Source organism: Rhinopithecus roxellana, chromosome 17, assembly GCF_007565055.1.
Source record: "Rhinopithecus roxellana isolate Shanxi Qingling chromosome 17, ASM756505v1, whole genome shotgun sequence".
Classification (NCBI taxonomy): Eukaryota; Metazoa; Chordata; class Mammalia; order Primates; family Cercopithecidae; genus Rhinopithecus; species Rhinopithecus roxellana.
Window position 1 is genome coordinate 86,904,726 of NC_044565.1, and position 128,321 is coordinate 87,033,046.

The following is a 128,321-nucleotide window of genomic DNA, read 5'->3' on the forward strand; positions in this document are numbered from 1 at the left end:
ACTGCTGTTTTCTCTTCTCCTGTCTGTTTCTTTGCTGGTATTTACTTTTTAAATTTCTTACGTAAATACCCTGCAAAAACAACCCAAATGTCCCACCAGAAACTCAGGAATTAAAGTATATGAGAAGCTGGGCATGGTGGCTCATTCCTGTAATCCCAACACTTTGGGAGGCTGAGGCAGGCAGATCACTTGAGGCCAGGAGTTCAAGGCCAGCCTGGTGAAAGACACGGTGAAACCCCGTGTCTACTAAAAATACAAAAGTTAGCCAGCCATGTTGGTGCGTGCATGTAGTCCAAGCTACTTGGGTGACTGAGGCACAAGAATCACTTGCACCCTGGAGAACTGAGATCTCACAACTGCACTTTAGCCCGGGCAACAGAGCAAGACTATAAAAATATATATATATTCATACCATGGAATGCAAGAGTTTAAAACAATGAAATGGAACTTTATGTCCTGACATCAAAAGCTTTTTTTTATATGAACATGATTGTAAAAGAGTAAGTATAATTTCAAGCTGCTATTTTAAAACAGTACATTTCTAGATATATATTAAAAGTATGGAATCAGGTTCACAAAGTGCATCTCTAGATTCAGGCCATTTTACTTCCAACATTTCACATTTTGCATTTTTATTATTTTTATTGTAAGCATGTTTTAAATGTATGTTAGTTTGCAGAGATAATATAAGTAAAACTCAAATTGTATAACTGAGTTTTTCAGACAATTTATTAATCTTGGGCAAAAACAAGTATTAACCATTTGGAATACATATGTTTATATATTGTGATATGTAATACTAAGCATAATTAAAACTTTGCAACTTTGCTGTCATCGTTTTAATTATCAGATTGGTGCCTTTTTATACGAGAATTATTTTGTTTTTCCTCTCGTCCAATTTGTTTGGCTTAGAAACAAAATAATAGAAAAACAATAGTAGTAATAGCAGCTAATAGCACTTATTGAACACTAACTACATACCAAGCACTGTGCTGAAGTGCTTTAGATGTTTTGTTGTCAACTTATTTATTTATTGTTGTTGTTTTTTTTTGAGACGGAGTCTTGCTCTTATTGCCCAGGCTGGAGTACAGTGGCGCCATCTTGGCTCACTGAAACCTCCACCTCCTGGGTTCAAGCGATTCTCCTGCCTCGGCCTCTGAAGCAGCTAGGATTACAGGCATGCGCCACCACACCTGGCTAAGTTTTGTATTTTTAGTAGAGACGGGGTTTCACCATGTTGGTTAGGCTGGACTCGAACTCGTGACATCAGGCGATCCACTCACCCTGGCCTCCCAAAATGCTAGGATTACAGGCGTGAGCCACTGCGCCTGGCCATCAATTTAATTTTCAAAATAGTTCACTGAGGCCTAAATACTACTATACCAATTTTACAGACAAACTGAGGCAGAGATATTAAACTACTTGCCCAAGGGTTTGTGGTTTTATTTTTTTATTTTTTTGAGATGGAGTCTTGCTCTGTTGCCCAGGCTGGAATGCAGTGGCGCGATCTCTACCTCCCGGGTTCAAGAGATTCTCATCCCTCAGACTCCCGAGTCACTGGGACTACAGGTGCCTGGCACCACGCCAGGCTAATGTTTTATTTTTAGTAGAGATAGGGTTTCACCATGTTGGCCAGGTTGATTTTGAACTCATGATCTCTCAGGTGACCTGTCTGCCTCAGCCTCCCAAAGTGCTGGAATTACAGGCATAAGCTACTGTGCCCACCCCCAAAGTTTTTGTTTTTTGTTGTTGTTGTTGTTGTTGTATGTAAAACGTGCTGTCATTAGAATTTGACATCAGACCTACAGTTAGCCTGTTTTTAACAATTCAGCCATGTTGCTTCTTGCATATCCAGACTTAAGATGTGTATGTGATTAAGTTGAGAAACAGATTCTCAGACAGGTATATAAGTCTTTCTGATAACTGTTTCTAGCTGCCCAGAGGCCTTTTTTTGGTTGGTTAATATTATAGTGATTTGGTTACATTCTGGTAAAACCAGGTATCTCAGTACTTTAGATAAAGAATGAGTTACTTCTGTTGCATTTGTTTATCTCCTAGAGGTCTGAAGGGTTTGAACTAAATACAGTGTTTGCAGAAGCCCTCTTAACCTATAGGACATAAGTTTTCATGGGATTGGCTCAAAATGAATGAAACGCTGTGGATGTATAATTTTCTGGAGAGTACCCAGAGTTTTTCTAGGATTTTCACACAGAAGTTCCTCATCAAAGGCCAAGACCACGAATTACCTCATCCTTATTTTTCTTTTGGTCAGAGAGCTAGCCCTGAATGTTTTACTTACTATTTTATAGGAATCATTTCATGTGTTTATCTTCAGCCATTTAAGCTATACTTCAAAAGCACAATGAAAACAATGATGTGTACTTAGTGATGAAATATACACAAGATGAACAAAGACTACAAGGGGATTTCTTGTGGTAATAAAATTAGAGAAATGCACTAGTGCATCTCCAATGTCCTTTCTAGCTTTCAAATGTTATAATTGTTATCCCTATTTGGAAAAGTAGGCATTTTCCCACAGTAAAATTTTGCAGAATTGAGTTTTGAAGTATCATTAATAATCCAAGAACCAGATAGAAAAGTTAAGGGTTACTGCAAGTGCTACTAATTAGTACTCAGACGTTCGTAATTTCAAGCAGTTCCTTTATCAAATTCAAATGTGTTAATTTCTGATATGATTTAGAAAAATGATTTCTGATATCTTTAAAAGTGATTGGATTTGTACTAAAAGCTCTTTTTTGTTATATATGTTTAAAGAAAATTTTTTTTAATTCTTCAATAGGGAAGTTTGGTTGGCTTAGTGGATTATCCAGATGATGAAGAGGAAGATGAAGAAGAAGAAACGTCCCCCAGGAAAAGACCTCGTCTTGGCTCATAAAATATTTATTAGGGGACCCTCAACATGTGGTCTTAAAATGCTGCAACTGTTCAATGAGCTGTAAATCCGAATCAGAAAGCTTTCTCAATTGAACTTAGAAAATATACAAGGAGTAGCAAAAGACACTCAATATATCAGCTAAGGGAGTTTAGTTCTAATAAAAAAACAGGCTTCCCAGGAACTTCATTGCTTGCTAGTAATTAAGGGGTTTGCCTTTTAGGCTGTCAAACGTTAATAACCAGAACCTGGGAGACAGCTTCTCAGCAAGGAAGTCACAGGTTTTGGGACGGTTTAGGGGAGGGGAAAAGGTTGATAAAATAATGCAGGGTTGCTCCTCGGGGTGTTGATCTAAAAACAATTTTACAGAACTTCAGTTGTAAACTCAATAACATTACTTGTATAATGGTGCTGACCATGTTGTTGTTTTAATCAGTTGCCTCTTTTTAAAAGAAATTTTTATGGAAAACACATTCAACTATCATAAAAAAAAATGAAGTTAAGCTGTTGGGACCATTTATTTAAGATTTAACAAAAGTTCAGCCTTTTAGGTAGTTGAAGGGAAGTACACCCCATATTCAGCACATGTTGAATTTTCTACACCAGGAATTTTCAATATGTATATTGATGAAAACAAGCTCAATTCAAACTGGACAGTTTTAAGATAATGTTAAAATCAGCACTTTTAGAGACAATGAAGGCCAAGAATCAGTACAGTAGTATTCCAAAATGATTTTCTCTAGAAATTTGAAAGTGGATAGAACAGAATGTTTTCAACCACCTACCAGTACGATCTTTTGTGGAAGATACTTTGAAATCACTTTTTGCTTTGTTAGTAAAGTTCTCTCTCTTTCCAGAGCTACAAGTTTTAAAGTGTTACTTATACAGACCAACAAAGAATAGTGCTGAATTAAGTGGCATTTAGTATGTAGAAGCCATTTTGATCCAAGAAGCGACTTGTCAACGTCAGCATGCAGCACATGTAGCTTTTCTGTAAACAAGGGTGTGATACGAAAGCTGCTTTTTTAAGAAGAGTAAAAGCACATTCCATGTACGTAAGTGAACTTTAAAATTAAATTGAGGCAAACAGTTATGTTTTATTTTTAGAGCAACAAGTTAACTGTACATATTTTAATGTTAGTTTGCTCATCTATGATCTGAGATCATGCCGAAGTGAGAAAAATGTCCCCAAAATACAATTTAATGCATTGGGAAAAAAAATTTTTAATGGTACTTCCAGCCACAATCTTTAGATCACCCTTGTAATGTGTTATGGGTCCACTTTTCCTGGAATAGTTTAATCTGAAGCAGTTTCCCCTGTTTTGGAGATTTTGTAGTTAATTTTAATTTTGGCTGTTTGGAAAAGATGAGCTGTTTGTGTAGATATGAAGTATAGTTTTTCCATAAAACAGATGTTTATTTTGTATTAAAAATACCACTGTACTTGTTTTACACCATTTGTATACATGTGGTGATATTAATGCTAAACTGTAAAATTCAGGAATTAAAATGTGACCCTGTAATTCCATAATTGATGTTTGTGTTTGGTTTGTTGTAAATATAAATTAACTCCATTTTGAGATATGTCAATTTTACAGTATCTTTTAAAAGGCAATAAAATTATACATAAATATTTATTATAAACTGCTAGGTCATACCCCAGTTTTAATGAAATAATTCTAAACAAATGCGGGTCAACGGCACTTTATCACTGACTACTTATAGAAGGTAAGCCTTGGGGAAATCAAAGCATCATGGTATGGAGCTTTTCTCACCTCTTCAGTTAAAGGTGTACATATAATAAGAAAGAAAGACCTTCCACCTCATAAGGCAGGTGACTCAGGATATTTTAAACCAAGATCAGTAAAGTTCCTATCCACTTTCTTTGAATCAGCAAGTTTTATCCAGACCCATCTCTCAGCTTTTATTAAATTTCTTCTTATAATAAGCCCACATGTAAAACAGTTTCCTAGTTACTTTTTGTTTGTTTGAATCTCGCTCTTGTTGCCCAGGCTGGAGTGCAGTGGCGCAATCTCAGCCCACTGCAACCTCCACCTTTGGGTTCTAGTGATTCTCCTGCCTCAGCCTCCTGAGTAGCTGGGAGTACAGGCGCCCATCACCACACCCAGCTAATTTTTAGTAGAGGCAGGGTTTCACCATGTTGGCCAGGCTGGTCTTGAACTCCTGACCTCAAGTGATCCGCCTGCTTTGGCCTCCAAAAGTGCTGGGATTACAGGTGTGACCCACCGTGTCCAGCCCTCCTCATTACTCTTGACTCCTCTTAAGTAACTTTAAGTCCTAGTAGGAAGTACTATTTTTCTTTTTTTTTTTTTTTTTTTTTTTTTTTTTGAGATGTAGTCTTGCTCCATCACCCAGGCTGGAGTGCAGTGGCACGATTTCAGCTCATTGCAACCTCCGCCACCTGGGTTCAAGCAATTGTCTGCCTCAGCCTCCTGAGTAGCTGGGATTACAGGTGCCCATCACCATGCCAGGCTAATTTTTGTATTTTCATTAGAGACGGGGTTTCACCATCTTGGCCAGGCTGGTCTTGAACTCCTGACCTCGCGATCCACCCGCCTCAGCCTCCCTGTCTCTGTATCTTATGAAGACTTCCTTTTTCTTTCTGAAGAGCTGCCATAAGTCTTAAACATTTAAATCATCATCTGAACCTTTTCTTGTAGTAGAATTGTGAATATTTTCCTGAAGTACAGGTTATGGTTTTCATGGTACAAGTGCTTACCTACGACGATAAGAGAATAAGGCTTAAAATACCCCTTAAAAGAACAATTGTGAGAATTCCACGTTAGCAGCTGTCTTTAAATGACTACCCTCAGACAGATCTGGGTTTTTGTATCTTCATCTTTACTCAGTGAAGCAAGCCAAGAGCCCACATTTGTATGCCTTAGGTCCTCTTAAAATGGTATCTGTAAACATGTATCCAATATAAAAACTATTTTTAATAAAAAGTTACCTGAAACAGATTTCTGTGTTTTAATCACTAGCATTTCCTCTTATCCATCTAGTGATGAAAATGTAACAAACGTAAATACTGGTTTTTCTGCAGATTGAAGGTTGGAATTGTGTAACTGAAACTGAGTAATTCTTGTTACATTAATTTTGGTATCCTTTTTTTTTTGAGATGGAGTCTCGGTCTGTTGCCCAGGCTGGAGTGCAGTGGCTGGATCTCAGCTCACTGCAAGCTCCGCCTCCCGGGTTTTACGCCATTCTCCTGCCTCAGCCTCCCGAGTAGCTGGGACTACAGGCGCCCGCCACCTCGCCCGGCTAGTTTTTTGTGTTTTTTTAGTAGAGACGGGATTTCACCGCGTTATTCAGGATGGTCTCGATATCCTGACATGATCCGCCCGTCTCGGCCTCCCAAAGTGCTGGGATTACAGGCTTGAGCCACCGCGCCCGGCCTCTTTTTTTAAAAGCTTATAATCGTAGACTTAAGGAGATAAAATGTGATTATAAGTTAAATCTCAGGAGTATCCTGTACTTAGAAAAGGGTGGACGTGGGATATTACAAGATTGGACATTTTTTTTTTTTTTTTTTTTTTTTGGAGATGGAGTCTTGCTCTGTTGTTGCTCAGGCTGGAGTGCAGTGGCGTGATCTCACTGCAACTTCCACCTCCCAGGTTCAAGCGAGTCTCCTGCCTCAGCCTCCTGAGTAGCTGGCACATTACAGGCATGCACCACCATGCCCAGCTTATTTTCGTATTTTAGTAGAGATGGGTTTTCACCATGTTGGTCAGGCTGGTCTTGAACTGATCTCAAGTGATCCGCCCCCGCTCAGCCTACCAAAATGCTGGGATTACAGGCGTGAGCCACTGTGCCTGGCTTTTTTTTTTTTTTTTTTTTTTTTTTTTTTTTTTGATATGGAGTCTTGCTCTGTCAGCCAGGCTGGCGTGCAGTGGCGTGAGCTCCAGTTCAGCGCAACTTCCGCCTCCCGGGTTCAAGCGATTCTCCTGCCGCAGCCTTACAAGTAGCTAGGATTACAGGTGCCCGCCACCACACCTGGCTAATTTTTGTATTTTTAGTAGAGACGGAGTTTCACCACGTTGGCCAGGCTGGTCTCCTAACCTCAAGTGATCCTCCTGCGTTGGCCTCCCAAAGTGCTGGGATTACAGGCATGAGCCACCACACCAGGCCTGGAAGTTTCTGAAAGGTAGGTCTCCTATTGTGTTTATCTTTAAATAGACCACAGAAAACTATCCTAGGGTCACTTAAACACCAACACCCAGTGGTGGCATCTCCTTCAACAGGCTCAATCAATTATTCCCTTTGCCTGTGTTTTAGTAATAGTTTGTCTAGAAAGAGTCATTATTTTTTACATCCCGCACATCTATTTTCCAAGTCCTATTTGCTCCTGCCTTATGTAGGTATAAATGATAAACGTAATATCTACTTTACCATTGCCCAGGGTATCTCTACCCTTGATTGGACTGTCTCATACGTGGTACACCCAGAACTACTCTACCTCATGCACTAGTCACCATACAGTAATAAAAATGAAAATTTTGATCATGTAACTTCCATGCTTTATTTATTTATTTATTTATTTATTTATTTATTTATTTATTTATTTATTTTTATTTTTTGAGACAGGGTCTCACTGTGTCATCCAGGCTGGAGTGGAGTGCTGTGATCATAGCTCACTGCAGCCTTGACCTCCAGGGCTCTGGTGATCCTACCACCTCAGCCTCCCAGGTAACTGGGACTACAGGTGTGCGCCACCATGCCTACCTAATTTTTTATATTTTTCGTAGAGATGGGGTTTTGCCATGTTGCCCAGGCTAGTCTCAAACTCCTGGGCTCAAGCAGTCTGTCCACCTCAGCCTCCCAAAGTGCTGGGATTACAGTGTCAGCCACCGTGCCCAGCCCCTGCATTAAAATTTTTCAATGACTTGACACTGCTGGTATTACAAAATTTAAAATCCAGAGCTGGGATTGTGCTACCTCCAGCCTGGGCAGCAAAGCAAGATCCTGTCTCTAAAAAGAAAAAAAAAAAAAAAAAAAAAAAACTCCTCACATTCCCTACAAGACTGCACTATCAGTACCCCACCTGTCTCCAATTTCATATGCTAACCCTCTCCACTCATACGTATATTCCAGGTTTTCAGTATATGCTTTATTTCCTGCTGCAGAACCTGAGTTGTTCCTTACCTATTCTTTGTGTAATTAACCTTCCATTCAGCTTAAAGAGGCTTAGCCAGCCCTGCTCGTAGGACTCTACACTTTGCCTTTCTAACAGTTTGGTCTTTGGGCCTTCTCCACTAGCCCCATGAAGGCAATGACCTTGTCAATCTCGTTGACTACTGTATCCTTAGCGCTTAGCACAATGCCTGGCACAAACAGTAGGTAACCGAGTTTGAATGAATGAACATACTATCAACTGGTTTCTTTCTATACCCTCTTTCCAAGGGAAAACATTCAGGAATTTGTATTAAACTAATCAGTATGAGTAGCTGCCTTCCCTACTGTCCTTTACCTAAAGTGTTTACAATAATAAGATATTTGGATTTACAAAAGTGTTTGAAACTAAAAACCTCGGTGGAAGGACTAAATAATTTATTTTTAAGACAATTTGAACTTCCATTTTGTTAAATTGTTCTTAGTGATTACTTATTAATAACTTCTTCTTTGAGTTTCTCTGCAAGCAGTCTCCTCTTTAGTAATGTTTGCTTCTCCTCTGCTGTCATTTCTGGTTTCTCTGTCATTTCCTGAAAAAAGGAAAAAATTGTCTACAGTATGAAATAGGATCATTTGTCTAAAATTCCCAACATACTGCCTCAAATGAACGAAAATCAGGGGCACTTTCTTGTGGGGTGGAGGGAGAGACAGAAATAGACTAGGCTTCCTAAATCTCTTCTTCATAAAGTCTCTTCTTGGAGAAGCCCTCTTGGAAGTGGGGGCTGGGGTTACTGATGCTGCTCTATGATAAAACATTTCAGAATGCTCAGGTGAAACAGACCACTGACCCTGACATACTCAAAGAAGACCAAGTAAAGAAACAGCATAAGAAAAAAATGTATAATGACACCGCTCTTATTTTCTGCCTCAAAAAATCCTTATCACAACAATTTCACTTCCTAGAAAAGACTTAGCAGCTACTGCACTAGGAGGTGGTTAATAGGAATGGGTCTGCAAGCAAAATTTACTAGAGGCTTTCTGGCACATATTCTGATTTTGAGAGTTCCACTACCGATTTGTAAATCTTGACATATTAAGGCTAGCCATACCTCTACCTCCCCAGTGGGTTTTCCTTTCTGCTCCGTATTTTGTATCTGCTTAGTCCTCATATCCTTTCTCATGGACATCAACTTATCTCTCTTCTGCTTGAGATAGTGTTCTCGTTGCCGAAGTTCTTCTGTTCCAAGTACTGATAAATTCTGGGTCAAGTAAGAAAAGGAGCTTTCTAAATTCAAGTCCATTTATTAAGTAGCACAGATACCCACTGACTGATTCAATTCGAAGTTTGATTTCCTTGCCATTTTGCTTATAGTTATTAAAAGTGATGTCTTTTACTTACTGCTATTGGTCCTTCAATGCTCGCGTGCTCTAAGCCAGGAATCTTCAGGCCTTTTTGTGGCAGGGAGGAAGTTTCAGACCTTTCCACTTTTCTTCCCAAAGGTTCTACTGACTGATTAGCAAAAGGCACTTTAACTTCTGGCAATAAGTAGACAATAAGACCAATTAGAATATTATGAGAAATATTAAGTATTAGACTAGGCTTACCAAAATGAGCTAATGTTAATAATACTTGTTTTTCCTCATATTCAGTCAACATATATTCATTGCCTATATTGTGCCAGCCACTGGGTAAGAACAGTAAACATCATATCTCTACCCTTAAGGAGCTTGGAACTACAGTTTCTTACCTACATCTCAACAAGTACCACGCTCCTGCTGTTTGTATAGTACTATAGCTACAAAAAGGTAAAATTCTTGTCTAAAGATTAGAACTACACTATAATATAAGATTGCCACATAAGCCAAATAAACAGTATACTAATTCCTTACTACAATGTAATTGGTTTCTAAACTTTTGCTTGCATGTAAAAAGTCACCCTACATTTTCAGAACAATTAATGTAAAACTATAATTTTTTGTATTGCAAGAGTGTGTGCCAGTAATGTCAATAATTTTTGTTTATAATTATGTTTTGAAGATAACTATAAACCTGCCAGTGCATTAAGAAAATGTAAAGTTTTCTAAAGCAAGCAGAACTTGGAAGCACATATAAACATGAGCACTAAATACTTTCCAGCCATTTGGTGACCGTGCCAACCAAGAGAGAGGTTAACATTCTAATTGCTCCTCTGAGCCATTTATTATTATAAGGTGATTGTTTTTAAAAAGAGAAAACATTTTCAGTGTAAATACATAGGCTATGAAAGAAAGCACAGTGAGACAAGCAAAGACATTAAAATGATGCTAAGATTTAAAAGCATGATGGGAAAACATGGCAAACATGTCTCTAAATGATTAAAATTTTTGCCACACCTGGTTGATCCTGCCAGTTTAAAAAAAAACCTTGCCAGCATACATACTAAAACAGAAAACAGAATTTTGTCTGTTCAAGAAACTTGACAGCAGACCACTGCTCTAGCAGTGACCAGACTGACTACAGTGCCAGAGACGTTGGAGGAAGAAAAGCTCTCCAGGCCCTTGGACAATAGGGGAAATCTCCATGGAAGAGACAAGCTGGAACCAGCACTCCAAGCCAACCTAGACAGGGAGCTACATAACTAACAGAAATAAAGATAGAGGTAAAACACTCTTGTTGTTACTGATAGCGATGTTAGCAGAGGTAGGCTTAGCCCTCAATGGACTCACAGAACTGGAGAAGGGACAGTTCAAATAATTCCTGAGGAGGGGGGAACCTATACATATAAGCATATATATTCCACTCATGTTCTTTCTCTGGACAGTTCTTGCCTTGGGTTTGTTAATTATGAACAGACGTATATTCTCAGACCTAGAAAGGGAAGTACTTGAAGCCAAAATACTTAGCTTCTCTAATTTCTAGGAAGGGAAGATCAGACAGCCAGAAAACCTAAAGAAAGATCATCTCATCTCTGGCAACTCTGCATCAATCTGAGAAAAGATACTATCAATTGCTAGCAGGAATGAGGGAAAGACAGGCAAAAGGACAAAACAGGAGCTCAAACAACTTCATGATTCTTCCAAACTCAGATTTTCATACTGGGCTTCCATCACTTTGTATGAAGTGATTCTCTGAAATATCAGATATGCCCATTTAAAAAAATAATTTTAAAAACTCAAATCATTACTTTTGAAATTATCTACCATTTATGCTGTGCCATTAATGTGTATAACTGAATCATATGTGGTTTGAGATCAAGTTTTCTATAGCTTCACTTAGATAAGAAAGCAGATAAAGCAAATTTATTCAAATTATGTTAGACACGATTTAAATAGTATATGTACTTAGGTGTATATAAAACAAAGTTAATTTGGGTCAGCAAACTAGAGCATAGACAAACCTAAAGCAGGGGCTTTCATGGATATAATTAAAATGAGGCTATTTCTACTTACAATCTGTAGCATATATATAAAAAAGAAATAAATGGTTTGACTTGGTGCAAAGAAAGAAGCAAAGTAACTTCACAAATCTGCTTCTGGTTCAATATACTCTTATTGTTTTGTCAAATAAGAATCTACCTCCTTAAAATTAATGGTGCTTTCAGTAAACTAGGAATAGAGGGGAACTTCCTCAACTGCATAAAGAGTATCTACAAAAAATTCTAAAACCTAACACAAAACTTAACGGTGACAAATTAGAAGGTTTCTCACTAAGATCAGAAACAAAGCAAAAATGTCCCCTCTCACCGTTCTGATTCAACATCATACTAGAAGTCCTACGTAATCCAGTAGGACAAGAAAAAGAAAGAAAATGTACACTGGGAAGGAATAAATAAAAATGTCTTTATTTGCACAATACATGATCATCTATGTAGAAAATGCAAACGAACTGACAGAAAAACTGAAATGAATAATTATATAGCAAGGTTACAGGATACAAATTAATAAACAAAAGTTTATCACTTTCCTTTATACCAGTAATGAATAAATGGAATTTAAAATTAAAAATACCATTTACATTAGCACAGCAACCCTAAAAATGAAATACTTAGATATAAAATATAACAAAATATGCACAAGATCTATATGAGGAAAACTAGAAAATTCTAATGAAAGAAATCAAAGAACCAAATAGAGAGATATTCCATGTTTTAATTTAATTTTATTTTATTTTGAGATGAAGTTTTGCTCTTGTTGCCCAGGCTGGAGTGCAATGGCAGGATCTTGACTCACTGCAACCTCTTCCTCCTGGGTTCAAGTGATTCTCCTGCCTCAGCCTCCCGAGTAGCTGGGATTATAGGAACCTGCCACCATGCCCAGCTAATTTTTTTTATTTTTTGTAGAGATGGAGTTTCACCATGTCGGTCAGGCTGGTCTTGAACTCCTGACCTCAAGTGATCCAGCACCTCAGCCTCCCAAACTGCTGGGATTACAGGTGTGAGCCACTGCTCCTGGCTTTTTTTTTTTTTTTTTTTTTTTTTGAGACAGGGTCTCACTCTGTTACCTAGGCTGGAGTGCAATGATGCGATCTCGACTCACTGCAATATCCACCTCCTGGGCTCAAGCAATTCTCCTGCCTCAGCCTCCCTGGAAGCTGGGACTACAGGCATGCACCACCATGCCTGGCTAATTTTTGTATTTTTTTTGTACAGTCAGGGTTTCGCCAAATTGCCCAGGCTGATTTTGAACTCCTGAGCTCAAACAATCTTCCCGCGTTGGCCTCCCAAAATGCTAGGATTACAGGCATAAGCCACCATGCCTGGCCTATTCCATGTTTATGGACAGGAAAACTCAATGTCAAGATGTCAGTTCTTCCCAACATGATCTATAGATTCAATATAATATCAATCAAAATTTCAGCAAGTTATTTTGTGGATATTGACAAACAGATTCTAACATTTATATGGAGAGGCAAAAGACCCAGAATAGCCAACACAATATTGAAGAACAAAATTGGAGGGCTGACACTACCCAACTTGAAGACTTCAAACTATAGTAATCAAGACAGTGTGGTATTTGCAAAAGAATGGAGAAATAGATCAATGGAACATAATAGAGAGCCCAGAAATAAACTCACATAAATATAATCAATTATCTTTGACAAAGGAGCAAAGGCAATACAATGAGGAAAGGAAACTGGACATCTGAAAGAAAAAATACGAATCTAGACACAAACTTTACACCCTTCACAAAAAATAATTCAAAATAGATTACAGACCTAAATGTAAAATGTAAAACTGTAAAAATCCTAGAAGATAACATAGGAGAAAATGTAGGTGACCTTAGGCATAATGACTTTTTTGATACAACACCAAAGGCATACCCTATGAAAGACATAATTAATAAGCTGAACTTCATTAAAATTTCTGCTATATAAAAGACAGTATCAAGAGGATGAGAAGACAAGCCACAGACTGGAAGAAAATATTTTCAGAAGACAAAATCTGATAAAGGACTGTTATTCAAGATATACAAGCACTTAAAATTCAACAAGAAGAAAATGAACCCAATTAACAATAAGAAAACAAACAACCCAACAAATGTAATGGGCCAAAGACCTCAACAGACACATCACCAAAGAAGATACACAGATGACAAACAAGCATATGAAAATATGCTCTACATCATGTCATCAGGGAAATGCAAATAAAACATCAATGAGATACCACTACACACCTACTAGAATAGTCCAAATCCAGAACACTGACAACACCAAATGCTGGCAAGGATGCAACAAGAACTCTCATTTGCTGCCGTGGAAATGCAAAATGGTATAGCCACTTTGGAAGACAGTTCGGCAGTTTCTTACAAAACTAAACATACTCTTACTGTAAGATACAACAATCATGCTCGTTGGTATTTACGCAAAGGAGCTGAAAGCTATGTCCACACAAAAACCTGCACATGGATGTTTATAGCAGCTTTATTCATAATTGTCAAAACTTGGAAGCAACCAAGATATTCTTCAGCAGTTAAATGAATAAACAAGCCATGACACATCCAGACAATGGAATATTATTCAGCACTAAAAAGAAATGAGCTACCAAGCCATGAGAAGACATGGAGAAATCTTAAATGGATTATTACTAAGTGAAAGAAGCCAATCTGAAAAGGCTACGTACTACTGTATGATTTCAACTACATGACATTCTAGAAAAGGCAAAACTCTGGAAACAGTAAAAGATCAGTGGTTGCCATGGGTTAGGAGGTGGGAAGGATGAAGAGGCAGAGCACAGAGAATTTTTAGGGCAGTGAAACCATATACTACATGATACTATAATGGTGAATGCATGTCATCATACATTTGTCAAAACCCACAGAATATACAATACCAAGAGTGAACCCTAAAGTAAACTATGCTCTTTGGTTGGTAATGTTGTGTCAAGGAAAGTTCACCAACATAACAAATGTACTACTTTTGAGGGGGTCGAAAATGGGAGATGCTAGTCATGTACTGGGGCAGGGACTATATGGGGTAAATCTCGGTACCTTCTGCTCAATTTTACTGTGAACCTAAAACAGCTTAAATTAAGCATATTAAAAAAAGAAAGTTGTTCTCCAACTTACATTAAAAAATTAATGGGTAAACATCACACTAATCTCAATTATAGAAGTTCTTCTCAACTAAGGTTGAGAAGAATATATTTGGTGTCAGAAGACAAAAGTAAGCCATAATTTCACCACTGAAGAGTTCAGTGATCTTGGTTGGACAAGTCGCTCAGCTTCCTTGAATTTCTTTAAAAAAAAGAAGGGATGGGTACAGTGGCTCATGCCTGTAATCCCAGCGCTTTGGGAAGCTGAGGCAGGAGGATCACTTCAGGCCAGGAGTTTGAGAACAGCCTAGGCAACTCAGCAACACCCAACAAAAACAATTTTTTTAAAGAAGATAAGAGTAGCCAGGCACAGTGGCTCATGCCTGTAATCCCAGCACTTTGGGAGGCCGAGGCAAGCGGATCCTCTGAGGTTGGGAGTTCGAGACTAGCCTGACCAACATGAAGAAACCCCGTCTCTACTAAAAATATAAAATTAGCTGGGCGTGGTGGCACATGCCTGTAATTCCAGCTACTCGGGAGGCTGAGGTAGGAGAATCGCTTGAACCCGGGAGGTGGAGGTTGCGGTGAGCCGAGATCACGTCATTGCACTCCAGCCTGGGCAACAATAGCAAAACTCCGTCTCAAAAAATAAATAAATAAATAAATAAATAAATAAATAAATAAATAAATAAATAAATAAAAGAAAAGCAAGGATTATAATATCTACCTCACAGAGTTATATTTTTTTTAACTGAGAAAAGGACATTTATTTAAAACCACAGGAATCCATAATAAAATGAACTGAATTCGTGACCATAATTTGTTTCAGAATTACTTGTTTTCTTATATAGAAAATCAGTTCATATTGAAAATAGATTTGCCACATGTTGAAAAGGTCATCCACTAATATTTCCTACAAGGATTCCTATCAATTTTGGTTTCAAAGATACGATTTCTGACCAAATATCTGAACAAAATGGCTACCTCTTATTTTCTAGCTGTACTTAATTCATTAGAAAAGAAATTTGATATTATCTTTCCAAGTTCAGCTTCCCACTCTCAAATACCATACAACTACGAGCATGGAAGAGAATACCAAATGTTATGTGAACCTCTCTTGTAAGCTGTAGCCGTGCACAAAGGCCAGTTACTCTCTCAAGGAGTTTTGCTCTCTACTCTGGGTTTCAGACTTCATGTGGAAACTTGGGGACTATACACTCTCTTTCAGGTCAGCATCTCATCTGCAACCTCTTTAACCAAATTCACAAAGAACGTTAAATACCAAAGACATTCAATACTCCCTCCCAGGGCTTTTGAAGTTAAATAAGTATGAGAAAGTGGCACATTCTATATGGTGTTTATGTATTCATATTATTGGAGAAAGTTCAGTACACTTCAGCCTTACCTGAGGGTGGGTGTGTAAAATGTTCACCATCCCCTAGGGAATTATTCATTATTGCAGTTTCACTGGAATGCACTGTGGGCTCTTCTGTTTTAGCCTCTGATAACTTCAGGATTCCATAATACAGTTTAAAAAAAACACACACAATTTAGATTCATTTTAACTAATTCACTACCTAAAGGATCCAAAGATATTATAGTTTTCTTTTTCTTTTTCTTTTGAGACAGTCTCACTCTGTCACCCAGACTGGAGTGCAGTAGTGTGATCTCAGCTCACTGCAACCTCAGAATCCAAAGATATTATAGTTTTCTTTTTTTTTCTTTTGAGACAGAGTCTCACTCTTATCACCCAGACTGGAGTGCAGTAGTGCGATCTCGGCTCACTGCAACCTCTGGCTCCTGGATTTAAACGATTCTTATGCCTGAGCCACCTGAGTAGCTTGGATTACAGGTGTGCACTACCATGCTCGGCTAACTGTTGTATTTTTAGTAGGCATGGGGTTTTGCCATGTTGCTGGTCTCGAATTTCTGGCCTCAAGTGATCCACCCACCTCGGCCTCTCAAAGTGCTGGGATTACAGGAGTGAGCCATCATGTCTGGCCTCTTTAAAAGAAAGTATAAAGCATACACTCTTATAAGAAATTATATACTTTAGGCCAGGAACAGTGGCTCATGTCTGTAATCCCAGCATTTTGGGAGGCTAAGGCCAGCAGATCACCTGCGGTCAGGAGTTCAAGGCCAGCCTGGTCAACATGGTGAAAACCTGTCTCTACTATCAGTACAAAAATTAGGCAGGAGTGGTGGCAGACACCTATAATCCCAGCTACTTGGGAGGCTGAGGCACAAGAATTGCTTGAGCCCAGGAGGCAGAGGTTGCAGTGAGCTAAGATTGCACCACTACACTCTAGCCTGGGCAATACAACAAGACTCAGTCTCAAAAGAAAAAAAAAAAAAAGGGTATATACTTTCTATATTAAGAAGTATAAAAAGCTGGCCCGGCACAGTGGCTCACGCCTATAGTCCCAACACTTTGGGAGGCTGAGGCAGGTGGATCACATGAGATCAGGAGTTCAAGATCAGGTTGGATGACATGGTAAAACCCTGTCTCTACTGAAAATACAAAAATATTAGCTGGGCGTGGTGGTGCACACCTGTAATCCCACCTACTTGGGAGGCTGAGGCAGAAGAATCGCTTGAATCCAGGAGGCAGAGGTTCCAGTGAGCCAAGACTGTGCCACTGCACTCCAGCCCAGGTGACAGAGTGAGACTATGTCTGCAAAAAAAAAAAAAAGTATAAAAGGGTTTTCTGGCCGGGCATGGTGGCTCATGCCTGTAATCCCAGCATTTTGGGAGGCCAAGGCAGGCAGATCACGAGGTCAGGAGTTCAAGACCAGTCTGACCAACGTGGTGAAACCCTGTCTCTACTAAAAATACAAAAATTAGCCAGGCGTGATGGCATGTGCCTGTAATCCCAGCTACTCTGGAGGCTGAGGCAGGAAAATCACTTGAACCTAGGAGGTGGAGGTTGCAGTGAGCCAAGATCATACCACTGCACTAAAGCCTGGGTGACAGAACGAGACTCTGTCTCAAGAAAAAAAAAAAAAAAAAATGTTGTTCTGTGAGTTACCAGGACAAAAATAAAGGGGAAAAAAGTATAAAAAGTTAAATACAAATGCCTAAACTCGCCAAAAAAAAATGACTTATATAATTCTTGCTTATATGCATGTCCTGTAAGATTAATTAGTACTGTGTTGTCTTTGTATGTACTATGTACAGTTAAGTATATACAGTACTATATAATATTCATGGTGGCTAGCAGTAATGCACAAAGTACCTAGAATTATTGATATATTAATATTATTGGTCAATATTTACATTGTACTTAAAATTATGTAGTTCCACATAAGTATAAATTTTAATAGTAAGAACTAGGTGTAAACTTAATAAGAGATAATAGCAATAAAATACTTCTGTTATATATTCTGTAGGCACCTGTTTTTTCCTCTTCCTTTCTTCTTCCTGGTCATATTCCTCTTTTGATTTTCTGAAATACCCAAAAATAAAGTAAAAAGATAAATTTCCTTTTTTGGTCAAAGAACAAATATTCAACTAAGCAACATGGTAACCTAAGCTTACAATAAAAGGCACATTAGACACAAAGATGGAAGATAATCAAACCTTGCTCTAAAGTGGCTTACAGTCAACTGGGAAAGACATACATAGGCATACAGCATAATACAGTTAGTGACATAAAATACAGGTCTACTCATTCCTTCTAGAACTCTCAATGAACCCTAGCTGAACAAAGATCAACAGATTTGAAATCCTGAACCCAAATGTGAATGGCAAATCCCATTAATAAGGACTTCAATCTCCCACTTTAGAGTGATCAGTTACATCCCTCTTGATAAGAGCCAGTACACCCCTCTCAATAAAATGTCATTGTTCCAGTGGCATCTGAGCTATTATCAAGCACTTGTGATACCACTGTGCCAAAGCCCATCAACTTTTGTAAACTGCTGAGACAGTCTGATTTTGGAAAGTAACCAAGTTCAACTGTTATACATGTTCATAACTAAGTTCTATTACTTACACAGTAGTATATCCCCTCAAAAGCTCTTGGAAAATAAAATCTGAAAATAATGTTGACCAGTTTTCAGGCCACCAATCAACCAACACAACCAGTCCAACTCAAAACTTTACCAGTCCTCTGAACCAAACACCCTTACCTCTCAAACCTGTAAACTCAAAGCTTTGTGTGTTGTCTCAGGCTCCCATTTGCCCCTGCCATCCAAAGAGGGATCTGGCAAGAAAGGGTTGAGTTCACCTGTATATCTGCCACCCTCTTCATAATCACTCAAACCCCCTGAAATTAAGCACTGTGTCCTGGAGCTCCTGCCATAGTTTCCCACCAGCCCATTGGTGGATCTTTTCTTCTGCTTCGGAGGTGGGACAAAGTACCTAAGTGGGGGGAACTGTAGGATGCTAGAAGATGGTCATGTGTGGTAGTATAGTTGGAGAAGAAGTGACCCCAAAGGCCAAGGCCATAGTCTGCAGGTGACACTGTGATTATAGGCATCCTTTTGCCCTAAACCTAACATATTCTCACAGGAGATTTAAAAATTAGGAGCTACTACTGCCCCTTCCTTCCAAAATTCCCGTAAAGGTCAGGGCACAACAGGCCCAAAAGAAAAAGAAATGTCCATTAACATTTCTTAGTTCTGTGTGGACCCCCTTAGTGGTCTGCATACTCCTTGTCAGGCATTTGGCTGAGAATCATGTAACTGGGGAAACAAAGAGACCAGCAAGATACTCATCTGGGATAGACCCCTCTCACTGTCCTCCCTCCCTTGAAGGTTACTATCACCAAGTCAGCTATTCAATCTGTGGAGTCTGGATGCCCAGCCTCCTACTATGTGACACCTAGAATATGCCACCTCCATAGTGAGATCCAGAAGCCGTGGAGTAAGCTGTTTAGCTCAAGTCATTATACTTCTCTCCAGAGGTCAGGCTAGGTCTACCGCAACTTTTTCCCACTGGTGGCTACTTTCCTATTCCTATGATGGGGGTGTAAAAAGACCCTCTCATTTGGGCTGATCTGGTATAAGTTACCTGAAAATAACTTTTTCTGTCATTAAGAAATATATTCACAGTCATAAAATGATAAATCATTTTGATAGTCTTCAGTAGAGAATTTAGCAATTTTATTAGTTCATATTTGTTGGGCAAAAACCATATGTACAGATCATATAATAATGATTCATTTTAAAAATAATTGAAGAATGGTACCTAAGAGCTTCCCTCAGGATTTTCATCTCTTCCTGTTCAAGGTCACTGACCTCATCAGAGCCCTCGGTTAAGCAGTCAGGTAATATACCTGTTCAAAACCAAAGACCACATGGAATAGTATCAACTCAATTGAAAACATGTATTTCTCACTGTTCTAGTTCCTTACGTACAAGTTACCTTTAGATCTATCACTGTAACATCCTAAGCTATTATCTTTTTAACTATCATCCATTTTATATTTATTTATTTATTTTGAGACAGAGTCTCTTTCTGTCACCCAGGCTGGAGTGCAGTGGCATGATCTGGGCTCACTGCAACCTCTGCCTCCTGGGTTCAAGCGATTTTCCTGCCTCAGCCTCCGGAGTAGCTGGGATTACAGGTGCCCGCCACCATGCCCAGCTAATTTTTAGTAGAGATGGGGTTTCACTATGTTGGCAGGCTGGTCTCGAACTCCTGACCTCAAGTCATCTGCCCCCTCGGCCTACCAAAGTGCTGGGATTACAGGCGTGAGCCACTGCTCCCAGCCATTTTTTTTTTTTCTTCTTTTTTTTTGAGACAGAGTCTTGCTCTGTCGCCCAGGCTGGAGTGCAGTGACACAATCTCCGCTCACTGCAAGCTCTGCCTCCCAGGTTCACACCATTCTCCTGCCACAGCCTCCCGAGTAGCTGGGATTAAAGGCGCCCACCACCATACCTTCCTAATTTTTTGTATTTTTAGCAGCAGCGGGGTTTCACCATGTTAGCCAGGATGGTCTCGATCTCCTGACCTCATGATCTGCCCGCCTCGGCCTCCCAAAGTGTTGGGATTACAGGAGTGCGCCACCACGCCTGGCCCACTCCCAGCCATTTTTAACTATCATCTTTTAAGCCTTTTCCTATTTTACAGAATAAGCCCCACCAAAAACCCCACACTTGAACTAGAAATATCTTAGTAATTATTTTATTGGCAATTAAAAATAACAATGTATGACAACAAAAATTTGTTAATATGTTTTTCTCTTCCATAATCATATAGTGTCTAAGAATATACTATGGAAATCATTGAGTTAGGCTTAATAATGAAACTGCTCTCAAAGGTGTCCCTTAAATGAGAAGAGTCACAAAACAAAATATAATTTTGTTAATTGAAATAGCATTAGAAGTCTTCATTTATATAATAACGGATGCTATTGAAAAGGGCCCTGCTTACTATGTGTAATAAAACCATGGTGCTAAGCACTTTGGGGGGATACAAAGATGAATAAAGCAATCTCTGCCCTTGAAGCTTCTGTTCAGATGTTGGTCTAATAATTATAAACCAGGGAAGTAGCAACTTCAGCCCAAGAAAATAAAAGGTAACTTAAAATATTGGTTTAATTTACTTCATTACTTTTATCTTCTTTCGAAGTAGGTGGACTGGTAATAATTGTTCTGTTTGCATCTATAATTATTACATTCCACAACATTAGCAGAATGCTTCTTAATTTTTACCTTCCATTTCTTTTCTTTTTTTTTTTTTTTTTTGAGACGGAGTCTCGCTCTGTCACCCGGACTGGAGTGCAGTGGCCGGATCTCAGCTCACTGCAAGCTCCGCCTCCCGGGTTTACGCCATTCTCCTGCCTCAGCCTCCCGAGTAGCTGGGACTACAGGCGCCAGCCACCTCGCCCGGCTAGCTTTTTGTATTTTTTTAGTAGAGACGGGGTTTCACCGTGTTAGCCAGGATGGTCTTGAACTCCTGACCTCGTGATCCGCCCGTCTCGGCCTCCCAAAGTGCTGGGATTACAGGCTTGAGCCACCGCGCCCGGCCACCTTCCATTTCTTTATCCACATATGACTGTAGGATTTTGGATCCACTCTGAAGTAGCTTTATTACTCTAATCCTCCTGATGTTTAAACACATTTTTTTTTTTTTTTTTTTTTTGAGACGGAGTCTCGCTGTGTCGCCCAGGCTGGAGTGCAGTGGCCAGATCTCAGCTCACTGCAAGCTCCGCCTCCCGGGTTTACGCCATTCTCTCGCCTCAGCCTCCCGAGTAGTTGGGACTACAGGCGCCCGCCATCTCGCCCGGCTAATTTTTTTTGTATTTTTTTAGTAGAGACGGGGTTCCACCGTGTTAGCCAGGATGGTCTCGATCTCCTGACCTCGTGATCCGCCCGTCTCGGCCTCCCAAAGTGCTGGGATTACAGGCTTGAGCCACCGCGCCCGGCCTTAAACACATTTTTAAAAATTAAATGTTTTCTTCTGAGGTAAGTGCAATTGTAAGAAATAATGCAGAAGGCTGCCATGTACTGTTTACCCAGTTTCCCCAAGTGGTAACATCTTACAAAACTATAGTAGTACAATATCACAACCAGAAAACTGACATCTAAATAATCCATTAATCTTAAGTGCATTTTTGCTCAGTCAAAAGATATAAAACTATTATTCTCCTAATAATATTTCTGAGGAAAACTGAAAGTACTAATAATAATACAACAGTATGAAGTAGTTAAAAACCATCAAAATAATACTCTCATTTGCAATTTCTCTAAATTATTTAATAAGATACCAAAAAGATAAAAAGAATCCAGAGAGCCTTTGAATTTTTCTCATCATTAGAACTATTTTCAAATTAGTCTGCAGTTTTGAGTATAATCGACATTAATCTAAGGTATCCACCCCTGGATCTTAGTTAGGCAACATTCTTTTTTTTTTTTTTTTTAGTTTTGAGACAGGGTCTTGCTCTGTTGCCCAGGCTGGCATGCAGCGGTGCTATCATAGCTCACTGCAGCCTCAAACTTTTGGGCTTAAGCGATCCTCCTGCTTCAGCCTCTGAAAGCACTGGGACATGCTGGACCGTGCCCAGCCAGCAAAACTCTTAAGTACATGTATTAGAAATTCTGTAGCAGAAACTAAGTATTGGCTTATGTTTAAATGTAAGTAAAATGCCCCATGCTGTGGCCTGACAACAGTCATTATTCTACATAATTCCCCTCTTCCTTCCTTGCTAATAGAAGTCAGCTTTTGCAGAATTATCAGGCAGCTAACTACTTAGAGGCAGGGCCCTCCCCCATCCCAGGAGAGTGACTCCTAATTGGTTCAAGCCAATCATAATGGTCCCATTCCCCTTGCCAGATGGTTTAAGAAAGGCAAGTGACCCCCATCCTAATCAATAGGACTTGAGGGAAAAACTGGAGGGTTTCCATGAAATTGTTGTCTTGCTAACAAAAAGAGATGTAGAGGAGGAAATAATTCCATTTCTTCATAAGACATTGTTGAGTCTGCATTCAATGCAGCCAGAGTACAATCATGAGAGAAGATCCTGAGAATGGCAGAGTATAAAGATGCAAAGTGTCAGGGTCCTTGATTACATCACGGAGCCACTAAATTAACCAACCCCGAACCTGTCTTCCTTCTCTCCCTTCCTCTGGACTTCTTGTTCTGGGAGATCTTTTCTTCACTGGAGTGTTCTGTTACTGACAGCCTGAGGCATCCACATGATACAAGGTATGTATTTATTCCCTTTTTATTAAAATCTAAATGAGTTTCCAATAAAATTCCAAACTGAAAACTAAAGAATGCCATTGTCAAGTTCACTATTTCTTTTCCTGATCTCCTAAAAAAATTTGTTTACTAACATTCTTATTAAAATTATCTAACCCATAAGTCAGAATAAAGCATATTTTCAGGAAAATTCAGAGGAAAGGATTTTATAGAGCAAACCATAGTGGAAAGAGACTATTTTCCAAACTTATTTATATCAAAGTAATAGCACCGTGTCATGTATTCTTCAGGGTTAGGGTGGTGTTCTTCCCCTACACACAGACAACAGTGCTATTAGCTGTTAGGGAAAGCATCTTGGGATTCTAGTAGATGATTATGATGGTGGCTGGCTCTAATAGTCTCTACTCACATCAGTCAAATGAGAAGGAAACTTCCCAAGAAGGGCTCTGCAAAATTCTCATGTTTGCCATGCAACAATGGAAGCCCTATTGTTGCATGTTCCAGGCCCTTAAGAGCCAATGATACAACTGAACTATAGATCTCTTATCTTCAAGAAACAATCAAAGGAAAGGTCCTGCTGCCAAACCATTAAAGAGGTTATGGGCCATGGTAAAAAAAATATCATGGCAATCTATTGAGCTAAGGAAGACACAGAAATTAAGGTGAGGTTACCACAGCAAGAAATTTGAAACAGAGATGATAATCTGGGTTAGAAAGGAGATGGCACAATAACAAGTAGCATGGTTAGAAACTCAGCTGTTTTGAGTCCGGATGTTAAATGTAGTTCAGGTACACAATAAGGGAACAAGAGCAGGAAGAGCTAGAGAGAAAGTGAACTTAAGCACAGAGTCAGGGGAAAGATAAAGCCAACGAGGGTTAATAGGGCTTTGAATTCCACTTTCTCTTCCACATGATGCTGGTACAAGCTTATCTGTCTCTGCCCAGTGCCCTAGAACAGTTGAGTGTTGTTGTGGTCCCAGGACAAGCAGCTTCAGCATCACCTGGGAACTTGTTTGTGTTAGTCCATTTTCATGCTGCTGATAAAGATATACCCGAAACTGGGCAATTTACACAGGAAAGAGGTTTAATGGAACTTACATTTCCACATGGTTGGGGAAGCCTCACAATCATGGCGGGAGATAAAGAGGAGCAACCACGTCTTACATGGATGGCAGCAGGCAAAGAGAGAGCTTGTGCAGGAAAACTCCCGTTTCCCAAAACCATCAGATCTCATGAGGTTTATTCACTATCACAAGAACAGCATGGGAAAGACTTGCCCCCAAAATTCAATTACCTCCCACTGGGTCCCTCCCACAACACGTGGGAATTCAAGATGAGATATGGGTGGGGAAACAGCCAAACCATATCACTGTTAAAAATACAAACTATTGGTACCCCAGACCTATTAAATCAGAAACTGGGAGGCAGCTATATGTGCTTCAGCAGTCCTCCAAACATTTCCAATGCTTGCTAACGCTTAAGAATCACTGCTTCCGGCCACTTTGGGAGGCCGAGGTGGACAGATCACGAGGTCAGGGGATCGAGACCATCCTGGCTAACACGGTGAAACCCCATCTCTACTAAAAATACAAAAAATTAGCCAAGAGTGGTAGTGGGCGCCACTCGGGAGGCTGAGGCAGAATGGTGTAAACCCGGAAGGCAGAGCGTGCAGTGAGCCGAGATCGCACCACTGCACTCCAGCCTGCGCGACACAGTGAGACTCCGTCTCAAAAAAAAAAAAAAAAAAAAAAAAAAAAAAAGCCGGGTGCGGTGGCTCAAGCCTGTAATCCCAGCACTTTGGGAGCCCAAGATGGGTGGATCACGAGGTCAGGAGATCGAGACCATCCTGGCTAACACAGTGAAACCCCGTCTCTACTAAAAAATACAAAAAACTAGCTGGGCGAGGTGGCGGGCGCCTGTGGTCCCAGCTACTCGGGAGGCTAAGGCAGGCGAATGGCGTAAACCCGGGAGGCGGAGCTTGCAGTGAGCTGAGATCCGGCCACTGCACTCCAGCCTGGGTGACACAGCGAGACTCTGTCTCAAAAAAAAAAAAAAGAACCACTGCTTCCTACCAAGGTCCTAACAATCGTAAGTCAGAAAAAGGATGGACACCTCTCAACAGTAACTACAACTACAACCATTCAAAAATACTCAGTTTCATAAACATAATCGCTGGGCAGAAAATTGAACTCTGTGAAATCCAAAGTATCACTGAATTCTGGTCTCCTTTTTTTGAGATGTCAAATACCATTCAGGAAGTTTATATTCTTTTTTTTTTTTTTTTTTTTTTTTCACATGGAGTCTCACTCTGTCGCCCAGGCTGAGTGCAGTGAGGTGATCTCTGCTCACTGCAAGCTCCGCCTCCCTGGTTCACGCCATTCTCCTGCCTCAGCCTCCCAAGCAGCTGGGATTATAGGTGCCCACCACCACGCCCAGCTAATTTTTTTGTATTTTTAGTAGAGAGGGGGTTTCACGGTGTTAGCCAGGATGGTCTCGATCTCCTGACCTCGTGATCCGCCCGCCTCAGCCTCCCAAAGTGCTGGGATTACAGGTGTGAGCTACTGTGCCCAGCCATATACTCTGAAATCTCAAGTCAGCTGAAGTCTTTCAAACTTGAAATAAATGTACACGAGACAGCTACATTTAAGACTATATTAGAATTAGTCAAAACTATTTTAAAAAGCATTTAGCACTTAGATTTCTAACTTCAACATTTTACCATTTCTCTCTTGAATTATTCGAATGGCTTGCAGCTGCATTTCAATGTTTTTCTGGACCATCATTGCTTTAAAGATAGTAAAATCTTCTGCTGCCAACACAGGTTGCAAAATGGCCTGTGGAAAGAAGTCTCAAGTGAAATGAAGATTCAAGTTTTAAAACTATTCCCCACACATTCAAACCATTTCTACTGCAAAACAGTAGATTAATTCAAGAATGCTACATTGTTATTTATGATTAGATGTCTCAAAAGGACAATTTTAAAATGTATTTTAATAGCCTTTAAAACAGGGTTCTCGGCTGGGCACAGTGGCTCACACCTGTAATCCCAACACTTTAGGAGGCTGAGGCAGGCAGAACACTTGAGGTCAGGAGTTTAAGATTAGCCTGGCCAACATAGTGAAACCCTGTCTCCACTAAAAAAACAAATAAAAAAATTAGCAGAGCGTGGTGGCGCACACCTGTAGTCCCAGCTACTCAGGAGGCTGAGACCAGAGAATCATTTGAACCAGGAGACAGAGGTTGCAGTGAGCCAAGATCACACCTCTGTACTTCAGCCTGGGTAACAGAGCAAGACTCCTTCTCAAAAAAAAAAAAAAAAGTTTTCAAAAAGATGAATGATATGCAAATGATATCTCAATAAAGTTGTTTAAAAAAAAAGAAGGCTGAAGTAGCTTAATTTAATTTCAGATAAAGTAGACCTCAGAACAAGAAAGATGATCAGGAATAAAGAGGGGCACTTGTTTATAATTCTATAAAATACAATACTTTATGATTATTCTGATTATATATTTTATATATAGTATAATTACATAATTCCTTATAATTCTATAAAACAAAAATTGTGGCCAGGCACACTAGCTCATGCTTGTAATCCCAGCACTTTGGGAGGCTGAGGTGGGCAGACCCGAAGTCAGCAGTTTGAGACCAGCCTGGTCAACATGGTGGAAGGTGTGTACCACAATGCCCTTCTAATTTTTTGTATTTTATAGGGATGGAGTTTCACCATGTTGCCCAGGATTGTCTCAAACTCCTGGGCTCAAGCAATCTGCCCACTTTGGTCTTCCTAAGTGCTGGAATTATAGGCATGAGCCACCATGCCTGGCCCACATGTGTTTAGTTTTAGAGTGTGTTGTTTAATCTCCAAGTATTTTGGTTTTTTCCCACAGTTATTTGTTTCCAGTTTAATTATGTTGTGGTCTGAGAGCAGACACTGTATGATTTCTCTTCTTTTAAATTTGTTAAGGTATGTTTTATGGCCCATCATGTAGTCTGTCTTGATGAACATTCTCTGTGATCTTGAGAAGAATGTGTATTTTTGATTGTTGGATGAACTGGTGTATGTCAATTAAATTCAGTTGACTGAAGGTGCTGTTTGTTTGTTTATTTATTTATTTATTTATTTTGAGATGGAGTCTTGCTCTGTCACCCAGGCTGGAGTGCAGTGGCGCAATCTCAGCTTACCACAACCTCCACCTCCCAGGTTCAAGCGATTCTCCTGCCTCAGTCTCAAGTAGCTGGGATTACAGGTGTCCACCACCACCCCCGGCTAATTTTTGTGTTTTTAATAGAGATGGGGTTTCACCATGTTGGCCAGACTGGTCTCGAACTCCTGACCTCAAGTGATCCACCCACCTCGGCCTCCCAAAGTTCTGGGATTACAGGCATGAGCCACCATGCCTGGCCTGAAGGCGCTGTTTAGTTCAACTATGTCTTTACTGATTTCCTAAGGACTGGATCTGAACGATACTGATAGAGGGTGTTGAAGTCTCCAACTATAATCATGTATTCATCTATTTCTCCTTTCAGTTCCGTTTCTGCCTCACACATTTTGTTGCTTTGTTATTAGGTGCATACACACTAAAGATTGTTATGTCTTCTTGGAAACTGCCAGATTTTTTCACATTAATGTGGGCATACCCATAACATTTTAATTATTTTATTATTATTATTTTTTTAGAGACAGGGCCTCACTCTGCAGCCCAGGCTGGAGTACAGTGGTACAGTCATACCTCACTGCAGCCTCAGATTCTTAGGCTCAAGCAATCTTCCCACTTCAGTCTCCCAAGTAGCTAGGGCTACAGCAGTGTGTCACCATGCCCAGCTAATTCTTATATTTTTATTTTTTGTAGAGATGGGGTCTTGCACTGTGGCCTAGACTGGTATTGAGCCCCTGGCCTAAAGCAATTCTCCTGCCTCAGCCTTCCGAAGTACTGGGATTACAGGTAGGAGCTATCACACCCAGCCAAAATACAGTGGCTCATACCTGTAACCCCAGAGCTTTGGGAGGCTGAGGCAGGAGGACTGCTTGATGCCAGGAGCTCAAGACCAGCCTGGACAACACAGAATGACCCCCTCTCTACAAAAAAACTAAAAAATTAGCCAGGCATAATGGTACACAGCTATAGTCCTAGCTACTCAGGAGGCTAAGGCAGGAGATTCACTTGAACCCAGGAGTCAGAGGTTGCATAGAACTGTGACTGCACCACCGCAGTCCAGCCAGGGTGGCAGAGAAAGACCCTGTCTCAAAAACAAAAACAAACAAACAAAATATATTTTCTATTCCTAGAATTAAAGGTGATCATCAAATGAAAAGTTGTGCAAAAGAGGAAGTGCTGGATTAAAAAGTAGTCAAAGCAACCTCTTCTAGGCCATCATAACAAGATAATTTAAATTAATAAACATTTATTGAGAACTAGGAACTAAGAACTAAGTTTTCATCTCTGTTCTACCAGCAGAGAGTGCAGAGATACTAAAAACAGCTCAAATGACTTACAATTTAGTAGGGCAAGTAGACTTGTAGGAAACTATAATTCAAGGTAGAGTAACAAAAATATCAATTTAAAATTGACCTAGTTAAGTAGAATGAATCTTGGTCTGACTAGAATAAGCAGCAAAGCTGCTATAACAAGTAGCATTTCAACCAGGCCCTGATAATGAGGATTTCTTCACATTATGAAAGGAATGATGGAGTGGTGTGGGGAGGGGGCCATATATTCCAGGTTAAGGGACAGCATGAGCAAAGGTAGGTGCACAGATGCCTATAAGAGCAAGTGGCGGCCAGGCACAGTGGCTCACGCCTGTAATCCCAGCACTTTAGGAGGTCGAGGCAGGTGGATCGCCTGAGGTCAGGAGTTCGAGACCAGCTTGGCCAACATAGTGAAACCCTGCCTCTACTATAAATACAAAAAATTAGCCAGGCATGGTGGTAGGAGCCTGTAATCCCAGCTACTTGGGAGGCTGAGGCAGGAGAATCACTTGAACCTGGGAGGCAGAGGTTGCAGTGAGCTGAGATTGCAACATTGTACTCCAGCCTGAGCAACAAGAGCGAAACTCCATCTCAAAAGAAAACAAAAAAAAAAAGAGAAAGTTACCTGGAATGGCAGTAGAAAATAATATATTGGGGAACTATAGCAAGGGATCATGGCTAAAAATACAATGTGGAGTCTCATCTTAAACAATTCTTACCATATATTGCTAAGAAATTACAGTTTATTTGGTAGAAAATAAGATGCCAAAGCCAGTGTTTTGCTTTTTGGGGATGGGTCTTAATCTGTTGCCTAGGCTGGAGTACAGTGGCATGATCTTGTCTTACTGCAGCTTCAACCTCCTAGGCTCAAGTGATGCTCCTACTTCAGCCTCCTGAGTAGGGGTACTCTGGGAGAACACCACCACAACCTACAACAAGCTAACTTTTATATTTTTTTTAAAGATGAGGTCTCACTATGTTGCCCAGGCTGGTTTCAAACCCCTGGCCTCAAGCAATCCTCCTGTCTTGGTCTCCCAAAGTGCTGGAATTATAGGCATGAGTCACTTCCCGGCTTTCAGTTTTTGAGCAGAAGGCTACTTGGGTAGTAGCAACAGATCCCAATCCTCACCCTCTAAGCAAGGACACTCAGTTGGCTTGCCAGGACTGGGGATACTGGCTCTACTACTTATTTAGCTGTGGACTTTGGACTATTTGCTTAATATCTCTGTGCTTTGGTTTCCTCCCTTCTTTTTCTTTTTTTTTTAAGACAGTTTTGTTCTTGTTGCCCAGGCTGGAGTGCAATGGCGCGATCTCAGCTCACCACAACCTCTGCCTCCCAGGTTTAAGCGATTATCCTGCCTCAGCCTCCGGAGTAGCTGGGATTACAGGCATGCGCCACCATGCCCGGCTAATTTTGTATTTTTAGTATAGACGGGGTTTCTCCATGTTGGTCAGGCTGGTCTCAAACTCCTGGCCTTAAGTGATCCACCTGCCTCAGCCTCCCAAAGTGCTGGGATTACAGGCGTGAACCACCATGCCCGGCCTGGTTTCCTCATTTCTAAATGGAAGTTATATAGTACCAGTTTCTTAACAGGTGTCAGGAAGATTAAATGAGATAAAACATGTCAAGTGCTCAAAATATCAACTAGCACAAGCCCTCAATAAACATTAGTTTATAAGCTGGGTGTGGTGGCTCATGCCTGTAATCCTAGCACTTTGGGAGGCCAAGATGGGCAAATCCCTTGAGCCCAGAGTTCAAGACCAGCCTGGGCAACACAGCAAGACCCTGTCTCTACAAAAATAATACAAAAATTAGCCAGGTGTGCTGGTGTGGCACCTGTAGTCCCAGCTACTAGGGAAGCTGAGGTGGGAGGATTACCTGAGCTCTACAAAGAGCTGCGATTGCACCACTACACTCCAGCCTGAGCAACAGAGTGAGACCCCATATCAAAAAAAACAACAAAAACAAACATTAGTTTATAAACATATGTATTACTACTTCAGCCTAGCACTACACAACCAGTAAGATAATATAAGTAGTTCCAAGAGAAGGAAGCCGCAGGAGCAACTGACTGTGGATCTGCTAAAATTATAAAAGGAGCAACTGCAGAATGATTGGAGATCTATGTAAATAAAGCAGTAGTTTGTATAAACCCTGTGATCGTATTCTAGTTCTGAGTTTAGAAAGGTCACTTTGAGTTGCATCAGTTCATTAATGCCTCAAAGTGTCATTTTTCAGGGTTGCTCTCAAAAAGAACTCTTATGTGACGAATTATCTTTCTACCGCCCACAATGTCTAAAATATTACGCTTTGTCAATCAAACATTCAAATTTAAGTGAAACCCTGGGCATTTGTTAAAACTGTTTGTTAGCATAATAACACAAAGCAAAAACCTGTGAGGTATGGGTCTTTGCAAGACGAGAAGTGCATGCTTCTTGAAATTGATCTTCATTAATTCCAATTTCTTTGAGGTAACCTTCTAACAGCTTTTCAACCTAAAAAAACAAAGTTTAACTTTTATAATTACATAGAAAAATTCTACATGACAGTTTGCATATTAAGTATTGAGTTTAGAAAAGTATCATCGAATTTTTTGCAAATATTAATCCACATAATATATTACAAGACAGTGACATTGTCTTTCACCAAAACACAAATTAAAAGTTAGTATTTTTGTTGAAAATCACATGAAATTGTATTTCTTCCAACAGAAATAGTTGAAGTCAGGATTATAAAGTTCAGTGTGGCACAACTCTTCTGCTACCCAGAGGCCTTTTTTTTCCTTTTCTTTTCTTTCTTTCTTTTTTGAGATGGAGGTTCACTCTGTCACCCAGGCTGGAGTGCAGTGGTGTGATCTCGGCTCACTGCAACCTCTGCCTCCCAGGCTCAAGCAATTCTCCTGCCTCAGCCTCCTGAGTAGCTGTGACTACAGGCACCCACCACAATGCCCGACTAATTTTTATTTATTTATTTTTTTAGTAGAGATGGGGTTTCACCACGTTGGCCAGGCTGGTCTTGAATTCCTGACCCCAGGTGATCTGCCACCCTGGCCTCCCAAAGTGCTGGGATTACAGGCATGAGCCACCACGCCTGGCCTTTTCTTTTCTTTTCTTTCTTTGAGACAGGGTCTTACTCTGTTGTCCAGACTGGAATACAGTGGCACAGTAATGACTCACTGCAGCCTTGACCTTCTGGGCTCAAGAGATCATCCTCCCACTTCAGCCTCCCGAGCAGCTAGGACTACAGGCACATGCCATCACAACTGACTAATTTTTGTAATTTTTATAAAGATGGAGTTTCACCATGTTGCCCAGGCTTATCTCGAACTCCTTGGCTCAAGCAATCCACCTGCCTTGGCGTCCAAAGTGCTGGGATTACAGGTGTGAGCCACTGCGCCCCACTGCCAGAGGCATTTTTTAAAATCACAAGACAGGCCGGGCACAGTGGCTCATGCCTATAATCCCAACACTTTGGGAGGCCCAGACAGGTGGATCACTTGAGCTCTGGAGTTTGACACCAGCCTGGGAAACATGGAGAAACCCCATCTCTACAAAATACAAAAAAATTAGCAGGGTATGGTGGTGCACACCTGTAGTCCCAGCAACTCCGGAGGCTGAGATGGGAGGATCACTTGAGCCTGGGGAGGTGGAGGCTACAATGAGCTGTGATAGTGCCACTGCATTCCAGCCTGGGTGACACAGCAAGACCCTGTCTCAAAAATAAAAAACAAAAAAATCATAGGACAACCATGACTAAGTGAATCATATGTCCCTGGATGCATCAACAAAATTAGAATAAGATATAAAGAATACATGCAAGAACCCATAAAGAATTGTAAAATCATTACGTAGAGTACAGGAGATAAGAAGTCATCCAAATGAGACACTCAGAGCACCTGTGGAGACAGATATAACTGGCACTATTGTTAAGGTAGACTGGATTTTTGTAAAATTAAGGATTTTTAATGTAAAAATATTTTTCTTCATTTAGAAAAGCTGTAAGTAATATTAGCCTAATTACCTTTAAAAATCAGTGAAAAAAAATACTCACTAGTTCTTTGTATTCCTGATGAATCTCTGTATAGGTCAATTTGTTTTCTTCTTCATCATCAAAAACTAAATTTAAAAGAAGATATTACACAGTGTAAAAAACAAATCATTTTATTAATGCAAATTTTAAAATCCACTCCTTAGAAATAGAACTATCATTCTTATAACCTGGCTCTTCAGCTTTGAATTCTTAGGGTTTATCTTTGAAAAATATATAAACGAATATATCTAAAAATATATACTATTGGCCAGGCACTGTGGCTTATACCTGTAATCCCAGCACTTTCAGAGGCCAAGGTGGGTGGATCACCTAAGATCAGGACTTCAAGACCACCCTGGCCGATGTGATGAAACCCCGTCTCTACTAAAAATACAAAAATCAGCCAGGCGTGGTTGCGCGCACCTGTAGACCCAGATACTCGGGAGGCTGAGGCAAGAGAACTGCTTGAACCCGGGAGACGGAGGTTGCAGTGAGCCAAGATTGCACCACTGCACTCCAGCCTGGGCGACAGAGTGAGACTCCATCTCAAAAAAAAAAAAAAAGAAAAAGAAAAAAAAGTATATATATATACCACATGTATATATACTATTAATTGTAAACCAGCTTTTTTGCCTACTTGAGAAAATATTTAAAATGAATACTACCTCATATTTAAGACAAAAACACATTTCAATCAATATGAGGCAATAATTTCTTCATCACTTTTAATGGAATATTATTGTTAATGGTTAAATCCTTTTACAATAGGTTCCAGATTATTTTATTGTACTGGAATTTTGCTGATGTAAATGTTATGGAAAGTGACCAGTTCATTTTTGTTACCACAGATAAATAATGAAGTTAAATAAAATCAAAACAAGTGTTTACTGAATAATCATATGTATAAAACAATGCAATGAGCCAAGATCGCGCCACTGCACTCCAGCCCGAGCAACAGAGCGACACTCCGTCTCCCAAAAAAAAAAAAAAAGAGTACAAATAGAAGTTATTTTGTTTTTGAACACTGTTTTAAAATTACCTGTAAAAACAACCCTTTAATAACTACTATTTGAATTTCGATTATAGCAATGAAAACGTAGTAAAAAGATTCAGTGGTCAAACTGAATTTCATCTTTACCAGATTCATGATATCTTGGAATTTAAAGAAGTCTTAAAAGGTCATCCAGGATAACCGACCATTTGATAGCTGAATAGCTGAATCCCTCTAACCCTATTAAGTCGCTATCAGATCCATTCAAACACTGCTGGAGCCGGGAAGCTCATTACCTTCTGACACAGGCTAACTCATCTTGGATACATTCTGTCATGAAGCACTTCCTTCACTGAAATTTGTTTCCCTGTAGCTTGTACCAACTGACCCTAGCTCTATTCCATTGAACCTTACAACACAAAACAGATGTTCAAATAACTGATGAATATTACTACCCTCAAAGTCTTGCCTGACTAAACAACCACAATAACGCTTGGGCACTCATTTACACGACGTGTTTTCTAGTTCCTTTTCTGCGAATGCGCTGCAAAGTCTCCACGAACTGAACGCAGAACTCCAAGCGTGAAGAACTGCTCAGAACCCGGAGGTGTCTTCACAGGGAATATAATGCCATATCTATACGCCTCATTTGTTCCAAGAATGGTTCCCGGCGCCACCTCGCAAAGTTTTAGTATAGCCAAGAGTAGAGAGCTCACCAAGGGGAATACAGGCCACCAAAATCACCGGCTCTGGGCTTCCTGGAGTTATCACAAGCCCTCCTTTGCAGTTAACTGTTGGTTTGGAGTGAATCATTTCTCATTTCCTAAGCTGACTACACCAGGCGAAATGCTAGGGATCATAAGGAACTCAGGTAAACCGACGCTTCTCCTCTCAAGTCTGGGAAAGCTGTTGAAGAAGCCCAGCCAAATAGTCCACCTGCCCAGGGCAGAAACGTTCGGGACAGGGTGAGAGACCGAATTTAAGATTCAAGTCTAATGTTCCTCGGACGTGCGCTTGGGCCCTAGGGAAGGGGAGCCTCGGTCCCCATTTTCAGGTCTGCGAAAGAACACATCGGCAGGGTGAAAGTTATTGCTCCTACATAACCAGCTCTAAACCTGACGACGGGGGTGGAGAAGGGGGTGAGGGGAACAAGACCTGGTGACAGGGGTGGACACAGGGGATGGGGGAGACGAGAGATGATTTGTGGTTACCAACCCCCTGCCCGCCGCTGGTGTGAGAGAGGAGAAGAGGATTGTCGGTTCGGACTCTGGTTTTTACCTGCGCATTTCTGTTCCACAAAGTCCAAGATGGGGATGGACCAGTCTGGGCCTCGCAGGAACTCCGCGATGCCCTCCACCACCCACTCCACCTGGTCCTCTTCTTCCGCAGCCATCCCGCCCCAAAGGGGCAACGGGGAATATCCCTAGGCCAGACCGCCGGACCCCGCTTAGGCCTTTGGGCCACAAGGAGCCGAGAGGGAGTAGGGGAAGAGCTGGCCCGCAGTCGCTCAACCCCCAGGAGAGACCCTACCAACCAGTTAACGCAAAATGGTCGCTATGGCAACACACGTAGCCGCCCTAGACCGCGGCCCGGAAGTGAAGACAACTTTCCAGGAGCCTGCGCACTTAGCGGGGAGGACAAACGTTTGAAAAACGTCTCTGATTGGTTTAAATAGAACAGTGGACGAGGGCTGAGAAAAGAAGTGTAGCCATTGGCTGGAAGTCGTAGACCGATTCTCTGCGCTCTCTCTTCTGATAGGTGCGTAGGAGCCAAGGTTTAGAAAAGGTGCAGTAGTCGGGAGCAGTGGCTGGTGCCTGTAATCCCAGCACTTTGGGAGACTGAGGCTTGCGGATCCCATGAGGTCAGGAAGTCGAGACCAGCCTGGCCAACATGGTGAAACCTCGTCTCTACCAAAAATACAAAAATTAGCCTGGCGTGGTGGCGCCGCCTGTAATCCCAGCTACTCGGGAGGCTGAAGCAGGAGAATCGCTTGAGCCCGGGAGGCAGAGGTTGCAGTGAGCTACTGCACTGCAGCCTGGGAGACCGCGTCTCAAAAGAGAAAAAAAAGAAAAGGCTCAGTGAGGGTCTGAGGTGACCGGGTCTCCACCTGACAGGGCTTCAGCGGCTGCAGTTCATCATTGTATCCCCAGCACCTCAGTCCCAACCATTTTCAGACCATTGGCCCAGAAGAGTTTGTAAGTAAAGGGTTGTCTGAAAATACAAAGCCGAGCTGTGTGAGACTCGCTCATTGTCTTAGTTTGCATCTGTATCTTCAGGCGGGTCTTGAACCTCTTACCCTTGGGTAAAGATAACTAGAATTAGGAGCTTTTCAAGGGCAAGATAAAAGTTAATACTCAAATAAATGCCTTGGTAACCAAATCTTGTAACTCCAATTCAGCTTTTAGGTGGAGTCCATTGTGGAATGGGGTATTCAGTGGTCGTTGTCAAGGTGTTTGGAGTCCCAAAATATCTTCAGACAACCATGTATATATATATACACACACACACACAACTGCTTGGTATTCCATAAACCACTCTTTAGTCTATTTTTATTTCGTGAATGTGCACACAATATCTTACCTGAATGCATAAAGATGATCATTATGTGCCTTTTTTTTTTTTTTTGAGACTGAGTCTCGCTTTGTCGCCCAGGCTGGAGTGCAGTGGCGTGATCTCGGCTCGCTGCAGCCTTAGCCTCCTGGGTTCAAACGATTCTCCTGTGCGTCAGCCTCCCGAGTAGCTGGGATTACAGGCATGTGCCACCACACCCAGCTAATTTTTGCAGTTTTAGTAGAGACAGGGTTTCGCCATGTTAGCCAGGTTGGCCTGGAACTCCTGACTTCAGGTGATTCGCTCGCCTCGGCCTCCCAAAGAGCTGGAGTTACAGGCGTGAGGCACCGTGCCTGGCCATGTGCAATTTTTTTCTTTTTCCTCCTCTGTGCTGTGGATTTGCCATTTTTTGCTTCTACAAACTGCTTTTGTAAATGTTGCATCCTAAGAACTGTTGGTTTTATTTACTATTCCAAGGGATAGATTCCAACAGAATTGCTAAATGAAAGAATATATATCTTGGTTAATTTGACCAAACGTCAATTGCTATATTAAATTACTTGCATTTTTTAAACCCATTAACAATTGTGTAATGAATATACTTGCACATATGTTTTTGAACTCTAGTCTCATTATTTCCCTTGAACAAATTCTCAAGGGAAAATTACTGAACTAATTATTTTAAATATTTTTAAAAAATAATCTTTGCCAATCTACTAGGTTAAAATGATAGTCCTCCTCCCCACCCACCCCCCCCCCCTTTTTTTTTTCTTGAGACAGAGTCTTGCTCTGTCACCCACGCTGGAGTGCAGTGGTGACATCTCGGCTCACTGCAATTGAAAGTGTAAGAATATTTGGTATCCTTAGTTTGGTGACTATCTAAACCACTTTAGGAGGAATATAGTATTTCATCCTAAAAGAGCTGGTTTTTTTTTTTTTTTTTTGAGACGGAATTTCACTCTTGTCATCCAGGACTTTGCGAGGCCAAGGTGGGTGGATCACTTGAGGTCAGAAGTTTGGGACCAGCCTGCCCAGCAGCAAAACCTCGTCTCTACTAAAAATTAGCTCAGCGTGGTGATGGGCGCCTGTACTCCCAGCTAATTGGGAGGTTGAGGCAGGAGAATCGCTTGAACCCGGGAGACAGAGGTTGCAGTGAGCAAAGATTGCACCACTGCACTCCAGCCTGGGTGACAGAGTGAACCCCATCTCCAAAAAAAAAAAAAAAGATACATGTAACAAAACGAAAATAGATGCACGTACATAAATAAACATATATATATTTATACACACACACAGTACACTACACACATACACACAACAAGCACTTTTACCATAGGGTGGATATGAGATTTAATTAGAGAGGGACAGAGTCTCACTGTCACCTAGGCTGGAGTGCAATGGTGCAATCTTGGCTCACTGCAACCTCTGCCTCCCGGGTTCAAGCAATTCTTCTACCTCAGCCTCCTGAGTAGCTGGGACTGCGGGCCCATGCCACCATGCCTGGCTAATTTTTTGTATTTTAGTAGAGACAGGGTTTCACCATGTTGTCCAGACTGGTCTCGAACTCCTGAGCTCAGGCAATCCGCCTGCCTCAGCCTCCCAAAGTGCTAGGATTACAGGCGTGAGCCACTGCACTTGGCCAAGAACACATATTAAAAGTACTTGGGATTATGCTAGGTACTTAGTAAATGCTTAATACATATCAGATATTGTTATTATATGTAGTTTAGGTATCTGTTTACTTTAAAATTTGCAGCATGAATGTAAGGAACTATTCCTTTTATTTTGCCTCTTCTTTCAATGACAAATCATTTGTGTTTTTTGCTACAGCCCTAGGAAATCTCTTGCTTCTCCCCATCCCCTGTACTAATACTGAGTGTCTGCCCTACTAAAGGAATATAAAATTCAAATCATAACAACATGACTGCATTTTCAAGGACCATGTGAATAACAATTGTTCACATTTATGTAGTGCTTTACAGTTTACAAAGGGATTACATCTGTTTGACTTACAGCAAACTTGTGAGCTAAATAAAGATGATATTAAGATTTTCTCCCTCTTCTAGATAGTGTATTAGTTTGCTAGGAGTGCTGTAACAAATTACCACAGATGGGGTGGCTTGAGCAACAGACATTTATTTTCTGAAAGTTCTGAAATCTAAAAGTCTCTGATCAAGTTGTTGGCAGCGTTGGTTTCCTTTGAGGCTTCTCATCTTGCCTTGCAGAAGGCTGTCTTCTCCCTGTGTGTATACATGGTCTTACCCCTGTACAGCCTGTGTACTCATCTCCTTTTCTTACAAGGACATCAGTCATATTGGATTAAGGCCCCCTAATAGCCTCATTTTAACTTAATTAGCTCTTTAAAAACTGTATCTCCAAATATGATTGCATTCTAAGGCACTATGAATTAGGACTTCAACATATGAATTTGAGGGTAACACAAATTCCACACATAACAGATGGAAGAACTGAGTCGGTGACGTCAAGTGTCTTGCCCAGGCTCGGAGCACAGTCAGGACTTGTTTTCGTCCTGGACACCTAAGCAACAAGGAAACTTCTAATTTTCACTTTCTAATCTATCATGGAATTTTTTCCACATCAATGAAGACATTTCTACATAATCCTTTTTAATATTACCTAGTTTCCCATTGTGTGAACATAATTTATGTAAGCAATCCTGTATTGATCTAAGATGTTTCTTGCACTTTAAAAAAAATATGCCTGGGCAACATAGCGAGACCCTGCCTCTGTAAAAGAAAAAAAAATTATCCAGGAGTGGTGGCGAGCACCTGTAGTCTCAGCTACTCAGGAGGCTGAGATGGGAAGATTGCTTGAAGCCAGGAGTTCGAGGCTGCAGTGAGCTCTGATTACACCACTGTGCTCCAGCTGGGCAACAGAGTGAGACTCTGTCTTAAAATAATAATAATAATAATAATAATAATTCTACTATGAGCATCCTTGTAATTAAATATTTGCTGCTAACCTTTATCATTTTGTGAAGATGAATTCCTAAAAGTAGAATTGTTGAATCCCACATTATGTGGCTTTTAAAGATACTTGTACTTTACTTTTTTTAAGAGTAAGTGTTGCACGTCCTACAATAATCATGGGTAAATGTCAAGTAGTTATCTTTTTTATAGTAATGTTTTATATTCATGAGTCTACACATCCATACACATGCACAGATATATCTCAAATAGTTTGGTGATTGCAAAATTAATCAAGGAAGGACTAGAGAAATTATTGTGAATTCTGGAGGAGGCTGACTCATTAATTTCACGAGTGGATCTCCAACTCCAACATAATGTTTGGCACTGAGAAACCTTCATTGAATATTTGATGAATATCTGAATGATAATCTAAGAATATAGTGCCTCACATTTGCCTAAAAATAATCTATTTCTTTTTGTTGCCCCTGGGAGAGATGGTAAAGTTGCAACTACTGGCAAAACAGGATTTCATTTTGTTTTAACTCTAACAAAACATGCTTACATTCCAGATCAAATGGCTTAAAGTTACTGTTAGCAATAGGCTTAAAAATACTCACACAATGGAAGTGTCATTTTAAAAAATAATTTATAGACTGTATTGAACATCACTAATGAATTCAGCTTTCAAGAGCAGAAAAAAGTTCACCGCTTTAATCCTGTTAATTGCCTTTATTCTGGCTATAGAAATTGTAGAAGTTCTAAATTATAAGTTCATTGCAAATATTCTTATTTGATTATTTGGCTCATATAACGGCAAAGGAATAGAGGAGGTTTCCATGGGTTGGCAAATAAATAATTACCTGTCGTATCTTCAGATTCTCCCAATGAATTGTTACCTTTTTCATAATGCATTTGCAAATGTAGCATCACAAAATTTCCATTGTTTTTTCAATTTATTTTGTTTTCTGTTTATTATAATCTATAAAATATTCAGCAGCTCAATTTAAAATAGAGAAATAACAAAAATACATTAACCCTTCAAATTGCAGCTAAACATATTAATTTGGTGTAAAATGCTATAACCTAAAATCCTTTCTTTCTTTACTCATTGAGTGCATACTATGCTTGAAGCATTATGCTAAAAACATAGAACCACAGATGTGTCTAAAAACATAGAACTACAGATGTGTTACATTCTAAATTCTGTTTGACAATTTGCTTTTTTTTTTTTTTTTCAGGATAGAGTGTGGTTTTTTCATCCCTAAATATTTTGTGGGATTATTCCTGCTTTTTGACTTCCCTTTATTCATTAAGGTTTTCCCCCATTGTTTTATTTGATTTGTGTATAGGTAAATAATCATTCTATCCATTTTACTTTCTTCTCTTCTCTTCTACCTTTTGTTACTTACTGAGTTGACTCTTTCATATGTCTTCCATTGTGTTTTCTCACCTATTTTCCTGATTTTTTTTCCTTTTAAGTACTGTATTAGTGACTTTGGGGAGGACAACTAACTTGTGGAAAATGTTTATATCTACGTTAGCTCTTAATTCTAGCTCTCTTGAAGGCAGCTTTGGCCTAAATTAATGGACCCTAAACTCTTTTGATCAGATACTCCATCAGTAAAAAAATGTTTGAACACTCTCCCAATATATGAGTATATATTTATGTACAAATTATATACATGTAATATACATTTATGAATATAAATAATTATATAATGTATGATTTAAAAACAAAAGTTGACAATGGAAATTAACAAAGGATGAGATTAAAATATATATGTTGATGTTCAAATACTTTTTCTCTGAGCATCAGTGGATCATCTTGTGCACCCACTGTGGAGGCCACTAGCTCGGGCTTTATCCTTGTCAGACAAGTAAGGAAGTCTCTGAGTGTCCTATTTGCTCTAGTCCCTTTTAGAATATTCTGGGGATGATGATAACTTCAAGATTCGTATTTGGAACCCAGGACATTGAGCTGAACAGTAATATATGTGCACTTGAAAAATCAAACATTACAGAACTATACAATGAAGAAAGTGAAAGTCTCCCAGTTTTCCTACTGTCTAAAGGAAACCATTGTAATTGTTTGGTTATTGGCCTCCAAATTTGTTTTAAATGAACATATTAACATATATTATTATCTTCTTTAACCAAAATGTGGCCATTCTCATTTATACAAGTTGTTTCATTACTTAATTTTCCAAGGATATCTTTCTGTGTTGATAAAAAGAGATTGTTCTTTTAAAAGGATGCATGGGCCACATTCAGTGGTTCATGCCTATAATCCCAGTATTTGGGGAGGCCAAGGCAGACAAATCTCTCAAGCCCAGGAGTTCAAGACCAGCCTGGCAACATGGTGAAACTACCATCTCTACAAAAAATACAATAATTTGCCGGGCTTGGTGGCTCCTGCTTGTAGTCTCAGCTATTCGGGAGGCTAAGATGGGATGTTCGCTTGATCCTGGGAGGTCAAGGCTGCAATGAGCCATGACTGCACCAGTACACTCCAGCCTGGGTGACAGAGTGAGATCCTGTCTCTAAAAAATAAATAAATAAATAAACAAACAAATAAAAGGATGCATGTATTCCATTATATGATGTATCTTAACTTATTTAATAAGTATTTATTCATACTCATTCCCAATGTTTTGCTCTCATAAACAATGGTACAATAAACATTCATGTACATATATTTTTGTTTTCTTCCATGAGTGTTTTCATGAGATAAAAGTGGAATTCTGGGTGTAAGGATATGAAACATTTTTGGAACAATGAAATTTTCCATTGGTATTACTTAATTGCCCTCCAAAAGATAGCACTAATACCCTCCCCAAAAGGTTGGCTGCTTATTTTCCCACATCCTCTTTAGCGCTAAAAGCTATTAGTGTTTCAATGTTCTGTTTGGTCTGGAATGAAAAAAAAATTTTACTTGTTTTAATTTGCCTTTTTTTAATTGCTAATGTGACTGAGGATTCTTTTATATATTGGTCACTTATATTTATGGGAGCAATACTTTTTTGTTGTTTCTATTTTTAACTTTTCATTACGGAAATTTGCAAGCATACACAAAAGAAACATCATACTTTAAAAATTGTCAACGTTTTTGCCAAACGAAGCCATCATATTATTTTATATAGGAAGTAAGATTGGAAGATGTCATTTAATGCCCTTTTGACTCAGGCACTCACTCCTAATTCCTTGCACTTTCCAATGTGAACTGTCTTGCAGCAGTGAAAACGTAGTTGCTGATTTAGGTCACCAGAGGGCAGACCACAGGGAAAAAGAGAAAAAAGGAAAGGAAATAAACATCTACCAAGATCCTGCTTCAGTGTGACCCAGAGGTCTTAGGGAGCTTGCTCTACCATTAATATTGGAGAGGAGGGGAGATTAATCAGAGGCGTTGTTTTAAACCATGGTAATGCATTTAATTATGTGATAGTAATATATTTAATTATCTGAGAGTAATGTATTTTATTATCAGATAAAATACCTATGTTTTCTCATGAATTTCTAATCATTCTTTTATGGCCTCCAAAAATAATGTTTGAATTAGAATTGCATCAAATCTGTAAGACAGCTTAAAAAAAAAGGTTCTTATGATATTTATTTTTCCTGTTGAAGAATATGGTGTTTTACCCATTTAAGTCTTCATTTGTATCTCTCAATCAGCATTGTAGTTTTCCTTATAAAGATCATACATATCACTCATTTTGCTTGGATGAGTTTATTTTACATATATTCTAATTGGATTTTGATGATTTTACAGAAATACATTGATTTTGGCAGCATTAACATTTAATATTTGTGTTTTTATTTGTTTGTTTGTTTATTTATTTATTTATTTATTTATTTATTTTTGAGGCAGAGTCTTGCTCTGTCTCACAGGCTGGAGTACAGTGGCGCAACCTCAGCTCACTGCAACCTCTCCCTCCCAGGTTCACGCCATTCTCCTGCCTCACTCTCCTGAGTAGCTGGGACTACAGGCGCCCGCCATCTTGCCCAGCTAATTTTTTGTATTTTTTAGTAGAGACGGGGTTTCACCATGTTAGCCAGAATGGTCTCGATCTCCTGACCTCGTGATCAGCCCGCCTCAGCCTCCCAAAGTGCTGGGATTACAGGCATGAGCCACTGTGCCTGGTCAATATCTGTGATTTTTTATTAATTATAGCAGTTATGAGTTGATTCTTTTTAATTTTCTTGCTATGCAAACATATATTCTAAAAAATATGTTTTGTTGTTTTTGCCCTATCACTGTTTCTCCTTTTTCTGTTTCATATTTTATTACAGTCACTAAAGATGATAAACAATGTGAAATGTTTAGTAATGATGATAAAGAATAAATCTTTAGGCCAAGCACAGTGGCTCACACCTTATAATCCCAGCACTTTGGGAGGCCAAGGTGGGAGGATTGCTTCAGCCCAGGAGTTTCAGACCAGCCTGGGCAATATTTTGAGATTCTGTCCCTATAGAACGTACAAATAAAATTAGCCATGCGTGGTGTGCGTCTGTGGCCCCAGTTACTGGGGGGGGCTGAGGTAGGTGGATCCTTTGAGCCCAGGAGGTGGAGGCTGCAGTAGAACTGTGATTGCACCAGGGCACTCCTGCCTGGGTGACAAAGGGAGACTGTGTCTCAGAAAAAAACCAAAAAAACAAAAGAATACATCTTTACCAGGTATAACTGACTTTTTAAAATTTGTAAGAAAGGCTGGGCATGGTGGCTCACGCCTGTAATCCCAGCACTTTGGGAGGCCCAGGCAGGCGGATCACCTGACGTCAGGAATTCGAGACAAGCCTGGCCAACATGGTGAAACCCCGTCTCTACTAAAAATAAAAAAATTAGCTGGGTGTGGTGGTACAAGCCTGTAATCCCAGTTATTCAGGAGGCTGAGGCAGGAGGATCACTTGAACCTGGGAGGCGAGGGTTGCAGTGAGCCGAGATCGTGCCACTGCATTCCAGCCTGGGTGACAAGAGCAAAACTTCATCTCAAAAAAAAAAAAAAAAAAAAAGTAAGAAATACTCTTCATTATGCTTATTTTAATTTTTTTTTTTCACCCAACCTGGGCCACAGAGCAAGACTCTGCCTCATAACAAAGAAAAAGAAAGTTTTTGTAGAGATGGGGGTCTCACTATGTTACCCAGGGTGGTCTTGAAGTCCTGTGCTCAAGCAGTTCTCCCACTTTGGCCTCCCAAAGTGCTGGGATTACAGACATTAGCCACCTTGCCCAGCCCAGGTTAAGGTTTTAATGTATTTTTGAACTGTTCGTTGGCATTTTAACTATTCTGTATCTAATATTTATAGTAAGATTTGCCTTACTAAAATTTTTTGGTGTATCACATCTTTACTGAATTATAGTGTCAGAACTATGTTTAACTCATAAAAGAACTAGATAATATACAATTATTTTCTCTTTTGTTCCAGAAAAATATATAATGATTTTTATCCATGTCAGTTTTATATATTCCTAAGGCATTTCTGAAAAGAATACTATTTTTAAAATTTAAAAGTGGAAAATAAATAAATGCCTATATCACAGTAGAGACGTTTTATAATTCCAAACCTTTAACTGTTAATAGAGGTTATTTTTTTCTACCCCAACATGTTAAAGAAGTGCCTGCCAAACCCATTATAAAAGATTATTTCTGTCTGGGTGTGCTATGGGTTATACTATTACATAAAGCAGACAAAATCCTTTTATTTTCCTCAGCTGTTCTGCTCAATCATGGAAAGAATAAAATGATGCCTAGTGATTCAGCATCTGAAATGTTATACCAAGTCAAAAGTTGCTGCATATTTACTTTTCACAATAAGCTATTGCATTTCTTAGGTGCTGGAAGATAAGAGGCACAATAAGCCATTACATTTCTTCCTAGCGTATAGATAATAAAATTCCAAGGAAGTCTTCCTTGGAAGAAAAAAGGCAGTAAAGAATTTGACCCTTGTTTTATCTAGTTGTATATCTTGCCTCTAGAAGTAACTTTTCAAGCCAGCAATGGTGTGTTAATAAAGAAAAAGAAAAGAAAAATAGAAGTAACTCATGGCATGGGTAATTAAAAAGTAGTTGTGATAAACTTCCAGGTGAGTAATATTGATAAAGCTTAATTATGACCCTTTCACTCACAACCAGTCATACTCCATGACAGCATCAACAGAATTTTCTACCATGATGAAAATGTTCTATTTCTGCATGTCCAATGTGTCTCTGTGTCCAGTGTGGCTCCTGAAAGCTTGAAATACGGCTTGTACAACTGAGAAACTGAATTTTCTTTTAATTTAATTTAATTTATTTACTTTGAAAAGGAGTCTCACTCTGTTGCCCAGGCTGGAGTGCAATGGCGTAGTCTCAGCTCACTGCAACCTCTGCCTTCCGGGTTCAAGCAATTCTCCTACCTCAGCTTCCTGAGTAGCTGGGATTACAGGCGTGCACCACCTCGACCCGGCTAATTTTTGTATTTTTAATAGAGACAGGGTTTCACCATGTTGTCCAGGCTGGTCTCGAACCCCTGACCTCAGGTAATCCGCCCACCTCAGCCTCCCAAAGTGCGGGGATTACAGGTGTGAGGCACCATCTTGGCCTATTTAATTTTAATTAATTTAAATTTATGTAGTCACACGCAGCTAGTAGCTACCATATTGGACAGTGCAGCTTCAAAGTATGAAATTTACTCAGTATGAGTACATTAAAAACTCAGAATGTTTCACCACTAAACGTGTCCTTACTGTGCGTAAATAATTTTCATTTCCAGTATTTTGACAATTGAGAATCAGTATCATTCTCTGCTGATGTCTCCAAAATTATTTATACTGGCATTTTAAAAATTTGATTTGACACTTCCTATCTGAGCCTCCTTATTTTGCCATTCTGAGAAGGATCTGTTTCTCCCACCTTTGGCATTTTGTTGCTGCTGTTTCCCTTGGTTAACATGCTTTTAGCTCTCTCTGTACTTTTACATCTAATCCTACTGAATTTTTGCTGTTTTTTAATAGGTGATTTGGTTTAAATACTGGACATGAGTATTTTGCCACGTATAAATTATGGATAATTATATCAAAAAATGGTCACGGGTAAGCAGGAGAATTGCTTGAACCCAGGAGGTGGAGGTTGCAGTGAGCCGAGATCACACCACTGCACTCCAGCCTGGCGACAGAGCAAGACTCAGTCTCAAAAAAAAAAAGAGTTTACCTGACCAGGCATCCTAGCTCTTTGGGAGAGTGCCAGTTATATCCATCTCCTCGGGTTCCCTGAATATCTCATTTTTATGAGTAGTTATCTCTTCCACTCTAGAATCTAAGGAATGGTTTTACAACTATTTATGGGTTATTGTATCTAATCTTTAAATTGTGTTCTTATTTTGTTGAGCATCCAGGGACATATTAATCATTTAGTCCTGGCTGTCTTGTGAATTTAAAAAATGCCTTTGGCGGTCGGGTGCAGTGGATCAAACCTGTAATCCTAGCACTTTGGGAAGCCAAGGTGGGCAGATCACTTGAGCCCAAGAGATTGGGACCCACCCGGGCAACATGGGGAAACCCTGCCTCTACAAAAAATACAAAAATTAGCTGAGCGTGGTGGCGTGCACCTATACTCCCAGCCACTTGGGAGGCTGAGGCAGGAGAATCACTTGAACCCAGGTGGTGGAGGGTGTAGTGAGCCAAGATTGAGCCACTGCACTCCAGCCTGGGTGATAGAGCGAGACCCTGTCTCAAAAAAAAAAAAAAAAAAGTACAAAAAAAATTTTAATGAGAACTATAAGAATAGAATCAACACTTTAGTACTGAAATTGCACCCATATCATTGAACTACTTTTCAAAGATGAATCCATTGTACTAATCCATTACCATAATTACACTCTTTTTAAGACTCACTAAAACTATGCACTTCAGTAAACACCAGTTTTACATGTAGTATCCACAACCATATCCATTATTACTGAAACTTTAAGATTTGGTGTTTATACTATTGTAACAATCCTGCATATATTGCTTCTCGTATTTCTGTAGGAGTATAAATGTATATTTAAAACACGTTCTGGCAACTTGTTAGCGCGCATGTACAGAAAATACAAATTTTAAAAAGCCTTACAGGTCAGGCATGGTGGCTTAAGCATGCAATCTCAACACTTTGGGAGGCTAAGGCAGGAGGGCAGGAGGATGGCTTGAGACCAGGAGTTTGAGACCAGCCTGGGTAACATAGCAAGTCAGCCCTCCCTCAGCCCCACCACCGCTCGTCTGTACAAAAAAAAATTATTTAAAAATGTGCTTGGAGTGGTGGCATACACCTGTAGTCCCAGCTCCACAGGAGGCTGAGGAGGAAGGAAGGCCTGAGCTCAGAAGTTCAAGGCTGCAGTGAGCACAGTGAGCCATGATGGCGCCGCTGCTTTCCACTCCCGGCAACAGAGCGAGAGCCTGTCTCAAAAAAAAAAAAAAAAAAAAAAAAAAAAAAAAAAAAAAAAGGATTTTGGTTTCAAATGACCTAATAGGACCAAGTAATTATTTCAATGAATTATCTTTTGATTAACAGATATCAAAGTACCATTTTTAGAGAGGCTGGAGAGAGGTTGGACCAACCATTCATTTGATGCTGAAACTTCATCATTTAATAAATGAATTCATCATTTAAGTCATTATCTTTCAGTAGTTAGGAATAATGGTAGCTACCTACATATAAAAAACCAAAAGCTAAGCTAATTTTAAATGAAATTATATGTGACTGCAATCCAGCTGTTGAAAACGTTGAAATATTGGACTGGCTGAATATGTAACAGTTCAAACTCAAGTTTTAAAATATATTTTTCTATTATGGAGAAAATTGCCTATTAAGATTTTTTTTTTCTTTTTTTTGAGACAGGATCTTGCTCTGTTGCCCAGGCTGGAGTGCAGTGGTGTGATCTCAGCCCACTGCAGTCTCCTTCTCCTGGGTTCAAGCAATTGTCCTACCTCAGCCTCCCGAGTAGCTGGGATTACAGGCATGCAATCTAATTTTTGTATTTTTAGTAGAGACAGGGTTTTGCCATGTTGGCCAGGTTGGTCTCTAACTCCTGACCTCAAATGATCTGCCCACCTCGGCCTCCCAAAGTGCTGGGATTACAAGCATGAGCCACCGTGCCTGGTCCCAATTCTTGATAAAATATAATCTTACTACCTTGGTGCTCCTCTTTATATTTATTTATTTACTTATTTTTACTATGCTACTCATGGCATCTGAACCTCACCAATTTATAATTTATGATATAAAATTTATGCTTGCATTTTTTGTAGAAAAATATTTTGTTAAAATAACACTGTGAACACAAAAAATAATATAAAACATGAGATAATCCTCGTTATTTTTGTATGTATTTTTAAAATTAATGTAGCTAGGAGTAGTGGCTCATGCCTGTAATCCTAGCACTTTGGGAGACCAAGGCGGGAGGATTGCTTGACTCCAGGAATTTAAGATCAGCCTGGGAAACAGGGCAATACCATGTCTCTACAAAAAATACAAAACATTAGCTGGGCCTGGTGGCACATGCCTGTAGTTGCATGCCTGTACTCCCAGCTACTCAGGAGGCTGAGATGGGAGGGTCACCTGAGCTGAGGAGTTCAAGGCTGCAGTGAGCCATGAATGTGCCACTGCACTCCAGCCTGGGTGACAAAGTGAGACCCTGTCTCAAAAAAAAAAAAGAGATAATGTAATGTTAGATCATTTTTATGATAGCTGGAGATATTAGCTATTCTTATCTGTTGATTCTTTTTGATAAATTTCAGAATTATTTTGTCAAGTTCTCCCAAATTATTTTTTATTGGGATTTTGCTCTGTGCATATTCATTCATTACATTATTAAAATAGTAGTCTTCTAAAAATATGATATTGCTTTTCTTGTACTTTATACTTTTCAGAAAAATCTTCTGGTTTTCTTCATATTGGTGATTTATTTTCCCTCAAAGTTCATTAACTTATTCACGTCTACTGCTATTGTAAATTAGGATTCCTTTTTAATTACTTATTTCAAACTGAGTGGTTTTGGTACCTGTGAATGGTATTTAATTTATACATGAATATTTTACATATACTGTATGTATTTTATTTATGTTTTTTCCTTATTTATGTTTATTACCTTATTTCCAAACATTTTACTAAGCTTTTTAGTCTCCCACAAAATGGAAATTTTGTTTATTGTCCATTTGCTTAATCAAAAGTTAGACCGACTTTTGGATTTTGGGGACTCAAGGGAAAGGGTTGGGGGTGGTGAGGAAAAGACTGCAAACTGAGTACAGTGCATAGTACTTGGGTGATGGGTGCACCAAAATCTCAGAAATCACCACTACAGAATTTATTCATGTAACCAAACACCACCTGTTCCCCAAAAACCTATGGAAATAAAAAATAAAAGTAAAAAAGAGTTATACCTACTTTTTATGCTATGTTCATTAAAGTTGTGAGCACTGGGGTTATCACATATAGACAAAGGGCTCTTGCCTGCAGAGTTAGAAGAACAGTAGGAAAACATTCCAGAAGATCTGTAAATCAATTAAGAAATAGTAATTTATGAATCTCTTAATTGATTTACAGATCAATTTAAGAAATACATAAGAAATATATAATTTTTGTATGTATATGTGCATAGAGATTCAAGGGTGTATAGAGAAGATTTGGTTACAGAAAGTCACCTTAAGAGTGTTTAATATGTATTGACATAAGCTTTTGAAAAATTTTAAAATTTTTATATATTTTTAATTATTGTTTTAGAGATGGGGTCTCACTATGTTGCCCAGGCTGGTCTTGAACTCCAGGGCTCAAGCAATCCTCCCACCTTGTCGTCCAAAGTGCTGGAATTACAGGCATGAGCCACTGCGCCTCACCCAAATTCTGAAACTTTTGAAGAGGTTATTGGTATGTTGATGTTTGGGGAATAAATTAGATATTTAATATTAATTGAATGAATGAAGAATTCAATGAATGAATATATGTAGCACTTTGCTATGCCCAGAGGGTACAATGATAAGTGAAAACAGATCTGAGGGAGAAAGAGACATTAAGTAAAGACCAAGGTAAATGCATCATCTGGTCCTGGAGAAAAGAATTTGAGCCCAGAAATTTTGGCAGCCACAGGCACCCTCCCCAATGTAGACTTAACCAACCGGAGGAAATCTAACCCTAATGGACACTATTCCCTTTGGGGTTTCCCATCCAAGTCCCTGGTTTGTGAAACAAAAGCCAGAAATATTCCTACTGGACACGGTTGTCAAACAGATGAAGACCTAGGTAGGAGAGCACCTACACCACTACACCTTCAGTTAGGTGCCTAAACCTTCTATTGCCTAACCAATTTCCTTCCTCACTTGCAAGTTGCTAAAGATTCTCAACAACTTTTCAAGGAACCAGCAGAGGCTGAGACCTCAGTCAGGTATCCCTGAACAGCAGGTGATCCTAGCTATTTGTACTGCCCAAAAGCCAAGGATGTCCACTATGTTGCCCATAGCCACTTTCCAGGGTGCCCAAACCACACACTGGAACAGGAGGCAAACTCCATGATCCATTGCATTTGGATGGAGCCTCAAGTGTTTAGGACTAAGAACTGCACAAAACTTGCCTGATAATAGTTTGGCAGGAAGACTGGTTTCCAGAAAAGTATTACACTATTTTGACTTATAAACACCTTGGTTTCCCAAAGCTTTGGTAGTTTTCTGAATACTTCGGTCTATAATCAGCCAGTCAGTCCCAATCAGGAAAACAAAAAACACTATACATAATTCAAACACAAAGGGATTTAATTCTGGAAGTGGTTGCAAAGGCATTGGAAGCGCTAAAGAAGAAAGGGAGAGAAAGGAAGGAACACTGCCCAGAGATGACAGAGCTGCTACCAGTCTTAGGCTGGAGCTCTCTAGCTGCATTTGCTGCTGGAGGTTACAGTGTGGCCAGTGCCTGTTCTCCACCTTCACAGAAGAGGCATTATGTAGCCAGTGCCAAATTGGCCACTGAGACACCTCCACCACTGGTGCCAGATCAGAATGGCATATTTCCTCCCACCGGTAACTCTCATTGGCCAAACTTGACTGGAAGCCAGTTGGTAAAGGATTCTGGGAAATGGAGTATACAGGCTTCCAGGCCCTGCGGTTATAAAACAGAGTGCAGAAAGGGAATGTGACATTGAGCCAAGAAATGTAACTGGCACAATAATATCAATTATGCTGGGTGTGGTGGCTCACACCTGTAATTCCAGCACTTTGGGAAGCCGAGGCAGGCAGATCACTTAAGGCCAGGAGTTTGAGACCAGCCTGGCCAACACAGTCTCTACTAAAAGTATAAAAGCTGGGCGTGGTAGCGAACACCTGTAATTCCAGCTACTAGGGAGACTGAGGCAGAATTGCTTGAACCCAGGGAGCGGAGGTTGCAGTGAGCTGAGATCTCGCCACTGCCCAGCCTGGGCAACAGAGCAAGACTCCATCTCAAAAAAAAAATTATTAAAAGAATGTTAAATAATTTTTAATCAGTTACATTTGATAGGAAATTACTTCTGAATGACTGAACAAATATAAAACATTAATCACTTCCCAATCATTTCTTGGGAAATCTTACTGTTGAGGTTTATTAGGATGCAATAATACACCTACTATGTGCCCACAAAAATTTTAAAAATTTTTTAAAAAGGATGGCAGTAACACAAGATCGAGATAGGTAGTGAAGGATGGATGAGGAAAGGAAAAATGAACAGTGCAGGACAGGTCCAGCAGTAGATTTACAGGTAATTAACTTGATAAAAGGCAGCATGGATTTTGAAAAAAAAACTCCATTTTTTCCAATTAGCATTTTGTCTTCAAAATTGAGGATGGGGGTAGAGGAGCAACAATTGAAACCTTTCCTTTTGTCTAAGTGGCAAGAGCCAATGAGATTCTTAAGAAAAAAAATCTAGCTTACTAATTATATGTAAAGTCTCCTTTATAATGGAAGAAGAGCAAGTCACCAAAAATACAAAAGCTAGATTACATTAGCATCCTTCAATGTCTTTAGACAACTGAGTAAAACAGCATAATAGTTATGTCGCAAGATTAACTTCCTTTTCATATACCACTCAGGCAGATCCACAAGCATTTGTAAAAGGCTCACATTACCATCATTTGATACCTGATGTGGAATTTTTTTAAGCTTCTTTTTATTTCCTCCACTCTCACTGTGATTCATAAAGTGCTTTGTTAGAGTTCACTGAGGGTTTGTGGCCGGAATTAAATGATTCGAAAATGAGTTAATTCCTATTCTGTTAATTAGCATAAAAAGCATTCAATGAGCAATACTGAGAAGAAGGATTACACTAATGGTAAACATGCATAAATCATTTCAAAGATTGTTTTGAAAACTGTATAGTAGAGCATATTTAATTTTAAAAGCTCTTATAAACTTAAAACACTAGTTTTTAAAATAAGCTTTTCTCCTTTCCAGGGCATATGTGTATGTGCACAGACATCTTACATCTATGAGTATATTTTGTGAGATACTATTCTGAAATGCTGTTCCAGAGACTTTTTCCAGAATTATGAAACAGTTTAGAATTATAAAAGTTATTTTTTTAAAGCTGTCACTTGCTGTCATCATAAAATGCCTAATATTACTAATGTAAATTAATACTGATATAGGTATTAAAATAAGCTCATCTATACATTTAAATTTTTCAATTGTGATAAAAGGAAGAATATTTCTGTTATATACTTTTCTTAAGTTTGTGCAGAATTCTCTCTCAGTTCTCCTGGGTCGGAGGTAGTCAACCCATTTCATAGTTAAACCTTCTAGGAAAATACCCGATATGCGAAAGCAATGGATTGTTATATTTGTGAAGCGTAAACTTTCCCCTCTCTCCTCTTGGAAGTGATAGGGTAAACATTCAAGACACATTCATAGAATGCTGCAATGGAGACTCCAAATGGGTCATTTCACAGGTGACCTGTCTTCAGTTCCACTCTGGCAGGATGCACAGGTGTGGCTGTGCTGATTATTCAGATATGAAACTTTTCCATACCCATTGTGATAGGCAGAATCATGACCTCCAAAAATGCCCATTCCCTAATCCTCTGGAATCTGTGAAAATATTCCTTTATATGACAAAAGGAACTTTGCAAATGGGGTTAAGGTTAAGGATCTTGAAATGGAGAGAGTACGCTGGATTATCCAGGTGGGCCCAATCTAATTATATGATCCTTCAAAGTGGAGGACCTTTCCCAGCTGCAGTCAGAGATAGTGATGTGACTATGTGAGAAGTATCACAGGGAGATGCAATGTTGCTGGCTTTGAAGACAGAGGAAATGGACCATAAATCAAAGAATGCGGGCAACTTCTAGAAGCTGAACAAGGCAAGGAAACCTATTCTTCCTTAGCGCACCGGAAAAGTAATACAGATATGTCAACACCTTCATTTTAGATCAGTGAGACCTGTGCCTGACTTCTGACTTAAAGAACTGTAAGATAATAAATTTTTGTTATTTTAAACCACTAAGTTTATGGTAATTTGTTACTGCAGCAATAGAAAACTAATACACCCATAAAGTCACTGTACCAACTCCCCCTAGTGCCTCGGCCATCCTGACCCTTCCCTTAGGACCCTCAGTCTAGCATAAAAGGAGTAACCCCTGGCATAGCAGGATTCCAATATTGCAGCCAGCTTTAGTTCTGACTGGGCTATGACTAAGCATCACCAGTTGTGAAATATTTTGAGCGTCGCTTGATTACAGGGGGCAAAGTCAGCAACTTTCAAACTTTTTTTTAAACCCTACTCCTCCTACAGTAAAATATACATTTTAATCTCAACCTCGGACATACACTTATTATAGAAATAAGAGTAATATTTCATGAAACAGTACTTACCTACGTGCACTGCACAATGATATTTTCAAATTCTACTCTTTTTTTTTTCTTACAGAGGCCATGCTAATCTTCGCTGTATCATTCCAATTTTAGTATATGTGCCGCCAAAGGGAGCACTTTTTCTATTTTTTAATGTAAATTATAACCTGTTAAACTGATTTTATGATTTACCAGTAGGTTTCTATCCTCAAATGAAAAACACTGACCTAGATTGTGACAAGTCTGTGGTCAAGATGTAGAGTGTCTGATACAGAATATTTTCCATTTTATTTTTTACAGAAGCATAAACATTTGTTCACAATGTAAATTATTTCTATATGTAACCATAATTCATTGTTGTTAAATAGTATTTATTAATATGCCAAATATGTATTTGCGTTCTCTCAGTGAATATCAAACTCATGACACTTTGGAAATCAAGCCTAATTATCACAGCAAGGAAATGGAATGCTCTAGAAACCATTTTTAAACAAATAGATATAGTCATTGGCTACATGTATTTTATGTTCAGTTTTCTATTACTCAATTTGTTTATTTCTGCTTTTGCTTTTAATATTTCCCTTTTTCTCACTTGCCTTTAAGAAATTACCCATTTTCTAGCCAAGCACGGTGGCTCATGCCTGTAATCCCAGCACTTTGGGAGGCCAAGGTGGGCGGATCATTTGAGGCCAGGAGTCCGAGACCAGCCTGGCCAACATGCTGAAATCCCATCTCTACTAAAAATACAAAATTTAACTGGGCGTGGTGGCACCCACCTGTAATCCCAGCTACTCAGGAGGTTGAGGCAGAAGAATCGCTTGAATCTGGGAGGTGGAGTTTGCAGTGAGCTGAGATCATGCCATTGCACTCCAGCCTGGGCAACAGAGTGAGACTCTGTCTCAAAAAAAAAAATTATCCATTTTCTTTTGTGGATTTTTAAAGATTAATTTATTTCATTTATCTTTGTTTCTTATTGCTATTTATAACTGCAGTATCATTTCAAGAACTTACACTTTGTTTCAGTATCCCCTTTGTTTAGTGGTCCTGGATATTTCCCTTACTTTCTTGGGAGTTTATGCATTTAAAATTATGTTTGCCATAATGAAACTAGCTTTTCTGGGTGTTGGTAACAAAAGGGTTTTAAGCTTATGCTCTGTAATAGTTAGCTTTCTGTAGGTTGTGTTGCAGAACAACAATGACAAAAAAACAAAATCACAGTGACTTGACAACAACAAAGGTTATCCACTATACATGGTGGTTATAGCTCTCCTCTAGGATCTTTATTCCAGGAGCAACCTTGACCCAGGACACACAGACCTCACGTCTGAATCACCAGATGTCTTAAAACTTCTGCTTAGTTGTGGGGCATATATCACTTCTGCACACATTCCATAAGCAAAGCAAGTCATAAGGTTAATGTCGATGAAAATGGATAAACATACTCCTTTCATAGGGAGGACAGCAAATAATAGGGAAAAATAACATACTCTATCCCATGTTATCCCCCATAATGCTGCAACCAGAAAGGTTTATCCTTGCATCTCCGTCAAATCAAAACTCTGTTGTTGGATTATATTTGAGATTCACCATTATAGCATTTATGTGTTCATTTGTAAATGTATCTTTAATCATGGTATAATGCTGCTTGTCTTCCTAAATGCTTTTGCTATAAAATCAACTGTGCTTATCATGTTTTTATAGACCACACCAGGCTATGGCTACCGTAAGTTATAATAACATTAAGGGGACAGTATTTTTCTAGTTTCACCTATACCCACAGCAATGCACAGCCTTGTCTTTCCCTCAATATTAACTACACGTGCTTCTGCAAGGAGTGCCCTGGTGCCCAGGATTCTTCTTGGTACATATCCAGACTGAGGCCCTAGTCCCTTAAGACCACAGCAGTGTTCCCTGTCACCTCCAGACCTCTACAGAACAGTGTTCCTTTGTACATCTCACTTTTAGAGACTCCAGGGATTTCACGCTTTCTAAAGTAACAGCTCTCTCTCCTTAGGGATTTGGCCCAAGGCCCTAGTTGCTAGGACACAGTTGGATAAAAAATATGATAAATATACATTGTACCATACTGAAAATTACCTCTGACAACCAAATTTTATATTTGAATATACCCATTACCTTCTCCCTCTTCCTCCCTTCTCTGCTTTTCATGCCCATAGATCCTCTAATAACCAATCCCACCCAGGAACTTCTGTGGAAACTGATAAAATTTAAACTCCAGGCATAATGAATTGTAAGTAATTCCCCTTTCTTTATTAAAATCTTCTTATCTTAAAACATTTTATCACAATAATTACATACATGGGAAAAAAAACAATAATGTAATAGGGCTTGTAATGAAAAATAAAAAAGGTGTTCTACTGCCCCACCCTCTCCCACCCCTCATTGAACTTCTCAGAGGAAACCACTTTTAACTGTTGCTATCTCATGTCTTTCTTTTTCTCATTTTTCTTGTTTGTTTGTTTTGTTTTTTGTTTTTTAAACAGATGGAGTCTTGCTGTGTTGCCCAGGTTGGAGTGCCATGGCCATTCACAGGCACCATCATAGCTCACTGCAGCCTTGAACTCCTGGACTGAAGCGATCCTCCTGCCTCAGGCTTCCGAGTAGTTGGGACTACAAGTATGTACCATCAGACCCTCCTACCAAGGCCTTTTAATGGTTACTTCTCTAATTCTAAACAATGGGCCTTTACTACTATTTCTTGATTTAGTGGTAAACACTGTAGTAGATGAGATTAATTCCCATCTTTTCATGTTCTCCCTCTTCCTCCTGCTATCTGTGCTTATACTGTTACTTTGACATTACAAAGGTTGACATAACCACATTTAAGTTTTCTCTATTTTGTTTTTAGGCTACTGCTAAAAATTGAAAACCACTAACAATCGTTGATACATTATAACTACATAAATATTATTGACAGAAAAATTAGATACTAGGATTTTATTCTCCTCTCCACAGGGAGTCTACAGGTACTCTAAAAGGCTATTCAAGTTTAAGATTACAGAGTTTTAAATTTACAAGAAAAAAACAAACCACTCCATCAAAAAGTGGGCAAAGGATATGAACAGACACTTCTTAAAAGGAGACATTTATGTGGCCAACAAGCATACGAAAAAAAACTCATCATCACTGATCACTAGAGAAATGCAAATCAAAACCACAATGCGATACCATCTCACACCAGTCAGAATGGTGATTTTTAAAAATTTTTATTTATTTATTTTTTTGAGACGCAGTCTCCCTTAGTCACCCAGGCTGGAGTGCAATGGTGCAATCTCGGCTCACTGCAAACTCCACCTCCTGGGCTCAAGTCATTCTCCTGCGTCAGCCTCCCAAGTAGCTGGGATTACAGGTGCCTGCCACCACGCCTGGCTAATTTTTGTATTTTTAGTAGAGACGTGGTTTCACCATGTTGGCCAGGCTGGTCTTGAACTCCTGACCTCAGGTGATCCGCTCGCCTCGGCCTCCCAAAGTGCTGAGATTACAGGCATGAACCACCGCACCTGGCCAGAATTGCGATTATTAAAAAGTCAAGAAACAACAGATGCTGGCAAGACCGTGGAGAAATGGGAATGCTTTTACATTGTTGGTGGGAATGTAAATTAGTTCAAACATTATGGAAGACAGTGTGGCGATTCCTCAAGGATCTAGAACCAGAAATACCATTTGACCCAGCAATCCCGTTACTGGCACCCGCCACCACACCCAGCTACTTTTTTGTATTTTTATTAGAGATGGGCTTTTACCATGTTGGCCAGGCTGGTGTCGAACTCCTGACCTCAGGTGATCTGCCCACCTCGGCCTCCCAAAGTCCTAGGATTATAGGTGTGAGCCACCATGCTCAGTAAAATGGCAATTTTAGATATTGCCATGTTGCTACCACACGAAAAATGTGATACTAATTTACATTACCACTATCAGTTCCTATGACTCCATATTTTCTCAGTTATCTTAATTTTAGACTCCATATTTTTGCCTTAAATCTACCAGCATTTTTTTTTTTCCTTCTCACTCTCACTATTCCTTGACTCCCACAATTTTTCCACTGCTGAAACCTATAGGCCATTACCACCTTTTCACTGCCCATCACTCCCTGTTAAGTTCACTCTTTCCTACTTCTCCATGGTCCATCATTATAATTATTTTTTGCATACACTCTTAAATATCTTTTCTCTGTTTCCCTTCACTGTGCTTTATGGCCAAACTCCAGGCCCAGTTAAATCCAGCTCTCTTCCTGTGTCACACCCAGCAATTAAATGTGACTAGAGAAAAACAACCAACCATGCAGAAAACACTGCAAATTCATGGCTCCACCTTCAAATGAGTCTTAATAGATTCCTGTACATTCTCTAGCCCATTTACTCTCCAACTCTCCCAAAGGGCTATTTCATTCCTTTTCCCTCTTCAACTCTCCATCTTCTGATCCCTCTGCTGATGACTTTGCTTCCTACTTCATTGAGAAATTTTCCATAGCTACCAGCATCAGTGCCCACATATTCTGCCTTGTCTCCTGTTACTGTGGATACACTGTCCATCCTCCTGTCTAAAGACACACTCTACAGTTGTGCACTGAATTCCATCCTCTTTCACATTCTTTTTTTTTTTTTTTTTTTGAGACAGAGTCTTGCTTTGTTGCCCAGGCTGGAGTGCAGGCCGGAGTGTGATCTTGGCTCACTGCAACCTCTACCTCCTGGGTTCAAATGATTCTCCTGCCCCAGCCTCCTGAGTGAGTAGCTGGGATCACAGGTGTGTGCCACCGTGCCCAGCTAATTTTTGTATTTTTAGTAGAGATGGGATTTTTGCCATGTTGGCCAGGTTGGTCTCGAATTCCTGACCTCAGGTGATCTGCCTGCCGTGGCCTCCCAAAGTGCTGGGATTACAGGCATGAGCCACCATGCGCGGCCCTCTTTCACATTCTCAAGGCCCTCTCTCCAGCAATTATTCTCTCACCTGCACCATCAATGTTTTCTTCCTACTGAATCATTCCTGTTAGTATGAAACATGCTGTAATATTCCCTTTTAGAAAAAAAAAACTATCCATTGTTCCACATCCCTTCTAGCCAATGTCCCACTTGTCATCTCCCCTTATGTGAAAAAACTTGTCTATATTTACTGTTTCTTCTATATTTCTCCCCTTATGTGAAAAAATTTGTCTATATTTACTGTTTCCACTTCATCTCCTTCTATTCTCTCCTGACCCCATTTCAATCAGGCATTTACCTCCTCCATTCCACAAAAGCAGCTTTAGTCAAGGTACCCAGTGACCTCCCTGTTGTCATATCCAAAGATCAAGCCTCAGTCATCCTCTTACATGTAACCCATTTGCAGTATTTGACACAGTTGATCATGTTCTTCTTGAAACACTTTATTCACACCTCTGTTTAAATGTCACTTTCTCATAGAGGACTTTCCTGAACTCTCTGGGTTAAATAGCCAACCAAATAGTCCCTTTTACTTTACCTCCCTACTCTGCAGTATTAATAACCACCTGACATATTTTATCATATTTTATATTACTTTATAGACTATCCCTTATAATTCAGTCTTAATTTGAACAAAACAACTGTAAAATGGCATCTTTGAAAGAATTAGTAATATTTGGGCTGGGCTCGGTGGCTCACACCTGTAATCCCAGTGCTTTGGGAGGCCGAGGCAGGCAGATCACCTGAGGTCAGGAGTTTGAGACCAGGGTAGCCAACATGGTGAAACCCCATCTCTACTAAAAATACAAAAATTAGCTAGATGTGGTGGTGTGCGGCTGTAATCCCAGCTACTTGGGAGGCTGAGGCACAAGAATCACTTGAACCTGGAGGCAGAGGTTGCAGTGAGCCAAGATCGCACCACTGCACTCCAGCCTGGGTGATAGAGGGAGACTGCATCTCAAAAAAAAAAAAAAAAAAGAAAAGAAAAAGAGAAGAATTAGGAATATTTGAATACAAACCAAGTATTAGATGATATTAATTACATTAATTTTGGTAGGTATGGCATTTATGTGAAAAATAAAAGTTCTTATCAGTTAGAGATGCAAAATGCCGTATCTATGAGTGAACTGATACAATGTCTGAAATTTTCTTTAAATTACTCAAGAGTGAGTTCAAGATTTTTGGCTTGAACAATTAGAGAGTGGAACTATTATTTGCAGAGATTTTGAAATCTCTGTGGGAGATTTCAAAACATCTGGGAAAAAATAATGGGTTTGATTGGAACATGCTAAGTTTAAGATGTGTATAGATACTCAAGTAGAGATATTGAGTAAGCATTTGGATACACCAGCCTGGATTTCATGGATGAGATAAATATCTGTAATTCATGAAGGTATACCTGATACAAAAAGCCATGAGACTGGATGAGGATGAGAACATTTTAAAAATGAAAGTAGATTAAAAAAAAAAAGAGGTCTGAGGACTAAGCCTACTAAACCACTCCAAAATTCAGAGGCCAAACATGGGGAGCAGTCATTGGAGAAGATGAGGAAAAAGTGGCCAGTGAAGTAGGAAAAAACAAGTATGGCAGCCTGAGAGCCAAGCAAAGAAAGTGCCCCCACCTAGGGTTCCAGAAATGGTGGTATAATTAAAGGTTAACGGGTTAGTATAACACAGTTCTTTATTTCTCTGTGTCAAAATATAGAACAATGGAAGATAATTGATATAAATGCCAGGCCTTTTATAGTAATGATATTTTAGAATTCTATAAATAAAATTCCATTATTATGCAAATTATGGTTTGAATAATAGCAAAATGTCACTAATCTCAGGATACATTATTTTTTTCTTTTTGAGATAGGGTCTCCCTCTGTCTCCCAGGCTGGAATGCAGTGGTACGATCATAGCTCACTGTAGCCTCAACGTCTCAGGCTCAAGCAATCCTTCCACCTCACCCTCCCGAGTAGCTGGGATCACAGCTGTGTGCCACTATGGCCAGCTAATTTTTTTGTGTTTTTAATACAGACAGGGTTTTGACACATTGCCTACCCAGGCTGGTCTCGAACTCCTGTGCTCAAGCAATCAGCCCACCACGGCCTCCCAAAGTGCTAGGACTACAGGCATGAGCCACCACACCTGGCCTACTCTCAGGATTTAATTGTTTTATATTATTGTATTGGATATTATTGTTTTCTGTGGGGAACACCTCTTGGCTGCAATGAACTGCCTCTCCTAAAGTTATACCCTTACCAGGGGTGGCCTATGTCAAATGACTGGCTGAGGGTAGGAATACATAGCCTGGACCCCTTGCCTCACTTTAGGACAATCCTGAAGGGCCATCCCCACTCCATAACTCTCCATAGGAAAACTGAGGCCATAGCTGAAACCTCACTGGAGTCACTTTCCTTTTTTTTTTGAGATGGAGCTTCACTCTTGTCACCCAGGCTGGAGTACAATGGTACAATCTCGGCTCACTGTAACCTCTGCCTCCTGGGTTCAAGTGATTCTCCTGCCTCAGCCTCCCAAGTAGCTGGGATTACACGCATACGCCACCATGCCCAGCTAATTTTGTATTTTTAGTAGAGATGTGGTTTCACCATGTTGGCCAGGATGGTCTTGAACTCCTGACCTCAGGTGATCCTCCCACTTCAGCCTCCCAAAGTGCTGGGATTACAGTTGTAAGCCACCACACCTGGCCTTGGGGTCACTTTCTTCAGTGTCCAGTCCCACCTTCCTTACTTCCTCACGGTGGTCTCACTGCAATAAACTTCTGCATTCAACTCTCCACCCAGAATTTGTATCTAGGAATCCCAGCCTAAAACAGTATTCTACCAGGGGATACTGTCATCCAATACAATCATGTTATTTACAAAATAATTCCAGAATTTATTATCTATTGAAAAAACCAGGTCATTTGTCCTGTAGAATTTCCCACTTCCTAGATTTGGCTGATTATGTCCTTGTGTGCATTCTTTATCTGATACTTTCTGTAAGCTGGTAGAAGTTCTAGAGGCTTGATTAGATTCACCCCACCCATTTAAGCCTGGCTTTCCAAAATTCTTTTTTACTTCTCTTTTTCAACCTTGTGAAACTTAAGAGGAGGAAAATTCAAAGCTCACCAGGATCAGGGGAGATCACTTATGATCACATGTGCTTCTCACTGCCTTTCTCCCTCCCACAACTTGGTATCTGCAATCAAAAGGGCTTCCAGATACACACATACTGCTAGAAACAAATGACTGGAGAATGTGTTCCTCTGTTTACAGCCTTAAACACTAAATACCTTTTTCCCAAAGCAGAGTATGATTTATCTTGTTCTCATCTAGGAAGGGAACCAAAGACAGCAGCACCATCTCTGGATTATTTGCATGTAGATTTCCATGTTGTTACTAATTTTAAAAGCCATCCTGGCTTTCTTCTGTCAAATGGTTTGATTGTGGATCACATTCTTTCACCGACAGCTGGTGTATTCTAAATCAATTAATCAACATGCATTTATCAAGCACCTGCTGTGTGATCAGCGTCATTCTTGGAGAATTCGTGCTGATTAAATTCTCTGTAAAACAATTAGAAAGCTGTATCTTGTTTTTGCTCTGCCCCCATCCCCAACCCCAATTCACACAAATGCATTTCAAGACCAAATAAATGCTCTTTTTGTATCAGTTTACTCTTGAATTATCTACACTGTGTTCCATTTTGTTGACAGTCGATAACACCCTGGACAATTAAGATTTTCTAAAGTAGTCAAAGCAGTTTTGCATATCCATCTGCCTAATTATGTTATTTTATGTATCTCCTTTTAAGAAAACTTTGTTGCTAAGAATTATTTATTTATTTAAATTAGTATAATTGCAAGTAACAGAAACCAGCTTGAGCTGGCTCAAGGGAGAAAATAATTTATTGGAAATATATTAGGCTCTCTCACAGAATCCAAAGAACTGAACAACCAGCCATGAAGAGTGGAAGCTAAGGAAGCTCTGGGGACCCTGGCAACAGCTGCTTATGAACCTTCCCTTGGAATTCTGCCACAAACATGACTCAGCACCAAACTTCTCTAATCTCTCTGTATCTCAGCTCAAAATTCAAAATCCTGGGGAGAGGAATCTGATTGGATCAAGCTGCTGTCACTCCAATCAGGTATGCCCTGGAGGTAGCATCAGGTGCTTTATATCCCGTACTGCCCAATACAGAAGCTCCTAGCCACATATGGCTATGGAGCACTTGAAATGTCACTGAGGAACTGAATTTTTTATTTTATTTAATTTTTATTGATTTAAATTTTAAAACTGAAGCAATGTTAATTGTTTTTCTATTACACACAGCTTTATTATTTTGGTAGAACTACATTTCATTTTAATTACTATTAGCATTACTATTACTAGAAAATTTTAAAGTACATGTGTGGCACGTATTTTATTTCTACTGAACAGTGTTGCTTTTACCAAAGATTTGTTTCTGGGGACCAGGGGCAGTTGGGGGCAGTTGTGAGAGACTGGGTGAAAGTTCTGAGCAGAAGACACCTTCAAAGGCATCAGACACATAGAACACAATGACAAATATAGAGATTTCTGGGACAACATAATGTAATCAGTGTATAATTGGATACATCTCTTCAGCATTATTTGCTACATTCCAATATTTATTATATCGTTAAGGACTACGAAAAGCTGTTATGTCAGACTTCAGTGTGTAATGCTACAGATATTCATCCAATAGTATTTCTTGACAAAGCTCTTGTCCTTGGGGAGCTGAAAATCGAGTAGGAGAGAGACAATGAAAGGATAAACAAAGATATAATGCCCAGGTATTAAGAGATGCTCTGAAAAAAAGAAGAAAACAATAGATTTGGAGAAAGGAAATGACAGAGATGCTGTTTATCTGGATGATTAGTGAAGACCTGATCAGGTGACATTAAGTAGAGCTTGGAATAAAGGGAAAGAACAAGTCACGTGACTCAGAAAAAGCCGTTCTCCAGGTAGATGGAATTAGTGTATTTCAGGATCCTCAAGGAGGTTTTGTGGCTAAAGCCCAGAGAGAAAAGGGGGAAAAGGTAGAAAATGAAGTCAGAACAGGTAGCCTGGAGCCAGGTCATTCAGAGCCCTCGAGACAAGGTCAATAGGGGAAGTCCTTGCAGTATTGAGAGCAGAGAATGATGCGATCAGTTACATTTTAAGCTATGATTCCATGAATCATACAGGTAAGACTTGAAATTATTTATTTATTATTTTACCTAACAGCAATAATTTAAGCATTTTCATTTTTAATTTAATTTTCCCCATTTTATGTAAAAAATTATCAAAACTCTTACCTTATTTTCTCACTGTATTTCTTATGAAAAATCTAAATATGAAAAAAGCTAATACAAATTTATGAAAAATCCAGAGCTATTTACCTTCTGAATTAATTTGAATCCTGATAATTTTCTATGCCCCTTACCTAAATAAAGTGTTCATACAATTGAATTGTAAGACACAATGATTTACCTCAGGGAATCAATTTTATGTATGATAGAAGTCTTTGTAATGGTTAAGAATTCTCTCAAAATTTCTTGAATGCAAATCTTGAAAAACAATAATTCACTCAACTGCCTGACAAAGAGACAGTCATAGAACTTAAAGACAATCATAAGGGAAGCATGAATGCAGAGACATAAATTCCTAAAGCTTGCTAAGCATGTGCATAAATAATCTATATACGAGATGTGTATACATAGTAACTGCCAATTACACATAATAGCTCTCGTTTTTAAAACATTTTCTATTTGTCATTTACCTGTGACTGTCTGTATTGATTTACTGGGGTTGCCATAACAAAACACCACAGACTGGATGCCTTAAACAACAGAAATTTATTTTCTCACAGTGCCGGAGGCTAGAAGTCCAAGATCAAGGTGTCAGCAGGGTTTGTTTATTCCCACTCTTCTTGGCTTGCAGTTGGCCACCTTCTCACTGTGACCTCACATGGCCTTTCCTCTGTATTCATATCTACTGGCTACTCTCTTTGTGTCCACATTTCCACTTCTTTGTAAGGACATCAGTTGTATCCTAACTGACGTACCCTAACTATCTCGTTTTAACTGAATCACCTCTTTCAAGACTCTTCCATCTCCAAATACAGTCATATACTGAGGTACTGTGGGTTAGGATTTCAAATATAGGTGGGGCGGGGGAACATAATTCAGCCCATAACACTGTCACTTACTTTTTGTTTGTTTGTTAAGAGACAGGGTCTTGCTATGTTGCCCAGGCTGGACTCAAACCCTTGGGCTCAAGTAATCCTCCTGCCTCAGTCTCTGGGATAGCTGGGACTACAGGTGCACACCAGCATGGCCAGCTTACTTTTTATGAAGATAAAAAGTTGTACCTCCCTAAAGAGGTGACAATGTGATAAGTGCTATCATAGAAATTAATTGGTAAAATTAATTGGTTGAGTATGTTAGGAACATACAGGACAGAGAGCAGATACTACCCTCATATTGGAGTTGGGAAAAATCAAAGAGCTTCCCAGAGGAAGTGATATTTGAAAAGCCTTCAGAGGACAATGAGACCTTGCTTACTTTGTGCCAGCACCCATGGTAGCTGTGCCTAAAATATAAAGTCATCAGTTAACAATTCAAGATATTATACACGAGCAAGTGATTAGAATGTAATAAGGTGCTATGTAAACATTTTATTTTCTCTTTTCATTTATTAGGTAAATTACTATATTCCTTATTCCTCCAGAAAATAAATTGCTAAATGAAGAGTTAAATATATAATATCTTCATTTGTCTTCTTTATATTCTAATGCTTGGCAAAATATTTTGTTGTTCCTTGTTGCATTCTTCCTCTGTCTTTGCCTTCTGTGGGTTTTACAAAATAACTTAGGTAACACAATTTTTTTTTTTTTTCTGGGAGAGAGTGAGCGCATGCTTTCTACAAGAATTTTGCATGTCATCCTATGATTGATGATAGTTCCTGAAGATACCTGCTAACTGTGGCAGGAACTAGATTGGAATATATACTTAGCTAAGCTCTGTATTTCTCTTGGATTGAATAAGTCCTTGAATTGACTTCAAGTGGAATTCTTTATAGCTCTTTTGTTTTAATGCCTAAAATACTGGTCTCTTAAAATGAAAGTTATATGTAGATTTTTTTAAAGAGCCTTGAATATAAAATAGCTTCTACCAGTCTGAAAATGTCTTTATTTAAAATTGCAAAGTATAATAATTTTTACTTTCCCCCAGATTACTCCAAATATGACTCCTAGAAAGAGATTTGGGGTTTTCTTGGCAAATGTCCTTTTCCCCCTGCAGAAGCTGGTTGAAAAAGAATCTGTTTCTGTGGTCTTTTGCAGTTTGAGTCTGTGGCTCAGACTGCAATAATTAGATTAGTTTTATAATGTATTAATAAGCTATATATTCACACTATCTTTTATAGCATGACATAAGAACAAAATTCTAACTCTGCTAATTACATTAGAAAGAATGAGCTTGTTTTCCACTAAAAGTAAAAATACTTTAAACTTCTTATACTTCTCTCAGCTCTTACTGCTGTGAAAACTACATCCTGTAGAGAATGTACGAAACTATATATAGCTAGAATGTGCCAAACAAATAATAGAGGCTCTTCCCTGAGGAGTTTATAATCACAGAACAAGTGGCATCTTGACAACTTGTGTTGTTTTTGCTAATGAATAGCTTATCTTAAATATTAAAATGCCATATTCTTCGTAATTGTCATAGCTTAACAGGGAACAACTTGAAAAAATAATTTGTTTTAAAATTTAGCTCACTAAATACAATGTGCTATCTTGGAAATGATCCTGGAATTTTAAAAAAATTGTGGAAAACTGCTGAAATCATACAGTCTGGAGTTTAGTTAATAGTCATGTACCAATATTAATTTCATAGTTTTCACAAATATATCCTGGCTAGATAAGACGTTAACATTAGGGGACACTGGATGAAGGATATGCAGAGACGCTCTGTACTATCTTTACAACTTTCTGTAAATCTAAAATTGTTCTGAAGTAAAACGTTTATTTTTAAAAACTCAAAAAAAAAATTTAACAGCATGTTGAAGTTATATTTTCCAGTCTATCTCCATGAATAAGTGGGCTAGGCTCACTGTAACAGGGATCTGGATTGAACATGGGGCTATGAAAAAAACAAGACAGAGAACCAAGATGCAAAAGAGTCTCTGGGTGAGGAAGTTCAAAGCTGGCTGAAAGCTCTTGACTGGGGAGGAAATCTTCTGATACTATAAACCTAAAAATGAGGTTTTTTAGGTTAAAAGTAGATATTGGCCGGGCATGGCTCACGCCTGTAATCCCAACACTTTGGGAGGCTGAGACAGGCAGATCACTTGAGGTTGGGAGTTGGAGACCAGCCTGGCCAACATGTGAAACTCCATCTCTACTGAAAATACAAAAATTAGCTGGGCATGGTGGTGTACGCCTGTACACCCAGCTACTTGGGAGGCTGAGGCATGAGAATCACCTGAACCTGGGAGGCTGAGGTTGCAGTGAGCCAAGATCACGCCATTAACTCCAGCCTGAGCGACAGAGCGAGACTCTGTCTCAAAACAAAACAAAACATCAAACATATTGTTATGAAAACAAAACATATATGTAAATGAAAATGATTGATATAGCACTGAACAAGCCACATTCTAAAAGTACTTTTGAAATTTAGACTCTACATGTTAAACATTTGGAAGCTGTTGTTGAAAGAAAAGCTAAGGAAGTTGATGAATATTTACAGGATTGGCTCTTGCATTTCTGGTAGTGTGAAGATAGGGTGGCAAAGTCTTCTGCTGTTTTCCTTTTTTTCTGGCTCCAACTCCTTCTCATTTTATTTGAGATCACCTTGTAATTTTTTTTTTTTTTTTTTTTTTTTTTTTTTTTTTTTTTTTTTTAGACAGGGTCTAATTCTGATGCCCAGGCTGGAGTGCAGTACCATGATCTTGGCTCACTGCAACCACTGCCTTCCGGGTTCAAGTGATTCTCCTGTCTCAGCCTCCTGAGTAGCTGGGACTGCAGGCACCTGCCACTACCTGGCTAATTTTTGTATTTTCTGGTAGAGATGAGGTTTCACCATGTTGGCCAGGCTGGTCTTGAACTCCTGAACTCAAGTGATCTGTCCACCTCAGCCTTCCAAAGTGCTGGGATTACAGTCGTGAGCCACTGTGCCCAGCCTCCCCTTGTAATATTTTTTTTTTTTTTTTTTTTTTTTTTCCTGAGACGGAGTCTCGCTCTGTCGCCCAGGCTGGAGTGCAGTGGCGCGATCTTGGCTCAGTGCAAGCTCCGCCTCCCGGGTTCAAGCGATTCTCCTGCCTCGGCCTCCCGAGTAGCTGGAACTACAGGCGCCCGCTACCACTCTCGGCTGAATTTTTTTTTTTTGTTTGTTTGTTTGTTTTGTTTTGTTTTGTTTTGTTTTGGTAGAGACGGGGTTTCACCGCCTTAGCCAGGATGGTCTCGATCTCCTGACCTCGTGATCCTTCCGCCTTGGCCTCCCAAGGTGCTAGGATTACAGGCGTGAGCCACTGCGACCGGCCCTTGTAATTTTTAAAGATTAAGATGTGATCGTAATAATCTTTTCTACTCATGTATTTACAGTTTTAGCTTTAAAGATTTTTACGGCCGGGCACGGTGGCTCATGTTTGTAACCCCAGCACTTTGGGATGCCGAGGCAGGGGGATCTCTTGAGCCCAGAAGTTTGAAATCAGCCTGGGCAAGATGGAGAGACCCCATCTCCAGTCTCTACTGGTAGCTGGGACTGTGAGGCTGAGGTGGGGGGACTGCTTGAGCCTGGAAGATGGGGGTTGCCGTGAACTGAGCTTGCGCCACTGCACTCCAGCATGGGTTACAGAGCAAGACCCTGTCTCAATAAATAAATAAACAAACAAACAAATAAATACTTTTATGTGAAACACTAATTTTTTTTTTTCTTTAAAATAGGCTGGTGGCTCACGCCTGTAATCCCAGCACTTTGGGAGTCTGAGGCAGGCAGATCACCTGAGGTCAGGAGTTTGAGACCAGCCTGACCAACATGGAGAAACCTCATCTCTACTAAAAATACAAAATTACCCGGTCGTGGTGGTGCATGCCTGTAATCACAGCTACTCGGGAGGCTGGAGCAGGAGAATTGCTTGAACCCAGGAGGCGGAGGTTGTGGTGAGTCAAGATTGTGCCATTGCATTCCAGCATTCCAGCCTAGGCAACAAGAACAAAACTCCATCTCAAATAAATAAATAAATAAATATATATATATATATATATATATATATATATATATATAGGCTGGGCACGGTGGCTCACATGCACTACATGCTCACTATAGAAGGCTAGTTCAAGACTAGCCTGGCCGAGGTGAAAGTCCGTCTCTAATAAAGATACAAAAAAATTAGCTGGGTGTGATGGCACGCACCTGTAATCCCAGCTACTCAGGAGGCTGGGGCAGGAGAATTGCTTGAACCCAGGAGGCGGAGGTTGCAGTGAGTCAAGATCATGCCATTGCACTCCAGCCTGTGTGACAGGGTGAGACTCTGTCTCAAAATAATAAATAAATAAATAAATAAATAAATAAATAAATAAAACAATTAAAAAAGATTATAGATTTTCATGCCAGTGGAAAGGAAGGAAGGGAGGGAGGGAGGGTTAAACTATAGCTTGTAGTCTACTTCAGAATGTATTCCCACTCTTTCTCTCTTTCTCCAATAAATTCCACCCCCTCAGAAATGGGCACATGACTCAGGCTCAGTCAAACACAGTGCCCCATTTCTCTGAACACACTGCCAAACAGGATGATGCAAACATGGAGATACTGAGAGGAAACCCTGCTAAGCTAGGAGGAAGGGACAAGTTTGAATCCAAGTTCACTTGTCTGAAAGCAGAAATGCAACAGCACGTGGGAAGGCCTGTTCTGCCTTTAGCTGGCAATCCAGAACCACTGGGGGTCAAACAATAATTATTCTTGCTGACTTGAAAAAGCTGAACTGTGTCCTCCAACATGAAACTAACATAAAGGAGAGAGGCAGGAAATGCACTAGGGACTTGATAAGAGTCTACGTATTAGGGAATCCCATTTCCCTCATCCCTCTCTCTCAAGCAACTCTGTTATTCCCTGCCAACCATAATTAAAATTCACACCTGTGGCAAAACACTATCCACCGGGATACAGCAGAGGCAGGTTAGTCATTATGGGGAACTATAGGATGGGCACATTGAGAGCCTACAGGATGGGCAAAGCTGAGATGTGTTGAGAGACAGAAACTGCAGAGACATGGTAAGATTTCTGGTATTAGTGCCTAGGCTATGGAATCCCCTTGTATAAAATTGGCAAAAAGTCAGCTGAGGTCGGAAGGGAGTTGTATAGCCTGAAAACCCCACCTTGGAAATAAGCCTATAATTGTTAAAAGCCTAAGACAATACCCAGTCTCCATAATCACGCCAACAAGAAGTTGGTGGCTAAAGAGGCACAGTCCTGGAATAGGATAGGTGAGGGAGATTTGTTCCTCACATGTACAGATCCAGGGCAGCAAGAACTTATTTCACTGCCTGGAAAGCAAATTTAGATGATATTTGCATTGCAGGACCATGGCCCACAGACTTTCAGTCACTGTGCTCTCTCTCTTTCTGTCTTTTTTTTTGGAGCCAGCTTCTAGCTCTGTCACCCAGGCAGGAGTGTAGTGGCACGATCTCAACTCACTGCAATCCCTGCCTTCTGGGTTCAAGCAATTTTCCTGCCTCAACTTCCCAGGTAGCTGTTACTAGAGGTATATGCCACGCTGGCCAATTTTCGTCTTTTTAGTAGAGACAGAGTTTCACCATGTCGGCCAGGCTGATCTCGAACTCCTGACCTCAGGTGATCCGTCTGCCTCGGCCTCCTAAAATACTGGGATTATTAGATGTAAGCCACCTCACCTGGCCTCTTTTCTTTTCTTTTTTTTTTTTTTTTAGACATGATCTCACTCTATTTACCAGGCTGCTCTTGAACGCCTGGCCTCAAGCAATCCTCAAGTCTTGACCTCCCAAAGTGCTGGGATTGCAGGTGTGAGCCACTACTCCCAGTCCCCAATATCTTTCTTAATTTGTCTGGCCATCATGCTATTTCTCTCTTCCAGTGCCGGATGTTCTTCTCTGGGACAGATGTGGGTGTATGTCACAAGCCTGCCCAATCTTAATACTCTATTCCCCAGAGACTGTGATTAGTTTAGGGGTGGACCTGTGGGTCAAGCAGCGCCTCTAAGAATTCTTCTCTGGAATTGATATAGAGACATTGGGAGAGAGCAGTCTCTTTCCACTGGGATTCCTAAAGCAGTTGATGTAAGCCTAGAGCTGTGGGCAACCTACTTCTCTGGCAGCCTGGAAAATGGAAGAAAATGAGGTCACCACACAGAGGAAGCTGAGCTGAGATATTGGGGGAGGGGGAAAGCGAGAGACCTGACAATATAATTTCCATCGGGCCTGAAGCCAAATTCATCCAGGAAATAATTCTCTTTCTCCCTCCCTACTCCCTTCAATTTCTCTCTCTTTTTGGCTTAAACTAGAGTTGTATTTCTGTCCATTTCAACTGAAATAGTTTTTATATATTTTCATTTTTCTAAATATAAAAGCACTACATGCTCACTATAGAAGAAATTTGGAAAATACATCTAAGTATAAAGAAAAAAATAATTTATTCTCTCATGCTTCAAGTAGAACCAGCCTAGCATTTTAGAGTTTTTGTGGTATTTTAAATGCTTATTTTTTCATAGTTATGATCATAGTACATTTATTTTATACAGCTATGATAATAATGAATTTATTTTACATAGTACAATCATAATTTTTTCCATTTAATGTTATTATATCTTCCCATTTTCTTAAACCGCCTTATAAATATAATTTTCTTACATTTCCTCTACTACCTGGATAATTTTAAAATATTAAAACCATTTTGCATTAGAGCCTTGTTATTTATTTTCAGCAATATAGTTAATAGGCCTAAATATTAGAATATTTTAAAGGCTCCTGATATATTTTAGATATGATTCCTTATTTCGATGAATACAAGTATATACATATGAGAAATTTGTCCTTCATGGGCAAGAAAAATTAAATGAATCAAACGAATATATAGGGTTCAGTAAGAGGAAAACAAATAAGACACCATCAGGCCTTCAATGAATAGTTCTTTTCAGAGGCAAAAGCTATCCTGAATTAGACCAATTCAAAATTTAAGCTGCATACAATTACAGGAACTAAAAGAAATGAAAACACTGATATTCAGCCTTGGCACTTGATATGCATCTCTCCCTAATTGACATAATCTTTTAAAAATATAATTTTATTAATAGCATGTTTCCATTATAAAAGTAATACATGAAACAGCACAAATACCATTGACAGCTATTTTAAAAACTGATAACGTCCATTATTATTGAAGATACAAATACAATGCTCGGAAAAGTGCAAATTAACCTTTTGGGGACATCTTGGCAACTATTTTATTTTTTTGTATGAATGAATAAACAACCAATATTTAAATTTCCTTATAAAAGTCCATCAAGTATATGTATTTACTTCATCAATGCCCTATTTTTAGACATTCAAACTGCTTATAGTGTTTTACTATTACAATAATACTGTAATATGTATTCATTTGTGTGTTTTAATATATTATGGATTAGTTTCTTTGGATTAATACCCAGAAGTGAGATTACTGAAGCAAAGGTCATTAAATTGATGGGCATGGTGGCTCACGCCTGTAATTCCTTTGGGAGGCTGAGGCGGGCGGATTGCCTGAGGTCAGGAGTTTGAGACCAGCCTGGCCAACATGGTGAAACCTGGTCTCTACTAAAAACACAAAAATTAGCTGGGCATGCTGGCACACACCTGTAATCCCAGCTACTCAGGAGGCTGAGGCAGGAGAGTTGCATGAACCTGGGAGGCGGAGGTGGCAGTGAGCTGAGAACGTACTACTGCACTCCAACCTGGGCAACAGAGCAAGGGTCTGTCTGAAAAATTTTTTTTAAAAAGTCATTAAATCAAGATTACAAAATCAAATAAAATATTTTCTGTTTTTTAAATTTAAATTATATATATACACACACACACACACATAGTTTTGTTTCGTTTTGTTTTCTTTTGAGATGGAGTCTTGCTCTGTCATCGAGGGTGGAGTACAGTGGCACAATCTTGGCTTACCGTAACCTCTACCTCCCGGGTTCAAGCAACTCTCCTGCCTCAGCCTCCCAAGTAGTTGGGATTACAGGCGTGCACCACCATGCCCAGCTAATTTTTGCATTTTTTGGTAGAGACGGGGTTTCACCATGTTGGCCAGAATGATCTCAATCTCCTGACCTTGTGATCTGCCCACCTTGGCCTTCCAAAGTGCTGGGATTACAGGAGTGAGTCACTTTGCCCGGCCATATGTGTGTGTGTGTGTGTGTGTGTGTGTGTGTGTGTGTATATATATAGATAGATATATAGATAGATATATATATTTTTTTAAACAGGGTCTTGCTCTGTCACCCAGCCTAGAGTGCAGTGGCACCATTACAGCTCACTGCAACTTCAATCTCCTGGGTGAAGGGAAATTCCCACCTCAGCTTCCCAAGTAGTTGGGACTACAGGCACACACCACCACATGGGCTACATTTTTATTTTTTGTAGAGATAGGGTCTTGCTATGGTACCCAGGCTGGTCTTGAACTCCTGGCCTCAAGTGATTCTCCTACCTTGTCTTCTCAAAGTTCTGGGATTATAGCCATGAGCTACTGCACCTGGCCTATTTTCTGGATCTTGGCCCATTTCCTGGATCTTGATGTAGGTTACCAAATTGGTTTTCGAAGAGAGTGTATCAGTTTATAATGCCAATAGTAATAAATGAGAGTGTGCATTTCAACCCACTATTTCTATATATTAAATTATTTCAATGCTTTGCTCATTTAAGAGGTAGAAATTGACATCTGATTTCAATTAAAAATTTTAAAGTACTAACAAGGGCACTTCCTGAATATTTGAGATTATATTAATCTTCACTATAATCTTTTTTTTTTTTTTTTTTTTTTTTTGAGACAGGGCAGGGTGTTACTATATTGCTCAGGCTGGAGTACAGTGGTACGATCATGGTTTGCTGCAGCCTGACCACTCTGGCTTAAGTGATCCTCCCACCTCAGCCTCCTAAGTAGCTATAGGGATGAGCCACCATGCCTACCTAATTTTTTTCTATTTGTAGAGACAGAGTCTCACCTTGTTGCCCAGGCTGGTTGTGAACTCCTGGGCTCAAGTTATCCTCCCACCTCAGACTCCCAAAGTGCTGGGGTTACAGGCATGAGCCACTGTGCCTGGCCCACTATAATCTTTTAACCAGTAAGAAGGCATCGTTTTCTTCAGGGCTGCTTCCATCCTGTTAGGAAGAAATATACCAGCCTCTCCTTCACTTTGCCTAAAGGGTGGGGGGAGGTGCTCTGACTAATCAGTGCCCTCAGATGCTGTGGTCCCCAGTACCTATCCAAAAAATTGTCAGGACCACTGCAGAAATAACAGCTGGGAATCTATTTCAAAATGCAGATTCCTGGATCCCACTCCCAGAGTATCTGATTCTTCAAGCCTACAGCCAATCCAGGAAGTCATATACTTTTAACATTCCACATTTGAGGCTGATATGTAGTCAGATTTGGACACCAATGTTCCAAATCAGAGGTTCATAGAGTGCTGTCCCCGGACCAGCAGCATCAGCATCACCTGGGAACTTAAAAATGCAAATTTTCAGGTGCCCACCCAAGACCTACTGAAACAGAAACTCTAAGGGTTGGGCCCAGCAATATATGTTTTAACCAGTTTGTCAGCTGACTTTGATGCAGGACCACTACTCTAAATACACTGTGAGATGAAGAGTCAAGAGCCATCCAAAATCTACCACCTCCTGCTTAGAAAGTCGAAGGAGATGACATCTGAATTGAGTCTGCAGTCTGAGTAGACTTTCATCAGGGCACAAACACAGACAAGGGCAGGGTACAGAAAGGCACAAGGTTGCTAGCCTGGCTGGAGTGCAGGCTGTAGTGGAGGAGATAAGAGATGAGGGACAAAAGTTGATAAAGTGCCCCATCTGTCATGCACAGAAGTGGGTATTTGTCATTATATAGACACCCAGCCTTCATCCCTCTTCCTAATTGCACCCCAATGTCTTTTGGGAGAATTACCTCACCCCCATTGTGTCTCATTGTCAGGATGATAAATACAAATGCTCTCCTACTACAGAAACCAGAGGAGTCCCTGGAGGCTTCTTCTTTCACCTCTCTGACATAGTCAAAGGGTAAGCATGTGACCTAAACTACACTCACTACACTTTCTGTTTCAGAGATTTTTGTTTTTTAGGATTTAAAAAACCTTTTCATTGTGGAGAATTCACACATACACAAAAGTAGAGGAAATAGTATAATGAATCTCCATGAACCCAAACTCATTCTGAGAAATGATCAATTCATGGTCAATCTGCTTTATCCATAAACTTCTCCATTTGTTTCAGTCCCCAGAGTTTTTAGAAGTAAATCTTAGGTATAATATCCAGGAAGATTTTTTGCAATATTATTAACATAAGCCAAGTTTCATCAAACTTAGTTTGATGAAAATATTGCCTTGTACTGGAAATAATGATTTATAAAAATCCTTTTAGTGCTTAGTATTGAAAATGACAAAGCCTGAAAGAGGTGTCTATTGAAAGAAGGAAGAAATGTCAAGGTCTGATCATCTTCTGTCTTTCTCTATTTGGCTCTTTTTGTTACTTCCAAAGTCAAATACAACTATATCAATTTTATTTAGCTTGATCACATTTATTTAACTTCATGTATTACCATGTGTCATCTAATCCCTAGAGATAAAAAGCTATATTTATATTTCATCACTCTAAAATTGCCTTCCAGAACATTTTAAGCATTTGGCTACATGAAGGCCACTGTTAACTTTTTAAAAATTGTGGTACAAAAATATGTAACATAAAATTTGCCATTTTACAGGGTGCGGTGGCTCACGTCTGTCATCGCAGCACTTTGGGAGGCCCAGGTGGCTGGATCATTTGAGGTCAGGAGTTTGAGACCAGCCTGACCAACATGTGAAACCCTGCCTCTTCTGAAAATATAAAAATTAGCCAGGCGTGGTGGCAGGCGCCTGTAGTCCCAGCTACTCCGGAGGCTGAAGCAGGAGAATCGCTTGAACTTGGGAGGCAGAAGTTGCAGTGAGCCGAGATTGTGCCACTGCACTCCAGCCTGGGTGACAAAGCAAGACTCTGTCGCAAAAACAAAAATGCCAGGCTGGTCTCGAACTCCTGACCTCAGGTGATCCACCCACCTCGGCCTCCCAAAATGCTGAGATTACAGGCATGAGCCACCACGCCCGGCCAAAAAATTGCCATTTTAACAGTTTGAAGTGTACAGTTCAGTGCATGAAGTACATTCAGTGCAACCAGAGACTTTGTATCTTGAGCAGTGTAACATAAGGAGAGAACCAGAGAGAGTCTGCTCCTAGCAGGGTGAGTACCCAACCAAGTCAGTGCAGGAATCCCTGTTATTGAAACCTCAGGAACTACCTCATTCTAAGCCTGGCTCTTCAGCCTCCCCTTCAGTTCTGTAAGCTCCCGAAACGCCCTTAAGGTGATCCTGATTAGTTGTTTTCCCAACCAAAGAACCCTAAGAGACCCAGAACCATAAAAAATTAAAAGCAAAGCAGTGACATGATCAGTTTTGTCTCTTGGAAATATCACTCAGAATGTAGTGTGGAGGTTTTTATGGACTGAATTGTGTCCCTTTGCCCCCGATCCTGCCCCTAATTCATGTGCTGAAGCCCTAACCCCAATATATTTGGAAAGAGGGCTTTTAGGAAGGTAATTAAGGTTCAACGAGGTCACAAGGGTGGGGCCCTAATACAACAGGATTGGCATCCTTATAAGAAGAGGAAGAGACAGAAGAGACACCAGTGATCTATCTCTTCCTGTATACACCGAGAAGAGAACATGTGAATACACAACAAGAAGGCAACTGCCTATAAACCAGTAAAAAAGACCTCGCCAGAAACCAAATCTGCCAGAACTGTGATATGGGACTTCTAACTGCCAGAACAGTGAGAAAATAAATTTCTGTTGTTGAAGCCACTCAGCCTGTGGTATTGTGTTATGGCAGCCTTAGCATACTAATAATACAGAGATGATTGTACACATGTAAATAGGAACAATATTTGCCTGAACTAAAACAATGACAATAAAAATGGAGAGGAGAAGATGAAGTTGAGACTGATTAAGAGAGAGAAATGGGAGGATTTAGTGATGAATTGGATATGGGGACTGAGTCTAGATGATCCTTGAATTTCTTACTTGAACCACTGGGAACCTGTCACTAGGTGAGTATGAGATCAACAGTTCTCTCCCTTCTGCTCTATGTAAACCCTGCCTATCTGTATCTGGAATCGCAAAGCAAAGATCTGTATAGCTGGTACGAATTCAAATATATCCAGGTGTGATTTGTAGGCAAATGAGAGGACAAATGAAAGGGTCTATGTACACAAGAGCTCATGAAACTTCACTGAAAAGACAACAGCCAGGCGTGGCGGCATGAGTCTGTAGTCCCAGCTACTTGAGAGGCTGAGGCAGGAGGATTGCTTGAGCCCAGGAGTTCCAAACTGGTGCATCATGAACATGCCTGTGAATAGCCACTGCCCTCTAGCCTGGACAACATAGCAAGACATTATCTCTTTAAAAAAAAAAAAAAAAAAAGAATTTAGAAAACACAATGTGGAAGCTGACATCTGATGCCCACCAGACTCCAAGTTGCACACTTATATGTAAATTCCTTGAGACTAGGTACTGTTGTACCCTGGGCTTCTCACATAATGGCTGACAGATTCTATATCTATGTTCAATAAATATTTATTGAGTGAATAAATACCAACTAATGCTCTTATCAATTTAGCCTAAAGTTGGGGACAGGACTGAATTGTACCGTTTTGTTTTGAGGATGAGGATAAAGAACAAAGGGAAAAGCAATTTTAAATGCATTGTGGTTCATGCCCCTCAGATCACTTCCCAGCCCAACCACCATATGCCAGCATGTAATTTCTATGATGTTGGAGGCTGCAATAAAAACAACCCAGCTGAAAGATCTGTTGTATTGGAGGTAACATGAGAAGTTGAGCCCGAGGAAGCACTGGCCCAAATCTTCCGAAAAGGCAAAACCTAGGGTATAAGTGAGTAGCAAAAGAAGAATCTGGAAATGTAGGCCACAACCAGACCCTGGAGAATCCTAAAAGAAGAATCAGCAAAGATGGAATAGCATGACCACTGGAATTACGGAACTGGATTTGAATCCCATCTTGGTGAGTTTCTGGTGTGTGATCTTGTGCACTTTACTTATCCTTTCGGTTTTGTCATCTGCAAAATAATGTATCCATTAAGATTTGATTTCTATACAAGAAAGAAGACTCCATACAGGATTGGTTTAAATAGGATAGAATGCATTTCTCTTTCGAATAAGAGTCCAGAATTAGGTCATCTGAGAGGAATATAGGGCTCCATAGTTTTGGGCACCAGCTCCTATCTTTTTGCTCTGCCATGCTTGACTTCTATTCCTAATATAGAAGTCATCTTATGGCCCAAGTTGGTGCCTCTGGAGACACATTATATCCTTCAAGAAGAAGGGAAGGAAAAAGAGGGAAGAAGGAACAAGACATAAATCAGTTTTTTCCTCAGAAGTTTCCATATGATGCTTCTAGTTTTATACAATTGGCCATGTGACTAAATTCTGGCCAACCCTGTCACATGGCCAACTGTATAAAACTACACCTAGCTGCAAGGGAGTCTGGGGGATATTTTTATTTTGGGCAGCTATGTCCTCAGCTAAAACTTTCTGTCTCTATGAAAGAGAAAATGCATATGGTAGAGAAAGGGACTAGTAATCTTTGCCATAGATGGGTATAATAATTTCAACCTTTAGGGTTATTATGAAGAATTGAAGAAATAAGCTGTATAGGGCCGGGCGCAGTGGCTCATGCCTGTAATCCCAACACTTTGGGAGGCCGAGGCAGGCAGATCATCTGAGGTCAGGAGTTCAAGACCAGCCTGGCCAACATGGTGAAACCCCTTCTCTACTAAAAATACAAAAATTAGCTGGGCATGGTGGCAGGCACCTGTAATCCCAGTTACTCAGGAGGCTGAGGCAGGAGAATCGCTTGAACCTGGGAGATGGAGGCTGCAGTGAGCTGAGATCATGCCACTGCACTCCAGCCTGGGCGACAGTAAGACTCTGTCTCAAAAAAAAAAAAAAAAAGGGAAGAAAAAAAGAAAGAAGCTGTATAGCCAAAATTCACTTCATATTGCTGTCCTAGTTAGTTTGGACTTTCTCCTGAAGACATAAATGCTTCTTCCATTTTATTCCTTCAGAACTTTGCTTATAGCTCTCTCAAGGTTCTCATGACATTAGAGCCTTTATTTACTTCATATGGCTTGGCTCTATCAGTCTTTTGATACAAATGTTTTCACATTATCTTTACAAAACACAATATTCCTATTCATGCTTTCACTTGAAAAATAGGAGCCATATTTCCTTACATAGTCCTCTGTCTGGAAATCCCCCAAAAGGAGGACCACATATGCTCACAAACAACTGCTAAGCTACAGTCATCGTATGAAATCATAATTTTTGCAGACTACTTTTACATTGCTTAACTGATTTGTATTTGCTTGAATGTTCTTTCCTTTTTTAAAAAAATTGGGATGAAATTCACATAACACAAAATTAATCATTAACTAAGTGTACAATTCAGTGGCATTTAGTACATGCACAATGTCGTACAACCATCACCTCCGTCTAACTCCAAAACATTTTCATCATCCTCCGGTCACTCTCCCCTGGGAAAAAATCACGTACTCATTAGTAGTCATTCCTCATTCCTCCTCTACCCACAGACCCTGATAATTTACTTGTTCTGGATATTTCATATAAATGAAATCATACAATATGTGACCTTTTGTGTCTTGTTGCTTTCACCTAACTTAATGTTTTCAAGGTTCATCCATGTTGTAGCATGTCTCAGTACTTCATTCTTCTTATGGCCAAATAATATTCCACTGTGTGATTATACCTCATTTTGCTTACCCATTTATCAATTGATGAACATTTTAGTTGTTTACACCTTTTGGCTATTGTGAAGATTTCTGCTATGAACGTTTGTGTACAAGTATTTGTTTGAATACCTGTTTTGAATCCTTCCAAATGTATACCTAGAAATGGAATGCCTGGGTCATGTGGTAATTCTATGTTTAACTTTTTAAGGAACCACAAAACTGTTTTGCACAGTGGCTGTGCCATTTTGCATTTTTATCAGCAACAGATGAGGGTTCCAAATTCTCTATCTCCTCATCAATGCTGATTTTCTACTTAAAATAATATGGCCAATCTAGTGAGTGTGAAGTTGTATCTCATCATGGTTCTGATTTCCTAATGACTAATAATATTGAGCGCCCTTTCATGTGCTTGTTGGCTGTTTGTATATCTTCGTCAGAGAAATGTGTATTCAAGCCCTTTGCCCATTTTTTTAAAGAGACTGGGGGGGTCTCACTTTATTGTCCAGGAGGAAGTGCAGTGCCATGATCATGGCTCACTGCATCCTGGGCTTAAGAGATCTTCTTGCTCTAGGCTCCCAAGTAGCTGGGTCAACAGGCATGCACCACCATGGCCAGCTAAATTTTTAATTTTTATTTTGTAGAGACAGGGTCTTGCTATTTTGCCAGGCTGGTGTTGAACCCCTGGCCTCAAGAGATCCTCCCACTTTAGCCTCCCAAAGTGCAGGACATGAGCCTCTGCTCTCAGCCCCTTTTGCCCATTTTCAAATTGAGCTCTTTGTCTTTTAATTGTTGGATTGTGGGAGTTCTTTATATATTCTGGATACTAAATACTTATCAGATGTATAATTTACAAATATATTTCCCTCTCTGTGGGTTTTCTTTCTACTTTCTCTCTTATTTTATTTTATCTTGAGACAGGGTCTAAATCTGTTGCCCAAGCTGGAGTGCAGTTGTGTGATCATAGCTCACTGCAGCCTCCATCCCCCAGGTTCAAGCCATCCTCCCACCTTAGCCTTTGAGTTGCTGGAACTACAGATGCAGGTTACAGGCCTGGCTAATTTTTTATTTTTTTTATTTTTAGTAGAGATAAGGTCTCACTATGTTCCCCAGGCTGTTCTTGAACTCCTGAGCTCATTTGGTTCTCCTGCCTTGGCCTCCATCTCCTCTAATGGCCTCCCATTACAGCCCTGAGCCACCCTGCTTGGCCCCTTTTTACTCTCTTGATAGTGTCCTTTGATACACAAGTTTTTAATTTTAATGAAACTCTATTTACTTATTCTTTTCTTTTGTTGCTTTTGGTGTCATACGTAAGACTGCCAAATCCAAGGCCAGGAAGATGTTTACCTGTGTTTTCTTCTGAGAGCATATATATACACACATATATATACACACATACATATATATACATACATACATATATACACATACACACACACACTATATATATATATATATATATATATATATATATATATTTTTTTTTTTTTTTTTTTTTTTTTTTTTAAGATGGAGTTTTGCTCTTGTTGTCTAGGCTGGAGTGCAATAGCGCCTCGGCTCACCACAACTTCCACCTCCCGGGTTCAAGCAGTTCTCCTGCCTCAGCCTCCTGAGTAGCTGAGATTACAGGTGCCTACCACCACACCTGGCTAATTTTTGTATTTTTAGTAGACATGAGATTTCACCATGTTGGCCAGACTGGTCTGGAACTCCTGACCTCAGGTGATCCACCTGCCTCGGCCTCCCAAAGTGCTGGAATTACAGGCATGAGCCACTGCACCTGGCTGAGAGTTTTATATTTTACACTTTCCTACTTTCATAGTTCTTACATGTAGGTCTTTTGTCCATCTTGAGTTAATTTTTGTAGATGGTATGTGGTAATAGTTCAAGATTATTATTTTGCATGCGAGTGTCCACTTCTTCCAGCCCTACTTATTGTTCTTTCCCTCACTGAATTGTTTTAGCGCCCTTGATGAAAATCAATTGGCCATAGATGTATGGTTTATTTCCAGATGCTCAATTCTATTCCACTGATTCATATGTCTCTCTTATGCCAGTACCACAGTGTTTTGATTACTGTAGCTTTTGTTGTCGTTGTTGTTTTTTGAAACGGAGTCTTACTCTGTCGCCCAGGCTGGAGTGCAGTGATACAATCCCAGCTCACTGCAACCTCTGCCTCCTGGGTTCAAACGATTCTCCTCCTCAGCCTCTGGAGTAGCTGGCATTACAGGTGCGCGCCACCAATTTTTGTATTTTTAGTAGAGATGGGGTTTCACCATGTTGGCCAGGCTGGTCTCGAACTCTTGACCTTGTGATACACCCACTTTGGCCTCCCAAAGTGCTGAGATTACAGGCGTGAGTCACCACACGCAGCCCTGATTACTGTAGCTTTGTAGTGAGTTTTGAAATTGTGAGGCCAGGTGCGGTCGCTCATGCCTGTAATCCCAGCACTTTGGGAGGCCGAAGCGGGTGGATCACCTGAGATCAGGAGTTTGAGACCAGCCTGACCAAGATGGCAAAACCCCGTCTCTACTAAAAATACAACAATTAGCTGGGTGTGGTGGTAGGTGCCTGTAATCCCAGTTTACTTGAGAGGCGGAGGCAAGAGAATCACTTGAACCCTGGAGGCGTGCCACTGCACTTTAGCCTGGGCAACAGAGCGAGACTCTGTCTCGAAAAAAAGATAAAGAAAAAAGAAATTGTGAAGTGTGGGTCCTCCAATTTTGTCTTTCTTTTCCAAAATTGTCTTGATGTTTGGGGTGCCTTGAGATCACATATGCATTTGAGGACAGACTTTTTCCATTTCTGCAACAAAGGTTTTGGATTTTGACAGGAATTGCTCTGAATCTGTAGATCACTTTGGGGAACAGTGTCATCTTTACAAGATCAAGTCTTCCAAACCATAAATATGTGAATTCTTTCCATTTATTTTGGTCTTCTTTAATTATTTTCAGCAGTGTTCTACAGCTTTCAGCATATTAGTTCTGCTCCTCTTTGGTTAAATGTATTCCGAAGTATTTTATTCTTTTGATGCTACTATAAATGGGATTGCTTTCTTAATTTCCTTTACAGATGGTTCATTGCTAGTGCACAGAAATATAACTGGTTTCTGCATGCTGATCTTGTATCCTATTACTTTGTTAAATTTGTTTATTAGCTCTGAGGGTTTTTGGTGGATTTCATGATATTTTCTATTTATAAGATCACATCATCCGCAAATAGAGATAGCTTTACTTGTTCCTTTCTTGCTTGGATGTTTTACCCCCCCCCCCCCCTTTTTCTTAAATGATTTCTTTTTTTTTTTTTTTTTTCTTTTTTCTTCTTTTCCTGAGATGGAGTCTGACTTTGTCACCCAGGCTGGAGTGCAATGGAGTGATCTTGGCTCACTGCAACCTCCAACTCCTGGGTCCAAGCTATTCTCCTGCCTCAGCCTCCTGAGTAGCTGGGACTATAGGCATACGCCACCATGCCCAGTTAATTTTTGTATTTTTAGTAGAGACAAGGTTTCACCATGTTGGCCAGGCTGGTCTTGAACTCCTGACCTCAGGCGATCCACCCACCTCAGCCTCCCAAAGTGCTGGGATTACAGGTGTGAGCCACCACACCCAGCCCCTTGCATAATTTCTCTGGCTAGAACTTTCAGTGCAATATTGAATACAAGTGGCAAGATCAGACACCTTTGTCTTGTTCCTGATATAAGGGGGAAAGCTTTCTGTCTTTAACCATTGAGTATGATGTTAGCTGTAGGTTTTTCATATAAGCCCTTTTGTATGTTGAGGAAGTTCCCTTCTATTTCTAGTTTAAGTGTTTTATTGTAAAAGGGTGTTGAATTTTGTCAGATGCCTTTTCTGCATCAATTGAGGTGATTGTATGTTTTGTCCCCTCTCATTCTACTGATATAGTATATTACAATGACTAATTTTCTTATACTGAACCACCCTTGCTTTCCTGGGATTAAATCCCATTTGGTTGGTCATGGCATGTAATCCTTTTAATATGTGCTGGATGTGATTTTCTAGTACAGATGGTCCCCAAGTTATGATGGTTCAATTTATAATTTTGCAACTCTACAATGGTGCCAAAGCGATATGCATTCAGTAGAAACCATGTACTTCAAATTTAAAATTTGATCTTTTCCTGGGTGTATTAGTCTGCTCTTATACTACTATAAAGAACCACCTGAGACTGGGTAATTTATAAAGAAAAGAGGTTTAACTGACTCACAGTTCCACAGGCTATACAGGAAGCATGGCTGAGAGGCCTCAGGAAATTTGCAATCATGGCGGGAGGCAAAAGGGAAGCAAGCACTTCTTACCATGACAGGGCAGGAGAGAGATAGCACAAAGGGGTGAAGTTCTACACACTTTGAAATAACCAGATCTTGTGAGAACAGCAAGAGGGAAGTCTGCCCCTATGATTCAATCACTTCCCACCTGGCCCCTCCTTCAACATGTGGGGATTACAATTCAAGATGAGATTTGAGTGGGTACACAGAGCCAAACCATATCACTGGGCTATCAATATGTGGTAGCATACTCTTGTGATTCTGGGCAATGGGAGCAAGCCACAACTTGTAATCAGCCACACAATCACAAGGGTAAACAACTGATGCTCTACAATGTACTGGATTGCCTGGTAATTTTGCCCAGCTGTAGGCTAATGTAAGTGTACTAAATATGTTTAAGGCAGGCTAGGCTAAGGTATGATGTTTAGTAGGTTAGGTGTATTATATATAGTCAACTTATGATATTTTCAATATATGGTGGGTTCATCAGATGTAACCCCATTGTCAGTTGAGCATCTGTTTTTTAATGGGGGGATTTTTGCATCCCAAATCAGAAGGGATATTGATTTGTAGTTTTCTTGTGATGTTATCTGTCTTTTATATCAAGTAGTGCTTGCCTCATAGAATGAGTTGTTAGGTGTTCCCTCTTCTTCTATTTTTTTGGAACAGTTTGAGAATTACCGATTCAATCTCCTTCTGTTAGGTCTATTTAGATTTTCTGTTCCTTCTTGAGTCAGTTTTGGCAGTCTGCATGTCTCTAGGAATTTGTCCATTTCCTGTAGGTTATCCAATCTGCTTTTTTAAAAAAATTATTTACTCTCTCTTTCTCTCTTTCTCTCTTTCTCTCTTTCTCTCTTTCTCTCTTTCTCTCTTTCTCTCTTTCTCTCTTTCTCTCTTTCCCTCTTTCTCTCTTTCTCTCTTTCTCTCTTTCTCTCTTTCTCTCTTTCTCTCTTTCTCTCTTTCTCTCTTTCTCTCTTTCTCTCTTTCTTTCTTTCTTTCTTTCTTTCTTTCTTTCTTTCTTTCTTAGATGGAATTTCACTCTTGTTGCCCAAGCTGGAGTGCAATGGTGCCATCTCAGCTCACTGCAACCTCTGCATCTGGGCTCAAGCAATTCTCCTGCCTCAGCCTCCAGAGTAGTTGGGATTACAGGAACCTGCCACCATGCCTGGCTAATGTTTTGTATTTTTAGTAGGGACAGGGTTTCACCATGTTGGCCAGGCTGGTCTCAAACTCCTGACCTCAAGTGATCCAACGGCCTTGGCCTCCCAAAGTGTTGGGATTACAGGCGTGAGCCACCACATCTGGCCTATTTACCCTACTTTCTTTTTATTATTATTATTTATTTTTTATTATACTTTAAGTCCTAGGGTACATGTACACAAAGTGCAGGTTTGTTACGCATGTGTATACATGTGCCATGTTGGTTTGCTGCACCCATTAACTCATAATTTACATTAAGTATTTCTCCTAAAGCTATACCTCCCCCATACCCCCACCCTACGCCAGGCCCCGGTGTGTGATGTTCCCTGCCCTGTGTCCAAGTGTTCTCATTGTTCAGTTCCCACCTATGAGTGAGAACATGCGGTGTTTGGTTTTCTGTCCTTGCAGTAGTTTGCTCAGAATGATGGTTTCCAGCTTCATCCATGTCCCTACAAAGGACACGAACTCATCCTTTTTTATGTATGGCTGCATAGTATTCCATAGTGTATATGTGCCACATTTTCTTAATCCAGTCTATCATTGATGGACATTTGGGTTGATTCCAAGTCTTTGCTATTGTGAATAATGCCGCAATAAACATATGGTGCATGCATCTTTATAGTAGCATGATTTATAATCCTTTGAGTATATACCCAGTAATGGGATTGCTGAGTCAAATGGTATTTCTAGTTCCAGATCTCAAGGAATCACCACACTGTCTTCCACAATGGTTGAACTAGTTTACACTCCCACCAGCAGTGTAAAAGCATTCCTATTTCTCCACATCTTCTCCAGCACCTGTTGTTTCCTGACTTTTTAATGATCGCCATTCTAACTGGAGTGAGATGGTATCTCATTGTGGTTTTGATTTGTATTTCTCTGATGACCAGTGATGATGAGCATTGTTTCATGTGTCTGTTGGCTGCATAAATGTCTTCTTTTGAGAAGTGTCTGTTCATATCCTTTGCCCACTTTTTCATGGGGTTGTTTGATTTTTTTTCTTGTAAATTTGTGTAAGTTATTTGTAGATTCTGGATATTAGCCCTTTGTCAGATGGGTAGATTGCAAAAATTTTCTCCCATTCTGAGGGTTGCCTGTTCACTCTGATTGTAGTTTCTTTTGCCATGCAGAAGCTCTTTAGTTTAATTAGATCCCATTTGTCAATTTTGGCTTTTGTTGCCATTGCTTTTGGTGTTTCAGTCATGAAGTCCTTGCCCATGCCTATGTCCTGAATGGTATTGCCTAGGTTTTCTTCTAGGGTTTTTATGGTTTTAGGTCTAACATTTAAGTCTTTAATCCATCTTGAATTAATTTTTGTATAAGGTGTAAGGAAGGGATTCAGTTTCAGCTTTCTACATATGGCTAGCCAGTTTTCCCAGCACCATTTATTAAATAGGGAATCCTTTACCCTATTTCTTGTTTTAGTCAGGTTTGTCAAAGATCAGATGGTTGTAGATGTGTGGTGTTATTTCTGAGGCCTAGGTTCTGTTCCATTGGTCTATATCTCTGTTTTGGAACCAGTACCATGCTGTATTGGTTACTGTAGCCTTGTAGTATAGTTTGAAGTCAGGTAGTGTGATACCTCCAGCTTTGTTCTTTTTGCTTAGGATTGTCTTGGCAATGCACGCTCTTTTTTGGTTCCATATGAACTTTGAAGTAGTTTTTTCCAATTCTGTGAAGAAAGTCATTGGTAGCTTGATGGGGATGGCATTGAATCTATAAATTACCTTGGGCAGTATGGCCATTTTCACAATATTGATTCTTCCTATCCATGAGCATGGAATGTTCTTCCATTTGTTTGTGTCCTCTTTTATTTTGTTGAGCAGTGGTTTGTAGTTCTCCTTGAAGAGGTCCTTCATATCCCTTGTATGTTCACTCATGATTTGGCCGTTTGTCTGTTATTGGTGTATAGGAATGCTTGTGGGTTTTGCATATTGATTTTGTATCCTGAGACTTTGCTGAAGTTGTTTATCAGCTTAAAGAGATTTTGGGCTGAGATGATGGGGTTTTCTAAATATACAATCATGTCATCTGCAAACAGGGACAATTTGACTTCTTCTTTTCCTAATTGAATACTCTTTATTTCTTTCTCTTGCCTGATTGCCCTGGCCAGAACTTCCAACACTATGTTGAATAGGAGTGGTGAGAGCGGGCACCCCTGTCTTGTGCCAGTTTTCAAAGAGAATGCTTCCAGTTTTTGCCCATTCAGTATGATATTGGCTGTGGATTTGTCATAAATAGCTCTTATTATTTTGAGATAGGTTCCTTCAATACCTAGTTTATTGAGAGTTTTTAGCATGAAGCGTTGTTGAATTTTGTCAAAGGCCTTTTCTGCATCTATTGAGATAATTCTGTGGTTTTTGTCTTTGGTTCTGTTTATGTGATGGATTACATTTGTTGATTTATGTACTTTGAACCAGCCTTGCATCCCAGGGATGAAACCCGCTTGATCATGGTGGATAAACTTTTTGATGTGCTGGATTTGGTTTGCCAGGTATTTTATTGAGGATTGTTGTATTGATGTTCATCAGGGATATTGGTCTAAAATTCTCTTTTTTTGTTGTGTCTCTGCCAGGCTTTGGTATCAGAATGATGCTGGCCTCATAAAATGAATTAGGGAGGATTCCCACTTTTTCTATTGATTAGAATAGTTTCAGAAGGAATGGTACCAGCTCCTCTTTGTACCTCTGGTAGAATTTAGCTGTGAATCCTTCTGGTCCTGGACTTTTTTTGGTTGGTAAGCTATTAATTCTTGCCTCAATTTCAGGGTCTGTTATTGGTCTATTCAGGGATTCAACTTCTTCCTGGTTTAGTCTTGGGAGGGTGTATGTGTCCAGGAATTTATCCATTTCTTCTAGATTTTCTAGTTTATTTGCATAGAAGTGTTTATAGTATTCTCTGATGGTAGTTTTTATTTCTGTGGGATCGGTGGTGATATCTCCTTTATCATTTTTTATTGTGCTGATTAGATTCTTGTCTCTTTTCTTCTTTATTAGTCTTGCTCGCAGTCTACTGATTTTGTTGATCTTTTCAGAAACCCAGCTCCTGGATTCATTGATTTTTTTTGAAGGATTTTTTTGTGTCTCTATCTCCTTCAGTTCTGCTCTGATCTTAGTTATTTTTTGCCTTCTGCTAGCTTTTGAATGTGTTTGTTCTTACTTCTCTAGTTCTTTTAATTGTGATGTTAGGGTGTCGATTTTAGATTTTTCCTGCTCTCTCTTGTGGGCATGTAGTGCTATAAATTTCCCTCTACACACTGCTTTAAATGTGTCCCAGAGATTCTGGTACATTGTGTCTTTATTCTCATTGGTTTCAAACAACCTTTTTATTTCTGCCTTCATTTCATTATTTACCCATAGTCATTCAGGAGCAGGTTGTTCAGTTTCCATGTAGTTGTGTGGTTCTGAGTGAGTTTCTTAATCCTGAGTTCTAATTTGATTGCACTGTGGCCTGAGAGACAATTTGTTGCGATTTCTGCTCTTTTACATTTGCTGAGGAGTGCTTTACTTCCAATTATGTGGTCAATTTTAAAATAAGTGCAATGTGGTGCTGAGAAGAATGTATGTTCTGTTGATTTTGGGTGGAGAGTTCTGTAGATGTCTATTAGGTCCACTTGGTGCAGAGCTGAGTTCGAGTCCTGGATATCCTTGTTAACCTTCTGTCTTGTTGATCTGTCTAATATTGACAGTGGGATGTTAAAGTCTCCCATTATTATCGTGTGGGAGTCAAGTCTCTTTGTAGGTCTCTAAGGACTTGCTTTATGAATCTGGGTACTCCTGTATTGGGTGCATGTATATTTAGGATCATTAGCTCTTCTTGTTGAATTGATACCTTTACCATCATGTGATGGCCTTCTTTGTCTCTTTTGATCTTTGTTGGTTTAAAGTCTGTTTTATCAGAGACTAGGATTGCAACCCCTGCTTTTTTTTTTTTTTGCTTTCCATTTGCTTGGTAGATCTTCCTCCATCCCTTTATTTTGAGCCTATGTGTGTCTCTGCAGGTGAGATGACTCTCCTGAATACAGCACATTTGTGGGTCTTGACTCTTTATCCAATTTGCCAGTCTGTGTCTTTTAATTGGGGCATTTAGACCATTTACAATTAAGGTTAATATTGTTATGTGTGAATTTGATCCTGGCATTATGATGTTAACTGGTTGTTTTGCCCATTAGTTGATGTAGTTTCTTCCTAGCATCCATGGTCTTTACAATTTGGCATGTTTTTGCAGTGGCTGGTACCAGTTGTTCCTTTCCATGTTTAGTGCTTCCTTTCAGAGCTCTTGTAAGGCAGGCCTGGTGGTGACAAAATATCTCAGCATTTGCTTGTCTGTAAAGGATTTTATTTCTCCTTCATTTATGAAGCTTAGTTTGGCTGGATATGAAAGTCTGGGTTGAAAATTCTTTTATTTGAGAATGTTGAACATTGGCCCCCACTCTCTTCTGGCTTGTAGTCTTTCTGCCGAGAGATCCGCTGTTAGTCTGATGGGCTTCCCTTTGTGGATAACCCGACCTTTCTCTCTGGCTGCCCTTAACATTTTTTTCTTCATTTCAACCTTGGCGAATCTGACAATTATGTGTCCTGAGGTTGCTGTTCTCGAGGAGCATCTTTGTGGCGTTCTCTGTATTTCCTGAATTTGAATGTTGGCCTGCCTTGCTAGGCTGAGGAAGTTCTCTTGGATAATATCCTGAAAAGTGTTTTCCAGCTTGGTACCATTCTCCCTGTCACTTTCAGGTACACCAATCAAACGTAGATTTGGTCTTTTGACATAGTCCCATATTTTTTGGAGGCTTTGTTCATTTCTTTTCACTCTTTTTTCTCTAAACTTCTCTTCTTGCTTCATTTCATTCATTTGATCTTCAATCACTTTTCTTCCACTTGATTGAATTGGCTGCTGAAGCTTGTGCATGCATCACGTAGTTCTCGTGCCATGGTTTTCAGGTCTTCTCTATGCTGTTTATTCTAGTTAGCCATTTGTCTAATCATTTTTCCAGGTTTTTAGCTTCCTTGCAATGACTTTGAACATCCTCTTTTAGCTCGAAGAAGTTGGTTATTACCGACCTTCTGAAGCCTTCTTCTGTCAACTCATCAAAGTCATTCTCTGTCCAGCTTTTTTCTGTTGCTGGCGAGGAGCTGTGGTTCTTTGGAGAAGAGGTGTTCTGGTTTTTAGAATTTTCAGCTTTTCTGCTCTGGTTTCTCCCCATCTTTGTGGTTTTATCTACCTTTAGTCTTTGATGATGGTGACCTACAGATGGGGTTTTGGTGTGGATGTCTTTTTTTTTTTTTTTTTTTTTTTTGAGACGGAGTCTTGCTCTGCCGCCCAGGCTGGAGTGCAGTGGCCGGATCTCAGCTCACTGCAAGCTCCGCCTCCCGGGTTCACGCCATTCTCCTGTCTCAGCCTCCCGAGTAGCTGGGACTACAGGCGCCCGCCTCGTCGCCCGGCTAGTTTTTTGTATTTTTTTAGTAGAGACGGGGTTTCACCGTGTTAGCCAGGATGGTCTCGATCTCCTGACCTCGTGATCCGCCCGTCTCGGCCTCCCAAAGTGCTGGGATTACAGGCTTGAGCCACCGCGCCCGGCCAGATGTCTTTTTTGTTGATGTGGATGCTATTCCTGTTTGTTAGTTTTCCTTCTAACAGGTCCCTCAGCTGTAGGTCTGTTGGAGTTTGCTGGAGGTCCAGTCCAGACCCTGTTTGCCTGGGTATCACCAGCAGAGGCTGCAGAACAGCAAATATATTGCTGCCTGATCCTTCCTCTGTAAGCTTCATCTCAGAGGGGCCCACAGCTGTATGAGGTGTCGATCGGCCCCTACTGGGAGGTGTCTCCCAGTTAGGCTACACGGAGGTCAGGTACCCACTTGAGGAGGCAGTCTGTCCATTCTCAGAGCTCAAATATTGTGCTAGGAGAACCACTGCTCCCTTCAGAGCTGTCAGACAGGGATGTTTAAGTCTATAGAAGTTTCTGCTGCCTTTTGTTCAGCTATGCCCTGCCGCCAGAGGTGGAGTCTACAGAGGCAAGCAGGCCTCGTTGAGCTGCAGTGGGCTCCTGCCAGTTCGAGCTTCCTGGCCGCTTTGTGTCCCTACTCATGCCTAAGCAATGGTGAACGCCCCTCTCCGAGCCAGGCTGCCGCCTCACAGTTTGATCTCAGACTGCTGCACTAGCAGTGAGCAAGGCTCCGTGGGAATGGGACCTGCAGAGCCAGGTGCGGGATATAATCTCCTGGTGTGCTATTTGCTAAGACCGTTGGAAAAGCACAGTATTTGGGTGGCAATGTCCCGATTTTCCAGGTCCAGTCTCTCATGGTTTCCCTTGGCTAGGAAAGGGAAATCCCCTGACCCCTTGCACTTCCCGGGTGAGGCCATGCCCTGCCCTGCTTCAGCTCGCCCTCTGGGGGCTGCACCTACTGTCCAACCAGTCCCAATGAGATGAACCAGGTACCTCAGTTGGAAATGCAGAAATCACCCATCTTCTGCGATGATCACGCTGGGAGCTGCAGACTGGAGCTGCTCCTATTCGGCCATCTTGGAACGGACCCCTATTTACCCTACTTTCAAACTACAAGTTAAAGTTATCCGATGTGTTGGCGTACAATTTTTCATAGTAGTCTTATAATCCTTTTTATTTCTATAAGTTGGTAATAATGTCCCCACTTCTGAAAAAATTTAGTTGAATTTTTTTTACTAGAAATTTTCAAATATACACAAAAGGAATAGCGTGATACACTTCTACATACTTATCATCAAGATGAACAATTTTCAAGGGTTCATTAGACTTGCTTCATCTATTCCTTATCTTTCCCTCTCTCTCTCATGCAACCTAAGAGTGTATGAAAGGGGCCCATCTAGTTCTGTGTTAAGGTTAGAGAAGAAAGTATTTTTTAAAAAGGTTACGGGATGAATGTGTGCATGTGAATACCAATTCCTCACTGGCACTGAGAAGCTTTTCTTCCTCCTGTCAGTCTCCCTATCTCTTGTTCAAGACCAACCTCTTAGTCAAGTTTCTCCTGCTAGAGTGAAATTCTTGGCCAATTTTACTCACCTCAGGAGCTTTAAGAAAAATTGAGTTCTGGACCCTATCCCACAATATTGTATTTAATTGGTCTGGTATATGGTCTATAATGTAATGGTAGTTTTTAAAAGGTGATTCTAATATACAGCGAAGATTGAGGACTTGTGCTCTAAAATGTAAGAGACCTCATTCCTTCTGCTTTCCTTTTGTAATGCATCTCTCATTTCTTACAAGATGCTTTAGAGAACAAATGCTGTGGGACCTGGCAGTTCACTTCCACAGGTGTTTACAAGTGAGTAATCAGTTTAGGCAAGGATGTAACACATGAAATCTGCCCAAGGCCAGAAATAAATTCAGGAGTCAACTCTAAATTCTGCTGAAAGAGTTACTGATAATCTTACCTGGAAAGGGACCTGCATCAGGAAGTGGGGAGCGTGGTCTGATGTGAAAAATGGAGACTTGACAGACCAGGAATTCTACTGAGTTCCTAGGGCTTTCCACTTGTCCAAGGCAATGGTCTCAACTCTGGCTGTACATTAGAATCACTTGAAATGATCATTTTCTCAGGCTTCACTTTAGAGATTCTGATTTAATTAGTCTAGGTCAAGTGTTCTTAAATTTAGATTGCATCAAAATCACCTGGTTGCTGGGCACCAACCTCAGAATTTCTGATTCAGTAGAGCTGGGGTGGGGCCAACATCCACGTTTCTAGTAAGTTACCAGGCAGTGCTGAGGCTGCTGATCTGGGAACCACATTTGAGAATCACTGGTTTAGGATAAGACCCAGGCACAGATTGTTAGGGGGAAAAAAAATCTCTAAGTACTTTCAATGTGCATGCAGCCAGAGTAAAAAAAAAAAAAAAAAAAAAAAAAATCACTGCCCTAGTACTGCTGGCTCACAAATTGCAGGGAAACAGAAAGTACAGAAAGCCTGACCCTCTTGAATCGGGACACTTCAGATGAATGAATGAAAGAACTTGAACTTCAGATAGAATCCCTGAGTGAATCAGATACTCTATGGTAGGTTTGACCTCCCTGGGAGGAAAGAATGGTTGAACTCAATTCTTAAATTTTATTTCTGCTGTTTCTGAATTTTAGTTCTGTTCAGCCATTAGTCTCCACTTTTCTATGACTGTAGAACTAGAACAAAACTCTTTCCAAAAATGTATCTAACATCTTTACTTCTGAATAGAAGAGCTATCCAGAAACTTTACCAAGTCTCTGAGTCTCCTAGGCTAAATCTTGCTTTAACTCTGGCTCTGTGCTTACATCTGATAAAGTATTTCTTGAATGCAGGCAGTTACCGTTTAAATTTATTTTGTCAGTAGGAGAGAAGCAGCTAAAGGAACATTTTGCCTCTTGCACTAAACTGTTACAGATATGTGAACCAGTGCTTCCAACACAAATGGCACACACAGAAATGATAATACAGTAGTTGTATAGCACACTGGTGTAACCGCCCAGTGGGTTGACTTTACCCAATTTGTAACCACCCAGTGGGTTCACCTTATCCTGCTGCCTAGACAGAGCAGATTTCTCGAGACAGGGGAATCACAATACAGAAAGAATAATTAATGCAGAGCCGGCTGAGCAGGAGACTGGAGTTTTACTATTACTCAAATCAGTCTCCCGGAACAGTTGGGGATCAAAGCTTTTCAAGACAATTTGGTGGGAGGGGAGAGGTAGTGAGTTGGGAAGTGCTTATTGGTTGGGTCGTAGGTGAAATCCTGGGGCGTCCCTGTCTTCTTGTGCTGAGTCAGTTCCTGGGTTGGGGGGGGGTCACAAGATCAGATGGCCGGTTTCTCGATCTGGGTGGTGCTGGTAGATCCATCCAGGGTAGAGTCTGCAAAACGCCTCAAGCACTGATCTTAGGAGCAGTTTAGGGAGGGTCAGAATCTTGTAGCCTCCAGCTACGTGACTCTTAAACCATAATTTTAAATTTTGTGGCTCATGTTAGTAGTACAATCCCCGGGCAAGAAAGAAGTTTGTCCTGGGAAAAGGCTACTATCATCTTTGTTTTAAAAGATAAACTAAGTTCCTCTCAAAGTTAATTCAGCCTGTATCCAGGAATGAACAAGCACAGCTTGGAGGTTAGAGGCAAGATGGAGTCGTTTAAGTTGGACCTCTTTCACTGTCTCAGTCATAATTTTGCAAAGGCAGTTTCACTGGGGCAAGAGGAAGAGGCTGCTTACAGCTGAAGATAATCACCCAAGGCAACCAACTGTCTCAAGGACCGAGGGCAGTCAATATCTGTGAGCTAGCACCAAGCAGGCTGCTTAGGAAATGCTGATATAGTAGGCAAAGTGCACATCTTCCTCATGTAGACTCAGCCTTCTGTAATGAATACTATTTAAAGAGAATATCCTCAAGTAGTCATTGTTGGTTTAGATATATTGTAAATAGCTTAATCTAGATTTTAAAAATTGTGTATTTACTTGTGATAGGTGTGAACTTACTCCAAAACACAGATGTGCAATACATATTACCACAATCTTGGAGTAATGATGGAATGGTGAAAGAGAAGATTACACACTCCAGAATATTCAGGGAAGGACCCTGGTCTTCAGGCCATTGTTGCCACTTCATGGTCATTTGAAAGCAGGTGGTTCCACTCTCTCCATGCCAAGCTTGGGCAACTCTCCCAGTGCTCCCAAGCCACAATGCCTAGCATCCACTCACCTTGGGATCCCATGTAGACACATTTTTTTTTTTTTTTTTTTTTTGAGACAGAGTCTTGCTCTGTTGCTCAGGCTGGAGTGCAGTGGGGCGATCTTGGCTCACTACAAACTCCACCTCCTGGGTTCAAGCAATTCTCTCATCTCAGCCCCCTAAGTAGCTAGGATTACAGGCGCCCGCCACCATGCCTGGCTAATTTTTGTATTTTTTAGTAGATACAGGGTTTCACCATGTTAGACAGGCTGGTCTCGAACTCCTGACCTTGTGATCCACCCACCTCGGCCTCTCAAAGTGTTGGAATTACAGGTGTGAGCCACCGCACCAGTGGCTACATACCCCATGTAGGCATTTCTTCATCCATACATCGTTTGTAAGTGGGACACAGGTCTCTGCTAAAATCAAACCCTCCTCTCCATTCCTTTGGCGGCAACTTAGTTTAATTCCTTATTGGTTCCTTGTGTATTTTTTCTTCAGGCCAATAACAAAAATGAACCCATTTTTAGCTTCTCACTCTTATAGTGAGAAGAGCCCAAATACAGTTTTCCTGATGGGGCTGGAATTATCTTTCCATTCTTTTCAATCTCTTAAATTGAGTGTCTAAGAATTAGACAGGAACTACTATATCAATAAACTAGCTTGCCTCTTAAAAAAAAAAAGTCTCAACTGGGCACAATGGCTCATGCCTGTAATCCCAATACTTTGGGAGGCCAAGGTGGGTGGATCATCTAAGGTCTGGAGTTCGAGACCAGCCTGGCCAACGTGGTAAACCCCTGTCTCTACTAAAAATACAAAAAATTAACAGGGTGTGCTGGGGCATGCCTATAATCCAAGCTACTTGGGAGGCTGAGGCAGGAGAATTGCTTGAACCCAGAAGGCAGAGGTTGCAGTGAGCTGAGATCACGCCATTGCACTCCAGCCTGCGCAACAAGAGCAAAACTCCATCTCAAAAAAAAAAAAAAAAAAAAAAAAAAAAGGATCTATACTTCAAGAACACATACCTATGGCTGAAACTTAAGAAATTACATGGTGAAATATTATTTTGAATTAAAGACTTTTTAAAATTCACTTACGTAAGTGGAATGTGCTTTTACTCTTTTAAAAACATTGTCATTCTGTCTTTATGTTAAAGTACAAGATACTCTAATTTTGGACAGATAGTTGCAAGTAATATGTACAATAATAAAGACTTTCCACATGCAAATGAGAAATAAACACTTTCTTTAAGCAAAATGAAATAGGCCTAGGAGTATAGGGGAGGAATAGAGCTATGTGGCATTCAAATGTGGGTGTGAGTTGGCCTAAGTCTAAAACCAGAGGTGGGCTGCAAGCAATCATGGCCTCTAATACCAGGAACTAAACTAGATTAGAACCAAGAAGAAGAGCTCATAGAAGGGTCAGTCTAGAAGGAAGAGTAGGAAACCAGACTGGATGAAAACCCAGGGAGTGTTTGAGAATCTAGGTCATAAGAGGTCATTGAGCAGCTTCTCTCACCCTTAAGACTTGACCTAAGCCAATTTGTCCATTCAGGGACTGTCCATTTCTTATAGTAAAAATACTTTCAGAGATTAGAGATAGAAGGGAGTCATGCTTCCTCTTCTACAACATTGTTATTATGATTTATTATAATGAAAACTAATCTCAGATCTAAATTTTCCACACACCAGTATTAACAAATAGGCCAAAAGAAAGCAGTCGTACAAATGATTCCTATAAAGTCAGTGAAGTCCATACCCCTTTCTTGGCCCTCTAACAAACACCTTGCATGGAAGATTCACTTGGATGTCAAAGCAACTTTATTCTCACAGAAGACAAGCTAACCTTCCAGTCACTTCAGGTGAAAGAATCTAGTATTAGGAAGGGTCACATGGAAGTAAACAAGTTCTAGACCTTGATGCTACTTAAAAGGCTGTTAGGCCAGGTGTGGTGGGTCATGCCTGTAATCCCAGCACTTTAGGAGGCCGAGATGGGCGGATCACTTGTCATGAGTTCAAGACCAGTCTGCCCAACATAGTGAAACCCCATCTTTACTAAAATATAAAAATTAGCTGGGCATGGTGATGTGTGCCTGTAATCCCAGCTACTAAGGAGGCTGAGGCACAAGAGTCGCTTGAACCCAGGAGGCGGAGGTTGCAGTGAGCCGAGATCGCACCACTACACTCCAGCCTGGATGACAGAGCAAGGCTCTATCCCAAAAAAAAAAAGAAAGAAAAGGGCTGCTAGGCATCTGGCAGTATATCTTGAATACTGCTCATTTCACTATGAAAAAATGCAACATCGCTTATGGTGCAGGTTCAGAAAGTGAGATATCTAAAGTTCTACACCTGCCTCCTTTGGAGGGTGGCCAACAGATTAAGGCCCTTAGATATCTAGTTATTCACTCCGCCTCAGGTGTAGACTCCTGACCTAGGTGTTAAAAATGTTAAATAATTGTCCCTAGGGTGTGGATTAATTTACACACATACACTTCAAAATAGCACTTTTACCAGCAAATTCCAGACAAAAATCTCAGACACCTTTAGCTATTAATGTTTAAACCTAATTTCATATCTGACAGTATTTTTTTTCCTCCTAGGTGTGGGAGTAAGATTGATTTTAAAAATAGTTGCCATTACTCAGAAATAGATAAAATGTAATATGCCTTACTATTAGTCAAGGAGCAGAAATTTTACTCAAAATAATTTAAGCAAAGAGCAACGTTTAGTGGTTCATGTTCCTGGGGAGAATAGGGAAGGCCCTGACCGTAGCTACTCTGAACCCCGGGACTCAAGGACATTGAAAGGTCTTCTCATTCTCTTTTTCTCTGCCCCTCTGCTTTGTGTGTATATCCTCACAGGTCTATTTCTCTGGGTTTTGGCCTCATTCCCTTCTATTTCAGCTAGGCCTTTTCATGAGGTATGCAAGCCCCTCTGGCTTCACTTCATCTAGCTCCGTGACCCCAGAGCCAAAGGGCCCCTTGAGTACCTGCTCGGGAAGAACTTGGATTTTCTCAACTTGTGTCACCTGCCCTAATAATAATCCTTGGATAATTCCTCTGGCCAGGAAGTTGAGGTTCGGTCTAAATCTGGGTTGCTGACCTTATGTTTTGTGGGTTGGGGAGTACTGTTGTAAGAAGAAGGTAAGGTGTTTGCTTTGGAAGCACATATACTAAAATTGGAACAGGCCGGATGTAGTGGCTCATGACTGTAATCCCAGCACTGTGGGAGGCTGAGGCAGGTAGATCACCTGAGGTCAGGAGTTTGAGACTAGCCTGGCCAACATGGTGAAACCCTGTTTCTACTAAAAATACAAAAATTAGCTGGGTGTGGTGGTGCGTGCCTGTTATCCCAGCTACTCGGGAGACTGAGGCAGGAGAATCACTTGAACCCAGGAGGAAGAGGTTGCAGTGAGCCAAGATTGCACTACTGCACTCCAGGGTGGGTGACAAAGAGAGACCTTGTCTGAAATAAACAAATAAAATAGGAACAATGCAGAGACGATTAGCAAGGCCCTTGCACAAGGATGTCATGAAAATTTACAAAGCAGTCCATATATTTTATCTGAAGTGTTCTCATCACGTACACACACAAAAACATAACTATGTCAGGTGATGGTTGATTAGCTTGATTGTGGTGATTATTTCACAATGCACACATGTATCAAAACATTGAGTTGTACATCTTAAATATATACAATTCAAATTTGTCAATTATACCTTATTAAAGCAGCAGGAGAAGAAGCGGTGTTACCAAACTGCCCAATACTATAGTTGCCACAGCCCCGTTTGCCCTTCCTCTTCTCTTTTTCCTACCTTTCTATACTTGGGATCTTTCGCTTATGTGTGTTAAATTGGATGTTATAAAAAACAAGAAATACTCAAGCTTCTATGCATTAAAATTTAGTAGTTTATAAACTTTGATCCACTTTATATTTTTCAGTAGAGGGAACCATGTAGAAAAGCTGGCATCAGAATTTTCTGGATTTTTTTCTCAAGCGATACCACTAAAATGGAAACCTGAAGATTTTTATAAGCAAATGTAGGCTAACATTGATTCAGAAAAAGCCGCCAATATGCTATAGTAGTGAATATTGCAACCAAAATGAATTTCCTTAATTATAAGCGGGTGAATTTGGGACTAGGAAAAGCAGCTTGTTTACACATTTAATCACCACCTATAGGTAAGTAGCTCAGAGATTTTCCAGGTGAATGATGCCCCTGATAAATATATCTCTGTCTTGGGGACAGTAAAATGATTCAACAAATGCCATATGTAGTGTTTAGCTCTTGAGGAGACCTATGGCCTATTTGGAACATAGCCTATGTGCTGTGCCTACTGGAGGGTAGCATGAACAGATTGCTGGTAATAGCTCACTCCACATAGTGTCTGTCAGATATAAAGTGCCAGGTCAAGTAGTGACCACATGCAATGTGGACACCATGATTTTTCTACTTCTCTCAGTTACTAAAAAGCTTTTAAGAGGCCAAGCATGGTGACTCACACCTGTAATCCCAGCAATTTGGAAGGCCAAGGTGGGCAGATCACCTGAGGTCAGGAGTTCAAGACCAGCCTGGCCAACATGGCGAAACGCTGTCTCTACCAAAAATACAAAAATTAGACGGGCATGATTGCAGGCAGAAGAATCTCTTGAACCCAGGGGGTGGAGGTTGCAGGTGAGCCAAGATCACACCACCTAACTCTCAGCCTGGGCAAAAGAGCGAAATCTGTCTCAAAAAAAAAAAAAAAAAAGCTTCAAAGAGGAACAAAGAGAACAAGTTTCAAGAATACTATCAGACAATAGTAAATTGTGGTATTATACTTGACCATTACATTATGATGACTAATTTATAGCAGTGTGGATTTTAAAATGGACAGATGGTATCCTTTGCAATTTTAATTCTTTATGACAGAAACTGTTATAATAATTGATGCACAACAATTTTCTGGCATGAAATTCCATCGTTGAATATATTCTGAAGAGGAGTGCCATTATAGCAAAAAAAAAAAAATTACTATTCTTATATGAAAAATAGTGGCTGTGTGCAAGTAGACAAGACATATAAAGGTGGAACAGTGTGTGATAAAGTCAAAATTCTACTATGGCCTAACCGATCGCTAAGAATTGCCCTTAGAGTACTGAAAACATACACTGTTGAGTGTGTGTGAATGATATACTAGGACCTTGCGACTCAAAGTATGGTATGGGATCAGCAGAATCAGTATCACCTGGTAGCTTGTTACAAATGCAAGTTATTTGGCCCCACCCCAGACCTACTGAATCAGAAACTCTGGGAGCTGGGCCAGAAATCTGTGTCCTACAAGCCCTCCAGGTGCTCCCAGTGCATGCTACAGATTGAGAGGCACCATTCTAATTAGTTACAAGCACTCTCCTGATGGCTTGTAGAACTGCCAAAGCAAGGGACTTGAGCATGGAGAAGTACCTGATGTACAGGCTTCTCTTGCAGGCAATAAATCAACTTAGTAGACCACCACTGTTGCAATGACTCCTTTCACCCAATGGTCAAACCTAGATGTTAGCTGGGTTAAAACAGCCTCATTTTCTTCATCACTTTTTTTTTTTTTTTTTTTTTTTTGAGACTGGGTCTCACTTTGTTACCCAGGCTGGAGTGCAGTGGCATGATCTCAGCTCACTGCAGCCTCGACTTCCAAGGCTCAAGTGATCCTCCTGCCTCAGTCCCTCAAGTAGCTGGGATTATAGGCACCCACCACCACGCCCGGCTAATTGTTGTATTTTTAGTAGAGACAGGGTTTCACCGTGTTGCCCAGGCTGGTCTCAAACTACTGGCCTCAAGCAATCCTCCGGCCTCAGCCTCCCAAAGTGCTGGGATTACAGGTTTGAGGCACCGTGCCCAGCTCTTTATTATTTATATGTTAAAGACTAAGTTGTAGGAGGGTAGTTTTTGGACCAGTTATCAATTAGCATTAATAAATATTTATTAAGTGTTATATTTTGTTCTAGGAGCAGCAAAATATATACAAAGTGACCTAAAAGATGATTGTTGTTTAGCCTGTGGTTAAGGAGAAAATATAAACTTGAAAAATTAAATGGCAATATCAGATAATAACACAAGAGCTATTCCTAGGCATTATATGACTAATTATAAAATAAGGGGAAAATTCACTGAAAAGGAAGAGATCCCTGGGTTGAATAGGTCTGTGAAGACATCACTCAAGGTTCCTTCACTGAGCATATGTTTAGGAAGTAGCTTCTCCAGGAAGGGCCTTGGGCAGGTGCTGGAGAGAATGTGGAATTTGAACTAGGCTTCTGGAAAAGGCAATTCAGCCGGGCGCGGTGGCTCACGCCTGTAATCCCAGCACTTTGGGAGGCTGAGGCGGGCGGATCATGAGGTCAGGAGATCAAGACCATCCTGGCGAACACGGTGAAACCCCGTCTCTACTAAAAAAATACAAAAAATAGCCGGGCGTGGTGGTGGGCGCCTGTAGTCCCAGCTTCTAGGGAGGCTGAGGCAGGAGAATGGCATGAACCTGGGAGGCAGCAGAGCTTGCAGTGAGCAGAGATCGTGCCACTGCACTCTAGCCTGGGCGACAGAGTGAGACTCCGTCTCAAAAAAAAAAAAAAAGAAAAGAAAAGAAAAGGCAATTCAAATGGCAGGAATGTAACAAACCAAAGGTATCATATGAGAGATTTACACAGCAATTCTGGTTGCTCTGTCCTTGCATATCTCCAAGGAAACCTGGACCCATGATTGACTGTTGGTCAACCCTAGGTATGTGGCCCTTGGAAGGCTCTTTATGCTAAGGTTGATGATTTTGTTGTATGCACCTAAAGCAATGAACTATGTCCTACTAGCTTGTCAGAATTGCTTTGCACAGACATCAAGACTGATCATGCATGCCAGGTTTCATTATTAGAGCCCTGAGTTTCAGTTGTCAAGGATGGTCATGTAGCAGAATGTACCCATGTGACCAGACCTCCATAAAAGCCTTGGGCCCTGAGACTTGCATTGGGTAGAGAGATTCTGCTAGAAGGAAAGCATGTCTTGTGTGGCTCTGGTTGGAAAAAACTTGAAAGTGTGTATCTGACCTCTCTGGATTTTACCCAATGCCTATCTTCTTTCTGCAATTTTTACTGTCTACTTTTTGCTGTAATAAGTCTTAGCCATGAATATAACCTGATATTGAGCCTTCTGAGTCTTTCTAAAAAAACACCAAACGAGGAGTGGTTATGGCACCCCTGAAATATGGCCTGTGACAAGATGCAAAATACACATGAATTTTTGGGAAGAAACAATAAATATTAAAATCCGATGGGAAAAGTCAATTCTTGATTGCTGAATCTTGGTAAAGAATGTAAAGCTGTCCATTGTACTATTTATTTTTCTTCTTCTTCTTTTTTATTTTTATTTTATTTTATTTTATTTTTTTGAGACAGGGTCTTGCAGTCACCCAGGCTAGAGTGCAGTGGCACAATGATGGCTCACTGCAGCCTCAACCTCCTGGGCTCAAGCAATCCTCCCACCTCAGCCTCCCGAGTACCTGGGACTATAGGTATTTGCCACCACACCCAGCTAATTTTTGTATTTTTTGTAGAGACAGTCTCCTTATGTTGTCTAGGCTGGTCTCAAACACCTGAGCTCAAGTTATCCTCCCACCTGGGCCTCCTAAAGTGCTGGGATTACAGGTGTGAACAACTGCACCTTGCCTCATTGTACTATTATTTAAAGTTTCCTGTAAGTTTGACATTTTTCAAAACATAAATTTATGGAAAAATGAGTAGTATTGAGCAAATAGTACTCAAGAAATGTTAGCAGTTGAGAAGTCAATTATCGTATGCATGCATGGACATACGTGTGTATAGAATCATAGAATTGTATGTTATCTTGAAGAATAATCATTTTACACTTTACCGTTTAGTCAAGCCTGTCCATCTTTTCCTATGTTTGCTTGGATGTGTGTTTTCTATTCTTTTTTTGACCACATACTCCTGCCTCAGGCAGATGGGGGGCCCTGAGTCCCTGGGCTGGAAGTAGGCCTGAGGCTGTGGTGAATGGGGCCAAGAGAATCATTACCAGGTCAGTTTCCTATGGAGTTTCTGGGTCAGTAATGCTGAGACCAATAGTCCAGGGTCAGGATGCCAAATTCAGACAGGGCAATAAATAAATAAAAAGAGAAAGTTCTAATTCAAAGTTAATCATTCTGACAGAGAAGGCAATGCAAAGAGAGTTCAAACAGTCAGACAAGCCATGATTCCTGAGAAAAAAATGCACACAGTGCCAACTTCCTTTTTTAACTGGTTCCTGCCACAGCTAAAGTTAGGGGCATATGCTAAAGTGAGTGATGCAGCTGGGGAGTGCACAACTGTATTCTCACAGAGTTTTCTCTCAGCCTGAGATTGACTGAATATTCACTTATAGTTTCTCCTTCTTTTTATTATTTGAGATTTTACATTTAATTCTTTTTTATGCATTTTCTGCTTTTTTATTACATTTAATTCTTTAATATCTCTAGTTAGAAAACTGCATTTATATATGGGTAAGATTGGTTTATACTGTGCTAGCTTCCTTGGTTTTATTAATAAGATATGCATAGTGGTCAAGAATGTGAATTCTAGGCTGGGCGCCACGGCTCACGCCTGTAATCCCAGCACTTTGGGAGGCCGAGACAGACGGATCACCTGAGGTCAGGAGTTCAAGACTAGCCTGGCCAACATGGCAAAACTCCGTCTCTACTAAAAATACAAAAATTAGCTGGGCGTCGTGGTGCGTGCGTGTGATCCCAGCTACTCAGGAGACTGAGGCAGGAGAATCGCTTGAACCCAGGAGGAAGAGGTTGCAGTGAGCCAAGATCACGTCACTGCACTCCAGCCTGGGCGACAAAGCAAGACCTTGTCTCAACAATAAAATAAAATTAAAAATAAATAAATAAAATAAAATAGGAACAATGCAGAGAAGATTAGCAAGGCCCTTGCACAAGGATGTCATGAAAATTTGCAAAGCAGTCTATATATTTTATCTGAAGTGTTCTCATCATGTACACACACAAAAACATAATTAGGTCAGGTGACGGTTAATTAGCTTGATTGTGGTGATTATTCCACAACGCACACATGTATCAAAACATCAAGTTGTACACCTTAAATATATACAATTCAAGTTTGTCAATTATACCTTATTAAAGCAGCAGCAGAAGAAGCGGTGTTACAAAACTGCCCAAAACTGTAGTTGCCACAGCCCCATCTGCCCTTCCTGTTCTCTTTTTCCTACTTTTCTATACTTGGAATCTTTGGCTTATGTGTATTAAATTGGATGTTATAAAAAACAAGAAATATTCAAGCTTTCCATGCATTAAGATTTTGTAGTCTATAAACTTTGATCCACTTTATATTTTTCAGTAGATGGAACTGTGTAGAATAGCTGGCATCAGAATTTTATGGATTTTTTTCCTCAAGCAATACCACTAAAATGGAAACCTGAAGATTTTTATAAGCAAATGTAGGCTAACACTGATTCAGAAAAAGCCACCAATATGCTATAGCAGTGAATATTGCAACCAAAACGAATTTCCTTAATTATAATCGGGTGAATTTGGGACTAGGGAAAACAGCTTGTTTACACATTTAATCACCACCTATAGGTAAGAAGCTCAGAGATTTTCCAGATGAATGATACCTCTGATTATATCTCATCTTGTGGACAGTAAAATGATTCAACAAATGTCATATGTAGTATTTAGCTCTTGAGGAGACCTATGGCCTATTTGGAACATAGCCTATGTGCTGTGCCTACTGGAGGGTAGCATGAACAGATTGCTGGTAATAGCTCACTCCACATAGTGTCTGTCAGATATAAAGTGCCAGGTCAAGTAGTGACCACATGCAATGTGGACACCATGATTTTTCTACTTCTCTCAGTTACTAAAAAGCTTTTAAGAGGCCAGGCATGGTGACTCACACCTGTAATCCCAGCAATTTGGAAGGCCAAGGTGGGCAGATCACCTGAGGTCAGGAGTTCAAGACCAGCCTGGCCAACATGGCGAAACCCTGTCTTTATTAAAAATACAAAAATTAGCTTGGCGTGGTGGCGCACACCTGTAATCCCAGCTACTCAAGAGGCTGAGGCAGGGAGAACCGTTTGAACCTGGGAGTCGGAGGTTGCAGTGAGCGGAGGTCATGCCCTTGCACTTCAGCCTGGACAACAGAAGCAGACTCTGTCTCAAAAAACCAAAAACAAAAACATGAATTCTAGAGTCAGACTGCTTGGGTCCAAATATTGGCTCTAGCACCTAATAAATAGCCGCATTAACCTCTTCATGCCTCACATTTTTTTTCTATGAAATGCAGATAAAAATATTACCTACCTCCAGGTATTGGAATATCAGTAGCAATGAACATGCTTGATGCCAGATCTTGTTTTAAATATGCAATTTTACAAAAGATAAAAGAGAAAAGGAAATAAATCAGGACAGCCAGGGCATTGGCTCACACCTATAATCCTAGCATTTTGGGAGGTCAAGGTGGGAGGATCACTTGAGCTCAGGAGTTCGACACCAGTCTTGGCAACATGGCAAAACCTCATCTCTACTAAATACCAGACAATAGCCTGGTTGTGGTTGCGCACATCTTTAGTCCCAGCTACTTTGGAGGCTGAGGCAAAAGAATCGCTTCATCCCGGGAAGTGGAGGTTGTAGTGAGCCCAGATCGCGTTACTGAATTCCAGCCTGGGCAGCAGAGCAAGACTCTATCTCAAAAGAGAGAAGAAAAGAAAATTAAAACCAGAACTTTTGGAAGAAATGTCTGGTTCCAGAACTGGAACAGAGAAAAACCAAGATCCGCCTGGAACATGTCATGATGCCAAAAAGTAAACGCTGAAAAAATGATGGGGCATGTTGAAAGAACATAGGAGCCAACTTGAAGGAGATCCCAAGACAAATCAGGGACAATTTAAGCAACAAAATAAATAGTAATAGGTTGTAACTCATGGAATAAAACAAATATCCATATGTCCAGAGTGATAACAAGTTGAATAAATAAATCATTGGGGGAGTGGAGGAAGTTCTTCTTTACAGTAGAATTCCAAGTAATAAATGAAGAAGTGATGGAAACAAAATTACCATTTGCCAGACACTAGAGTAAAAATTGTTTCAGGCGAGAGTCATTCACAAATGCTAAAACTGGTGGGCTAAAAGGAGAAATGGGATTTTTTAATATAGTGTCACAGTATCTCCCCAGAAGATATTTATTAAATGACAAAGGGAAAAATAATGTTACGATAGAGAAGTCTGGCAGACACTACCTTAATCAAGTATCCAAGTTAATATTGCAGCCATGAGGCCAACATATATAACCTGATTTTAATCAAAAAGAAACATCAGACAAACCCAAAGTGAGGGACATTCTACAAAACTATTGGCACACACTCTTCAGAATTGTGAAGGTCAGAAAAGATAAAGATTAAGAAACTATCCCAGATTAAAGAGTAAGAAGATAAATAAATGCATTGTGTGATCTTTAATAGCATCCTGATCCAGGAAAAGGGGCACATAGGGACAATTGACAAAATTTATATGCAGTTCATAGATGAATTAGTGGCATTTACTAGTGTTATTTTCTTGATTTTGATCATTTTACTCAATTATGTAAGATTAGACATTTGGGGAAGTTGGGTGAAGAGTATACAAGAATTCTTTGTACTATTTTTGCTATTCATTTGTAAGTCTAAAATTATTTCATAATGAAAACTTTAAAAAGATATATTAATATATATATTCCTGTTTACAAGTCTTTCCAGACTCTTCTAATATATGTATTAGCAATAGACATATTTATATATAGATAGAGCTTTGTTTTGATTTGTTTCACAGAAATGGAATTGCATTATACATGACTCTTTTGTGTTTCCACTCAACAATTGTATTAGCTCCTTTCTGGGTGTTGGCTTATCTCACAAAGACCTAGCTTGCTTCCTCCTCCTTAAAGAGGCTCCAGACAACCATATCTCTACTATATGACATCATTCCTTGGTCACAGATAATCAGACCACGTGTGGACATCTGACCCAAACTGGGACATCAGATTCTTTCTACCAGGAATTTGAAACTGGGACCATAATATTCTTATTCAGACTGAGCTATTCTCCTGAGTGAAAGAAATTTTAAAACTTCAAAGCTGAGATACAGCTGTAACCTGATGTATGAATTGAAAAGTAGAGACAGTTGCAAGGCAGAGAGATGAGACCAGAGAAGCAGGGGCAGGATATGAGAAGGCACTTCCTGGGATCCTAGTTGATAATCATTTTCTTATCTCATGCTCTTTCTGAGGACTTCTGCCATGGGATTCCACAAGACACATTTGAATCCTTAAAATACATTTCCTTCAAGGCTCATGCCAGCTCTCAAGAGGCAGAGCTCATATCAGTTATATTTTCAAAACTAATTTGAAGCAGGGTGCGGCGGCTCATGCCTGTAATCCTAGGACTTTGGGAGGTCGAGGTGGGTGGATCACTTGAGGTAAGGAGTTCTAAACCCGCCTGGCCAACTTGGTGAAACCTCGTCTCTACTAAAAAAAAAAAAAAGTAGCTGGGCATGGTGGCGGATGCCTGTAATCCCAGCTACTCGGGAGGCTGAGGCTGGAGAATCACTTGAACCTGGGAGGCAGACGTTACGGTGAGCCAAGATTGCAACACTGCACTCCAGCCTGTGTGAGAGAGCGAGACTCCATCAAAGACAACAACAAAAAACCAATTATAAAAAATTGTGATTATTTATGTAAAGAATTGCTGGCCAGGTGCGGTGGCTTATGCCTGTACACAGCACTTTGGGAGGCTGAGGCGGGCAGACCACTTGAGGTCAGGAGCTCAAGAGCAGCCTGGCCAACATGATGAAACCCCATCACTTCTAAAAATACAAAATTAGCTGGGCGTGATGGCACACATTTGTAATCCCAGCTACTGGGGAGGCTAAGGCAGGAGAATCGCTTGAACCTGGGAGGCAGAATTGCAGTGAACCGAGATCCTGCCATGCCATTACTCTCCAGGCTGGGGAACAAGAGTGAAACTCAGTCTCAAAAAAAAAAAAAAAAAAAAAAAAAAAGAATTACTAACTAGGCACTGATGAACTGAAAGTGCAAAGGAAAACACTTGTTGAATAAACAATTTTTCATTGAAAAATTTCTGTAGAAAAATTACATGAATAGTACAAAGGAACAGCTGTATACCTTTCAACTGGATTGACCAACTGACTTTCTCCACGTTTGCTTTTTTGTTTTTTTTTTTGAGATGGAGTCTCGCTCTCTCACCCAGGCTGGAGTGAGGTGGCGCAATCTCAGCTCACTGCAACCTCTGTCTCCCGAGTAGCTGGGATTACAGGTGTCCGCCACCACGCCCAGCTAATTTTTGTATTTTTGTAGAGATGAGGTTTCACCAACCAACCAAGGAGGTTTCACCAACCAACCAAGGAGGTTTCACCAAACCAGGCTGGTTTTGAACTTCTGACTTCAGGTGATCCACCTGCCTTGACCTCCTAAAGTGCTGGGATTACAGGTGTGAGCCACTCCACCTGGCCTATTTTCTTCTTTTTTAAAACGTTTATTGATGAATCATTCAGACACATTTAAACATCACTTTTGAAGATTTCAAAAGTTTCTATGAAAAAAGTCCTTTTGCATTAGAGATGCATACTGGAAGTATTTGTGGCTGAAATGGCATGTCTGAGGTTTGCTTTAAGGTACATCAGCAAGGCCAGGTGCTGTGGCTCACGCCTGTAACATCAACATTTTGGGAGGTCAAGGCAGGATGATCACTTGAAGCCAGGAGTTCAAGACCAGCTTGGCCAACATGGCAAAACCCCATCTCTACTGAAAATACAAAAATTAGCTGGATGTGGTGGCCCATGCCGGTAATCCCAACTACTTGGGAGGTTGAAGCACATGAATTGATTAAATCCAAGAGACAGAGGTTGCAGTGAGCAAAGATTGCACCACTGCACTTCAGCCTGGGCAACAGAGTGAGACTCTGTCTTAAAAAAAATAAAAATAAAAATAAAGTACATCAGCAAAAGGAGACAAAAAGTGGGGGAGGGAGGTGTAAATAGATAAAGCAAAATCAGCAAAATAGTAACCGCTGTTAAACCTAAGTCATGGGTTTATTATACTATTTTCTCTACTTTTACAAAAGTATGTTTGAAAATTTACAAATTGAAAAGTAAAAAATTATTTCGTTTCAAAAAATAGATCAAATTGGAACCATTTGGCATCATATTATGTAAAATCCAGCTCTTGGCTGGGCATGGTGGTTCATGCCTGTAATCTCAGTACTTTGGGAGGCTGAGCGGGGAGGATTGCTTGAGCCCAGGAGCTTGAGAGCAGCTTGGGCAACATAGCAAGACCCCATTGCTAAATCAAGAAAAATTTAAAAACAAATTAGCCAGGCATGGTGGTGCATGCCTGTGGTCCAAGTTACTCAGGAGGCTGAGGTGGGAGGCTTGCTTGAGCCCGAGAGGTCAAGGCTACAGTGCGTAGTGATTACACTACTGCATTCCAGCCTGGGCAATGGAAAAAACTAGAAAGAAAGAGAAGAAGAAGAAGAAGAAGAAGAAGAAGAAGAAGAAGAAGAAGAAGAAGAAGAAGAAGAAGAAGAAGAGGAAGAAGAAGAGGAAGAAGAGGAAGAAGAAGAAGAGGAAGAAGAGGAAGAAGAGGAAGAAGAGGAAGAAGAGGAAGAGGGGGAGGGGGAGGGGGAGGGGAAGAAAGAAAGAAAGAAAGAAAGAGAGGAAGAAAGAGAAAGAAAGAGAAGAAGAGAGAGAGAAAGAAAGAAAAGAAAAGGAAAGAAAAGAAAGAAAGAGAAAGGAAAAAGAAAGAAAGAAGAAAAATCAAGGTTATATTAGCTTTATATAAAGAGTTAGAAAATGTTTTCTCTTTTTTTATTCTTTGAAAATATATACTGTATTGTTACAGGGTCTTTGGGGTATTGCTTTTCTGGCCAGAAATCTCTGCAGTTGGTGGCACCTTTGCCCAAGTTATTGTCCTGTGTCCAGGAAGAAATGAGGTACACAGACAAGTGAAAGGTGAGCAAGATGAAGAGGAGCTTTATTGAGTGTTAGAACAGCTCAGAGGAGACCTGTAGTGGCTGACTCCTGTCTGCAGGCAGATTGTCCTGACAAACATTCAGCCTTTAGCAGAGAGGGTGGCTCCTCTCTGTAGCTGGTCATCCCATCATCTGCAGCTCTCAGTGGAGAGGAGGCCCTGGAGAAGGTAGCTCCTCTCTGCAGCTGGTTTTCCCAGTGTCTGCCCTGCTCTTGTTGAGTCTAGGGGTTTTTATGGTCTTCAGAGGGGCAAAATGCATGCTGATTGGTCCACGGGCAGCCATGGGTGAGCCCAGGAAAAGGTTCCATGAGTTCTGCCTCCAGTACACAGGACTGGCAGCCCAGCCCCCAGCTTTCAGGCCTTCTCCTGCCTAAAGGTGGGGCTTCACCAGGTTCCTGCTCCCTTCTGCCCAGGAGCCTGTCTGCCTCCCTCTGCTGTTCATGTTTCACAGGCTATTCATGCCAAGGGACACCTGCAAGCCAATGCTGAGCTGCCCTCAGCCTCCCCTCAGCTTCCCTCCTGCACTCATGGGTGCCCAAAGTCTGGAGGGGACTGAGGCGGCAGGGGGCTGGCATGTCAGGGCTGCCCCAAGCATGTGCCCACCTGGCTGGACTGTGACAGTTCCTGGACTTGGCCCCAAACTTGCTCCACAATTGCAGTGAGTACTGAGAACAGGGAGAGGCCAGGCAATGGGAGCAGGCACTTCAATCCTGTGGGGTGCCTTCCTGGGCCCCCAAGAGCACAGAGATGCCCAGGTCCAAAACCAGGCTTGGGCAGCTGCAGCTGCACCCAGGGAGATCTTGCCTCGCTAACTCAGAAGGGGTGAGGCTCCTGTTTGTCCCTGGCTCCCGCCAGCTCCATGGAGTGTGCAGTCCCAGCCACACCTCCGAGATGGGAGCAGGCACTGACAGCAGGAGAAACCAGGCAATGAGAGCAAGCACTTTTGAGCCTGCAGGGGGAAGCGAGGTCTTCCTGGGCACTCAAGACCACAGAGATGCTGGAGTCTGGAGCTGCACCAGAGCAGCTGCAGCGGCACCCAGGGAGGCTGGGCAGCGCCTCCCTCCTGTAGCCATCATGGCAGCAGCCACTCTAGATGGGCTGCTGCTGCCACCAGTATTAGTTTCCTATTGCTGCCATAGCAAATTACCACAAACCTAATAGCTTGAAACAATGCAAATATATTATCTTTCAGTTCTGGGGATCAGAAGTCCAAAATAGGCTAGCAGGCTGTATTCCTTCTGGAGGTTCTGAGGGAAAATCTGTTTCCTTGCCTTTTCCAGCTTCTACTTCTAGAAGCTATCTGTATTTCAAGGTTCATGATCCCTTTGAAGATCTTCTGTCTTCCAAGTTGACAGTATAACATCTTCAAATTTCTCTCACTCTCTAACTGACAACGTTTATCTCCTTTTATAAGGGCCCTTGTGATTGCACTGAGCCCACCTGGATAATCCAGGATACTCTTTCCATCTCAAGATTTTTAATGTAGTCACATCTGCAAAGTCTTTTTCCCCTTGGAAAGTAACATATTCAGTTTTCAGGGATTGGGAGGTGTATATCTTTGGGGTACTATTATTCTTTCTACAAAATATATGTAAGCTTGGTATTATTTCTTCCTTAAATGTTTGGAAGAACTTACCAGTGAAACCATGTGGGACCAAGGTTTTATTTGTGGGAAGGTTTATAATAATACATTTAAGTTATTTAATACAAAATAAACTTCAGGCTTGGCATGGTGACTTGTGCCTGTAATTCCAGCACTTTGGGAGGCCAAGGCATCAAACTCTTGGCCTCAAGTGATCCTTCTGCCTCAGCCTCCTAAGTAGGTGGGACTGTAGGCACATGTCACCATGGCTGGCTTTGATCACTGATCTTTGATGTTACTATTTTAATTGTTTTGGGGCACCACGAACCACATCCATATAACATGGTGAATTTAGTCAATAAAGGTTGTGTGTGTTCTGACTGTCCCACCAACTAGCTATTCTCCCTTCTCTCTCTCTCTCTCCTCCAGCCTTCCTGTGAGACAACAATATTAAAATTAGTCTACTTAATAACCCTACAACAGCCTCTGAGTATTCAACTGAAAGAAAGAGTTGAATGTCTCTCACTTTACATCAAAAGCCAGGAATGATTAATTTTACAACTAAGATTAATGTTAGTTGTCATTTTCTCAAGGCATGTTAAAAGCCAAGATAGGCCAAAAGCTAGCCTCTTGTGCCAAACAGTCAAGTTGTGAATGAAAAGGAAGAGTTCTTTTCTTTTTTCTTTCTTTCTTTTTTTTTTTTTTTTTTTTTTGAGACAGGGTATTGCTCTGTCACCCAGGCTGGAATGCAGTGGCATGATCATGGCTGACTGTAGCCTTGACCTCTGGAGTTCAAGCCATCTTCCTACTTTGGCCTACCCCAAGTAGTTAGGACCACAGACGTGAGCCACCATGCCTGGCTAATTTTTTAATTTTTTGTAGAGGCTGGGCCTCTGCGTGTTGCTCAGGGTGGTCAAAAGCTCCCGGGCTCAAGCAATGTGCCCACCTTGACCTCCCAAAGTGCTGGGATTATAGGCATGAGCCACTGCACTGTCTAAGAAATGTTCTTGAAAGAAATTAACACGCAATTAAGAAAGTGAGAATGTGAGAAAGTGAGAAAGGCTGTTGCCAATATGGAGAAAGTTTTAGTGGTCTGGATAGATCAAACCAGCCACATCATTCCCTTAATCTAAGGGAAGAGAGTTAGCAAGGCCCTAACTCTCTTCAGTTCTGTGAAGCTGAGACAGGTCAGGATACTGCAGAAGAAAAGGTGGAAGCTAGTGAAGGTTGGTTCATGAAATTTCATGAAGAAGCTGTCTCCATAACATAAAAGTGCAAGGTGAACAGCAAGTGTTAATACAGAAGCTGCAGCAAATTATCCAGAAGACCTAGCTAAGATTATTGATCAAGGTGGCTACACTAAACAACAGATTTTTAATGTATATGAAACACCTTCTATGAGAGGAAGATGCCTTCTAGGACTTTCATAGCTAGAGAGAAGTCAATGCCTAGCTTCAAAGAACAGACTGATATTCCTGGAAGGGGCTAATGCAGCTAGTGACTTTAACTTGAAGCCGATGCTCATTTAGCATTCCAAAAATTTTAAGGCCCTTAAGAATTACGCGTAATTGGTGTGTGCGCCTAATCTCAGCTGGTCCACCCAAGACCCGCTGAGCACGAACCCTAGTCCCCTGGGCAGCCCCTTATCCGCTCCGACAAGATGAAACAATCATGAACCAGGAAAACCTCACAAACTGCAGGCACAAGTGCGCACAGGTGGGAAAGGAACTTCTTGCAGAAAGAAGGTGGTTCATAGAGCAGCCGCAGCGGATGTTAAAAAACTTCAGTTCTTCTTAAAGAAGTTAGGGGTAAACAGTATCTCCGGTATTGAAGAGTTGAATATGTTTACAAACCAAGGAACAGTGACCACTTTAACCACCCTAAGGTTCAGGCATCTCTGGCAGTGAACACTTTCACCATTCATTACAAGCCATGCTGAGACAAAGCAGCTGACAGAAACGCTACTCAGCATCTTAAGCGAGCTTGGTGCAGGCAGTCTGACTAGTTTAAGGAGACTGACTGAAGCTCTGCCCAAACAATCTGTGGATGGAAAAGCACCACTTGCTACTGGAGAGGAGGATGATGATGAAGTTCCAGATATTGTGGAGAATTTTGATGAGGCTTCCAAGAATGAGGCAAACTGAATTAAGTCAACTTCTGAAGATAAAACTTGAAGTTACTGGGAGCTGCTATTTTATATTATGACTGCTTTTTAAGAAATTTTTGTTTATGGATCTGATAAAAATCTAGATCTCTAATATTTTTAAGTCCAAGCCCCTTGGACACTGCAGCTCTTTTCAGTTTTTGCTTATACGCAATTCATTCTTTGCAGCTAATTAAGCCAAAGAAGTCTGGGAATCAAGTTTGAAACAAAGGTTAATAAAGTTCTTTGCCTAGTTAAAAAAAAAAAAAAGAATTATGCTAAATCTACTCTGCCTGTGCTCTATTAAAGGAGCAGCAAAGCCTGCCTGACAGTACATCTGTTTATAGCATGGTTTACTGAATATTTTAAGCCCACTGTTGAGACCTGCTGCTCAGGAGAAAAAAGATTCCTTTCAAAATAACATTGCTAGGGCCCAGCACAGTGGCTCACGCCTGTAATCCCAGCACTTTGGGAGGCCGAGGCAGGTGAATCACGAGGTCGGGAGTTCGAGACCAGCCTGACCAACATGGTAAAACCCCATCTCTACTAAAAACACAAAAATCAGCCGGGCATGGTGGTGCATATGTGGGTAATCCCAGGTACTCAGGAGGCTTAGGCAGGAGAATCACTTGAACTGGGGAGACAGAGGTTGCAGGGAGCTGAGATTGCGCCATTGCACTCCAGCTTGGGCAACAGAGTGAGACTCTGTCTAAAATAAATAAATAAATAAAAATCACATTGCTCACTGACAATGTACCTAGTCACCTAAGAGCCCTGTTGGAGGTATACAAGGAGATTAATGTTTTCATGCCTGCTAACAACATCCATTCCGCAGCCCACAGATCAAGGAATAATTCAACTTTCATCTTATTATTTGTTTGGAGAAAAACTCTTAAAGTGTTTTTTCCCTTTGTTTTCACACCACAACAATCAACACAGAAGGCTTCTGTGGCTAAATGTGTGGGGATTTTTCCCCACCAACAAGCAGTGAACACCAATCTGACACTACCTGGAGACAGATCAGATCCCACAGGTTGAAGGTTCAGTCCTCAAGACTAATCCCCAAGCTTCAGACACACGTCACAAGTCTGGGCCTGGTGAACTTCTGTCTTCAAGTTGGAGTCCCCACAACCCTTCTTCGGGATCAATTGATTTGCTGGAGTGGCTCACAGAACTCAGGGAAACATTTATTAATACACTTACTGGTTTATTATAAAGGACATTACAAAGGATGCAGATGAAGAGAAGTATACAATGAGGTACAGGTGAAGGAACACGGAGGTTCCATATCTTCTCTAAGTGCACCATACTCTAGGAACCTCCACATATTCAGCTATCTGGAAGTTCTCCAAATCCTGCTCTTTTGGGTTTCAGAGAGGTTTTGTTACATAGGCATGATTAATTAAACCATTGGCCATTGGTGTTCAATTGACCTTTGTCCCCTTACCCCCTCACCAGAGGTTGGGGGATGGGGTTGAGAGTCCCAATCCTCTAATCATTGGTCTTTCCAGTGACCACTCCCACTCTTAAGCTATTATTCAACATTAGCTGTACAAAAAGACAGCACTTCGGAGATTCCAAGGATTTTAGGAGCTGTGTGCCAGGAAATGGGGAAAAAACCCCAAATATATATTTCATTATATCACATTAAGAAATACATTTTATAATGCTATAGCTGCCAAAGATAGTGATTTCTGTGATGGTTCTGGAAAAAATACATTGAATACCTTCTGGAAAGGGTTCACCATTCTAGATGCCTTTTAGAATATCCATGATTCATGGGAGAAGGTCAAAATATTAACATTAACAGAAGTTTGGAAGAAGTTTATTCCAACCCTCATGGTTTATTTTGAGGGATTCAAGACTTCAGGGAGGAAGTAACTGTGATGGAAATGGTAAGAGAACTGTAAGTGGAGCCTGAAGAAATAGTTGATCTGCTGCAATCTCATGATAAAACTTGAACGAATGAGTAGTTACTTCTTATAGATGAACAAAGAAAGTGGTTTCTTGAGATGGAATGGACTCTCAAGTGAAGATGCTATGAACGTTGTTGAAATGACAACAAGGACTTCGGATATTCCATAAAATTAATTAATAAAGCAATGGCAGGGTTTGAGAGGATCGACTCAATTTTTAAAGAACTTCTACTGTGGGTATAATGCTATCAAGCAGCAGCTCATGTTACAAAGAACTCTTTCGTGAAAGGAAGAGTCAATCAATGTAGCACACTTCATTACTGTCTTATTTGAAGAAATTGCCACAGCCACCCTAACCTTCAATAACTACCATTCTGATTGATTAGGAGCCAGCAACATCGAGACAAGATCCTCCACCAGCAAAATAATTTTGGCTCATTGAAGGCTCAGATGATCATTAGCATTTTTTAGCAAGAGTATTTTTAATGCATGTATATACATCTTATGCATAATGCTACTGCATACTTAATAGACTATAGTATAGTATAAACATAATTTCCTGTGCACTGGGACACCAAAAAATTCGTATCTCCTGCATTATTGCGATATTCGCTTTATTGCAGTGGTCTAGAACGAAACTACTCCAAGGTGTGCCTATACTTAAAATCATGATGTCTTAATTTGTTTTCTTAAAATATATCTGTATGTGTATCCTAAGCAGATAAATCAAGACATGGTTATTCATATTATTAGAGGCAAGTGAAGTTTAGAGAGAGGTCCCCATACTAGACCATATTTATTTCTCTCTTTGATCTACTGTGGTTGTTACTGTTTACACTATCCCCTTGCTACTCAAAGTGTAATTTCAGGGGTATTCCTGTAATTTTAATATAATGCCAGCATATTTTTTTAATGTTACCAAACATAACAAACCTTATTTCAGGAAAATTGAAATACCATCAACAAATGAAATGTGAAATAATGCCCTTGATAGTAATTTCTTTTCCTTTCTACCAATAGAGGGCAACATGAACAAGTTGCTGACTTGATGGTAGTGTTCAAACCTCCTGTCTCAGCAAAGTTCAAAACAGACAGTATTAAACTTGTGACAAACAAAAGCAGTACAAGTTGAAACTATAAAATGTTAGTAGGAGGAGCTCCTGTCTGGTTTCTCTACCTAGAGTCTCACCTCTTTCCAATCCCCCTACTATACTGCTGCTAGAAATTTCTTTCTAAAAGAGAAATCTGATATCATTCCCTTGTTTTTTTTTTTTTTTTTTTTAAAGCTCAGTTGTACTCTATGATCCACAGGATAAAAGGCCAAATTCTTTAGTGTGATATTTGGGTTTGTTCTCAATATGACTTCAACTTTCATTTCTCACCATTATCCACATTTGGAAACTTCTTTAGCCACGCCAAGCTACTCATGGCTCCCCAAACACAATATAATCTTCTATACCTTGATGATGCTTTGCTTTGGTGGTTCTTCCACCTGAAATTCCCTGTACTTCCACTCCCCATTAAACCTTACTTTTCATTCAAGGCCTGGCTCAAAAGTCATCTTTCTGTGGAGACTTTCTTGACTCCCCATTGTTGAACCTTGTTTCTCCCACAAATAGCATATATTACAGATAGAATTGTTTTTAGAATAATCAGTTTGTATTCCTTAGCAGACTACAAGGTCTCTGAGGGTTCGTGTGTCAAAAGAAAATGTCTTATTCATCTTCATGTCTCCAGTGCCTAGTATGCAGTAAATACTCATAATGTGTGTTTGTTAAATGAACAAAGAAAAGGAACTAGAGAGTTCTCATACTGAACAAAACACCTTGTGTAAAATTTTAGACAGACATTGCAGCTAAGGCTTGTAGATGGTGCTTCTCACAAGTTCAGGAAGCATCAGATGTTACTAAAAGATTATTTTTGAAATATATAGATGTTTTTGGTGAATTTTAATTTCCCTATTGCCTCTTAGCAGCCAGATTTTTTTGTAGTATAGTTAAGATGAAGGTTCTTTGGTGCAGAAGTACAGAGATATTATGTCACTTACAATTTAGAGAAATCCTGGTTGCACGAGGTCACCTATTTCTAAGCCAGGTGGAATTCTACTTTCCTGCTTCTCTGGAGACAAAGGATGATCTACAGTCTGTGTGTACGTGGCATACTCAATAACCAATTCCAGTCTCATTTATGCCTGTTTGCTGAGATTAGCATTCACACAGTGACAGAAGAAGGTATTCCTCTCATGATTCTACCTCAGACTTGTAAATTGCAGTACATTTAAAAACACATGATGTATATACCAGTAAGTAGACACAGCTGATATTTTGCAGAGGTGATCATTGCTAAACCATCTGCCAGGTTTTGCAGTTGGTTAAAAAAAAAAAGAAAGAAATTAGTTCAGCAGGATTTGCTCTTCGCAAAAATCATGTCGAGTTTTGCCAATTCTACGTAATTTGATATGCTCTTGCTAATTGAGTAAGAGAAAAATGCTTTCACATTGCACTGCAGGAAAAATATGGCCATTGTCCTTATGACCCTTGTTAAAAAATATTCAATCATAGGGTTATAGTAAATAAAAGCGGAAATAAAAAAGACTGAGACAGTTGAGGAATTCAAAATTGTGACTAAATCAAAACTGTTTGTAGCTACCATAATAAAATAGATATACTACTGCAATGTCTTAAACTAAACAGAATGAGGAGGTTGAGATCTAAAACTAAGAGTAGGCTGCCTTCTGGGATCAAAATAAATCCAATCCAGAGCTTGGAGGTCTGTCTACTAGTAAATTTCCATAAAAAGAGTGTAGGAGTTGTGATCCATGATACAAATAATTTCTTCCCAATTCAGAGTCGAAATCCTCACATGATGAATGTATTGCAAAATATAGGCAATCTAGCTGATGATTAGAAAAAAAAAAGATTTGTTAGGAGACTTTTTGGCCCCTTTGTGTTTTTTGTTGTTGTTGTTTTTTGTTCTTTGTTTTTTTTTTTTGAGACAGGGTCTCCTGTGGCTCAGGCTGGAGTGCAGTGGTGTGATCACGGCTCACTGCAGCCTTGAACTTCTGGACTCAGGTGATCATCTCACCCCAGTGTCCCCAGTAGCTGGGACTATAGGTGCACGCCACCATGCCTGGCTAATTTTTGTACTTTTTGTAGAGAGGGGGTTTCACCATGTTGCCCAGGCTGGTCTCAAGTTCTTGGGCTCAAGCGATCATCCTGTCTTCACGTCCCAATGTGCTAGGATTATAAGTGTGAGCCACTCTTCCCGGCCTACTATGTTAATTTCATAATGATTGAAAATTAATTAATTCAACAAATTTACATATTCCACTAATACAGAACACATACTATATGCAAGACACTGCAGGACAGTGATACTATATATTTGTCAGTTAAAATAAAATTGTTGGCCAGGCACAGTGGCTCACACCTGTAATCCCAGCACTTTGGGAGGCAAGGGCAGGAGGATCACTTGACTCTATGTGTTGAAGACCAGCCTGAGCAACATAGTGAAACCCCATCTCTCAAAAAAAAAATTAGCCAGGCATGGTGGCACACACCTATAGTACCAGCTACTCAGGAGGCTGAGATAGGAGGATTGCATAAGCCTGGGAGATCAAGGCTGCAGTGAGCTATGATCATGCCACTCACTACACTCCAACCTGGGTGACAGAGCAAGACACTGTCAAAAAAAAATTAATATCTTGCAGCAATAGATCATAGATGTTGACCTATATGCCATAAACGTTATGGCAGTTTGTTAACGTACTTATCAGCTGCCTCTATCTCTTCATGACATTTTACCAAAAGCTTAAGCTTCTGTTAAATTGGAAATAATTACCTTCTTATATGACTTTCAGAAAATCTACAGAAATGGTTCTAGGTGTTCTCCATACCTTTCACAGGCAGCTCTGTACTACACAGTCTTCTGCTGGGGCTTCTGGTCCCACTCTGTCCTCTGTGCCCTGAAAGTTGACCTCTATGGACACCATCATACGGGGTTTCTTATTCTTTGCTTCCAGGGGATTCAGCCAGAAGGGAAACACTGGCCTGAAATATAAGTGAGGAGTACAGAGAGATTGGGATATTTATTTGCCTTTCTTCTGCATCATGATTATGGCAGTGGCTCCACATTCTATGGACACAGTTCCTACTTAGTGACTCCTCTTCCAAGACTCCAGGTCTTTCAGGGTTTTGGCAGCACAGTTTCTTCCTCTTGCCCCTTCAGGCCTAGGGGTGAGAAGTGCTCATTGCTATTGTTCATCCTTGGGTGGTTCCCTGCTCCCGTGTTGGTTCACTTACCTTCTCATGCCTCTCTAAATCATCCCTTCATTACTTTCTTTTCACTTAAATGCTTTTTTTTGTTTGAACCAGCCTAAAGTTAAACATTTTAATGTGCCCTCTGCTTCCTGCTAGAACTCAAGAAGACTAGAAACAAACAAACAAAAAGTTTTATATCCAGAAGAAAAGTGCTCAATGGTAACATGCTGAAAGAATGAAAGCAATTTGAACTACATCTGAATCAACAGAGCAATGAAATTCAGCTTTCAAGGAGCTCGTAGACAATTTCTGCAATTCCAGAAGGTAACTATACAATATAGTTGGATAGTTTATTTAATTATCTGTAGTCAGTTAATTCACTGGGAAGAAAGTCATTTCTGTTTTTTGTTTTGTTTTGTTTTTTTGCATCCTGTGTATTCAACAAGGATAGAGCCACGCCTATTTCTTTGCCTATAGTGTATGGCTGCTTCGTGCTACAATGGCAGAGTTGAGTCATTGTGACAGAGACCTTATGGCTCACAGAGCCTAAAATATTTACTATCTGGCCTTTTACAGAAAAAGTTTGCCAACCTCTGAACTAATTGATTGAATAATATATAGTTTGTAGTTTTATTTCTTTTGGCCTCATTTAGACACAACCTTTTGTGCTCAATATGCTTATCTTATACATATGGTGGTTCAATAAATATTGGTTAGTGAAGAAATTGAGAATGCACTGACAAACTTAGAACTCATGACCCTCAATTTTGTGATTAACATGGAGAATCTATTTTAATTTTTTTAATAAGATTTATTAACCAAATTGTATACATGATTATAGGAATTTGGACTCTGATGTTGTAAAAATTGTTAATCCTGGGTTGGGTGTTGTGGCTCACACCTGTAATCCCAGCACTTTGGGAGGTGAAGGCAGGCAGATCACTTGAGGCCAGGAATTTGAGACCAGCCTGGCCAACATGGCAAAACCTCATCTCCTACTAAAAATTCGAAAACTAGCCAGGCACAGTGGCCCATGCCTGTTATCCCAGCTACTTGGGAGGCTGAGGCATGAGAATCACTTGAGCCTGGGAGGCAGGAGGATGCACTGAGCCAAGATGGCGCCACTGCAGCCTGGTTGACAGAGCAAGAGTCCGTCTTAAAAAAAAAAAATTGTTGATCTGGCAATACTACGCATTTAGTATATGATAAATATCATTACTAAAAATGCATTTGAATTCTATTTATTGATTAATTCAAACTGAGAGGCATGTTCAGGCTTGTTTTTGTTTTTCTTTAGAGACAGGGTCTCACTGGGTCACTCAGGCTGGAGTGCAGTGGCACAATCATGGCTCACTGCAGCCTCGACCCTCCGGCTCAAGCTATCCTTCCACCTCAGCCCCCTGAGTAGCTGGGATTATAGACATGAGTCACCACATCTGGCTACTTTTAAAATTATTTTATAGAGACAGGCACTCTGTCGCCCAGGCTGGAGTGTAGTGGCGTGATCTCGGCTCACTGTAACCTCCATCTCCTGGGTTCAAGCGATTCTCCTGAGTCAGCCTCCCAAGTAGCTGGGACTACAGGGACCTGACACCACAACCGGCTAATGTTTTGTATTTTTAGTAGAGAAGGAGTTTCACCATGTTGGCCAGGCTGGTCTTGAACTCCTGACCTCAGGTGATCCACCTGCTTTGGCCTCCCAAAGTGCTGGGATTACAGGCATGAACCACCACACCTGGCCTATTCTTTTTTAAGTGTTTCATTTATGTGTTGTGGATTTTTTTTCCAAATATGACAATGAAATGTATTATTTTTATGATGAGAAAATAAAATGATTTACAAAATATGCAAAATAGTAAACCTAATGTAACTGAATATTTTATATCGCTATTTTAGTTGAAGAAACCAAAGAGAGATCTTTAGTTTTAAAAAATTGTTGAAATAAAATTGAATCTGAGAACTCTTCTCAAACTAATATTTTAAGAAAATAATCAATGAGCATGTATTGATTGAAAATTAGGAAATAACATTTAAATTGTAAATTTTTAAAACGTTTCATGTGAATTTTAACTTATCAACAGCAGAACATCAATTACATAGTCACTTAATATATGCATTTCTTAATATCTTCCTACTATCATTCACTAGAAGGAAATAAAATATCTTCAGATATCCTCACTTGTAATGTTTATTATAATCTGTAATTTGTATTTTTAAAATGGAAGCAGATCTTTGCTTTTCCTATGGTTCAAAGTATTTACTTGTTTTAACTCACGCTTATTTTCAGTACCCTTAAAACTACCAATGGTTCTTTATGTGGAAATCTTTTTGCTCATTTATCTTAAAAGGAATGCTGTGTGAAAAATTTAAGTCATGTTCTAAAGATGGTATTGTTATACCCAAGAATGCCCAGTTTGTGTTTCTTTTATTAGAACATCTTAAGCTCTTGTGTCATGCTACTCATCAGTTATAATTGTGATCTTCACCACGAGGAAAGGGCCCATTACGTGGAATATTTATGTATTTTATTAATCATCCATCAGGTGTTCTGCCTAGGTTCTCTTTCAACTAGGTACTGCTAATGTCTGTCTCTAAGATGTAAATAGTTGAATAGTAGAGGTTGGGAATAGGCTTATGATCAGAATAGGAGAGTTAATTTTTTTTCAACTTCTAAAAGTTTATTTTACAGTATTTGTCCTTTTCTGCACATTTTTATTTTCTCCTCTATAAGAGAGGTCCCCAGCCCCTGGGCTGTAGACCAGTACTGGTCCACGGCCTGTTAGGAACTGTGCCGCATAGCAGAAGTTGAGTGGGGAGCCAGCATTACTGCCTGAGCCCTGCCTCCTGTCCGATCAGCGGCGGCATTAGATTCTCATAGGAGCGGGAACCCTATTGTGATGAACTGCGCATGCAAGGGATCCAGGTTGCGTGCTCCTTATGAGAATACGATACCTCGATCTGAGATGGAACAGTTTCATCCTGAAAAGATCCCCCCTCCCTGCCCAGGGAAAAACTGTCTTCCACAAAACCGGTTGCTGGTGCTAAAAATGTTAGGGACCACAGCTCTATAAGGTTTTCATTTGCTTAGTATCTTTCTGGTAGCAGCGTATCGTTTCGTTTGAGACACTCACTGTGTCGCCCAGGCTGGAGTGCAGTGGTGCATCTCAGGCTCACTGCAGTCTGCATCTCCTGGGTCAAGCAATCCTCCCATGATGCTAGCTGGGACTACAACTGTGCTCCAACGCGCTCTGCTAATTTTTAATTTTTTTGTAGAGATAAAGTCTCACTATACATATTGCCCAAACAGCATCTTAAGAGGAAATGAGTCACTGCCTATTGCTTAGATTTGAAGAATTAAAGAAGGAACAATGCCAACGCAAGGACTGACTATATGATAGGACAGTCATACCCTGGAAATACTTTGTAAGTGACGATTAACATTCAGAACTTTTGCATCACACCATAGCAAACTAGTTAAATAAACTGAGTAGCACCACGCTTACCTAAATAAAGACCAGGAGACTGAACGTAAGCAAAAACATTATACCAAAAGACACTCCAGGCTTATCACAAATCCATCAATTCCACTCACTGAAGAGCCTATCAGGATTTCACTCAAAGACTATTAATTCTTTTTTTTTTTTTTTTTTTTTTGAGACGGAGTCTCACTCTGTCACCCAGGCTGGAGTGCTGTGGCCAGATCTCAGCTCACTGCAAGCTCCTCCTCCCGGGTTCATGCCATTCTCCTGCCTCAGCCTCCCGGGTAGCTGGGACTACAGGCGCCCGCCACCTTGCCCGGCTAGTTTTTTGTATTTTTTAGTAGAGACGGGGTTTCACCGTGTTAGCCAGGATGGTCTCGATCTCCTGACCTCGTGATCCGCCCGTCTCGGCCTCCCAAAGTGCTGGGATTACAGGCTTGAGCCACCGCGCCCGGCCAAAGACTATTAATTCTTTCAGAGTGTTTTAACAGTCTGTGTATTCCCAGCATCCAGAAAATTAGAAGCAGCACATTTGACTGGGGACTATAGGTAGGTGGAGTTACTGACAGCCACAAAAGAAGATAGGAAAACTATTCAAAGTAAATTCAAAGTAAAATAAAACTCAAAACTTAGTTATCTGGAAACTGTGAATGCACCCTTGCACTTTTTTTTTTTCCACCTCCCGGGTTCAAGTGATTCTCCTGCCTCAGCCTCCCAAGTAGTTGGGACTACAGGTGCCCGCCAGCACACCTGGCTAATATTTGTATTTTTAGTAGAGATGGGTTTTTGCCATACTGGCCAGACTGGTCGCAAACACCTGACCTCATGATCCACCTGCCTTGGCCTCCCAAAGTGCTGGGATTACAGGCGTGAGCCACCACACCTGGCCACACCCTTGCACTTTTTAAAACCTCTGAATTTATCACAACATTAAAAGCACCACACAATTAGGTCAAATGTAGTGAAACAATTAAGAGACCAATTTTTGTTCAGAATATACTGTTCAACAAAGCTTAGATACATTTTTACAAGATTTCCATCAACATGACAAAAAATAAAAAATAGTTTAGGTGTTGAGAAGGATATATGCTATTACATGCTGACTGAGAAATAAAAGATTATACGATGTTTATGTATTCCTCTAAGCTTTTCTCTGAAAAAAAAAATTACTTGGAAAAAAGCTCTCTTGAAAGCTATTTATTTTATGACCTCAACGTCCTGGGCAAAACCTTTGATTCTTCAAATTCACTGGCAAGCAAGAATCTAGCTAAAGGCTCCTCAAGGTCATTAGTTAATGAAATAGTTCTCAGAAGTCACTCTGCTGTGAGCTCTTGCCTATCGTTAGGATTTTACACTAATCATCGTGGCGCGAGGAAGACTCTGATCTGTTGACTGAGAGTGCCCCCCATTGCACGGCACTGCCCTAGACCCAGGGACACAAAGATGAATAAAGGAGAAGTAATTGTAGGCAAATACATGCCATTTAGAGCAAGTTGCAGAAATGAAGGGAAGATTTGATACTATGCAGGTACAAAAAGGAGTGTCACCTGAGTCTGATGTAGAGGAATGCTTCACAGAGAGGTAACGCTTGAATCCCAAGCCATGAGTGGGAGTTGGCCTAGCTAGCAAGCAGAAAAGGGTATTCTGGACAGGGATGGAAGCATATGCAGAGTTACAGGCATATGGGATATTACTGTGAATTTGAGAAGGTTTACTTGGAACACGGAAGTAGGATGTTTGAGAAGACCAATTGATACTGGTCTGAAAGGAGGACCCCTTCTCTCTTCTCTGTCATATCTTTCCACCTTTCCTCTCCTCAGCTGAGGTACAGGACAGAACAACTCCACTGGTCAAAGCAAAAGTCCAGTAGAGAATGAAACCAGTGTGCTCATTAACTACTGAGGAAACTGATGCTCAAAAAAGTTAAGCAAACTGCCTAATTTCTCTTTCTCTCTCTGTATATTTCCTCTTAAAACTATGTTGGCTAATTAAAATATAAGCCTTCTGTGTTCTTAGGTGATTTAAAAATCTAATTTATTAGATCAAGGGGCCCTTTTAAAAAGGCTATTAAAGACTAGATTTCTTGATGACTTAAAAAAAACTTCATGAGGCAATGGTGCCATTCTTTTTTGTAAAGCTTTATTGAGACGTAATTCACATTCCATACAATTCAGCCATTTAAGGTATACAACTCGATGGCTTTTAGTATATTCACAGAGTTGTGCAACCATCACCATGATCATTTTAGAATGTTTTCGTTTTCTCAAAAGAAACTTCACATCCCTAAACCATCACTCCTATTCTCCCCCAACTTCCCCAGCCCTAGGCTAATCTACTTTCTGTCTCTATAGATCTGTCTTATCTGGACATTTCACAGAAATGGAATAATACAATATATTGTTCTTTATGACTTTCACTTAGCATAATCCTTTCATCCATGTCGTAGCATGTATTAGTACTTCATTATTTTGTATTGCCAGATAGTATCCTATTATATGGATATACCGCATTTTATTTATTCATTCTTCAGTCCATGGACATGTGGGTTGTTTCCACTTATTGTCTATTATAAACAATGGTGCCATTCTGCTGCTGCACTGGCTTATGATTTGTAAATAAGTACAGCTTTGCAAATCTGTACTTAAAAATATTTGTCACCAAGGAACCTGGTTCTGGGTGAGTCTATCACTTCCTATAGTATAGATCAAGATAGACATGGGTAGAAATTCATATGGGTGCTTTTGATACATGGGTTGTGTTATTCATATGCAACCTGAAGGAGAAAGCCTCAATTATAATACACAGGGGAGAGTCTTTCTCTAGTGATTTCTAAATGGGACCATGGTCCATTCTAACCGTTTAGTTTCGGATTAGAAGAGAGCTAAGCAAACAACTTACATCCTGACCAGATGGGTATGATTTTTCCAAACCCCTTTCGTGCTGGATTTAACATTCCAAGAAAGAATGCATTCAGGACACATAAACCACTACAAAGTACAAAACAAAAGTACTTTGAAGAAATCTTGAGAAATTTCTTCCTCAGTGAAAGGTAGATAGGAAACTTTTGGATTTAATTTTATAGGATGTTGCAATTCAAAGACCATTAAACTGGGTATAATGTACAATCCCTCTTTAACCAGACAGAGAAATTACTGGTTGTACTCTTGAGATATTATAAAGCATTTTTAAGGCTGCTGTTAAACTAGGGAATTGTGAATTGGTAGGTTTTCAAATAAGTTCCTCCAGACCTCAGTCTGGTCTAAAGTTTCCTGTTTTTACAATTAACTCCTCATGTTTCTTTGTTGAGTGTGTGTGTGTGTGTGTGTGTGTGTGTGTGCGCGCGCGCGCACGCGTAAAACCTAAAGATAGACCCGAAAGCATCTGGGGCCATCTGGCTCAACAGGAGAATCCAGATTTCTGTGAGGGATGGGTACTAAATTGCATAAACAATACTACCTTAATGTATGACTCCTGTGCTAACTCTTCAGTCACCACTTCAAAATGCCCCTAACCTGCTGTATTTGGTGTTAATATTTTTTGGTTTTTTGTCTCTGAATGAAGCAGATTGATTTGTCCTAGGATAAACCCAGTATAGGCATAATTACTTCCATATTGCTTTGTCAAGCGTCTGGGGGATTACAAAGAAAAGTGGATATGTCAAGCACTGGGCTGCTCCTGAAAGCATTGCTGTCTTCTTGGTGCCCACTCTCCTTCTGTCTGCATTTCATTTGCCAAATAAAGGACCACTATTAAGAAACAGTCATCAGGCCAAGAGCAGTGGCTCTCGCCTGTAATCCCAGCACTTAGGGAGGTCGAGGCAGGCAGATCACTTGAAGTCAGGAGTTCAAGACCAGCCTGGCCAACATGGTGAAACCCCATCCCTACTAAAAATACAAAAATTAGCCAGGGGGTGGTGGCGGGCACCTGTAATCCCAGTTACTCGGGAGGCTGAGGCAGGAGAATCACTTGGACCCTGGAGGCAGAGGTTGCAGTGAGCTGAGATCGTGCCACTGCACTCCAGCCTGGGTAATAGAGTGAGACTCCGTCTCAAAAAACAAAACAAACAAAAAAAGGAGTCACCAAGCCAGGCGTGGTGGCTCACACGTCTAGTCCCAACTGCTAGGGAGGCTGAGGTGAGAGGGTCACTTGAGGCCAGGAGTTTGAGGCTAGCCTGGGCAACATAGTGAGACTCCCATATTTAAAAGACTTTTTAAAAAGTCATCAAGAACAGATGGAAAAGATTGCTAGCAATAAGGATGTCTGAAGACTTGTGTACTGACTAGTGAAATTCAAGGTTCTACTTGTACACTACCTAGCAAAGTGCCACATGAATGCATCCTGATTTTAATTAAGATGATTTTCAAAGGACATTCAGTTCCCTACTCCTCAAACCAAGATCCTTTCTCCTGTAACTGAAGTGGAAAGGTTACATTTCAAGTTTTTTCATAAAGGTTCTTTATTTTGAAGGAATAATGTTAAAAACAACATTAATGACATTTATAGAATACTTACTATAAGCTGCCATTTCACTTACCCCTATTATTAGCCCTGCTTTACACGTGAAGGAACCAAAGCACAGAGAGCCTCAATAACGTGTCTAGGCTCACACAGCTGGTGCATATTGGAACTAGGCAGGAAGATTTCAGAGTCCAGGTTCTCAACTACCCAATTAAGAAATTGTGCTGTTTCTTAATTGTGTGATGACAGAAACATTTTTACTGCTAATTTAAAATATATACTCTATGTAAATATGTAATGTAAACATAGCACACA

The 128,321-nt window shown here is 40.3% G+C and overlaps 2 protein-coding genes, 2 non-coding genes and 2 pseudogenes across 7 annotated transcripts in view; 4 read left to right on the forward strand and 2 right to left on the reverse strand.

The window, feature by feature from the left end:
- LOC104672416 (serine/threonine-protein phosphatase 4 regulatory subunit 3B) overlaps positions 1-4,424 on the forward strand; it is a 33,651-nt gene extending 29,227 nt beyond the window's left edge. For all 4 annotated transcript variants that reach the window (XM_030921377.1, XM_030921378.1, XM_030921379.1 and 1 more), the window contains one exon: positions 2,801-4,424. In XM_030921377.1, coding sequence (XP_030777237.1) covers positions 2,801-2,896 — 96 coding nt within the window. In that variant the 3' untranslated portion in view covers positions 2,897-4,424. The remainder of the gene's footprint in view (positions 1-2,800) is intronic.
- A 4,015-nt stretch (positions 4,425-8,439) lies between these two features.
- Positions 8,440-35,269, reverse strand: LOC104672415 (cilia- and flagella-associated protein 36). Its single transcript, XM_010376219.1, has 10 exons — positions 34,948-35,269; positions 32,700-32,764; positions 31,043-31,144; positions 25,901-26,015; positions 19,723-19,810; positions 17,926-17,977; positions 15,938-16,040; positions 9,423-9,559; positions 9,133-9,282; positions 8,440-8,613 (listed from the first exon to the last, which is right to left on the reverse strand). The coding sequence occupies exons 1-10, from the start codon at positions 35,060-35,062 to the stop codon at positions 8,512-8,514; spliced, it is 1,029 nt and encodes a 342-aa protein (XP_010374521.1). The 5' UTR covers positions 35,063-35,269; the 3' UTR covers positions 8,440-8,511.
- Positions 35,217-113,979, forward strand: LOC104660218 (annotated as a pseudogene).
- Positions 54,000-54,101, reverse strand: LOC115894407. Its single transcript, XR_004054531.1, has one exon. It is a non-coding gene; the product is annotated as a U6 spliceosomal RNA (small nuclear RNA).
- Positions 98,574-98,672, forward strand: LOC115894398 (annotated as a pseudogene).
- LOC115894396 lies at positions 104,004-104,105 on the forward strand. The gene has a single exon (XR_004054524.1). It is a non-coding gene; the product is annotated as a U6 spliceosomal RNA (small nuclear RNA).
- Positions 113,980-128,321: the final 14,342 nt, after the last annotated feature.

Excerpts from the sequence above, each read along its gene's own strand:
- LOC104672415 (XM_010376219.1), bottom strand. The coding sequence starts at position 35,062 with ATGGCTGCGGAAGAAGAGGACCAGGTGGAGTGGGTGGTGGAGGGCATC. Across the intron at positions 26,016-31,042 it reads CAAAGACCCATACCTCACAG|GCCATTTTGCAACCTGTGTT; the intron begins GTTTTTGCTTTG and ends TTCTTTCCACAG. Across the intron at positions 8,614-9,132 it reads AACCCACTGGGGAGGTAGAG|GAAATGACAGAGAAACCAGA; the intron begins GTATGGCTAGCC and ends TCCTTTTTTCAG.